At 33.0% G+C, this 144,179-nt stretch overlaps 4 protein-coding genes, 2 long non-coding RNA genes and 3 pseudogenes across 6 annotated transcripts; 7 read left to right on the plus strand and 2 right to left on the minus strand.

Annotated features, from left to right (window-relative positions):
• Positions 1-288: 288 nt before the first annotated feature.
• LOC133173605 (uncharacterized) lies at positions 289-4,151 on the plus strand (annotated as a pseudogene).
• Positions 4,152-9,142: 4,991 nt separating this feature from the next.
• Positions 9,143-28,198, plus strand: LOC133173369 (N(G),N(G)-dimethylarginine dimethylaminohydrolase 1-like). The gene is given in 7 exon segments (XM_061308355.1): positions 9,143-9,195; positions 15,099-15,452; positions 16,692-16,791; positions 17,085-17,284; positions 19,075-19,206; positions 27,131-27,230; positions 27,233-28,198. Coding segments are annotated over 7 exon segments (975 nt in total). The 5' UTR covers positions 9,143-9,168; the 3' UTR covers positions 27,295-28,198.
• LOC133173471 (uncharacterized) lies at positions 19,968-21,047 on the plus strand. The gene has a single exon (XM_061308457.1). It carries the CDS (start codon positions 19,968-19,970, stop codon positions 20,769-20,771), a length of 804 nt encoding a protein of 267 aa, XP_061164441.1. The 3' UTR covers positions 20,772-21,047.
• LOC133173371 (uncharacterized) lies at positions 23,138-24,696 on the plus strand. The gene is made up of 2 exons (XR_009719033.1): positions 23,138-23,211; positions 24,551-24,696. It is a non-coding gene; the product is annotated as an uncharacterized LOC133173371 (long non-coding RNA).
• Positions 28,199-36,578: 8,380 nt separating the features above from the next.
• LOC133173606 (peroxidase-like protein) lies at positions 36,579-76,509 on the minus strand (annotated as a pseudogene).
• Positions 76,510-91,748: 15,239 nt separating this feature from the next.
• On the plus strand, positions 91,749-114,923 carry LOC133173347 (N(G),N(G)-dimethylarginine dimethylaminohydrolase 1-like; annotated as a pseudogene).
• On the plus strand, positions 107,374-108,830 carry LOC133173472 (uncharacterized). The gene is made up of 2 exons (XM_061308458.1): positions 107,374-107,511; positions 107,640-108,830. Exons 1-2 carry the CDS (start codon positions 107,374-107,376, stop codon positions 108,174-108,176), a joined length of 675 nt encoding a protein of 224 aa, XP_061164442.1. The 3' UTR covers positions 108,177-108,830.
• On the plus strand, positions 109,344-112,104 carry LOC133173348 (uncharacterized). The gene is made up of 2 exons (XR_009719028.1): positions 109,344-110,616; positions 111,959-112,104. It is a non-coding gene; the product is annotated as an uncharacterized LOC133173348 (long non-coding RNA).
• A 9,742-nt stretch (positions 114,924-124,665) lies between the features above and the next one.
• Positions 124,666-134,214, minus strand: LOC133173079 (peroxidase-like protein). The gene is made up of 12 exons (XM_061307996.1): positions 134,114-134,214; positions 132,801-132,842; positions 132,207-132,371; positions 131,904-132,086; positions 131,605-131,743; positions 129,126-129,238; positions 127,165-127,257; positions 126,575-127,067; positions 126,296-126,496; positions 125,562-125,728; positions 124,986-125,088; positions 124,666-124,775 (listed from the first exon to the last, which is right to left on the minus strand). The coding sequence occupies exons 1-12, from the start codon at positions 134,178-134,180 to the stop codon at positions 124,709-124,711; spliced, it is 1,833 nt and encodes a 610-aa protein (XP_061163980.1). The 5' UTR covers positions 134,181-134,214; the 3' UTR covers positions 124,666-124,708.
• Positions 134,215-144,179: the final 9,965 nt, after the last annotated feature.

The following is a 144,179-nucleotide window of genomic DNA, read 5'->3' on the forward strand; positions in this document are numbered from 1 at the left end:
GGCATGTCTTGTCTTCTGACAGTATCATACATTCATGAATCCTTTATGTGTGGTTTTGAGAGTGAGATACATACATAAAATGGTATGTGGGTGTACATATATTTATATTGTTATAAGTACATATAACACAATAATCATTATAATGAATGATTTTATTCATGAAGCATCTATTTATGTAAGTTTTAAATCCTTTGCACGCATTGCATTTTCAGTGGTAAACTTCAGACTGTCTGACCCATTTACTATTTTGTCATAAAGGGTTTTGCTTATGAAGTTTTTTACAGAAAAATGCCTAGGGCCAAAACTGGTACCAAAAGAAAGAGTACCGATGTATCAAATAGAGGTACAGGTTCTAGGGCAAAGACAAGAAAGGCACAGAGGGTTGATGATGATGGTGAACATAAGGAGGAAGTTTTGGTTAGGAAGGTCACGCAAGCTGTATTGGAGGTCATGGATGAAAGGAACAAAACCACTGATACCACAGGGGGAGGTGCTTCGGATAGTGACGGTGAGTCCGACTCAGAGATTACCTTTAAGGAGATAGAAGGGTCAGATGATGAGTATGCCTCAAGTGAGGCAATTGATACTTTTACTTGGTCAACTCCTATTTCGGCAATGATTCCACAAAAGCTTAAGCAAAAGATATGGGAAGATCAGTATATTGACCTCGCAGCACTACTTCCTGACAATTTAATTCCTTGCACCGAAAATAATGACTACACATTTAAATTAGGGAAGAATACTAACATTTCAGTAGTACCCAAAAAGGCAAAACAAACAATTAATACCATATACCAGTGGACCACAGCATTTTTGCGTTTTGTTTCTGTCTATGCTGAAAAATTTCCAAACGAAACACCAAATTTATTAAAACATGCAGAGACAGTTCGTGATATGGCATCATCTGGAAATGTTTCTTGGCAAACATATGATAAACAAATTAGGATGGATAGGCAAAATAGGGGTACACCTTGGGGAAAGCTAAATGTTGAATTCATTCTTCAGGCACAGAGATCTAGGGAGGAAACTAAACAGCCTTTTCGTCCCTTCCGATCAAGGTTTGGACAAAGATTCTTGGGGAAAAACAGTACCCCAGAGGAATTTGCTGGACATATAATAGGGATGGGAGTTGCAAACTTGAAAACTGCAAATTTCAACACATTTGTGCAGGATGTAGAAAAAACCACCCTAAAACAAATTGCCGAGCACAAACAGTTAATAGAAGCCAAGTGCAGTATCCCGCAGGCAAAACAGCAAAACAACAATGAGGTTGTGACCCCTATTATTCCTAATGTCCTGCAATATCTGTTACTAGGCTATGATGCAACAATTTCTGATTATTTGGTTTCAGGATTTAAGTATGGATTCGACTTACACTATCATGGTCCGAGATATTTCAGAGCATCTAGGAATCTCTCTTCTGCTTTGCGCAACCCAGTCATTGTTTGCAACAAGCTACAGAAAGAGCTTGATGCCCATAGAATTGCTGGGCCTTTTGTTTCACCCCCCTTTGAAAATCTTCAAATTTCCCCGATTGGTATTGTACCAAAGAAAGAACACGGTCAATTTAGACTCATACACCATTTATCTTTTCCAGAAAAAAAATTCTATCAATGATTTTATTCCAGATACATTCACTAAAGTTCAATATGCTACTCTAGATGATGCTGTAAATATTATTGTCTTAATGGGGAAAGGTTGCCTTTTGGCCAAAACAGATGTAGAATCAGCTTTTCGGATTATACCTATTCGCAGAGAGGATCACGAATTACTGGGCTTTCAATGGGAAGGTCTCTTTTTTTATGATAAATGTTTGCCGATGGGTTGTGCGAGTTCCTGTGCTATTTTTGAAAAATATTCTACGGCCTTAGAATGGATTGGTAAGGTTAAGGGACATATTCCTCACTTAACTCATGTGTTGGACGATTTTCTATTTATTGATCCACCTGCATCAGGTATATGTAATCAAAGTTTACAGGTGTTCAAACTTACATGTGAAAGTCTAGGTGTTTCTTTAAAAGAAGAAAAGACTGCTTGGGCAACTACAAAATTGGTATTTCTTGGTATTGAAATTGATACATTGGCTATGGAAATTAGGTTGCCTTGTGAGAAATTGGAGAAATTAAAACAAGCTATAGATGCAATGAAATTTAAGCGAAAGGTTCGCCTTAGAGAACTTCAATCCTTAATAGGACTGCTTAATTTTGCTTGTCTGGTGGTTGTGCCAGGGCGTACATTCTTAAGGCGGCTCATTGACCTAACAAAAGGCCAATCTAAGCCTCACCATCACAAAGACATGGTTAGAGAGAGTAGGCGGGATTTGGCTGCTTGGTCATTATTTATAGATCACTTCAATGGGAAGTCATTATTATTTAAACATGTATGGGTGACATCCAAACAAATACATCTCTACACTGATGCAGCGGGTTCTCTAGGGTTTGGAGCTGTATTTGAAAAGAAATGGTTCTATGGGTCTTGGCCAGAAAATATGAAGGATTATGATATTACCCTCAAGGAATTATTCCCAATTGTGTTAGCTGTTGAATTATGGGGATCTAACTTAAAGAATTCGTGTGTCATATTCCATTCTGATAATGCAGCAGTTGTTCACATTGTAAACTCGCAAACATCGAAAGATTCAAAAATCATGATTTTGGTGAGAAGATTAGTTTTGGCACTTATGACATACAATATTCTATTTTCGGCTGAACACATTCCAGGAATGTTCAATATTTTACCAGACTTACTTTCACGCTTACAGATCGAGAAATTCAAAGAGGTGTCTGTGGATATGGAGGCCAAGCCTACAAGGATACCGATCCATCTTTTGCAACTCTCCAAAACACAGCATGTAGTTTAATAGATGCAGCTTTGGCTCCTAACACAAAGAAAGTTTACAGGCAGGCTCTAAATTGTTTTAGTGGTTTCATTCAGAGTTACTACAAGACTGATTGCATTAAAGAGGTTTCCCTTGGACAGGTTATGTGTTTTGTGTCATACCTATTCGGTTTAGGAAAAGCACCAAGCTCTATCTCAACTTACCTGGCAGCATGGGCTTACTATTTCAAAATGACAAATGCCCCAGATCTCTCCAATCATTTCTTAATCAAGAAAATGGTAAGTGGGGCAAAACGGCTTGTCAATTCGGCTGATATCTGACAACCTATTACTTTGGATATTCTTGGAAAGCTTCTGGTTGCAATACCACATGTAGCCAATTCTAAGTACCAAGCATGTTTGTACATGGCAATGTTTCTTTTAGCATTTTATGCTTTTCTAAGAGTGGGGGAAATCACAGTTCGTTCGGGCTCTAACCCAAACTTGTTGTTTCGAAGAAATGTTTCTTTCAGGCATGACAAAAAACAAGTCTACATGGTTGTTACAATGATCAACTTCAAACACAATCTAGGTAAAAAACCTGTCCAGCTGGAAATAAATCCTCAACCCAACTGCAGCTTTTGTCCTGTGCAAGCTATGCGAAATTATTTGGAGGTGCGAGGTGCAGAAGAAGGACCCCTATTTTGCTACAGATCAGGAAGACCCATCTCGCGCACAGAATTTTGTGAGGTTTTGAGATCAGCGCTAAGATTTGCCAAGCTTGATTCTAACAAATTTAAGGCACATAGTTTCAGAATAGGAGCAGCAACCCAGGCACATTTACAGGGTTTTTCAGATTCACAAATAAGAGTCATGGGACGGTGGCACTCGGAGTCATTTCAGAGATACATTAGGGTCTCAATGTTTCCAACCTTTTAGTGTGAACAGGTTTTTATTAAGGGGGTAGAGACTCCAATTATAAAGGATAACTGGCTGAGACGGTATTCTTTATTTTGGTTATATGATTGCATTTTAAATGAAGGGGGATTCTGTCTGAGGCGGTTTCCTCTATTTTCCTTTTTTCGCGTAATAGATTGTTAATTCAATAGTTTCATAATCATATGTATGATTGTTTTAGTGCCAATTTTATGTTGTAATTATCTTTTATTATGAATGAGAGAGTTGCATTGCACCATTTTTGTATGTCTTCACTTCAAACTACATTAGCAGTTAAATTCAAGAAGAATTGGGTGACTATCTGAGGTGGCACTCAAGATTTCTTCTTTGTTTATGATATTGATGATTTGTATTAATTTTTCATGTCACTTTGAATTTATTCAGGGTTTGTTACAAGATATGTAATGTTTTTGTACATATGTTAATAACGTTCAACCTGTGAATGGATGGTGGAACCACATTGTACTAAGCCTAGTGTGTTTATATGTGAGAATTACTTATATGTGCAAGAACATTTGGATCATTTCCGTTATCCTTCGAGTGCATTAGGCGGGCTATGCAGATTCCTGTTGCTTGATGTTTTGATATCGGTTAACAGACAATATACTAGTATATACTCGGTAAATGTCCGAACATGGCAAGGTTACACATGGGCAGGACAAAACAAGGAGCGAATGTAAAATAGAGATTATTCGAGTGAGAATGTAGATAATGTTTCGATGCAGTGTGGCTGATAACCTCAGTAATATTCAATATGTTGTAATGAATTTTATGTAAAATGCAAGGAGATAAAACTTTGTATTATCAATTTTAAATTTAAATCATTTATTATTCCTCTTAAGTATTCCATTGATCTATATATCAATTTATTTGTATTAATATCATACTCATGCTGTATACATCAATTAACTGAAGCACATTTTTGGGTGGGGCGAGGGAACCTTCTCTGTAAGTTCACTGTCCCTCTTGTGGGATATTTTTTGGGCCCCACCTTCTGCTGCATTCTAAAATTGTAAAATTTGTCATTTTATTCGGCATTTGTAATAAATGCTCTATTCACAAATATTTGCTTTATTATTCGAATAGCTGCAGAACAGAGCTGCAAATGTGCTTCAGGTACATAAACTGAATTATTCATTATTGCCTGCATTTAAGAGCACATAAGTGGATTTATGTATATAAATAAATTTATGTGATCTAAATGCCTACAGAACTGTGTTATTTTGATTTATTAATAATGTTGTATGAATGCATGGGTCTTGAGGGGTTTTTCCGGGTTTAAGTTTCTATGCGCCCCTATTGACGGCTATTAGCCTCACCCCTATCAAAATAACGTTTGGCTCCAAAAAGCGTGGTTTAAAAGTTTTACCCACCTCCACCCCCTCAAACCTCCATGCACAATGTTATTATTGTTCAGATTACTGGTTTTCTTTTGTTGAAGGTGTGGGATATTTTTTGGGCCCACCTTCTGCTGCATTCTAAAATTGTAAAATTTGTCATTTTATTCGGCATTTGTAATAAATGCTCTATTAACAAATATTTGCTTTATTATTCGAATAGCTGCAGAACAGAGCTGCAAATGTGCTTCAGGTACATAAACTGAATTATTCATTATTGCCTGCATTTAAGAGCACATAAAAAAAACGCCATATATGACTTTAAAAATCGAGGTCCCATGTCAGGGTAAACTTTGGTACGATAAAGAACCCTCACTGTTCAATGGCTCTGAGTGCCGAGTATAGGTTTAAATTTGAAGCCCCTCACCGGCATATGGTGACGTCTCTATATGAGTGAAAAATTCTCGAATGAGATTTTAAACAACAAACAATCAATCTATCAATTATATTATCTTTTTATTCTCAAATCAATTTTACCTATCTCACAATGAATTAAAGATTTATTGAACTGAACTTAACTTATCTTCAATTCATTTTGAGATAGGTACAATCGACTTGAGGATAGGTAAATTGTTTGAAAATAGATATAAATCAAATAATTGTTCCTCTCTTCAAATAACTGAACCTATCTCCAAATGAATTTAAGATTGGTATAATTGAAATTGTATATATTTGAAGATTCCTTTTCCGATCTCATCTCTTCTATTTACAAATGTTCTGTCAAAAACTGTCAAACCTGTGATGTTTTGAGTACAAGCTGTTCTTTTACTAGAAATTTTACTGGACAGAGCTTACATTATACCAAAACATGGAAAATTTGAACTGCAAATCTACTGTTGTCTACTCGAAATATATACGAAATCTTTTGTTCCTGATACAGTAAACCAATGGAATAGTTTAAGTATTACCACAAGAAACAGCTCAACTTTTAGTAGTTTCAAAAACAAAATACATAAAAAACCAGCAGACCCCCTCCTTATTTCTGTTATGGTAACAGACGACTTAGTATCATACATACTAAACTACGACACAATTGTATTTTAAATTATGATCTTTATAAAAGAAACATTAGTGAGAGTCCTAATTGTTCATGTGGTACACCAGAAGACCATATCATTTCTTCTTTGTATGTAATAAATATCAACATGCTAGAGAGGAACTATTTAGAAACCTACTGTGTCTTATTAAACCAAACACTAAATTGAATATTATTGATTGTCACCTACTTCTGTGGGGAGATGAGTCACAAAATGTTGAAATCAATAAATATATTTTTCAATCTGTAAAAAATTTATAAGAGGTTCTGGCAGATTCAATTAATTATAACAGCCTTACACTAAAACTCTAGTTAGTTATATATTTATCATGTAATTAATGTATGTTTAAAACAAACATGTTTGTATATCAATATTTTTTTTCTATATATAGACCTTGACAGCTGTAGCCATTTATGGTGAGAACCTCGTAAGTTGTTAGAACTTGTGTTCAAACCATTTGTATATTATTTATACAATAAAATGTGTTCAAACTGTTGTCTACGGAATAGAAATAGAATGTACCCTTTGTGGTCTTATTTATGTTGGTGAAACCCAGGGTTCACTTAATAAAAGAATATCGGGGCATATATTTCAAATAAACAACAAGGGCCAGCAGCTTCTATACAAGCACTTTAATTTACCTTCTATTTTGTAAATGAAAGTTAGAATTCTAGAAAAAAAATTTACATCATATTAATAGCCCATCATTAAGTACTCAGACTTTTGACATCATAGACAGCTGCTATTTCAATAAAAATGGAAGTCGTACATTTACTTTCCTTGTCATTGGTCATTTACAAAAATTATTGTGTTAAAAAAACATGTGATTGTACACACAAGTACTCCGAAATTGGTATTAAAAAGATGTTGAGTTTCTTTTTGACAATATCTATGTAGTTTTTAAAGATCAAGTCTTGAACAATCTGTCGGAATTCCCACCAATTGCGCCCCTTTATTAGCAGACCTGGTTTTATATTCATATGAACCACAATTTATTCAAAAACTTCTACTTGGAAAAAAAAAAAAGAAAACCATTTGTTGTGCTCTTCAGCTTGACATTTAGATATATCGACATCGTTTTATCAATTAACAATACTTGATTCCACTCATATGTCGACACGGTATATCCCAGTGAACTTGAAAGAAAAGATACCACAGAGTCTGACACATCTGTTTCATCTTTAGATATTTTACTAGAAAAAGGCGTAAATGGTAACCTAACAACAAAACTTTATGATAAACGTAATGACTTCAACTTTTCAATATTCAACTCTCCTTATTTATGTAGCAATATAATCTTATCACCTTCATATGAAGTTTATGTCTCCTAGTTGATTCGAATATGCAAGAGTATGCTTTACGTAGGAACAATTTCTTAAACGAGGCAAGCTATTGAAAAACAAGTTGATGAAACAAGGATATCAAAAGTCTCTTTTGAAGTCGATATTTCGCAAGTTCTATGGATGATACAATGACCTTGTCAGCAAATACAATATATCATTAAGTCAAATGCTGACTGACGTTTTTCAAACCAATTGTTAGGCAATTACTTACACACTGAATTGTCTACGGATTCATGAATGAATTAGAGATCTCATAAATATTAGACAAAGCGAATCGTGAACAGGCCATATACACGGACCCCTGGAAATACCAGCGGTGGGTTTAGGTGTCTAGGAGGAGTAAGCATCCAAGCCGGTTACACCAGCCGTGAGCCGCCGTATTGATCAGGTAGACGGAATACTTCGTAGTCAAATTTAGTATAAAAGCAATGACCTAGCAGATGGTTTTTGATGCGCTATCGTCTATTGTCAGTAAAACGTCCAAATATGAAACAGATGTGGCAGTCTTTGATCATGAGATTGATCTAATTATTTTGGTTTAGTTTTGTTTTTGCCCCGCTTTTTTCACTAGGACTTCATAAAAACAAACAAAAAACAAAATACAAAAAAAAAAAAAAAAAAAAAAAAAAGAAAAGACACGGTTTGCTTATTACACTTTTGTTTCATTTAATCATTGAATCATATAATAAAACAATTGAATTTTTTTTCCAGTCAGTGCGATAATTTAGCCACCTTCGAAGTACAATATTCACCTCGTCCTTCGGGCTCGATGAATTTTGTATTCCTCGGCTGGCTAAATCATCGTATTGACCAAAAAAAAAAAAAAAAAAAAAAAAAAAAAAAAAGAAAGAAAGAAAAAAAAGCATTATAGGGCCTAATTGTATAATTTAATATTTAAGTCTTTGATTTTATAATTTTTCATTTATGGATCTATTGTAGAATATACAATTTTGATTTTTTTTTTTATTTGTCACGTATACACTAGATTTTTCTCCATTTATACTGTGTAAAATGATAAAATATTCATGTTATCAGGGACCTATATACTAACAAAAACCTACTATATGAACCTTTTTTTTCATCTCTCGGCAAATAACATGTCTGTTTCTTTTCTCCTGCCATGATGAAGAACCAGAGCTCATTTTTGAAGACTGAAATATGGAAGTACATGTATATATTTTTTCTGGAAATATTTTAAACGTTTCATAAGATTTGAACTAAATAGGTTGCCCATCATCATGTTTGCGGCGTTTGAACACTAATGGATATAGATGTTTATTAAGTATCATTAAAACTGCAATGTTTAATCAGTAGGTTAGTATATATACGTCCCTGATGTTATAGCATACATAATTTTGTATGATATACAAAACAAATGGACAGTTATTAATACAAATGGAAACGAGCGAAGTTGACATATGCCATAGCAAAGATGCAGTAATAGCGAGCGCAGCGAGCGGCGCGAAGCGAGCTCAATAGACTAACGTGTAAGATCAGAGAAAATTCGGAATGAAATCTGTACATTCGTCAGGCAAATTTTTCTGCTGCTTCACAGTTGCGCATGCGCATTGCAACTTCCGCTTTCGCTTTCATCGTGAACGGTGAAAATTCACAGTCATGATTGTGCTAGTTACTTTCTTTGTGGTACGTTCATTTTAAATCAGATTTTTAATTTTATCGCTTGAATAAGTTTTTCGATAACTTTTTTGTTTTTTCTCATTGAAAATACAATCTTTTTAAGCATTTAAAGACGTACAACACACTGGGGGCGATAACTCTTGGGATTTCAATAAAACGTTTAACATAACGTTAAATTTGACGTTAAGAGCCATTCTCTGTAATAACTTGAACTTTTATATCGGAGCCGTTGCACGCATAGTCTCAGAATTTCTCCAAACTCTCTATGATAAAAGCCTTTGATACCGTAAACTCAAATCAGGCAAAAATTGGTTGCTACGTGTTATGGTTACCAAAGCAACATGTCCTAAAGTTTGAAAATTGCATTTTTCAACATGTTCAGAGTCCCACAGTTAACGTTTGCAGCAAAGCAAACAAGTGGCAATGACTGTTTCTGAAAGTTGAAGGCCTGGTGTTTTAAATGCATGATAAACATGTTTGGTAAATCAACTATAACATACGTTACTATGGAAACAAAGTATTCAAAAGAAATAATTTTGTTTATTTAATTCCATGAAGTCATACACTTAAGAATAAAAACAATTATAGGTTGAAATGCAAGCAAATAATAGACAAGAGATCCTTGTAACATATACCAAGGACAAAATATGATATTTGTTATAGGTTGACAATGGTTGCCATGGTTTTAATACCACGAAGGGATTTTAAATTAACTCTCTTAGTGTTTTAATCTTATTCAATCTTTTTAAAAAGCACATTTCTATATAACTGATGATCAATTTTTAAAGGCGTTGGTGTGACCCTAATTTTCACATTTCAAAAAATTCAATTTCAATTCTTTAAATAGTGTGTTGCTATGGAAATAAGGCGAAAAAACATAGATAAACATCTGAAAAATACTCTGTTTCCTTGGATATACCCTTGTATGTAGATTCCCAAAACTTTAATGATTGATATATGTGAACAACTAACCTGACTTTCAATTTTGACTACCACCCAATCTCTAACTGGATGCAAAAAGCTGGCACATAGGGTCTAGTATTGACATAAAATTAGCAAAATCGAACATTTTCCCTTCTTGGTAACCATAGCAATAGTGTTGTATTTTTCAACAAACTTTATCAATATATGATATTCAACTTTAGTTCTACCAGATAAGTACTATTCGCGGTGAGTCAAATAATATGTTTCTTAATTAAAAGGTTAGTAAATTCCTAAAGCAGCCAAAAAAAATTATCAATTTAAACAACTAGTACGTTGTTTCCATGGTTACACTGCAAAGTAACAATTAATCCCAATTTTCTTATGTTGTCGGTGTTGCAAGGTCCTAAGGATGTATATGTGCCAGTCATGAATTCTATTGTTTTTCCTCAAGATAGTAGCATTAACCCAATCATAGCAACAGATTTTGCATGGTGACACTGTGTTACCATGGAAACCATGTAAGTTATTTTTAGAATGATATTGCCAATACCTAATTACATAAGGTCAAATATTTTTCATTGTTTTTCTTAGATTGTTGACTGAGTTTGATCATGTAACACCTATCATTTGTGAATATTGAGCGTTTTTCAGCATTTTTCAGCATCTAAAATGCATTTAAATGTACCAATGGTTACCACTTACTTAGAGATAAATTCTAAATAGTTTCTTTATAGCATTAGTGGCAACAAGGTGTCATGTTTTTAGGAGAATGGTTTGTTTGTTTTTCTTAGTCTTTATTAAGGCTTAATAAAGATTTTAAGTAGCTGAAAATCTCAATTTTTTCAACTTTTCTGGCTGTTAACATGGCAACCAAAACACATAGCAACAAAATTTTATTTGATATATGTTTCTGGTGTCAAGTTGTAATAATGGGTAAAGTTTCATCAAAATCGGTGACCATGCGTGGCAAAGAAGTTTAAATGGTTACAGAGAATCGCTATTAATTACGAAGCGTCAAATGACGAATTAATGTTAAAAAAAATAATAGAGGTTTTTATTGTGGTTTCTTTAGGAATACCAAATCCTATCCTTGATCATTTACGCAATTGAAATAATTCTTCCCCCTCCATAAAAAAAGGGGAAAAAAGACAGGTTCCTTCTTTAATTTAAATTTAGTTAATTAATTCTATGATATACACAAAGGCAATGTTTTAATCTAAAAATGTTAATGCTACTCTACATTGCTTTTTCCCGTTACAATCGGCCACATAACATTGAGAATAAATATTACCGGTATGTCTAAATATTATCGTATTACGAAAATTAACATTTCTTTCCTTTGGAAAAAAAATGAAAAAGAGTAACCATTTTCAGAAGGTCACTGATCAAAGAGAAACAACTTTAAAAATGAGGTGTATGTCTTTCCTCCCTTTAGCTGAGTTATTCCTCCTGTTTTTTCGAAGAATTGTTTTTTCCCTCACAAATACACAGACACATTTACAGTGTGCAAGGAACTGAAATCCAAAGTTTATGCAAATTAAAGTAAGTATTAACAGTGAAAAATTATTTATTGAAATTAATACAACGGTTGCACCCCACTGAGAAAATCTTTTACTGTTGACAGTTTCAGTTCGCATTTCCTCGAATTAAACAAAACGATTGATACCAATGTAGATGATACCATTGTAGATGATTCAGGCACATGAATAATTTTAATATTGATAAATAATTTACAATTTGGTAAAGTTGAAGTTAATATGGACGAACACATCATTTCCATTTATTAAAACAACGGAAGGATACAATATCGGGGGGGGGGGCACCTTCTCGTTTGAAAACAGAATTTAAAACCTATACGTACATATATTCCATTTTCATTACAAGAGAGTTGTACATACTCTACTGTTGGTTCACTTAAAAAATAATATTCAATGCAAGTAGAAGTCATATGAAGGTTTGAAACTGCACCTGTGTGCATGAACTCCAAACCGGACACGCGGTCATAAAATTCTTAGAAAAATAGTTTTACTAAATATGAATATAAAAAAAAAGTTCAATATGCCAATTATATATATTATGCAGACGTAACCGATGTTGTTTTTTTTTTTTTCAAGCTCGAATGCCCTGCATTGAAGAGAATAATGGAGGGGGGGGGGGGATCTTAAATTTTCAGAAATTGCTTATTCATCTTCATTTAAATGCCGATGTAAAGTTTTATATTTGTAATAAATATAATGTACATTACATAATTTAAGTAAAAGCTATTTTCCAGCCAGGAATTTTTATTTGTATTTGTAGAATCATAGCTTTGCTCTCGTCCCAAGTCTGAAAGACGCTGTGAGAAACGTAACTTAGAGAGAGGGGGAGGGGAGATTTTCCGCTACAAATTCAAAACGCGTCGTTTAAAAAATTTTCAAAAAATTATCAAGAACATTTTGATCATCAGTTACAAGAAGTAATTATTTTTTTCAAAATTAAACGACAGATTTTTTCATAAAAAAATATTTCATTAGAAAATCACGCATTTTTCGATGCAAATATGAACCATAGTTTTTCAGTTTAAATTCTTCAAAATCGTTTTTCTCGAAGTGTACCTCTACAAATTCACTTTGTTTGTGCGTTTAATAGTTAAACGAACGATTCGGCAAATTTTGACAGCTAGGCTAACCTTAAATATTTTAGAATAAGGGATTTTATAGTTAGTTGGTTGAATTTTATTTGTACTCGTCATCAGCCAAAGGGGGGTAACTAGGAACTTCCTGTCCAAATTCGGCTCGAACGATTTTGACCAAAATGTACATACACATAGTAGATATTGTCATGTATAAGATATACAAAAATAGCGAAAATTAAACTGCAGGAAATTTTTGGGGTAGGTGTGTTGTACATCCTTAATATGATATTAAGTGCAATAGTTTAGATACACAATACTATACTAAACAATTTGAAGAAAAAAATTAGTTGTTTGATAGCAATATTAATAGTGATTATTATATGTTTATTCATATGAGTATAACACTATTTTATTGATTTTATTTGATCTGTTGATGGAATATATATTTCTATGGTTGAATTTAACATTTCAGTTCAACATGTTAAAAAATTATCTCCATTTTCAAAATATATGCCTATCAGATGAACAAAGGATGTCTGTGTTCTGTTGTTAGATATGTATGATTTTTACTGAAGCAGTTGTGTGAGAGGGCAGTACACTGAATCTCTTGTAAAGATTTTTCTTGCATTTCTCAGAAAATTCAGATGCTTTATCTGTCACATTCTGATAAATTAAGGGCAAATGATTATTATGAAGTAACTGTAAGGTCAGGTCAGAACAGAGGGACATCCTATCCCCTTACTCCAGCATGCTAGAAATTCACAGCAAGATGCTTTTCACTTGGCACCACATTAGCGAGGTATATAAGGAGTGAAGGGAGGTTAACTGAAGCTTTAACTTTTAGGAGTACCTATACCCTCTGATCTCTGTTACAGATAAATACACAAGGGAAAAATTGAAATAGCATGCTATTTTAAAACAGTCAAAAACAGGAGAGAAATGTACACAAATCCTTTAACTAGTGCAAGTGATGTGTCCTTAAGCTTATACTGACTAAAATATTTCCAAAATATCCAGTGTAAATAGTAAAAAGTCAAAGAGGTGCTGATTGTTAATTTGATAATATACTGATAATATACTGATGCATTTGGATTTTATATATATAGGTGAACCTATTACAAAGACTTCTCTACTACAATGCTCACAGCGTCAGTGACTGAAAGGTGACATAGACTGAGAAAAAAATTATATCAAATTATATCAAATTATAACAAATATGAGTGTGTGGTGAAGCAGTTCTGAAATTATGAAGCTGGATTGGTCTTCCCACCTCAGTCAGAACTTGATCACTTGCAGTAATTTAAATTTTGGCTATTTATTAATAATAGGACTATTGTACATTGTACTGATACAGTGTATTGAAGCGCATCGTAGAGGAGCGAAAATTTCAAGTCTAATTTTAATTAGATTGTAAAATTATCATGACTGTGTTGAAAACCCTTAAGTTACTACATTTTGTTCAACCTTTTGGATATATTTATATACATAGACTTGTATGTATATTCCTCTCCATCTACCGGGTATATTTTAGAACCTGTAAAAATTCCCTTCCGATGTATATACATGTATATATAATCATATATATTTGTGCTCTTGTCGGTCATGCATAAAAGAGAAATCTTACCCACCTAATTAATATGCATATACATTTATCATTATTTTGTTGACAGCCTTAGTCCCAATATATATGGGTTCTGAAATAGAATAAAACTTGCCTCTTTTCTTTCCTTCATTGTATATATTGTGAGTACGTGTCTTTATGTGTGTGTTGGGGGGGGGCACCAGCACTGGTTTCGTTTACCAGTGTTTACAGGGCACCCCCTATACGTAGGAATGCCCTGTACACGAAAGGTACAGGCTGGGGGGGGGGTATACTATATACCGTAGACTACAACAAGTTTTCTTTTTGTAAACATAGGGATAATTTTTAATTATTTGGGGGTTCTGGAGATATTAATAGGTCAACTGCAAGGTAAAGCTGGGGGGGGGGGTCTGTTTAGCTCTCTCGGTCTTTTTTTCTTTAGAGTTGAACCAAGAGCAAATAAACTTTTTGCGGATTTGATTATTGATGACAATTTTGAATTTAGATAGACTCAAAGAGGAGGCATTTTTTGATATTTCTAAAATATTCAAAAATTCAAGTATACAAGAGAACCAGGAGTCTCTACTTGTACTAAGTGTTTTGGAATTACAAGTGTTTAGCTGCTAGGCTATAGCTTTTTGATGGTACAACTGCGCTCGCCCCAACGGTTACACCGTAAAACATATTAATCTGTAATCTGTATATCACAGGTATTTGTCAAAATACATTATTGCGATGCCCTCCGGATCAATGACGCAACGTTAAGTACAGATTGTTTGCATTTTTTAGTCACTTCCCGTTCACTTCCTGTTTGTGTGGGGAAAAGAACAAGGTGAGCTTCAACAAGTAACGACGTCGGCGTTTAATTATAACTATGCGGTTGTAAGAAGAATTCCGAACAGTTTTAAATACAGTGGTCAACAGTACTCAAATAAATATGAAAAAGAGAATGAGATTGACGTAGAAAAGGCGAGAGAAGAGCATCGACAACTGATCGAGACGCTTAAAAAATGCGAGGTACGAGTTATCGAACTTCAAGAGGAAGAGGACTACCCCGAGTGCTGTTTTGTGGACGATTCCGCTGTCGTAATCGGTGCTACAGCCCTTATCACTAGGCTAGGACAAACTACACGTCAGGGAGAGGTAAGTCACTTCATAGAATCTGAATTTAAAAGAGGTGGAAAAAGGGGTGGGGGTGACGCGTGTGACACGATCATACTTTTCGATGACTCATGAAGAATGACTATAGTTTGATCAGTGTAAGCGAGTTGCTGCTTAACAAATTTATGATGAATTACTGAAAACAAAACTATTTCAATGTTTAGGTTTGATTTACAAAATATTTGGTGAATATTGATCTAATGAATGTCAAGAGTTCATATTTCCAAAAGTATTGGTCATAGGCCTACAACAAGCCTTGTTTACATTGTCGTAGTGTGGTAGTGTAAGATACACAGCATCCTACTAGCTTGGACTAGCGGGTTAACCCTTTAGCTCAATCGGTTGAACATTGGTCATTGGACAAATGCCAGAGGTCCAGGGTTCAATCCCAAGTGGAGGCACTACATCAGGTCCAGCACAATACCCTGATAAATGTATATAGCTTGATAAAGCTATATAGCTTTATCAAGGTATTACAAATACTTTGATCAAGGTATTTTATGTAATGAAAATACAAAAAAAATTCTAAAAAAAATAAATACTGAAAGTCGAGTTCTGAGTTGTTGTCAGTAAATTCACTCATGCATGTAAAGTACTCAAACACAAAGAAATCGGTAAAAAAGCATGTCGTGTGAGGAGACGTTCTTTTATGCTGTCCTTTTTGATACCTGAGTACTTTTCATGCACGAGTGAATACACTGACCACAACTCATAATTCGACTTTTAAATTTAATTTTTTAAGATTTTTTTTTGTAATTTCATTACATAAATACCTTGATCAAGGTATGTGTAATACCTTGATAATATTTATCAAGCTATATACCTTTATCAGGGTATTGTGCTGGACCTGTACATGTCTCTGTTACATTTGATGCCCACGTTGGGACCGGGGTATTCTCTGGCGGATGAGAGTGATTGCCCTCAGATCTTCACCCCACAGGCATCGGCACTCCAAAAGAGATGAGGACATCTCATTCTATGGAGAGGGACAATGTGGTAGTGTAAGATACATAGTATCCTACTAGCTTGGACTAGTGGATTAACCCTTTAGCTCAATCGGTAGAGCACTGGACTAATGCCAGAGGTCCCGGGTTCTATCCCAAGCGGAGGCACTTACATGTCTCTGTTACAGTAGTGTATTATGAATCAATGTGCCTCATATCTTCTTAATCTTTGTTCCCTCTGATGTGATCAGAAATATTCTTGTTTATTTAATTTCAGGTTGCAGAGATTCGTAAAGTACTGAAAGATCTGAAATTTCGTATTGTGGAGATTGTTGACCCTGATGCCATTGTGGAAGGAGGAGATGTACTGTTCACAGGTAAGTCTGTGTTACCTTTTATTCACAGTTAAGTGTCTCCAACCATGACTAAAACACAGATCCGCAAAACTGAACTATGAACTATTCAAACTGACAGTCTTCATTTAACTTCATTTAACTTAAACTTAATGTTTTGATTTTGGTGTCTTTAATCTTTAAACCAATTTAATTCTTCAACATAAGAATTTTCCCCCCATTCTGATTTTATATGTTACAGCCTACAGGTATGTATGTTTGACAGATAATTATGCTGATTATCACAACATAATTCATGAATTTTGATTTTGTTTCAGGGAAAGAAATTTTTGTTGGCCTGGGACAGGGAAGAAGAACAAATGAGCGGGGAGCATCAGCTGTTGCGGATGCTTTCCCAGAATACAATGTAACCCCTGTCCGAATTGATGGGCAGGTCCAGCTGAAATCTCTGGTGTCCATGGCAGGGAAGGACATCATTGCCGTGGGTAACAGTCAGAATGCAAACAGAGTTATGCAGGTAAATATCGTAAATGTCCAACATGTTTCTTAATGGATTACTTATTTTTCTCTGACGCATACCATACACATTTGAATTTCATATAAATAATTAGTTGTAATATTATCAAGAAGTATGTGATACTAGTGTTGTACCGATAATCAGAAAACATCGATTGTCGACGAAAAAATGCTACCGATTCCAATGATCGATTATAATTTTTCATAATTGATCATTGGAAACATACTTCTAGTACAATACATTCCAGAATTATCCATTTCTGGTTTAAAATTTAATTCTTCTTAATGAAAGAAAATGGTGTTTGCATCTGATACTAGCCAACTAGCATGAAACAGAGGTGATTAAGAACCGAGAGGTGCACATATAGGGCCTAAAAAATTATGTTTGTTTCCTGTAACCCGACCGACCCCTTCAATTTACCCCTGGTTGGATTTTTTCTCTCCCAAATCTGTGTTTGCTCTTTGGTTTGATCAATCAGCTGATTCTTTTTATTCAAAAATATTAATTGTATCTTTTATTTGAGATATAAAATATGCAACTTAGTCAACATTTCCCTTAAATCTAAAGAATAATTAATTCCCCCCACAACTTTTTGAAGTTCGTTTTCTGCCGCTAGGCAGCCATGTTGGGTGTCCACTGTAAATATAACATCTGGATAATTGAGTCCTAGGATGATTGACCCCATTATTCATAAGCAAAAAAATCCCGACCTACCGACCCTTGATTTTTTGGGAATGTTACAGGATACAAACAAACATAATTTTTTTTAGGCCTAGAAAGTGTAGAAGAAGTAAAACAACAAAGAAAATAATATATAATATATTTTATATATTCATGTTAAAGAAATAGTATGAAATAATTGCAATAGTCTGTTTTTTGTATACAAAACTATGAAATCCGATTATAATTGGTAAAATTGTAGGAGTGAAACGGTTCACTGCGGTATCGATTCACCGCGGTAATTTTTCTCGGTTTGATACACGGTGCAAAATCTCTAATTTTCGGTTCGGTTCATTTTTCGGTCGGGATCATTATTCAGTCGGGTTTGGCATAAGGTAAAACACGTTACTTAATATAAATAAGTATAGAAAACGTAAATTTTTGATGACTGATAGCTTGTAAAATAATTTTTGACAGTCAAATAATTTTTATCAATTTCTTCTAGTCAATTTGCAATTAAAATTCGTAAAATATGTGACTAGATTTAGAAAAAGAAAGCATAAAACAATATGAATTTGTTTCCTTCTATCAAAATATATCGTATCGAAAATAACCGAACCGAGACAAAATTATACAATACGTATCAAATCGTGAAGGAGGTGTATCATTTCACCCTTGCATCGGAAGCAGTAACCGATTCCAACCGATGATCGATTATGAAAATTAACCGATGTCCCATCGCTATGTGATACAGCAAGTTAATATTTTACATTGGATTAGAATAATTTTGCACACAATCTCAGTACAGTAAAACATGCTTATAAGGAAGTGCCAGGGACGGACAATTTTGCTTCATTATAAGCGTAATACGTTATATCCTTTAAGTTTACAATATGTTTTAAACTCACAGGGAATGACAATCACTTCACTGTAAGCATCAATTCATTATAAGTGTGTTCGCTATAAGTGTGTTTTACTGTATTCCCATTTCTCACAAGGAATTAATCATAAAGTGAAATGATAGAATATAATGATATATTCAGGAAGTTTACATTTGCTATGATTTAGAATACTAAACTGTTGATTATATATTTTTGATGACATGAAAATTAAATGTTTTTTCTTCATAGCAAATCAAGCAAGTGGCACAGTACAGTTATCATATTTTGAAACTTGACAATGATAAGGCAGCTAACATGTTGTATGTAAATGGCCGACTGATACACAGAACCAGGGAAGAAATCGGGGATAGCAGTTACAGTGTAAGTACTCACAATAAAGTTAGTTAATGTAGTAACATTAAAAATAATATACAAATCTAAACACTGAGTAGAACTTATAGAGTAGGACCTTGCACTATAGCTAACGAATTAAGTCAGTAATGTTAGTTTATTTGACAAATCTATACACTGGGTAGAACTTACAGAGTAAGAACTTGCACTATAGCTAACTGATTAACTAAGCAATGTTAGAATATTTTACAACTCTATACACTTGGTAGAACTAATATATTTTTAAGTTTTCATTAATCAAATAAATTATTTTAAAGCCTTTGCATCAAAAAAAGATTTATGTTCAAGTCAGGTATTTTCCAAAACTTTGAGATGTGACAACTTTATACAGGATTTCAGTACAGAGTTATTTCTCTTGTTTTAATGTGGTATTTTTAAAAGATTAGGCAGAATACACAAAATAAAGTAAAGGAAATGTAACAGTTTGATTAAAAACATAAATTTTCACATTGAAAAAGAAACAGATTTAATGTCATATTTCTTTGCCATAATTTTTGTATTCTGAAGGAATTAATAAATAAATGTATTTATCATGGGTGCTAAGCATTATTTGTACCCGTGGGAAAGTAGGCGGGTTTGTTTTGATACGGGTGTTGGATTTATACAATGATTGGCTATTTATATAGTAACAAGTACACATGAGTAGAGATGTTATTGAAGGGCGAGTATTGTGTAAATGTGCCATTCGAAGGCTCAGATTCTAAATCATTCCACGTTTTATCCATGTTACAATGTCCGAGCACGAGGACACAGAGCTGAATCTTTTATACGAAACACCAACTCAAGGCCGCTCTCAACAAGTTTCAAGGGCTCCTGAGGTTCAGTCTACTCTTGGGAATACTAGTAATGTGAATGACTTGGCCGATGCAGTAAGTTTATTCAAAAGCGTCATTGACTCTCAATTTGGTTCTATATCTGAAAAACTTCTGACCGAGCAGAAAGTTAACGCTAAAAGTCTGTCAAAAAAGATTAAAGAAAGTAAAAGTACACGTATTCAGGGTGAAGGCAATAGAATTCAGTACACTTTTAACGAAGAAATAATTGAAGACCTAGAAAATCTGTCTATCATCCTTAAAGACAGTTCGGCTGTATCCGTCATTAAAGAGATTAAAGAAAAATTGCAGAAACGTAATAAACTCATAAGAATTGCAGATAATAGTCCAGCTGGTTGGAAGACCGTAAGAGAATATGAACAAAACGATTATGCAGACGACTCTGATGACGATAAAAAGATACGAAGTGCGGAGTCACGGGCCATGCGGCAGAAGTTCCGAGGCAGGGGACGTCCTACACCGTACAGCCGTCTGGTGTCAGCAGCGGCGGAGTCCCCGGCGCAGCTTTCCTCTGGTAGTTTTGGTGGTTATCCTCTACTCAGTCAGCCCTTTCGTGCCTTTGGGGGTTCAAGGAGAACCCCACAGCCTTCAGACTTGTGTCACAGATGTTTTAAGACCGGACACTGGAAAAGTCGCTGCCCCCTCAATTACACGCAATCCACCACAGGGTCTGCAGGAGCAAGCACATCAGGCGGTCAATGATGATAAGTATTGTTATAGTCCAAGCTGGTCTGGTATTCTCGATATTTCAAAAAGTATCAAGGAAATTTTGATTTCTTATGATAGAAAATGTAATCAAATAAAAGGTAGAGTCAAGAAAAGTTTGTTTCATAATCTTCAGTTTTGGAAAGAAATAGATGCTTATGATTCGGTTTTTTTCTATAATTCAAAATGGATATTCTCTTGATTTTGAAATTCACCCCCCTTCAAAGCATTTCGAGAATAATAAATCAGCTATGTTGAATGAAGATTTTGTTTCAGGAGCAGTTCAGAATCTGATAGACTCAGGTAGAGTAATTCAGTTACATGAAAAACCATATATGATCAATCCACTGAGCGTAGCAGAAAACCATGAAAAGAAAAGGCTTATTTTAGATCTTAGTTTCTTGAATAATTTCGTACGGAAAGAAAAAGTAAAATTTGAAGATTGGAAAATCGCTATACAATATTTCAAAATGAACTGTTTTATGACAAAATTTGATTTGCAGTCGGGATATCATCACATAGATATCGATCCTTGTTTTCAGCAATATTTAGGTTTTTCATGGAAGGGTAATTATTTTTGTTTCACTGTCTTACCATTTGGTCTAACTTCAGCTCCATATGTTTTTACAAAGTGTTTGAGGCCATTAGTAAATTATTGGAGAAAAAACAATTTAAAAGTAGTTCTATACCTGGATGACGGTCTTATTCTGGCTATGTCCGAGGCAAAATGTATTTCAGCTACAGGATTTATTAAACAGTCTTTAGTTTCAGCAGGTTTTTTCATAAACGAGAAGAAATCAATTTTCAGCCCTGTACAAGAAATTGAATGGCTTGGACTGGTATGGAGATCTTTAGATTTTAGTTTACGAGTACCAGAACGGAGAATAGTAGACTTAGAAAATTGTTTAGAAAGACTTTTGAATGCATTGCCTAATGTTTCTGCAAGAATTGTAGCACAGTTTACGTGAAAAATTATTTCAATGTTACCGGTTATGGGAAATGTTGTTAGACTTATGAGTCGTGCTTGCCACGTTGCTATAGAGAATAGGGTTTCTTGGGATAAAAAGTTAGATCATGTTATCTTAGATTCAATATTACCTGAAATGTATTTTTGGAAAAAGAACGTTAGATTTTGTAACTGCAAAAGCCTTCAGAATTATTCAAGAAAGCATGTCATGATTTTTTCAGACGCTAGTGATGTTGCTGGAGCAGCACATAGAGTAGAGTTGGATCAAAAGGTTTTTCACATTGGATGGAGCGAGTTTGAAAAAGAAAAGAGTTCTACATGGAGAGAATTAAAGGCTATAGAGCTTGGTTTATTATCGTTTCACAAAGTTCTTTGTGGAAAAACTGTGAAATGGTTTACTGATAATCAAAACTGTGTAAAAATCATTGAAAGTGGGAGTATGAAAAGTGATTTACAAGAAATTTCATTGGGCATTTTTCAGATTTGTCTGTCTAACGGTATTTCAATCGACGCTCAATGGATACCCAGAAATAAAAATTTCAGAGCAGATTATTTAAGCAAAATTATTGATTACGAAGACTGGGGGATAACAGATGAGTTTTTTGAATTTATGACCAGTATTTGGGGTCCATTTGACATTGACCGGTTTGCGAATTTTAAAAATACCAAGTTAGAACGATTCAATTCGTTATTTTGGAATCCTGGTACAGAGGGTGTAGACTGTTTTAGTTTTTCATGGGAAAGGAATAACAATTGGCTAGTACCCCCCATTTCATTGATTGGTAAATGCATTTTACATTTGATTGGAACTAAATCGAGAGGTACTATCATTGTTCCACATTGGCCCTCTTCTTATTTCTGGCCTTTGATTTTTGACGAGTATAATGAAACCATGCCCGTTGTAAAGGAGGTTTTAGAGTTTCGTGAAGGTTACAGAATTTTTAAACAAGGAGATAATAAGAATTCTATTTTTGGTTCTCTGGATTTTTATTCAGAAGTTTTGACAATCAGATTAGATGCAAGAATGTGAAATGGGACCTGATGTGCAAGGGCACATTGCAGAAGGTTTAACATATTATTGGTCCTGGTGCATGCGGTGCATTGCAGATGTTTTTATAAACGTATATATTGTATGATTAGTTGTCAAGAGAGATTTATTGGAAGATGCGTTAATCTTATGAGTGGTATCGGGTCCTGATATGCTAGAGGCATATTGCAGAAGTTTTATATGAATAACATTATATACGGAGGTCATGAATAATGAAATGTGTGTATATTTCGATCCATATACATGTAGGTAGTGATATTTTTTTTATAGATGTTTTCAATTATGCGTTTTACAGATATATTCCGCAAAGGAAGGTGGGCAGAAAACAGATCGTACGACAACCAAGAGCTGAATAGACTATCTGCCCTACTACCGGAGTACTGTCTAAAAGGAAAGGCAGAAAATACCAGAAAGAAATATAAGTATGCATTTAATAACAATTTGTGTAGTTCTCATTGTTCGAGTTTGTCATTTTTACCTTCAACCTTCAACTTTTACCTTCAACTGATATGACAGTTTCTATGTATTTGGTACACATTGGCCAGAATTTTTGCTCGTCAGCCAAACTAGAGGAAGCTGTAAGTGCTATTTCATGGGCTCATAATTTAGCAGGTTATTCAAATCCATGTCATTCCTCTTTAGTCACACAGGTCAAAGAAGGGGTGCTGAGAGAATGCAGGAAACCGATCACAAAAAAGGAACCTATTTTACCTCTTCATTTATTTCTTCTTGCAGAAAAGTATGGCAATGAAAACAGCTGTCTTCCAGATTTGCGAATCATTACAATTTGCCTTATAGAATATTCAGGTTTTCTTAGATTTTCGGAAATTGTTAACATCAGACGATCCGATATCTCATTCCAAGATCAGTATGTCTCCATATTCATTCCGAAAAGTAAAACAGACAAATATAATGAAGGTTCTCATGTTTGCATTGCAGAGACTTGTACCAAAACATGTCCTGTAAATTTTTTGAAAAGATATTTAGAATTAGCGGGAATAGAGAGTTCCTCAGATGAGTTTATTTTTAGACAAATTACATACTTGAAAAAAGCCGGTTCCTTTAAGTTAAGAAATACTAACAAACCACTGTCATATACTAGAGCAAGGGAAATTATTCTTTCTGCCTTGGGGGATATTGGTTTAGATAAGAAAAAGTTTGGATTACACAGTTTAAGGTCAGGAGGCGCTACAGCGGCAGCTGCTTCAGGAGTTAATGACAGAATTTTCAAAAAACATGGCAGGTGGAAAAGTGAAAAAGCAAAAGATGGTTATGTAAGGGAAACAAAGTCAGAAAAATTGAGCGTTTCAAAAAATCTGGGTATATAATTCAATTTTGCCCTATTGTAACTTAACTCTACTTTATTCTTTTCGAAATCTGAGCTCTTCGCCTCCTATTCTATAAATAATGCGTTGTTTTATATGGTAAATGAATTATGTTCGTTTGAGTGAAACGAATTAAGAACATAAATGTATTTATCATGGGTGCTAAGCATTATTTGTACCCGTGGGAAAGTAGGCGGGTTTGTTTTGATACGGGTGTTGGATTTATACAATGATTGGCTATTTATATAGTAACAAGTACGCATGAGTAGAGATGTTATTGAAGGGCGAATATTGTGTAAATGTGCCATTCGAAGGCTCAGATTCTAAATCAATTCCACGTTTTGGCATTATTCCCACCCACCCACCCATTATTACAATTTATAATTTATATTGACTGATTTGTTTAATGTATTGATGTTTAAATTTTTTTTTGTAGTTTGATGAATGTATATGGATGGAGGTATAAGGGTACATGATGGTACATGAGAATACATGATGGTACATGAGGGTACATGAGGATTGATAATGTATATTATAATGTGTGAATAAATCTGAGTGCTTCGCCTCCTATCCTATAAATAATGCGTTGTTTTATATGGTAAATGATTTATGTTCGTTTGAGTGAAACGAATTAAGAACATAAATGGAGGATTTCAATGTTTTGTAGTTGGATATGGAATTTATTTCACAAGTGGGACATGATATTTTGATATTTTTTGAGTGTGAAGCATGAGTAAAAAATTTTTTAAAAATCCTGTTTTACTAGTGATTGTGAGATTGAAAACTTGTAAACATATTTCAGCAACATATTTGGAGAAACTTCGGCAGTTTTAATTTCTGTGTCAGGATGCTTTATTTACTTTCAGACTGTATTATAACAGTCCAGAGAGTACATGTATTTTTTTTAACAGCACCCATCATGAAGGGAAGAAAGTTGAGAGTTTTGCAGCACTTCTGATATTCTTTCACACTGTGACAAAATATCTCTTTTATTCAATTACAGTATTTCGATGTTAAAAATGTAATAAATGTTCATATGTGGCACACGTTTCCTAAATATCATTTAAAAGTTTTAGCTTTTTTTTTTGAAAAACACGATTAGGTGATCAAAATCAATCTTGACATTTGAATGAAGTGATGTGAAACAGCATCATATATACATATTGATATTAAGGAAATTGATTAGAAAAGCAATGAAGTCAAGCAATTAAAAGTGGTATCAAATTGATTTTGACTATGGGTTCTTGATGAAATATCTTTTTCGGCTTGAAATAGGTTATACAGAAATTGATAGAGGATGGCATTCCAGTCTCCCAAAAAGAGCTATTTCAGACAGGGGGGGACCATTCAGAACTGTTGTTTATTGTGAATGAATGTGTCCGAGTTCAAACATATAATCTCCACCCTTCCATCAACAGGTATTATTGTTACTAAGGCATGGATTGGTTGATTTTTGTCATCAAGGCAAGGATTAGCTAATCCTGATTGCCAATGCAGGGATTGGCTATGGGACTTCAAATTCTCATTTTAAGCTCACCTCGACAGTCAAAATGAACTTACGCTATACCCCCCGTTGTCAAGGTTAAAGTTTTTGGAGCAAGTCCATTCCTAAATAGGTTAACTATGATTCCTATGTTGACCAAATGTGAATGGATGATGCACTTAGAGTTGCACATTACCAGACATACTTTGGATGCTAGATCTGAGCTAGATTTTCTAGATAAATTACCAGGTTAAAGTTTTCAAGCAAGTCCATTCCAAGTAACTATAAGCCCTACATGGACTAGTCTAAACTTTAATGAATGATGCATCTAGGGATGTACACTATTAGACATGCTTTGGATGCTGGATCTGACCTAGAATTTCCTGATGAGTGACCAGGTTAAATGTTTTGGAGCAAGTACATTTCCAAGTAACTGCAAGTCTTACCTGGACCAAACTTGCATGGAAGATGCATCTGTGGATGTACACTACCGGATTTATTTCAGATGCTGTATCTGACGTAGATTTACTACATGTATATGAGTGACGAGGTTAAAGTTTTTAGAGCAGGTCCATTCCCAAGTAACTACAAGCCCTATGCTGACCATACTTGACAGGATGATGCATCTAGGGATACACATTGCCAGACATGCTTGGGATCAGATGCTGGATTTGATCTACATTTTCCAGATGAGTGACCAGATTTAATTATTTGCAGTAATTTCTTTTTCAAGTAACTATAAGCCCTAACTGGACAAAACTTGCATGGATGATCCATTAAGAGATTCACACTTCCAGACATCCTTTAGATACTGAGTCTGACCATCATAAAATTAGCTATAACCCCTATGTTGACAAAACTTGAATTGATGATTCATATGGAAAAGCACACTAGCAGACATGCTTCAGATGCTTTATTTAACCTTGATTTTCCAGATGAGTGACCAGGTTGAAGTTTTTTTTGGAACAGGTCCATTCCCAAATAACTGTAAGTTCCATCTAGACCAAACTTGCATGAATGATTCATCTAACAATATACATTACCAGAACTTTTATTGACGTGAGACTTTGCTTCACTCCTTGATAATATTGGTCGAGATGAGCTTCATAAGTTTTGATTACCTATGTTTCTATTTTTCCCCTCTAAATTTATGAACAAAAGGTACTGTTGTTTGCAGATTTATTGCATGACAGATCTAGGTATATTTAAAATGACTAAAAAAAATTGCATGACTGACATATTTCTGGGGAAAAAATTGTAAATGTGGTACTCCACATTCACCAAGATGGACATCACAATCAGTGAGCTTTGTGCCTGTGTTGGAAGGGTATTTAAGTAAAGAAAATTAATTTCTGAATGAAAACTAACAAATGGTTTTGCATGTAACTAATATTTTTAAGATAGAGTTCATTGATGACTTTTGCAGGTTGAATAAACCAATGAAATGTTATTATTGCTTGTAAAATTATTTTTATTAGTTTTCCAACTGTTTCTTTAATAAAATCAAACTAAAGAAGATAAAACTTATTGTAGGTTTTAGATGAGAAGATAACATATGCAAAATACGAAGTTCAACTCTCCGAAATAGAAAAGTCTGGTGGTGTATTATCCAACCTTGTCTTATTCCTTAAGAAGTGATAGTGTCTACTATTACTTCTCGAGATGTCACCATGTATTCAGAAATCAACTTCATGTGAGAAAATGGCTGTATTTCTAAAAAAATGTGTTGTAGCATTTATATACTTATGTTACATGTTAGATGTGCTTTAATTAACAGTATTTGCTTAAATATAGACATGACATGTTTTTCCTTCATATGATAGCCTGTTCTTGACATTGATAGGATTTTCGATTTTTGCAGTTGCACAGAATTTTTCAGAGCTTTTTGCTTGCCATCTGAGATGAAAATAATATACAGAGCTTGTGTTACTTATATGTATTTTTGTAGGGATTTTGCAAAGCAATTGTTTAATATGCTGTAGACCAGTTAAATTGTGTTCATAATTCTCATTAAAGTTTTTGTTGAATTATTCAAAGGAAAAAGTTTAAATATTGTGGTTACACTGTACATGTGTTAATTTTGACAAATGTCATTTAACCCTGTCAAATCGTATTGCTCAGTTGTCCATCAAGATAGCAATCAAATGGCACTATGATTGTGTGATAACATTCTTGTAAGTTTTTTGTGTTTAAATTATCTTTGTTAGGTTGTGATAACTCGGATATCAGGTAAATCGTTGTACACATTCCTTTGGACACTTTTTAAGTGTGTGATAATTCTGATATCAGTTAAATCATTGTATACATTCCTGGACACTTTTTAAGTTTGTGATAAATCATGGAGTTGTGAAACAAAAACATTTACTTTTTTTTTTTTTGTGCACAGTCAGGGATCTGAAGTTTTCTAATATTCTTTATAATATTGTTACATTGTGTTAAGACACTTTTCATGTACCTTAATATATAAATATACCATGGAGCAATGAACCAGATAGATTTTTTGTCGGATATCACTTTAATATTGTTGCTTTTTATATATGTGTTTGTTGGTTCTAGACTACTTGTATATAAAACTTTATGCATAAATAAATAATCATGTTCAGAAAATCTTAGATTTATATATGTATGATTTAACACAAAATATTGTATAAATTTATTTTTTATTCAAATAAATTAAGATCAACAACTGTTCTAAGTTAATTTTTTCCATAAAGAATTAGAAAGGAATATAATAATTTAACATTTATTTATGAAGACTAAAAAAGTCACCCGCGTGGCGCAGTGGTTAGAGCGTCTGCTCTAGAGTCCCAGAGTAAGGAGTTGATCCTTACGTCGCGGGTTTGAATCCCACTCTGGGACGTGGAGACCGGTCCTTCGGATGAGACCATATAAACCAAGGTCCTGTGTCGCAGTAGGTGCTGGCACGAAAAAGATCCCCCACTGCTCAATGGCCGTAAGTGCCGAGTATAAGATAAAATTTGCAGCTCTCCACAAGCAAGTGGTGGCGTCTCCATATGAGTGAAAAATTCTCGAGATTGACGTTAAAACAACATACAAAAAAAAAAGAAAAAAAAAAAAAAACGAAGACTAAAAAATATATCCAGCAATATATACCTGTATGGGGAAAAAATCGTTTCTGATGCATGCATTATAAGATATATAAACTTTGAAACTTGAATTAAACTGCAAAATTGATCATCTTTTAAAACGTAAAATAAGTGCTGAATAGTTCAAACTGTTAATTTCTGTAAGAATGACCTCCTCCTTACTGACAGGAAATTTTTCCTCTAGCGTTGACAATATTCCACCCTTTGGGTGGGATAAAAAATGAATTTCAAGCAAAAGTTTACAGTGTGTGGCAATTTTTAAAACGACTGTGTTTAAAGATAAACATTTTACAAAAGAAAGTTTCATCAATTTTAGAGTTATCTCTCCTACCGGGGGGTCACCTCCTCCTTAAGTTATTTGCAGTCACTCAGTAAAGTGAATCAACTCGCAAATCCAGAGTAAAAACATTTTGTTGCTAGTAAACTGAAGACAACTGGTAAAGATGATTTCTCTTTTGGAATTCCATCTCATTCTCGTTTGTCATACAATTTAGTTGACAGTCAGCGCTTATCGTCTATAGTCAGTAAAACATCCAAATATGAAACAGGTGTGGCTTTTATTTAGAATTCACTGAGATATATCAAGTCGACATATAAATGGAAGTACATTGATAAAACATCGTCTATATATCCGAATGTCGAGTTGAAGGCTATAGCAAGTGTATGTTTTTTTCTTCTCGTGTAGAAGTTTTCAAATAAATTTTGCTTCATAGGAATATAAAAAAAACAGGTCGGCTAATAAGGGAACAAAATTAGTGCCCATCGGAATTCCAACATTTGTTGGAAGACCTGGTCTCCAAAGACCACACAGATTTTGTCAGTGAGGAACCCCGTCATCCTTTTAATAATTTATCAGGCTCCGTGTCAAGTTTCAATGATACTAAGACGGTTATGCATGTACATGTTTATTTTATGCATTAATACATTTGTTTTAAATTTCATTAAAAAAAAATCCAGATCATTCATGTACTGTTAAACAATGTTCATGAATTAATAAAATTTTTAAATGTTTTCAGAAATAAATTTTCCATGCAAGAATAAAACTTCTTTGCTTTCAATATTTAAAGTCCATATCAGTCTCTTGGAAGGTGTTATACAAGCTTTATTGTTATATTTTTGGACAAACAAGGAAAAAAAAAACAACAACAACAACTATCTTCGACCTCCTGCGTTTTGCATTGAAAGCATACTTTAAATTTTTGGTTTGAGTTAAGTGTATTTTTTTTTAATATGAGCAAAAATGCAGAGATTAGATATGTTTTTCCCCTGATCATGGTTATTAAAAGTGGTGAGCAACATGAAGCGTTCCCTTCCAAAGTTGTGTTGAATGTACTGCATGTATTGGTGTCGTATACTAAACGTTCAGCAAAGCAAACTTCTCACATTTTTGGTTGAAAATCCTGAAAAAAATCTGCTCGATGATCGATGAAAACGTTGCACACGATACTAGACGTAACCGTGGTACATCGAATTATACAGAGAAGTTACTCTTTAAGATATTGAATCAATTTTTCATTTATTTTTTATTTTATTTTTGTATTTTTTTCTTCAATTTTTTTAGCTCATCTGAGCTGAAAGCTCAAGTGAGCTTTTCTGATCATCTGTTGTCCGTCGTCCGTCCATCTGTCTGTCCGTCCGTCTGTAAACTTTTCACACTTTCAACTTCTTCCCAAGAACCACTGATCCAATTTTGACGAAAGTTGGAACAGAGCATCCTTGGGTAAAGGGGAGTTTAAATTGTTGAAATGAAGGGCCAACCCCCCTTACAAGGGGAGATAATCTTAAAAAGACAAAAATAGGGTGGGGTCATTAAAAAATCTTCTTCTCAAGTACCACTGGGCCAGAAAAGTTGAAACTTATGTGGAAGCATCCTTGGGTAGTGTAGATTCTAAATTTTTCAAATCATGGCCCCCGGGGGTAGGGTGGGGCCGCAATAGGTATTACAAGGGAGGGGGGTCTGGTGAAGAACAGCAGGGCCAAAGTAACTCAGGTGAGCGTTGTGGCCCATGGGCCTCTTGTCCATTTATGGACTACCCTGGTGCTTTGCTTTGATATATTCTTGTAACAACACTGTTTTCTTATGCCCGTGTTGTTTTTTTTTTATTTTTTCCACCGAGGAATTTGATTTCGACTATAAGAAAGATTACTAAATTAAATGCTGTACTATTTTCGATGTAAAAATCTTTTTCTTTCTTTTCTTTCGAACTTTAAAATCTTTAAAAAAAAAGATTATTGCCTTCAGTCCCTTCCCCCACATTTCTTAGGAGATATATATATCTTATTGTTATGATTGCCTGTGTCAAAATTGAGTCATTATGTAACTATAACTTTTTGACTATAATGGATTCAAAGTTTAGTATGACATTGCCCATGGCCTGAAGGTGCGTCATGATTTTGATCTTAAGGAGGTTGGATCCTGACATCAAAAGTAATGAGAATTTTTTTATCAAGTATATTTTTAGAATTTATACACGTAGCTTAATTAAAATTCAAAACAAAAAATTGGGGTCAATGCGCTTTTTTTGGCGCTACAGAGCATTTAGTTTGACCTTTTTGCACTGTAAAAACGTCTTACACATAAATCAATTTTTTAAGTTTTTCCTCCGATATTTTTTATTCAAATAAGTTATGGGAACAAACACAGTTTTATTTCATCTTGAATAGACCCATTAAAATTTTTGACAACGAAAATTTTTTTTAATTACTCCGCACGTTCAATTATTTGACCTTTTTGCACTCAAAAAATTTCATTTTGCTAGCATTACAAATTTAACAAGCAAAAAACTAATTTAAAAGTAATGACATTTTACTGAATTTAAGAAGAATGATTAAAAGTATCTTGTATATTCAGAAAAGAAAGTTAAAAGTGGGGGTCTGTGATGTTAATTTTTAGATATTACTAAAATAGTGCTAATTTTGAGCTTAAATTAGGGCTATTTTTTCTCTTGATTTTCACAATATATTTGATTTATTTATCAAATATGATGATTGAATTCATGACAGTTTATTAAATATATAATTTAGGACCAGTATAAATCAGTTCACTGCTCAAAATAATTCTGTGTGCAGACTGCATGTAAAAATAGGAATCCAAACTTAACATACTTTAAATACTTCGAAAGAGAAAAATTGATCATTTTCTTCTAAAAAACCTTCCGCCACAAAATATAGTTCCTCACTTAATGCTTTTATTAGGGAATTTAATCATGGAGTTTTAACTGAATATAGCTTATTTGGCATTGTAGAATCCAGATTTATTGTAAGAATTAAAACATTACGCAGATTTTTTTAAATATAGGTTAAAATAGAAATCTGCTCAAAAGCTCAGCAGCGAACCTCGTTAAAGGAATAATTCTAATCTCTAGCGGGCTATTGTCCATGATGTAAAAGTTTGTTGTCGATTTGACTCGAGGCAATATATCAAAGTGCCATGCATGTGCCAGAAAGTCTTTTTTCTAAATGAATTTAAACTCAAGTACATAAGTAAACTCAAATTATGCTATAAAAGTATTAGAATATTAATAGTTCTCTTATACGATTAATATGAAAATTATTTAGTTTGTATGGATTATATAGTAAATATCAAGGTGGATACCTAAACTATTACGAACTGTTGCCAAAGGCCACGCTTAACCAGAAAAACAGCTTCTGAATAATTTTATTTGGGTATGACTGTACCTTATTACATTTAGATAATTTTGGTTAAAGATGGTCTTAATATGGAAAATGATAAAAATATATATTCAATTTTCCTTCTCATTTCCGTAGGATTTACTAATCTGTTTAAAATTTATCATTAGAACAGCAATGACTTCGTGGCGCAGTGGTATGATCGCTGGGCTGAAAATCTTACGATTCCGAGATCGAGACCAGTATTTTCCATTCATGTGCTTTTAAATTTTTCTCTTTTTTGGCGTTTCTATTCTACTTTAAAAAAAAAAAAATTTAGAATGAACACAATTTTGAAAAGTTCCAATATACACGTTACACTTTGAAAGCATCTCGGGAAAAGACAGTTATAAACTATTTTATTAAATTTTACAAATTCATACCTCCTTGATTTATTGTTAAATATTTTCTTAACCTTTTGTCTCGAAATTATAGTAATGAGCATGTTAATGACTTTTATATGTATTACTTGCACTTAAGAAAATATAATACACGTCCACAAATGATATTAAATATGTTGGCTTTCAATTGAACAAGAATGTCTATAAATAGAAACGGGTGATTTCCTTTAAAATTCTCGAGTCGGCCGTGTCATCGGCAAGGCAGCTATGGCTCTTTACATTCTTTGTCACTGGTCATTTGCAAAAAATATTTTGTTAAACACACAAGTACACCGAAGTTGATATTAAAAAGATAGTTGAGTTTCTGACTGACAATATATATTGAGTTTTTGGAGATCAAGTCTTCCAACAATCTGTTGGAATTCTCACGAGTAATTGCGCCCCTTCATTAGCAGACCCATTTTTATATTCATATAAAGCTAAATTCATTCAAAAACATCTACACGAGAAGAAGACAACATTTGTTGTTGCTTTCATCTCGACATTAAGATATATCGAAGGCGTATTATCAATTGACAATAGTTGCTTTCATTCAGATGTCGAATATATGTATCACAGTGAACTTGAAATAAAGGAAACGACAGAGTCTGACACGTCTGTTTCATATTTGGATATTTTACTTGAGAAAGATGTTATTGGTAACGCAACAACAATACTTTATGATAAACATGATGCCTTCAACTTTTCTATCGTCAACTTCCCTTATTTATATAGCAATATACCCTTATCACCTGCAAATGGAGTTGATGTCTCCAAGTTGATTCGATACGCAAGAGCATTCTCTACGTATGAACAATTTCTAAAACGAGGCAAGCTATTGACAAACAAGTTGATGAAGCAAGGATATCAACAGTCTCGTTTGAAGTCAATTTCGCAACTTCTGTTGTCGATAGAATGACATTGTCAGCAAAACAATCTATCAGTAAGTCGAATACTGACTGACGATTTCATACTAATTGTTAAGTCATTATTTACACATTGAATTGTCGACAGACTTTCCTGTTTGCTCGATCATGACAAGAAGCACACGGCAGGTGTGACCGGTCGACATGGGATACCTACTCCCCCATGACACCTGATCCTATCTCTGATGTTTTTAGAGGTCGATCCGTGTTTGCTCTGCTCCCAATTTTTATTGTTTCGATGGACTTTTGAGCTTGATTATTGTTCATTATCTCCATATTTCACAGTAATTTTGAAATATACCTTTCTTAGATTTTCGGAAATTGTAGTTACTCTGTAGCCTTTGGAGATTTCAAAAAATCCATTCGTTTATATTCGTCGAATCTCAATAAAGGGGGTCAAAGCTTTACACTGGAAAAACATTTTCTATGATCATTATCTAAAGATCATGTATTCTAAATATGGAAATACACTGTATATGCATATTTTCCTATGACGACACTTGAAAATAAAAAATTAAAAACATGAACAGGTGACTATTTTGATAACATGTACAATCTTATGTGTTTTTTCTACAATAAAACTCTAAATCAAGATAAAGTCAGTTCTCCATGATTCTTGGACCAATGTAAAGACGAATAAAGACCCCTTAGAAAATGATTTTTTTGTAGGTGACAGTTTTCTACATGTGAAACTTATAAGAAAATGATCTATTGTGTTCTCAGCACACAATAAAGATTTCACAATAGATACTTAACAGTGGCTATTGGTTAAAACTGTTATCTTAATATTTCTTTATCATCTGTTTCATATTTGGGTATTTTACTGATTATAGACGTTTACGCCCGACTAACAACTAAACTACAAATGTATCTATGGCAAACGGAATGACTTTTGAATCGTCTATTCCATCGGCAACTTACAAGTATTTATCTAGTTATATTCCACTATCGCCTGCACGTGGTGTTTATGTCTCCCAACTTATTAAGAACACCAGAGCATGCCCTAAGTACGATCAACTTTAAAACAGAGACAGGATACTGTCAAATAAATGATGTTACAGGGTTCCCAACTGTCTCATTTGAAATCAGCATATTGAAAATTCCTGAGTCACTTGTAGCAAATACATTTTTTTAATTTGTAAGGTTATATATTTTGTAATTTTAGAAAATTGTTTACTCTAACAAATTTGCCAAAATCTCCAAATACTTGTTTCAAAATTTATAAATACTGAACATAAATTTATATAAGGCAATTGTACGGTGCCATTGAAGCCCAGAAAAAAAATATATAGTAATCCGAATTATATATATATATATATATATATATATATATATATATATATATATATATATATATATATATATATATATATATATATATATATATATATATATATATATATATATATATATATATATATATATATATATATATATATATATATATATATTCTGACAAATAAGATATTAGTTCTGACAAGTTTGTTCCTCGCTCAGACGAACAATATATCTGTGTGGACAAATAAGTTCTTCCTTCGGACGAATTAAATACACTTGAAAATTATTTTAATATTTTTGTTCGGAATTATTCAAACATTCTCATTGTACTTTCACACAAGTACTCTGATGTTGATATCAAAAAGAGCTTGAGTTTCTGATTGACAATATTTATGTGGTTTTTGGAAACCAGGTTTTCCAACAATCTGTTGGAATTCCCATGAGTACCAAATGCGCCCTGTTGTAAGCAAACCTATTTTTGTATTCATATGAAGCAGAATTTATTCAAAATCTCACACATTAGAATAAGAAATCTCTTCCTGTGGCCCCCAACTCGACATAGATATAGCAACGACGTATTATCAATTAACAATAGTCATTTCCATTTATATGTCGACACCATATATTCCAGTGAGCATGAAATAAAAGATACCACAGAGTCTGACACATCTGTTTCATATTTGGATATTTTACTAGAAAAAGACGTTAATGGTAATCTAACAGCCAAGCTTTATGATAAACATGATGACTTTCACTTTTTAATCGTCAACTTCCCTTACTTATGCAGCGATATACCCTTACCACCTGCATATGGGGTGTATATCTCTCAGTTGATTCGATACGCAAGAGCTCTACATATGAACTATTTCTAAAACGAGGTAAGTTATTGACAATAAAGTTGATGAAACAAGAATATCAACAGTCTCGTTTAAAGTCATCATTTCGTAAGTTCTATGGTCGATACAATGACCTTGTCAGCAAATACAATCTATCAAGTCATATGCTGACTGACGTTTTTCATACTAATTGTTAGGCCATTATTTACACACTGAATTGTCGACGGATTTTCCCGTTATTTCCCGATCATGACAAGGAGCACACGGCGGGTGTGACCTGTCGGCAGGGGATGCTCACTCCTCCATGGCACCTGATCCCACCTCTGATGTTTTTGGAGGTCCGTGTTTGCTCTACTGCCGACTTGTATTGTTTTTATGTACTTTGAGCTGGAATACTGTTCGTTATCTCCATATTTCATCTCGCTAACTTTGACTCACTCGAGGAAGCTTGTTGATGAAACACAAATTGAAGCGAATATATTTTGGCATTTTCCTTTATTCTGTTATATGAGTCAACAATTTTTGAAGATGATTTACCATTTCTCTGCTTTTTAAAAACAAATATTTTTCAAATTCATTTTCTCTGTAAATTTATACTTGCCATACATTGCATGGGGTCTTAACTTATCATCCAAAAAACAAAATTTTACCACTTGTATGAGGAATTATCACTCGTTGTCATTTTACGCACAGATTTTTGCAAGCTAGTCTTATGAAAAAAAATCTTACTCCTTTATTTATAACATATTAAAAACAATTGGGAAGTTGATTTTTAGTATTAACTGTTATAGTCTTTGCAAGCGAAATACCCTAAGACAAATTTCTCCATGGTGACCAGATCGGATGTGTTAGGTTGTTACATTTCACTCTTGGGTTTCTGGGGGAAAAAAACAAGAGTCAATGCAAGAATACTATTCCTTTCAACTTAACAGATAAGCACACTTAAACAATCTAGAAAATTCAATAAGTACTGTTATTTCTTGTATATTAGAATCCACGTTTTGTGCGTATGTTATGAGATGACTTTGGTATCACTAGTATTTTACTGTAATGAACAGAAAAATATATTGTTTACTGACTTTACTCACGTATTACTCATTACGAGAAATGCATGACGGGTAATTTTATCCACCTCAATAGTTTGACAAATGATGGACGACAGTGTGACCTTTTTTATTTCCGTCAGCTGATCTAAAATGTTGGAGAGAGATAATCAAGAAATATAAAAAGATGCGTTAGATAGAGTTTATATCATAGTGTTTTTAAATCTGAAAGGTCAAGTCTTTAATACTGTCAGATATTGGGACGTTAATATTATTAAAACTGTTCCTGTTTTCAGTTAAAACAGATGTTAGCATTACTAGTACTCAGTAGTTAGGTATGAAGAGGGTGGATTGAATTCACTGAATAAAATACTTATCTGAATATGATAGCGATAAAGAATTTAAATGACATCGTACTTCTTGGTTATTGTAACAATCACTATTATACTTGTACATATTATTTGTATTTCCCGCGTTTTGTCCCTATGCCCCATCTACCCATAAGCCCTTGCAAAATAGCTTGGCCGACCAGAACAATTGAGGCCTGGTCATTCCCGGCAGAGAAGCGTAGCTGCAGACACGTTTCTAAGTGTACATGCAAATAGCTGCCATACAATCAGTATCTTGGCTTTGGCACGGAGACAGGTCCGTGGTAAGTATTTACTTATAATATTATTAATATTCGTTATGTATATAGTTTTTTTTAAGTAAATTTATTACTGAATACGTATTCGTTCTTACTTCTGAACTTGGCCAGCTCTCACAATTTTACCTGTTGTTCAGTCAGGTGTGACGGTTAGCGAGAGTGTTCGAATGGCTTTTGTATTATATCGATAGAGTTTAAAGGTGTTATTGTACGTAGTTTTCTTGTATTCAGATTTGTTACATTATGTGAAATATTTTGTCCATTTAAATTTTGGTTTAAATGTCTGGGCGGAAGTGAATGACCGGAAGTCGAAAGTAAGGTGCGCCATGTTGGCAATAATTTGTTTTGACTTATGTTAACTGGTAACCATTATAATTTATACCTATTGATTGATTTATTTATTTATGAGAATGAATTGCCAAACATAGTAGTGTTGCCAAACATTATTTAGTGAAACATGTGACTTAAAAATATTCGTCATTGTAGCGTCAAGGACACTGGTATGACCTGTGCTGAATACATGCACTGAGGGGATCCTCGAGACACAGCGAAAGGTTCCAGGACTACGGCCCGGAAGGATGCTGTGTGTGGAACAAGATTCACTGGGGGTGGACAGATACAGATAAGTCAATCCACGTAACATTGTATTAGCTCGTTATACGAACACTGACGAAATGGCAAACCTAATGATTTCATTCCTGCATCGAAGATGAGGATGATGATGTTGACGAAGATGATGTTGATGATTATGACAAGGATAATCATTGATCTGTGAACATGTTTGGCAATGATACTTTGAGTGAAATCTATACCCGGGGTTAATTGGTTAATTGTCTGATTATTGGTTACCAATTGCTATTATTTTTTTTTTTTTTTTGGTTTAATAGTGTGGAAGAGTGTGTGGATCAGAGTGTGGTTGTCTGTTTGAAATCTTCTTTATTATTATTATTATTTTTTTGTAAATAAATTTATTAAAACTTAGTTGAATTTGTGTGATTTTTGGAGATAGCCAGCTTGACCACGTGACAGCTATCTGAAAGGTCAAGTCTTTAATACTGTCAGATATTGGGACGTTAATATTATTAAAACTGTTCCTGTTTTCAGTTAAAACAGATGTTAGCATTACTAGTACTCAGTAGTTAGGTATGAAGAGGGTGGATTGAATTCACTGAATAAAATACTTATCTGAATATGATAGCGATAAAGAATTTAAATGACATCGTACTTCTTGGTTATATGGATATATATCAAGAAAATTTATGCCCTGCTTTAAGATATTTTGAATGATATATTTTCCAATCTAAAGTCCAAAAAGCATTTTTATACATAATTGCGGAAATTAATGTTTCAAGTCTTCATAAGACGACAAGAAGCCATCTTTATTATACACAGAACAACTGCATCTCTCGGGATTTCATTTTAACTAACCTTGAGTAAACCCTGTATAGCCATCGTTTTCGTACCAGAACCTGTCTCCTTTCTTGTACAGAGTGAACTGCTTCGCTATCAGACAAGCAAATGTCGGCCCCACCACTCCACCTTTCACGTGCTTCTCAGTCATAGCACCGGCAAAGAGGTCTACATTTTCTAAATTCCTAATTTTCAAATACTGAATGAAATTATCAAAATTTTAGAAGACTGTAATTATGTAAATAAAATTTAATCTTTAATTAGATTTTGATTGATAATTTTTATGATAAGATTTTTCTATCTTTCTTTTTTTTTCTTCAAGAAAGAGGGTGTTCTTTTGTTATTTTCCCTAAAGTTGAGCAGTTTAAAAGAAAAATTTTAAGTAAAAGAAAACGGTCTTAATTTTTTAAAGATACAACGGTATATACAGCACAATGTAGAACGATATTTAGAAACTGCATATCAACTTCCAATTTGCCATTAAATGAAGTGTAAATTAGTCACATAGCAAAATAAGTCAAGATTTCTGTTTTCCAAATAGGGAATCCCCATTGTTCTGAAAAATTGCCTCCTTGAAACAGAATGAATTTGATATACGCATAAGGAGACAGGATTTTTCTTCAAAACTGTCATTTCCGATTTTTGTTTCAAAGAGGCATATTTTTGAAAATCACAAAAATCGAATAAAAATTATCATCCATTCGAAATGCAATATGTGCTCATAAAATAGCACAGGAGACTTCATTGTCCGAGCTGGTCTAGTGGTAAAGTGTGTGGACTCTGTGCGAAGATTCTTTTACCTGAGAATGGGTTCAAATCCTGGAATGGCTGGTATATACATATTCTTTAGTCCCCTACCGGTGAAACCGGAGGGGACTATAGGTTTCCTCTGAGTCTGTCCGTCCGTCCGTCTGTCCAGCTGTCTGTCCGTCTGTCTGTCTGTCTGTCTAGCTGTCCCTCTGTCTGTCTGTCAGTCTGTCCCACTTGGTTTTCCGCACATCTTTCCTAAATGCTTGCAGATATTGAGCTGATTTTTGGTATGTGAGTGTATCTTGATGAGTTACAGATCATGTTTGCATTTCGTTCCGCTTCATTGATTTTTGACGGAATTACGGCCTTTTCATTTTTTAGGGGTTTTCCGCAATTTTCTTCTAAACGCTTGTAGATATTGAGCTGATTTTTGGTATGTGGCTTTACCTTGATTAGTTATAGATCAAGTTTGCATTTCGTCCCGCTTCATTAATTTCCGACGGAATTATGGCATTTTCAATTCTTAACGGGAAAGGAACCAGATAACACTTGCCGGTAGGGGACTAGTATTGCTAATGCAATACTCTCAGAATGCTTGTTTCTTATGTAATGAAAGTACAATGTAACATCTCTCTTGAGAGAGAGGGAGAGAATGTCAGAAAGTTAATGGGTAATATTTAAAATGCATGCAGAATTAAATTGTTTTCCTTGATATTGTGATACATACATTTAATGTCATTATTTAGTGGCGATGTCTTAAAAAATAAAGTACTGTTATTTCAAATAATTTAAATTTTTTCATACTCATTTCGTTTCATTATTGTTCTGTTAATTAGTGGCTCAGATTTGACCTGAAACAACTAAATTGAAATGACTGAATGGAATTTCATGGATATTGCATCAACAGCGTGATTATTGGACACTGCATGGTTATTGGACACATTTTTATATATTAAAAATTATTAACGCACGCTGTCAATAGTACATCTTTCAAAATGATGTGAGAGGTGCACTTGCCATTAATTGTGCTTTTTATCGTTCTAACTTTTCTCGTGCAATATGCCGAGAGTGACCATAGACGTGAAAAAAAGTTTACTTACAGATCGCCAGTCTATGTTAGGAAAAAACTATGCATGAAATAAACGTTACTGACTTGAAAGTTAAAACCTCTAAGGCCTTTCTTTAAATGTTTTGTTATAACAAGCTGGACATACCCGTCGTATAAATAAAGTCATCTACGTAGCATTATCTATATTTAGAGATTACTCTTCATGCGTCGTGGGTATTTAAATGTCCTTCTCGATATATAGGGAATAATCACGACTTTCTGCAACACCCTCTATATGCAAAGAGTTCTTAAGGAGAATAAGTTCAGTAAAGTACAGGAACTTTTGTGATATTTTCAGAAACATGACATGTGATAATTTTGTACTTTTTATTAATTTTGTCATGTTTAAAAAGAAGAGCCTAAAAGAAAACTATAATATACCACTATTACGAAAAACTTGTTTTAACTTATTAAAATCATAGAGTTCAGGCGTAAAAATTATTAAATGCTAAGAAACGGTTAAAAGAATCAGAAAAAGAAAATTTCGTCAAGGGGCAAAAATGTGAATAGGATATGAACACACTTGTATAATCTCACTGGTCATGCTAGTACGTTAAGCAACAGGATTTTACAATAAAAATGTCCTTATTTGTTTAAAACAATTTTTAAAGTTAGACCATCAATTTTTAATTGATGTACTTTGTTAGCAAAAACAAACCTATAAATATTTTGAAGTTTGAGTTCGTAAGCAGTACTGTGATCTGAGAATGTTTTGTGATTCAATCCACAGAATTTCCTCCATTTCCAGTATGGTGGTATCCCATGATCCCTTCCACGCTGCAAATTGATGGCGGGAAGATCCAAACTCCTACCGGCCGGGTCCATGAAAAGCTTGTCTCTAACGCCACTCTCGAATACTCTTGAAAAACCCAGAAGTTTTTATAGGCATGGAGAGATAAATTTAGATTAGCAATATTTTCTGTGACTATTCTCTTACCCGTCTGTTTTTGCAGTACCCTCTGCAAGCTGCCATCTTAAAACACCGTCACTTCCTTTTCCTTCCTTTTCGACACACATATGTGGGTGATGATAGGTGTCTTCAATATTCTTGGTCACAACTCGAGAGTACGTTTTACTAAACTGCTTTTGATGGTTTGTAACCTAAGAATGACCGAAACGGAAGGCCGCAACACCAAAACTATTTCTAGTAGATGCATCAACCTTCTCGTCATAAACCGTGTCCTGGCCATTGGATTTAGGGAGGAGTTTATATTGCTCCATAATGTCATGCCCTAAGACAAGCGGCAGATACTCACTGTAAACCACATGTTGTGTGATACCACTCACTATAGCACGAGTTTCTTGATAAAGTATTTCGTCATTCCACAAAGGATTGATAGCAGCCAATTGCTTTGCAATGTAATTGTGATATCTAACAAACAGAAGGTGCATCGAACCAAGATTTGGTACAACATTTACCCGAACATCTCCTAAAATGAAATGCGCAATATTACAGGTAAATCATAGAATACAATCAAAACGCACATTTCTCCTATGTTTACTTTAACACACCATTAGTGTCTTTACCTGCATTTGGACAATATTCATGTGTAGTATCATCATAAACACATTTGCTTGTGCCACCATCTGGCAAGCCGGCGTTCCTCTGACGCATTGTACCTAAAACAATATTTATCAGTATAATCCAGAATATATTACTAGTATCCAGAAATATCACACGACATTGTTTTTTTACTCTCATTAAAATACTATGTATTTATATTCAGTATTGTATGATAGGGTTGAAGACAAGCAATGTAGTTCTCAAAAGTCAGAAACTGGGGTAGACGACAATGGATTCTTGGAGGTAAAAAGAGTGTACCTTTAGAAAAGATTATAGACCTAAAACTGTCCATTCTGTGAGAAGAAAGAACTATTGGAGGGCCGTTTGGTCCGATGCACACGGCATGACTTGCCTTCAAGTCTTAAAACTTAAATTCCTGAAAGGCTGTGTACACCTAATAAGGCGAGCCTTACAAGATTATAAACAACATTACCATAAATTCCACGTGTTTTTATTATTGAGTTCTCAAAGTGGAAAGAAAAAGAAACTAAGAAAAGGAAACTAAAACAGATTGTTTCCTCTACCACTCCAAAACTAACGACTTTCTCTACAACCAAGTTTGTATAGACAGTCATTACCACTTTCGAATTCGCCAATCTACCCACATGTACGTTTAAAATAGGCTGACACTCGGGTGACTAATTTTCATGGGCTAACAAGAAAAAGTCGGCTTGGTCTTGTATTCAGATTGTATTTAGAAATAGAGCAGTGCTCTATTCCCAAGTCAGACTTGTAAGGGTGTATTAAGGGTGTACACACGGTTAGACTAGAACTTAAGTTTCATGACTTGTAAGCCAAGCTTTATGGTGCGTATCGGTCCTTAGGAAAAAAGTTTTTCTCACAGAATGGACAGTTTGAGGACTATAACCAGATAACCTACATAAAACATGTACTCTTCTGTGTTCATAAAGTACTTTCTTCTTTATTAAAGGTCCATTGTTCAAGCAAGATATTGTCTATTCACTGGAGTGTTTCAGATAAAGGGATTATTTACAATTTAATAAAAATAAAATACCGGTAGCATTCACTGCAATAATTAACCTAGTGGACGTTAAAGGTAAGTGCTATTTCTAACTGAATAAAGAATATGAAACACAAGACGTGAGACTCGAATGCCATTTTCATTGAAGGCATGTCTTCGTCTGAGGGGAAACGAATTTTTTGACGCAAAACATAAACCTAATGAACTTTGACCCAAAAGTGAATATTTTCCGGACATTTTAAACCTTTGGTCCCGACAAATCAGGATGGAGAAAATAAGGTGAACGTAGAAAGTTTTCAATAATTGAATCAAGACTTGTCGAAGAAAACACAGCTGACATCTAAATGGGTGATAACTGGCAGAGAGTACGTAAAACTCTACACAATGATTGATTGATGCTGTCATGCTTAAGGATATCATGATGATGAGTGATAAAGAAATCAATAAAACTATAAGCTTTTTTGATCGCTATATTCAGAAACAAAGTGGAGCAAGACAGTGGACCAAACATCCTTGTGTTCCTATAAAAGAACAAACGATGTTCTCTGGAAGAAAGTGAGCAAAATGATTCAGAGGAAGAAAGAAGGAGCTACGGCTTCTTGACCGGAGGGGGGGGGGGGGTAAACAGGGTAAGTGATGTATACAAGTGTTCGGTTGGTTCAAGTGAGATTCAAATAGAATTTTAAAAATATTTCATTCAAAGGATGATTCTCTATAAGGCCATTTTCCGGCCTACGATAAAATCACTTAAAAATGTGATTTTATGTAACTTTAATCATTGTATTTCATGATTTTGATGTTTGTTTTTCAACATCGATCACCTAAGTCGCGTGATTTAAAGATCACAAACGGCCGTCAAGTAAAGAAAAATTGAGGGTAGGTCTATTTACATCAAGTTTCTATGCATGTTTCTAGATGTAAATGATCAAAAATTGTTTATTTATGTCGGAAACATATCAGACTTAAGTAATAAGTGCAAAGATTGTTTAATTTAAGGCTAAAGATATTTTTTTATGGCAAGAATTTTGATGCATTCACATTTTGCATATTTTGAATGTAAATTTTTACAAAATGCACCTCGTATGATGTTGAAAAATGTTTAATTAGCATTTAATTAATTAAAAGTATTATTTCATATATGTTTATATTGTAATTGTGTATTGTTTCTATAGATGTGGTACCTATTTTACGCATAAAATGCCCATGCAAGAAATGAGATTTCTAAGTTTCTATTGAACTATAAAAGTTGTGTATCAAATGTTTAAAGCATTGAATGAATTTTGTTTGTCATTAAATCAAAATTAAGTTGTACTTTATAAAATTAATCTACATTTCCAAAAAAAAAAAAAAAAAATAAAGAATTCATTAATTTACAGGATGAAAATATTAATGCAAGTACATGTTAATAGTCAGTACATAAAACTCAGAACGGTTGTATTGAAATATATATATCGACGTAAAATGAAATAACATCGTAAGAATTGCTTTGATTCAATTTAATTATGCATGTAAAACAATATATTTAATTTAAAATGCTATCTAAACTATAATACACAAATGTATGTATAAAAGTCGAGCCCCCCCCCCCCCCCTCCACGGCACTCCATAAAATGGAGTAGATTTTCAACAGTTCCTTCCACTACGCATATCAGAAGTTTGAGTATATCCATGGACTAACAGAGTTCTACAACATCCCAGGTACAAAATGGACCGTAAGAGATGACACTCCTTTCGCACTCTTGAAACCTGAGGATTAAATTCTCTTTCCGTGCTGCGTCAAGAACTAAGGTGTTTAACACGGGTAGTGACAGTTCCTTTGCTAAGTCATTGAAAGTAAAAGTCATGGGTCTTTTGGATATTATCTTAAAGAAGGAGGTCCTGTCCCACGGTAGGTGTTGGTCAATACTGAAACCATGCATTAATCAAAATTGTGACACTTCACCTTAAGTGGATGATCTCTTTATCTGGGTGAAAAATTCTAAAATGACGTAAACCAACATTCAATTATCAATCACGTGACATTTAGGAACCCCTTTCCTCCTTGGAGTTTTATTTCTTAAGACAGAACTACTGTTCTCATAACTTATATTGATGCTACCAAAGAAGTGTGATGAATAGATTGAGTCCTCTCAACACCCAGTTAACAAAATACATGGATCCTATGTCACTCATACGGAAAAGTATCCTTCTAAAAGGTCGAGGCGATTTCCATTATAAAACCATCCCATCAGTAATTCTCTATCTATAAAAGTTATATGTGTACCCATAGAAAAATTAAGTTTATAACACAAATAGCAAATGCATCTTCCCGCTACAACAAAAATAGCTTTTATTCTTTCTAGAACTAATAACAAATATGCAGTACTCCAAAGGAAATACAAATACAAAGAAGTAGCATAGATAAACTATTCTATCCTTAGAAATAATAATAATTATAATAAGTAACTTATATTCATGCCTTATAGTCTATAAAAAATTTCTTTATTTCTAGCAGATATAGTTCAATGAGACAACCAGTCATTTCAGTCCTTTGATTTGAGATTTTTTAAGTAAAAAGTTTACCTTTTTTGAGTAAACATGCATGGCTTATATTAATTCTTAGTAAATCAATAGACACATGTACTCTAAATGAAAGTTTATAATAAGAAATAATCTACATAAGCTGATATCCTTCATTGTGAGTAGTTTGCTTTTCCTGCAAATATCGTAAAAATGAAGCGAAAAGTTTTTATTTACATGTCATAACCACCTTTAACCAAGTTGATAATTTGGTAGTCACGTTTTATGTTCATAAGAAGTTAACATGCAAATTTTGGTGTTGGTTAAAGGTGGTTATGACATGTGTAGGAGTTACCTAACACACCAACCCTCTTGAGTTTTCCCATTACCCTAATGCTAATACGGACCGATAGTACCTTACTTTGTGACCCTATATCATAACAAATACTTTTGTATCATTAACCAATCAACATTTATCATTAAATTGGAACATTAGCCTACTGACTCATGCAGTTTTTAAGGGGAAAAATACTATTTGAAAAGTTGAAGTCATTGTAGGCCGCAAAACGGCCTTATAGAGAATGATCCTTTGAGTTCTGACATCAATTGCAAGTTTCTGTGTTGTATTTGTTTCAATTCAATAACTTATCTTAAGATGCCCAATAAGTTATTAATATACTGTCCCTTATTATTCATAATGGACATATTTCATAAATTATTGGACGACTGTCTTGAGCCTTTCGAGAACTAGAAAGTATTAAAAGAACAAATTGTTATGTCATACTAAAGTGTTAATATGAAACGAGGAAGCAATTGAGAGAGAAAAACTTACCATTCTGAAAAGTTCTAAGCCTATTTGCTTTATTCATATCAGAACCGTATACATTTGATGCATCAATATAGGAAGTGACGTCATTGACCTGCTATCGACAACCTACAAGATTACTGAATGAACTCATCTGTACACATTGGTAAGCATTTTTTTTATAGTTAGTTTAATCATTCATTTCTCATAGATAGAAAAAAGATGTTTAGACATAAAAAAAATCCAGTGAGTATTCATTTTGAAAATCTTTTGTGTAAAAAAAGCAGTATTCGATTTCAAATATTTAAAAAATAGGAACAATTTGAAATTACTATGAAAAGGTGCTTTTTCTCTTAATACCAAGCGAAAGCTTTGTATGATATCATTAACAATTTTTTCCCCAGCTTGATTTAAAAGCTAACAGAAGTATGTCTCTCTTCATCTTCAGGTACGATAGATTAACTGCATATAAGTAAAATATATATGTTTCTTTTTTAGCTAAACTCGAAGTCGGGGGGGGGGGGGTTAAGCTATACCATCGACATCAGTGTCCCAGGTTCAAGTTTTGGAGAAAATGTATTTTTAACGAAAAAAGTGAAAATAACGAACAGTTATCGATCTAAAAAATCTTTTAAATAATATTGGTAAACAGGGCACAAAACACAGACCCCTGGAAATTTCAGAGATGGGATCAGCTGTATTGGAAGAGTAAGCATCCCCTGATGACCGGCCAAACCCGTCATGAGCCCTATGTATTGATCAGGTAGACGAAATAATCCGTCCGTAGTCAAATTAAGTAAAAAATACTAGCCTGACAACTTGCATTAAACATGTCAGTCAAAATATGACCCAATGATAGATTGTATTGGCAAACAATGTCGTTATAACGACGTAGAATTTTCGAAATGCTGACTTTAAACGAGGCTGTTAAAATCCGGTAATAACAGCTTATTTGTCAGTAGCTTGCCTCGATTTAAAATTTGATCGTACTCAGAGCATGCTCTTTCATATCGAATGTGAGACATGAACACCATATGCAGGCGATAGTGGAATAATAAGGACAAGTTGACAATGGAAAAGTGAAATCGTCTCGTCGTACACCGTCTACAGTCAGTAAAATATCCAATTATGAAACCATGTGGCAGACTTTGTCGTGTCTTTCATTTAGATTTCACTTGGATATATCTTGTCAATATATTAATCAAAGTAACTGTAGTTATAAGATAAATTCTCTTATCTAAGAGATAATCTAAGATATAGATTATCTTATCAAGTTGAAGTCCACAGCAAGAGTTTTCTTGTTATCATGTAGATTTTTTTGGAATAAATTCTGCTTCATAATAATATAAAAACAGGTCAGCTAATGAGCACGATAAGTGCTTATAATAATTCCGACAAATTGATGGAAGGGATGGCCCCAAGACCATAAACTGAGAACAGACTTAAGTCAAAATTTCAAACTATTATAACTTATGATATTGAAACAAAATTTTCATCATATATTTGAATTGAAATATTACACAATATTGCAAATTTTTAAGCAAATACATTAAATAAAACCCAAGATATTAATAACAAGAGGCCCAAGGGCCTTAACGGTCACCTGAGTATAATACAACAATTTAGAGGATCCATAGAGTATAAAATGAACTGAAAGGTGAAGCTTTGTTGCCCAAAAGCAAGAAAAATAGGGTGATTAGGATCAACAAAATAATTAGTTAAGTGTTCATTAACAGTACATAAATTAGGTTCTAATCTGCTCCCCATTTATCACTCTCACCAGACAGTATATAAACAAACTTATAATCAGTGCTTCTGAACTCTTTTAATTCCTTGTTGAAATCTCTTACATTGGCCTCTCTTGGTCTTTGATGAACATTTATCTGTTACTTACAAGTCTACCTGATCATTAAAACTATGAAAGTACTTTTTGTATTATACAATAAAAATTCTTGCATAATTCTCTTATTCTATTAACCTTTCAAGTACATTATTTACAGTGATTAATTATCACAAGTAAATGGAAAGGGGAATAACTCCTCTCAGAATACAAATTAATAGAGCCCTGGCCTGGACCAGAACACTTGACCAAATGGTTCTGATGTTCAAAAATCTGCAGCTGGTAAAAATACCCTTCCTTATTAAAACTTTTACTCTTTTTGCCTTTGATATGCCCAGGTGCAGAGAAGATTTTTAAAGCATTAATGCTTTTTCACTATATAATAAATAGAGCCCTGCCCTAATATCAGAACCTCTGATCCAGGGGTCATGAAATTCACAATTCTGGAAGAGGCATCCTTGCTTATCATAACCATGTATTTGTTTAAACAATACCCAGGAGAAGAGAAGATTTTCAAAGAAATAATGCACTTTCAATATATGATCTATATAGCCCTGCTCTAGCATCAGAACCCCTGACCCTGGGGTCATGAATTTCACAATTTTGGCAGAGTCACTCTTGCTTATCACAACTATGTATTCAATTTGTTTCAATAATACCCAGGAGTAGAGAAGAAGATTTTCAAAGAAATAATGCACTTTCAATATATGATCTATATAGCCCCACCATAGCACCAGAACCCCTGACCCTGGGGTCATGAATTTCACAAATTTGGTAGAGTCACCCTTGCTCATCACAACTATGTATTCAATTTGTTTCAATAATACCCAGGAGTAGAGAAGAAGATTTTCAAAGAAATAATGCACTTTCACCATATGATCTATATAGCCCCGCCCTAGCACCAGAACCCGTGACCCTTGGGCCATGAATTTCACAATTTTGGTAGAGGGCTCAATGCTTATTACAATCATGCCAACAGTTTGACTGCTTGATGTCCAGGAGTAAAGAAGAAGATTTTTAAAGATTGCATTAATTTTGATGGTTTTGGCCCCACCCCTCAGGCCCCAGGGGGGCAGAGGCCACGAATTTCACAATTTCTGTTCCCCTTCACCCATAGATGCTATATGCCAAAATTGGTTGAAATTGGTTTGCTGGTTCCAGAGAAGAAGCTGAAAATGTTCAAAAGTTTACGACCGACGAACGACGGACGACGGACGAAAAGAGATAGCAATAGGTCACCTGAGTGACTCAGGTGACCTAAAAATCAAAATTTTGACTTAAGTCTGTTCTCAGTTAATGGTCTTGGGGCCAGGGCCCGGGACCATGAAACAGACTTAGACTTTAGTCAAATTTTCAATCACCTGTAAAATGTTCATTAATTAGTGAATTAATCTCTGAGTTTACAGACAATGAGACTTTCGTAAAGTAATATTGAAAATTATTTCAGTTTCGGTTTGCTTGACTACACCAATATTTTAGTACAACATGAGGATTTTGACTTAAGCTTAAGATGCTTCATGATCCCCGGCCCTGGTCTCCAGACTGCATAGATGTTGTCAATGAGGAACTCCAGCATCCTCTTAATATCAAATCTCACACTACTTGTGTGTAGATTCAGAATGATTTTAAGGAAGGAAGTAATTTCATAGATGACCAATCACAAAATATGAAAATTTCCGATTTCCATTATTGAAGAAGCAGTTCTCAATATATATCAAAAAGCCTAGTCTTTAAGTAACTCTTTGTCTTCAGAGTTACATTGATGATGCATATAGTATGTTTCATTGTACCAGCCAAATTTCTGATACTGCTTTGTTAGTCAATGATTTCCATTAGAATGGTCAGATTAATGTTTTGGAGCAGGCTTTTAGTTTTGGAGCAGGTCTCATTCTCGAGTAACTATAAGCCCCATAGTGATAGAACTTGCCAGGATGATGCATTTAGGTATGATGATGCACACTACCATTCTTTCTTCGGATGCCGGATCTCACAAACAATTTTCGGAAAAGTGAACAGGTAAACGTTTATCTAGCAGGTCCATTCCTAAGTAGCTTTAAGCCCTATGGTATTCAAACTTGCATTTATGATGCATCTACTAATGCACACTACCAGACTTGCTTCAAAAGCTGGATCTGACCTACTTTTTGCAGATGAGTGATCAGCAGAATGGTGACCAAATTTCTGTAATGATGCATCTAGGGATGAACACTTCTAGAATACATCTATTCGTCCAGCTGAGCTCTGTAGTCTTTGATTACCTTCGTTTGTAAACCATTTTGATATTTACAGGGAAAAATATATTTTTCTATTGCAGTTTTGTACGTACATTTGTGTTCACGTTGTTGGAAAAGTGAAGCCGATCGTGTCAGAGGCATGCAGTCTTCTTTAAAGAATGGATCCCCTAGAGGAATAGTAATGGGTATACACAGGTCGCTATCTTTGTCTTCTCCACAGCAGGCAAAAGTTCCTGAAAAAAAAAAACTTATACACTATTGATTTAACCAATGGCTGATAAGAGCGAGAGAGAGAGAGAGCGAGAGAGAGAGAGAGAGCGAGCTACCTCTAATTAAGTGTGTCAATGAGAGAGAGAGAGAGAGAGAGAGAGAGAGAGAGAGAGAGAGAGAGAGAGAGGAGGGAGGGAGGGTTACCTCTGATGAGGGGTGTCAGTATCAGGTCGTGATCAAGAAACTGGCCAAACGACATATGAAGAACGTTAAGCTTTGGATCCATATCGGTTGTTGAATTTCTGTTTTGGAATAGCAGGTTGCTGATTTCACGAGAACTAGGTAGTGGCATCTTCCTGTATCCTTTTTGTCGAGGAGAGTTACAGTCTTTCAAATGAATTAAATAATTGAAGCAAAGTTCAGTTAACGATTTCATAGAGCATAAAAAAATTATGTGAACTACTGATTGTTTTACACATATAAGTGAGAAATGAAACCGAAGGTTACCACTGTCATATTCCGGTAAGAAAAATCGTCTTTGCGCTGTGTAGCTTCTTCCCCAGTCTGGATGATTTAAATTATTACAAGATCCGTCCGCAGACCTGTATTTGTATTCAGAATTACAAGACAATTCCGGTGGTGACGCATCGCAGATTTCCCTCCCCTGTTCCTCTGTGAAAATTCATTAGAATTTATAGCTTCTTTCATTTGATTGAAAACCAGAATTAGCGTGTGTATTTAGTGCTACGCATGTTCTTCATCTGTCGTCTGTCTGTCAGTCAACATCTTTATTTACAATTAACCAATTTCTCGCCTCCTAATTTCATGTGATAAATGACAGAAGCGTAAATATAAAATTCTTCTTTACGACTTTCATTTTCTTTTTTTTTTTTGGGCGGCATTAAAATCCTTTTAAAATAGTGGATGTTATAATAATAATTCTATTATTATAATACGCAGCTATGTTAAGGCTGTCCGAACGCTTAATATGCATAAGATATATACTATTTCATTTTGAGCAATATTTTAATTTCAATTTGTAATCTATGTATACATGCACAATTAGGTTGTGAAGAGAGTTGAATAAGGTATTATAAAAAAAGCATATTTTGATGTCACATGACTGTGTTGATCACGTGACGGACACTTGTAAACTTTCTTAAATGTTGCCCAAAAATCGCATCGGCACAAGTGAAAAACAAAATTAATGTGAACAGCTTGTTACATAAATCAATTAAACATATCCTTGGGTATATATAAAGTGCTGGGGGCAAGTTTGAATTTTATTCTTAAGAAAATATTTCACAAGAAATAAAACTTAACCACATACAAGGGGGCATTTTTCACTCTTCCTTGCAATTTATACAAGATGGGATAAATTAGATACAATCCCCCCAGCAAAATTCAGTTAGAGGACATATTTATCTAGTAGATTCACACAGAATATCTTCAATCTATACTTATTATTCACTTGTGCCAGTCTAATCTATACACGATTTATAAATTCTGACTCTGTCTACGGGGAGCATTTCACATTCATATTCCGTAATTGTTTGAATACGTACATGTCAGACAAGATAAAGGAATAGCGATATTAAATTGCAAATATTCACCGTCATAGTAACATACTGAAGCTTAAAACAACAATCCAGGCACGTGAATTAAATATCAACTTAAAAAAAATTCTACATGTCATGTGAGAGGAATATAAAAGTTATGACACTTTCCCCGTCATGTTTGCAGTGACTTGACGTCATATGCAATTATGACGTCATATCTAGATACTTCAGAGAAGTTATTACTGCTGGTACACTGTGACATTCTTCGGACAGCCTTATCCTAGCCGCGTATAAGTAATACATTGAAATTTAATATGCACCACCTATACCACTGCATGCCTATATGTACCTTTCATAATCTATAGTAACTGATTTAAATTCCAAAAATGATAATTATGCTTTAAAGGGAACGAGACATTATTTAAACTCACCCTTTTCGTCTTCTGCTTGAAGATGAAATAAGACTTGAAATTCTGCCAAAAATGAGAATTGAAAATTTAAACAAATGATATTTGAAAAGAAAATGAAATAAATGTTGTGGATCAAATGAATGAGTAATAAATGCGTTTGAAGAGAGCAAGATACTGTATGATATTATAATACAAAGGTTGTCATTTCCAAACCATTTTTAGTCAGATAGGATACATATTACCTGAAACAAACAAGTATGGCACTTTTTTTTAACAAAGTTTACGGAAATTTACATTAATTTAGAAAGTTAATTTCTACCATTGCTTTCTTAGCATACTAGAGAGGTGATGTTATTTCCAAAGCTCATTTTTTTTTTATTTTGAACACCTTCTTGTGCTATTACGTTATTGACGGTAAACAACGGAAAATCATGAACAATGATGTATCCTTTTCCAAAGTGGCAGTAATTTATACGATGCTAAAATTTTGTAGACTTAAAATTTACCACCATATCAAAACACTACTTGAACTTGATTAGGAAGAGTTAATTTGGGATGAAAAATTATTTATTGATTGAACCAGGATAGGCCAGGATATGCATGGTGTAAGCCCCCCCACCCCCCCACCCCACCCCCCCCCCCTTCCTGAGAATTTTTATGAGACAAGATAACTCATTAAAAATATATGAATTTTAACATAGGCCTATATCTGTACTAAAAATACTCGAATTTTTAAAATATCATATCTGTATTTCGATATCTGATATAATTTTCTGCTTTTTTTAAGTTTTGTTGTTAAAATTAAAACTTATCAAAAACGAGAAATAATAATAAGTAGAAAGTTTTGTTGAAGGTTTATTTTCATGTATTTAACCCTAACATTTTAAGAAATGCAATATTTAAATCCAGTGATTCAAATTCTTTGGGAGGAACTTACAGTTTACCTATCATAGGAACCATCAATTCAATTAAGTTTTATGTCTGAAGTCGAATCAATGGGTTAGAGAACGTTTGGATGGGATACTTAACTATTCACGCCACAAAAATATCAATGAATGAAGTTCATTAGAATAAAATTAGAACACTGATATAGCACATACTAAAATGTTCGTTTTGCTTCAAAATCCGTCTTTGGAATTAAGTTTTTCAATTTTTTCCTTGATGACCAATCTTTTTTATTTCAATTTTATGTTCCTCAAAATTTCCTTTTCTTATATATAATAATAGTTTAACAACATGGTTTCAGTAATTGTCACCTATAAAAGTAATAAGAAAATGATAAGTAAAATCCTTCTGGATTATAGGGAAAAAATTACCTTGGATCCCAAGAATGGCAAGTACAAGTAGGAAGACCCGGCATATATTTTCAATTTGTTTCATGTCAGTGTTATCATATTATACAACATATTCCGATCAATCAATGGGTTGATGGCAGTCCAGTTCGGCAGCCCTATCCGGAAAATTCAATAAAATATAACCAAAATATGATATCACAAAAATCCGGATAATGTTATAAAATACACTCAAAATAATCAATCACAATAATCTGGAAAATTCAATAAAATAAAGCACAAAAATCCAAATAATTCAATGTAATATACACCCCCTCCCCCAAATCCGGATAATTCAATAAAAAAATATCAAAATATGTAATCGCAAAAAAACCCCGGATAATTCATCTAAAAATCTCCTAAAATTCCGGATAATTCAATAAATTATACCAAAAATATGTTATCACAAAAATTGGATAATTTTCTAAGATGTACCTAAAATATTTAATTATTTATTTAATCACAAAATTCCGGATATTTCAATAAAATATACCCCAAAATCCGAATAATTTATAAAATATACTTGTACACAAAATATGTACATGTTGTCATGTAACGTTCATGTAGTATTTAAAAGCTTTACATCATGTATAATGTAATCAGTTTGTTATCGAAGGGAATTTTTATCGTACAAAGGATAAGGTCATCAAAAGTTAGCATTTAGTTTAATATTTCTGGAATTTCTGGTAAAAATTTTTTTTACTTCAAGATCCTAATTTAATTTTTCACACACCACATCAAAGCAAGCAGACATCTCCGATGCCTCAGTTAACCAACTATTTTGAGATTTACCTTAATGGTATTATTTTTGCTGTGAATTCATGTCAGCTGCATCTGTATGCGCAAAAGATACCCCAAAAAATATCCTATAGACATAATACCCATATTTATCACAATTTTCTTTCTTTTTTTATCACATCATACTTATTGTTGCAATTCTCTCCGAATCTTTATTGAAATTCGACGCAAAAATATTAAATAATTAATTTAAGAATTATTTTATTCATGATATACATAGAAGTAGATACAATGAACATGGATTGAACAGCAGGGAAAAATTGCCTATATTGGCTCCATCAATTAGAGATCAAGGTACAAATGTAACAATGATATATATTTGTAGTTTTACAAGGACATGTAATTTAAACTAATTTTTAAGGAGATTACAGAGTACAAAATTGAAAACAAAGGGTATGAACAGTAAAATGGAAAAATGAAAGGGGGAGGGAAAAGGGGAAAAATTAAATACCGGCAATTAAAATCCAAAAAATAAAATATAATTCAAGCGTTATGGTACCAAGTAACAAATTATTTGAATCTAAAACAAGAAAATCTAAGAGGCTTTGAAAAGAATCCACTTTCACCAAAGAATGTGTATCCTTTTGACTTCAGGCAAATCATAAAATGAATTGGAATCATCAAGTATGACGTCTTTTTCTGAGAAATTGTTTTTACAATTCAGGATATGTTAATAACACATTGATAGCGTCATATACACATGTATTATTTGCACGACCTTTACTCGACTTTACTTGGTATTTTTATTAATGTACTACAGTGTGGGTGAATTAAAAAAAAAGACCAAACCCATATTTTTGAACCTGCACAAAAAGTACAGACAATGGGAATAAATTTCTACGTCTCTTATATGTCTTTAGATAGTGTCTAAATATCTGCCAAGTATCTCATTGATATCTCAATTCACAAAAAAGTTATGCCAAAAAATGATGCTAAAAATATCAGGAGTGCAACACCTTTTGTGAAATTTTGAAAATTTAATATATTTTGAAGATCTGTGAAATAAATAATAATGGTTTATGGTGGAAATATAGACTTGAGTCAAAGTATTGAGCCTGAAAAGTAGACTGTAGCAACTTTTGTTTGACCAAGTTGTGGTCATGGCTGATGTTGAAAAAAATGTTATACAATGTCAGGAGTGCAACAGAAAATGCAGTGTTACCAAAAAAACATAAATTTTAAAAATCTGAAAGACAATTAAGTCAAAAAAGAATTTTCAAAGTGTAAAGCAATATCTGATATACAATTTAAAACTTTCAAAAAAAAAAAAGTTATATAAAACACAAGCAGCATTAATGAGTATGTGTGCATACCCAATAATGTCAGGAGTGCAACATTTAATGTTTTGTTCCCCAGCATGAAAAAACTTTTATCAGTATATGATTTTCTGATTTTTATTTTGGAAAATAAGACACATTTTTACCAAATAGATTTATCAATTACAGGGTATGTCTATGTTTCAGGTCTATATTTATATGATCAGGGGTGCAACACATTTTTATAGATTCAAGTTATATGATGAAAAGACTTCCACTCATGCTAAGATATATTCTTACAAACAAAGATTCATAGAGGGTTCCAGTAAATGTTCAACCAAGCTTCTTTCTTTACTCCTCACTAAGATATTAACAGTAATGAAGGGAAAACTTCAAGAGTACTGTGCAACAATATATTCGAGAAGTGGTGTAAATCAGATGTGGATAATTAATATTCTAAGGAACTTCTGGAAAATTTGAAATCACAAGATTTTACCAAAATCAACAGCTTAAAAACTTACGACTTTTCAACTTAATACACAACCATTCCCAACGATAAATTAAAGTCCAGGCTTTCATGATATCATTGACAGCTACTTTTTTAATAAAAATGGAACTCGTAAATTTACCTACCTTGTCATTGGTCATTTGCAAAATTATTTTGTTAAAAAACACTCTGATTGTACACACAAGTACTCTGAAGTTGACATTGAAAAGATGCTTGAGTTTCTGATTGACAATATCTATGTGGTTTTTGGAGACTAGGTCTTCCAACAATCTATTGGAATTCCCTGGGTACCAATTGCACCCCGTTATTAGCAGACCTTTTTTGTATTCATATGAAGCAGAATTTGTCCAAAATCTTATACGTGAAAAGAAGAAAACACTTGCTGTGGCCTTCAACTCGACATTTAGATATATCGACGACGTATTGTCAATTAACAATGGTTATTTCCATTCTTATGTCGATACGATATATCCCGGTGAACTTGAGATAAAAGATACCACAGAGTCTGACACATCTGTTTCATATTTGGATATTTTACTTGAAAAAGACGTTAATGGTAATCTAACAACCAAGCTTTATGATAAACGTGATGACTTTCACTTTTCAATCGTCAACTTCCCTTACATATGCAGCAATATACCTTCATCACCTGCATACGGGATTTGTATCTGTCAGTTGATTCGATACGCAAGAGCATGCTCTACGTATGCACAATTTCTAAAACGAGGTAAATTATTGACAAACAAGTTGATGAATCAAAAATATCAGCAGTCTTGTTTAAAATCATTATTTCGTAAGTTCTATGGTTGACACAATGACCTTGTCAGGAAATACAATTTAATTATCATTGAGTCAAATGCTGACTGACGTTTTTCATACTAATTGTTAGGTCATTATTTACACACCGAATTGTCGACGGATTTTTCCGTTATTTCCCGATCATGACAAGGAGCACACGGCGGGTGTGACCGGTCGGTTGGGGATGCGTACTCCTCCATGGCACCTGATCCCACCTCTGATGTTTTGGAGGTCCGTGTTTGCTCTGCTCCTATTTTGTATTGTTTAATGGACTTTTGAGCTCAAATACTGTTCGTTATATCCATATATTTCATTCTTTAATAATGATCTATTTGAATAATTTTGTACTAAATTATTGACAGTTTTATTATTAAAACCCTTCTCTTTTTCAATTTTATCAATTCAGATGTATTTTTTATCTTCTCTTTGATTTTTTTTTAAAAATGTGAAAAATAAACACACTGAAAATTGTTATAAAGTTCAAGTAATTCCACCTCAGCTTCACTGTAACAACAGAATAAGTTCTGATATATAACTTTCGCTTCACGATTCTACTTTAAAGACTCCCATGCTCTTGGTCAGGAGTGCATCATATACTAGTATGTTAGAATTATTACTGATCAAATATGAATAAATAAAAAGAAAAATTGATAAGTAGAATGTTTCTGGTTGACCTCAGTTACTTCCTTTGTCCTGTGAAGGAAAATACACTATAAAATTTATTTTATCTTCTAAATGTATATTTTATCTTTTATATATATATATATATATATATATATATATACATATATATATATATATATATATATATATATATATATATATATATATATATATATATATATATATATATATATATATATAATTATAATTGTAAAAGAAAAAGAAAATGCACAGTTTCCAAAATTCATTTAACACAAGCGCTTTCTGGATTTAACAATCTCTCTTCAGGTGTACATACTTTGAACTGATTTGTTTTGCTTTTTATAAAACAACGGATACACACCAATATCTAAGCTTCACCTCGTGTCATCCTACTCACACCAAAAGGAATATTCCTTACAATTTAGCCAGAAGAATTTGTACGATTGTAAAAGATACAGATACTAGAAATCGAAGGTTGACAGAACTAAAAACATTTCTTCTTGCACAACATTATCCAGAAAATCTTATCCTTTCTGCCATAGAAGAATCCAAGAAAATCCCGCAACATATATTAAGAACGACCAGAAAAAAAGGACAAAGATCCCTTCTTAATCCCTTTTGTAACAACATATAATCCAAAACATATTAATATATTCCAAGAGGCGAAAAAGAACTTTACAATCATCGAACGGGACAATGATCTGCAACAACTTATACAGAAATCGGACTTAATTCACAGCCAACGACAACCACCCAATTTAAAAAAATTATTAACCAGACCTAAATTCAACTCCATTCCTGAACAATACACAGTATCAAAATGCGGTGATCCCAGATGTGGTACCTGCCCTTATATACGAACAGGATCCTCTATTATTTTCAAGTGTGGAAAAACATTTTTTGTAAATGAAAACATGTCGTGTAAAACCAAAAATCTTCTTTATTGTATAACTTGTAACAACTGCGGAGAGGAATACATCGGTCAAACCGGATCCCAATTAACCGACCGCATGCGCGTCCACCGTCAGCAAATCAATAATCTGAGCATTAGAAACACGCCATGCAGTGAGCATTTCGACATTTGTTCTCAAGGAAACTACTGTGTCTTTCCATTTTATAAACTTAGGAACGATTCAGCCGTAATGAGAATAGTGAAAGAGAAATACTTTATAAATCTATTTTCACCAAAACTGAACAAACATTAATATTTTGATAAGTTCATGTCTTTTTTGTATAATAAATTTCTTAAATACTTTGTTTATTAAGACTGAGAAAATCATGATTTATTGTACAATTCAATTTTCCCGAACTTTTACGTTATACTATGACGTCATGGATTTATTCCTTCCCTGCAAAGACACTCATGACGTCATAGCTAACGTTACCAAGCAAAACAAATCAGTTCAAAGTATGTACACCTGAAGAAGGATTGTTAAATCCAGAAATAAAAGCGCTTGTGTTAAATGAATTTTGGAACCTGTGCATTATCTTTTTCTTTTATAATTATTTTTACTGTGTGACATCATCTTTTAACTACCGTGATTTATTTATTGAATAAAAGTGATATTCTCTCACAGTGTGAAAGGATACCAAAGTGATATTCTCTCACAGTGTGAAAGGAAATCAAAGTAAGTAAAAAATAATTTCTGGCCTGTCATAAGATAGAGATATTAACTAAGCATCTTGATAGAGCTAAAACTGCAAATTTCTTCCCAAATATGTTGCTAAAATCCATGCTATCGCAGCTATGTAATGTTTTCAATCACATAACTGCAGCGCTAAGCTATGACGTCTCAACCGCTCAACTATGACGTCAAGCCGATAACAGTGTTAAGACAAGACAGAGGCAAAGGGAAAATCAAAGAAAATGTAATAAACAGAAAATTCAATGTTTTGTAGATGAATATGGAATTTATTTCACTCGTGAGACAGGATTTTTTTTATATTTTCACTCGTGCTTCGCACTCGTGAAAATATCAAAAAGCCCTGTCCCACTCGTGAAATAAATTCCATATTCATCTACAAAACATTGAATATCCTCTCTCTCTCTCTCTCTCTCTCTCTCTCTCTCTCTCTATATATATATATATATATATCTATATATATCTATATCTATCTATCTATCTATCTATCTATCTATCTATCTATCTATCTATCTATCTATCTATCTATCTATCTATCTATCTATATATATATATATATCTATATATCTATATCTATCTATCTATCTATCTATCTATCTATCTATCTATATATATATATATCTATATATCTATATCTATCTATCTATCTATCTATCTATCTATCTATCTATCTATCTATCTATCTATCTATCTATCTATCTATATATAGTGATATATATATATATATAACAGTGATAATTTTACATATAGAATTGTATGAGGCATATATCTTACTTAAAACATTGCTATTTAATTTCCAAAAGTTACCTGAAGGAGTCCGATAAATACACAATACATACACAATAGGAGTTCAGGCATCAATAGTTTTCTACCTGAAACCATCTAATAAGTAGACAAAAGAAAAGAGAAAGTTTTTTTTCTTTGGAGAGTAAAACCAGTGAGTGAACTCTTTTGTTTCATTTATTCATTCAATGGCAGTCGTTTGGCTTAGCAGGAACTATGGACAGTGGTCGAGTGATGAAGGATTTTTTTTATGATTCCAAATATTTTTTTTATTAAGTTATTGTTATCACTGCCGTCCGATAATATCTTACTGGACTCTTAATTATTATTATCGGACGGCTACAGGTAAATTTTTAGACTGCAAGAACAAAGACATGACGTCACAGCAATGTTTTAAATATATATATATATATATATATATATATATATATATATATATATATATATATATATATATATATATATATATATATATATATATATATATATATATATATATATATATATATATATATATATATATATATATCTATCTATCTATCTATCTATCTATCTATCTATCTATCTATCTATCTATCTATATCTATCTATCTATCTATCTATCTATCTATCTATCTATCTATCTATCTATCTATATATATATATATATATATATATATATATATATATATATATATATATATATATATATATATATATATATATATATATATATATATATATATATATATATATATATATATATATATATATACATATATAGATATATAGGGAATAGTTCAAAATAAAAAGCCAAGTTTAAATACTTTCTTGTGTTTTAATTCTGAAGTATTGGACTATAAATATTGCACAATTTTGTTACCACTTGATGTTGCCAACACTTTATGAATTTTTGTGTTCTGTGGTTTTAATTTTCAAATTTTCTGCAGTCAGGAGTACAACAAAACTGTTTTATGATTGTCAATGATCTTCATCTATCTTTACTAAAAAATAAATTGAAAAAAAAGTTTGATACTATTTGATGTTTAAAACATTATGTCTGCCGACTAATTACCGGTACAGACATTTTACAGTCAATTCAGAGAATAGTTTTCATCAATTTAACATATATTTTCAAATACAATGTATAATTATTACACATTGCAAATAATCATGTTTTGTGGTCTTGAATATATGAAAAATATGCCGTAAATGATAAAAAATATTAAAACAAAGAACTGATTTACAAACTAAGAATGGGTCATGGTGTGTTATAATTTTTAAAACAATATTAGATAAAACTGGATATCAGTTGTCAGGAGTGCAACACAATAATGCAACATAGGGTCACTTCTAAATCTAATATTTTTTGTAAGAAAACTTGTATGTCAAAATTCTCTTTTGGCTTGATTTTAAAGAACTGACTTAAATGAACAAAAAAAAAAATGAATTGGGGGATTTTTTTGTTTCATATTTCTTTCATATTAAAACTTTTCAAACCAGAATAGAAAAAATAATGTAAAATAACAATCAAAAAGCCAAATTTCTTCCACATATACAAGAGAAGAAACTCAATCAAGGTTTAGATCTAATCATTTATATCCCTGATACAATTTTGAAGAAAAAAACTATAATTTCTTTTGATTATGTATTTTAGAAAGTCTTTTAGGATAAAGTGATATTTTCTTTTTTCAAATAAAGTTTTGCTAATAACTTTATCCAATTGTCTATTCTATTGCAACTTAAGGAATTTTAACTAAAATGCATGTACAATATGATAATATAAGTGAAAAATATGTTATAGGTAGTTGATTTTTTTCCAAAAATTTCAAATTGGTGGTCATTTTTTTTTAATTCACCCACGTATACATATAAATAGATGGCATAGTCTTTCGTGAAGGAGCGTGGTTGCGTTGAAACACAGAACTGCCAGGTTTTGACTAAGGTGTAAAAACAATAAATACAACAAAAAAGTTCATGCAAAAATAAACAATTCACAATATTGCTGATTATAATGAACAGCATTTTTTCATGATGTGTTCAGTAAATCGAACTTTTGAATAGTTAAAGGACATGGGCAACGTACTTTACAAAATTGTAATCTACTGGTTATTTTCCAGGATACTATCACTTTATAATCATAGTACCATCAGATGTTCATAGCCAAAAAATCAGCATACATTACCAGGGGTTTTGAAAAGATATCAAATGATAAAAATCCTTCTTTTTTCATTAAAGAATATACAAAAATTACCAAATATATCATTTTAGCTGAAATTTCCTCAGAATTTGTTCTAGAGGAGGTAAACAGTATCATAAAAGTCGAAAACTTACTGGAACTCTTAAATTACAGAAAATAAGAAAATAAAGTCCAAAATTACGTTGCGCAGTCGCCCGCGTGGCGCAGTGGTTAGAGCGTCTGCTCTATAGTCGCGGAGTAAGGAGTTGATCCTTATGTCGCGGGTTCGAATCCCACTGTGGGACGTGGAGAACGGTCCTTCGGATGAGACCGTATAAACCGAGGTCCCGTGTCGCAATAGGTGTTGGCACGAAAAAGATCCCTCACTGCTCAATGGCCCTAAGTGCTGAGTATAGGTCAAAATTTGCAGTTCTCCACCGGCAAGTGGTGGCGTCTCCATATGAGTGAAAAATTCTCGAGAGGGAGGTTAAACAACAAACAAAACGTTGCGCATGTCCGTAAGGTATTACTGACTACAGGCTACTTTTTCTGAATTTGATCTTATTTCATGATCTTACACAATATGATCTCTAAACTTCAATCATTAGCTATAGGCCCGAACCAACGATTTTGAAAGTTGTAGTGGGGAACTTCTGAAAAAAGGGATATAGGAATTAAATAACTCAATATTGCATTATCATTTGCATAATAATGTATTTCTTCAGTTTTTCTAAATTGTACCAACTATTTAAAATTCGCACAAAGTATTTTCTAAATTGTACAAATGATTTCGAAAATGATTTTTCTAAATGTGACATAAATGATTTTCCCCTGCAAAATTGAAAAGACACGTATACGCCGTGGTATTTTATTTTCTTTACATATTTTATTAGATATTCATATTATACATTTATTAACAGCAAATTTTTAACTCTAAAGCATCTTATTTGCAAATAAAATTTTTTTTTTCATTTTCTATGAAAAATTGGGAACAAAATCTTATAAAATGATTAAGAGCTAATTTCGGCCTTTCAATGCCGAAACCATAGTTTAAAAGGCACGTCTTAAATCTATTAAATAAAATTCTGGTGTGGCATTCCTCCTTAAGCAATGCTAAATGCTAATAACATTTTCACCCTTTATTTTTGTATAATCTTACGATTGTATTGCTTGCTTTTGTAATAACCTTAGAAACAGGAAGCCTTTTCGTGATTTTGCAATAAACTAAAGGAATGAAAGTAAACAAAGAAAACTAAAACTAAATGGATAGTTACTTGTTCACGAATGAAAGTGACTTTTGATTATGAAATACAATTAACAGGAAGATATTTTGAATTCTTTATGAATTTACTGCGCATAAACAAAATCCTGCAAAATGTTGTGAATACATTGCCCATAAGTCTTTTTATGTTTATTAATCAAACAATGAGCATACATACTCAGTTTTCTATACATAATTTTATGAGTGAACAAAGCAAGTGTTTGTCCTGTATAACTTCACTGAAGTTGCTTACATTTCATTTGTTTTAACAACATACCAATCTTGGGAACTAATCCCACTTTGTTTATGAATTTGAAGACAAGCTCATCAAGCTCAAAAGACCATTGGAGCAATAAAACTGGGAGCAGAGCACACACGGACCTCTAAGAACATCAGAGATGGGATCAGGTGCCATAGAGGAGTTTGTCTAAGCACCTGACCGTCACGGTAGTTCAGTCGGTAGAGCGCTCGCTCCGTGACCGGAAGGTCGTGTGTTCGAATCACGGCCGCGACTGACTTAAGTCGATAAACAAGAATGGATATGGGGTTACCCCATATCCAAGATATTCGACTTTTAAATTACTCAAATTTTCACTGTGCTCAGCTGATCTCTATAAGAAAAAAATGCACTTGTTATGAAACTAGTTCTTCGATCCGTAGCAAATACTGTCAACAGTCTTGCGACACTAGCAAACAATGCACGCATCTGTGATTTCAAGACCAAATAGTGTCCTGTCTGACATATTTCATTTTGTCAAATAAAATCTGCAACACGTGCTATCAGAAAGTCAATCGCATATAAATTCGTTTTTCGTTAGTCGGAAAGTCCCGAGAAGTTGCGATTGCAGCTGTTATATAACCACTCCGTCAGTAAACAGTTAAAAAGAGAAACAAGAACCACACACACACAATAAATGATTAACATTATCTATCATAAGAAATTGTATAATAATTAACGAAGAATAATCATGAAAGTAATGTAGTTGGTGAAAAGATTGTCAATCGAAGAATGACCTACATATTTTCGGGGAAAAGGCTGAGAATAAGAATACTTCTTATCTACATTTCTAGGTATAAAATGATTTTCTAAAAATCATTTTACGTTAATTTTGTTTTCTTCCATGTATAACATACTCATCGATATTCTAAACATTTGTTGTAATGTTGTATCTGCTGATCATGAATGGACTATATTTTTTCAGAGCAAATGTGTGAAGAGTACCTGGCTTTAGTAATATATCTTGAATAGATAGTATGCACTGATCGAATATATTAAAAATAGGTAGCAACTGTTCCTTCGCCAAACTTTGAAGTGAAAGTTGCGGGTCCTTCGGATGAGACCTTAAAAAGCGAGGCCCCGTGTCACAGTAGGCGTTGGCGAGATAAAGATCCCTCACTGCTCAATGGCGTCTCTATATGAGTGAGAAAATCTCGAACAACATACAATCAATCAATTTAAGCATTTTCTAGTCTACTTAACGATAAACATTTACATAAAAAACGCTTTCCAGCAACGCTCAAAATCATTTGTGTATCCCCTAAAACCAATAAATACTGATATAAATGTCTATATTTAAAAGGTATCCTGTTTACTTTACGTTTTTACTACTTCATTTGACGAAGGAGAGACTGCTTTGATTAATTCTGAAAGAGAGGACTTGTGCCTTAAAAAACCTCATCAACAAATTCCCTGTCGCTCAACGAGGATGGATCCTGATATTTAAAGTCTAAAACTTTTTTTGTCAAGTATATTTTTAGTTTCTACACACAAAGCTTAATTAAAAATAAAAACAAAAAGTTGGGGTCAATATGCTTCTTTTGGCGCTACAGTACATTTAATATGACCTTTTTGCACTTAAATTTGTGTCTTAATCAAAAATCACATCTTCGACGTTTTTCCTCCAATGTTTTTATCCAAATAAATCATGGGGCAAAATAAACTATAAGTCTATTTTAAAAAAGTCACATTAAAATTGTGACTAAGAAAAAGTTTCAAATTGCTTCGCAAAATCAATTATTTGACCTTTCTGCACTCACAAAACGTGATTTTTCTGGCATTAAAAATTTAACAAGCAAGAAAATTATTTTAAAGTCTTAAACTTTTGCTGAATTTAAGCAGATTGATCAAAGCTTTCTTATATATTGAGAAAAGAAAAACAAAAGTGGGGGTCTATGATGTAAATTTTTAGATATTACTAAAAATGTGTTAATTTTATGTTAAAATTGGCTCAATTTTTTCCTGGACTTTCAGAATATATTTACTATATCTGTCACAATATAATGAAAGAATTAAAAAGAAATAATTTGATAGATATTTCAGAACTAGCATAAAATATCTCACAGCAAAAAACAGCTCTGTTTGCAACCAGCATAGAAAAATAGGAATCTAAACTTAACAGTACTGTATATATTTCAAAGGGAAAAATTGATCATTTTCTTCTAAAAAACCTTCCGCCACAAAATATAGTCCCTGACTTAATCCTATTTGAATGGAATTAAATCGCGGTTTTTTCATTGGATGTAGGTTAATTTGCATTTTAGAATCCAGATTTAATGTTAGAACTTAAAAATGATGCAGACTTTTAGAAATTAAGGTCCAGACCAAAATCTGCTCAAAAGCTCAGGATCGAACCTCCTTAAAATGTCAAATGATCTGTCTTTGACATATCTTTTACTTAACATAAAAATATTATTACAATTTGTTTCTGGATCATATTGAAATATTAGTAAATAATTGGGGAAAGAGTATGAACAGTTATAATTGGACAGCTATGCTGTTGCTGAATGAGACTTCAATACCAATTTTATTCGTTATTCAAATTTTGATTAAAATTAAAACACCTACCGGTAGTTTTCTTTTCTTGCTTTATAGTCGATATTTTAGCAAATAAGTTTGTAATTGTACACATTAATAGAGATAGCAAAAAAGATGCTTTTGAAATACTGTAACTTTTAGCCATCCTAAAAAAAAAATTCCAGATAACACAAATTATTTTGAATAATACAAATAAAATCAAGGATTTACACACCTTCATGTCGTGTTTTTTTCCTGCTCCCAGTCCAGATTTTCATTTAGATGACAGGGAAGTATCATATTTGTCTTTAACCTCCATAAGGAAGAAAAGCTAGAATATAGGCGGATCAAAGAATCTTGTAAAGACGAGGAGATATTGAGAACTAAATAGTGAATGGAATCTCTGAGATTACATTTTTTTTCGAGAAACCTTCCTCCTTTGATTTAAACCGGACGGAAAAGCGCGTAAAACTTAATATTCTGGTATTTCAATTTTAAAGGATGTCTTCTATTTACGTAAACCGTCTTCACGTCAGCAATATAATAAGGTGACAGGGCATTTAAGAAAAAATAACAAATTACATGTATGTCAATTTCCATAATGAATAGCAAAGAAAAAAAAAATGGCAACCAGGAATGAAATATATTTGTAACCAGAAGAATTTGATGAGATTGTAGCTCTACACCTTCATTTTTTAAAATTAGAAGAGATAATTCCAAACTGAAGCACTTTAAAAGTTTTGAATGCACATATCTATATATTCTGATGATTTCTACACAATTACCAACTTTTACTGAAATCAAACCCAAACATTCGAAGGAGTAGCATTTTTAAAGAATTTCAAAAAATCTATTTTAAGTAACCATGTCAACAAAGTTCATCGAAATTTAAAAAAAAAAAAATATACAGGTAATCATATTTTAAGTAACCATATGAAACTTTTTTCATTAAGAACCGATTAACATCATTGTCAATATTGTTGTAGTATTGTGGTGTTCCAAGTTTCATGGCAATCGAAATAAAATTGTAGGAGTATCAGCATTTTGAAAAAAAAATGGCTTCTATTTCATTTTTAAATATATCATGTGTAAAATGTTTTCCACTGTAACATTACTTAAAATGAAGCGATGTAATAATATACTACAGGAATTTTTAGTTTGAATATTCATTTGATACTGCCTTTCAAGTTTGTTCAAAATAGGTTTTATATTGTTGAGTAAAATTCAAGTATCTTCTCATTTTTGATTAAAAAAAATACGAACTAATTCTTAACAATGTTTAGTTTATATTCTTTACAAAGATATAAATACATTTGAAAAGTACTGTATTGTATTGCATTGCATTGAATTGTATTGTATTGTAATTAACGTTAGCTGCAGATCTGTAAATGGTTGGTCTGTAAAATTAGGACGGACCAGTTGTGTTGGTACCTTGTATGCTTGTATACAAAAAGTCTACTTTTTTCAAAAGAAGAAAAAGAAATAGAAAAGGGATCAACCTGGATATTGTAACCCTATACTATTATGTACTCTGTAAAGCTTACTTTAGTCTACCGTTCATTGCATTCTATTCTGGGTTGGAAGAAAATTAAAAAAATACACCATGAATTGCACGTCACAGTTGAAATCAAATAAATTCTCTAAGACAGTAAATATAACGTATGAATCAGATATTATTGAAACAAGGAACTTTTAACAATTCTGCATCACAGCAAACAGACTCTAAGAAACAAACGCATCGCCAGTCCCACAACCATTCGCAAACCCATAAATAGATATATTCTTCCTCAAAAAACCACAGTGACACTTCGCGACGAGGCAAAATAGATCCTTGGAAATGATGGAGTTGACTGGGCAGTTATATATGTTTCCAACAAGGTTTCCCTTTTTCCTCTTTGTAAGTGTATCCTGAAATTTTACAGACGATTCATATAGTTTGAAAAAAAAACACTTTTCCTCCATTCGTATGTTAGAAACCAGCTTAAATTTACTTTTTTGTGTAGGATATTGTTTGTCTCCTTTAAAAAGATCAGTTTTTTACTGTTTCTCAAACACACTTTTCACCCCAGTCCTTGAAAAATATATTGTTCTCTTGGATACGTACATGTATCGTTGTTTGTAAATTCCCAAACTTTTTTGATTGATAACCTGACTTTCAATTCCGACTACTATAAAATCTCTCACTGGAAGCAAAAAACTACCACAAAGAGTTCAAATTGGTATGAAATTTACAAAACTGAACGTTTTTCTTTCTTGGTAACCATAGCAACAATATTACAATAAAGGTCAAGGTCATATTAAGCGGTCAAAGGTCAAATATAGTGACGTCATCTACTGAATCTTTACATTTTTTGCATTTGATTTATTAAAAATTAAAAATTTAATCTGGGTTCTATTTCAATTATTCTGTTGATTTTTTGTAAAAATTGAATTATACATTTTCTTTAAAGAGGACTTAACGTGTGGCATATTTACATGTGAATTTTCAAATCCCGGATATATGTATGTTCTATTTTTTTTTTTTTTTTTAATCACATTTTACTCAAATATACCGGTATCAAAATATTTTACTAAATTTTAGTACAAAAAGGTTGCCTTTATAAACAGCATCACACAAGTTTGCAATAGATCAATTGGTTATTTTTAAATAATGCACAATTTTAGGTCGGCTGTGTGAATTCGCAATCTTCTTACAGGGGTCTGATAGGGCATATTTCAAATTAAACTATGTGGGCAAAATATGTATGGTTGAATTTCTTTCATTATATATATATAAAGAGAGATTTTGTATCCTAGAACAAAATATCAAAGTTTGAACAAAATTGAATTTGAGGAAAAATTTGGCCTATCTATTGTATACTACCTTAAGTTCTATCAGGTAAGAATTCAAGGTGAGTAAGATAGAATGTTTCTTGATTAAAAGGTAACTAAAAGTCCTCAAGCAGCCCAAAGATATTACTATAAACACCTGAAATGTTGTTTCCATGGCTAAACTAGAATATATCTATAAATCCTGATTTTTAATCTGTGTTACAGGGCCTAAAAAGATATTTGTTATTCCTTTAAAAATTGTTTCCTATTTATATCTACACTGAAAAAAGTCTAAAATTTCAAATGTTTTACTGAGCGGTGAAAAAAAAAAAAAAAAAAAAAAAAAAAAAAAAAAAAATCGATGTCAGACCGCAGAGAATGATATCGGACCTGTCGATGAGATATTGGACTGCTTTTTTCAAACTGTGGGTGGGATCAGCTATATCATATTTGCATCCGTTGATGTCCGAATAGTTACGGAATTGACAGAGTTTGAACCACAATGCAGGAAAATGAAATTTACATCATGAAAGTCAACACAAGATCCCCCCCCCCCTTAAAAAAACGTAAAAGGTATAACAAAATATTTATTGATTGTGTTCTCGGCAAAATGCGTTTTGCCAATCCCTCGAACCAAACTGTTTACATTTGGCTTAACGGTCTCAGGCAAACATTTTGATTCTTGGGTCTAACAAAATGCATGGTGCCTCCGAACCCAATCAATAAATGTATAATATTTGAGAGTCTTGATTTCCCATGTCTTTCCTTAAGATAGTTAAAATAGTATTACTAGTAATCAAAACATAGCCCCAAATTTTGAATGGCCACACTGTGTTTCCCTGGTAACCATGAAAGTTAATTTTGGATACAAATACATTGCTATAAACTTTTCACAGTAAAGTCAAGTATTTCTATTGTTTTTTCTTGTGTTTGTGATATGTTTCTGGAACTTAGGGGATTGAAATCTGAGACAATTGACAAATTATGTGATCCAACTTTTTGAAACAAATTGAAAACAGGCTTTGACGTTATATATTTAGCTGAAATCCATCTTGGTACTGATGCATCAATATTCAGTGTTCCTATTAGTTTCAGTATGTAGAGAGAAGTCTGTCATCCTTTCTATAATATGGAGGGGTACCCATCCCTTATCTGCAACTCCTCCTATACCACTGATTAAAATTTAATATGACTTCCACAGAATCTTTATTACATAATGCCATTCTGCACCCCCTATTTTACTTTTTGATCGGACACTTATTTCGGATCTCACACAGAAAAAAAATAAACGTCGACTTTGCCATTATAAACATATGGGAGGCGGGGGTATCATTTTGTGATCTCAGTGCTCACAGTTCCTCTAGTTTTATGTGGTATTTTTAATGCCAGATTTCGATCAGAAACAGATTTTATTTTTGCTTTGATTTCTTCCATTATTTGATTATTATTCTGTAGATAATTAATTCAGAAATCTTGTAAGGATAGTGTTGTAAATAGGAGAGGTAGAGATTTGATTGACATGTGCATAGGAGACCATTTAAGATTGTTGAATGAATGTTTGATGATGTGTAAGGAAATTTTGCTTGTTATACCCCGAATGGCTCTAGTACTGTTGATTATGTAACAGTATCTGAAAATTGCCTACATTACCTGTTACTCATTGTAAACTATCTATGGTAACAACATCTAGATTTCAAATTAAAAAGAACTTTGACTGGATTCATATACATGTTGTTTTGCCAAATTTTCACTGGTCAAATGACTTGCCAGGAAAATTGTATCCCAATTGTTTAAGTTTTACGAAACGTGATACACCAACAAAATCACAGGAAATTGTTGATGAAATAGCTAACAGTTTTTTCTGAAATTTTGACAAAGGTCTCATCCCAGACACTGAGTAGGAAAAAAAAACCCTTCAATAATCAAACAATCAACCAAAAAATGATTTAATAAGGATATTAGTCATTTAAGTAAATTAAGATTCAGTCTCATTAATTATTGGAAAGTTTATTCTTTGTATCCCAATGATTCACTTAAAAAAAAAGAAAAAAAAAAACTATAACAGATTGTATAGAATTTACCCCCCCCCCCCACCCCATGACGAAAGATACTCGTATCTAGAAACCCTGCATAATTTTGACCCAAAACATATTCATCATGGAATGGAAATTCATCAATGACCTTTCAAAATATGAAAACATGACCCTCCAGCTTGGTATTCTCATTGTAAAAACCTAAACAATACAATATAAAGGACGGATTTCAACATAGATTGAAGGAATTAGATTCTAAACTTTCTGAATTAAAAAAGAACATTAGATTTTTGATTACTGAAGGAGAAAATTCCGCAGCATTAAGTAAATTAAAATGTAAAAAAAAATCTGGGCTGGACAGTATATCTAATCATAGCTTAAAACAGACCAGCATGTACTTCTTCCTGCTGTTAAAAAATTATCAATTTATTTTTCTCTCATATCATTTATCCTACCTTTTATGCTTCAGGTAAAATCACAACAATACACAAATCTGACATTAAATCAGATCCCAACAGCTATCGAGGAATCACTGTTACTAGTGCCATTGGTAAAATATTTAATAGTATCTTAATGATAGATTGGAAAACTTCCGGCAGGCATAGGAGATCTTTTTAATAAAATTATTAAGAAATTAAAATGTTTGAAGTCAGCACTTGTACAATTCGATAAACCATTTGTTTTGTATGTTTTAACACCTGTCATTAGAGAATATTGATCGTTTTTAGCATTTAATATGTATGTCAAATGTATCCTGGGTTTCATTAACTTAAAAATATATATTCTAAATAATTTCTTTAAAGCAGAAGTGGCAATAAAGTGTTATGTTTTTTGAAGAGTTGTTATTTTGGTTTTCTTAGTCTTAAGGATGTACAAAACATCCATCCTCTAAAATTCCTGTCGTTTAATTTTAGTTATATTTGTATATTTTATATATTGTTATATCCACTATGTGTATGCATTTTGGACAAAATCGATCGAGTCATGTTTGTACAGGAAGTTCCAAAAGTTACGTATACCTCCCTTTGGCTGCTCACGAGGAGAGGAAAATTTTAAGCAATACCCTATAAAATTCTTGATTTCCAAAAACTAAGATTAGGCTATCTGTCAAATTTCAAAACATTAAACACACAAATAAAGTAATTTTGCAGAGGTACACATCGAAAAAATAGTTTTGAAGAAAGTGAAATGCTATGTTTCATCTTAGCCTTGGAAAAATTTCCAATATTCCATCTTTTCCATTTGCATTGTAAAATGTTCCATTTGTATTATATAATTTTTATTTGTATTTTATAATTTTCAATTAGCATTGTATAATTTTTAATTTGCATTGTTAAATTTTTATTTGTATTCTATAATTTTCCATTTGTATTCTATAACTTTCCATTTGTATTCTATGATTTTTCATTTGAATTGTATAAATTTTTATTTATATTCTATATTTTCCATTTGTATTGTAAGAAAATCATTTGAATTGTATATTTCTCATTTGCATTCTATATTTTCCATTTGAATTATATAATTTCTTATTTGCATGGTATAATTTCTTATTTGTATGGCAAAATTTCTTGTTTGTATTCGATAATTTTTCATTTGTATTGTATCCGAGGATTGTTTATTTATTTCGTTAGGAAGGATTTCATTTTTTTACATTTAGCCTGTATCGTGTTGAAAATGAGCGAGAAGTTCCTGGTGCTCAAAGCAAACTGGGCTCCAATATTTATTTGCGTGCATGTTAGAAGACGGCCATTTAGATGAAAAGGGATCGAGCGCTGGCAGATGGCAAATAAATAGTCTGTCCTTAGAAATGTTGTCTGGGTAAATAAATTGTTTGATCTTGACTGGTGGTACCTCCCCCCAACCCCCATTCCCCACTCCTACCCCCAGGAAATGGAGTTTTCGGGTTTGGGCAGATTTTATTCTCTTTCTTCTTCTTCTCCTTGTCTCTGGTCATCTTTGATCTTGGACATAAATATTCTCCCCTGCAAGAGCATGAAAATAAATAATCTGATTTGCCAGCCCCCCACCCCTTTGTGAATTACATGACCTTCGCTTAGAATCCGCGCAAATAGAGGAGCCCAGTTCACCCGAAACATCTCGCTTGTTTGAACACTATGCCACAAAAAGACTAAAACTTGCTCAATGAAAACCTCCGCGATCGTAACGATAAAAATAAACAATCCCCAGGGATATAATACAAATGAAAAATTATCGCATACAAATAAGAAATTATACAATACAATTTACAATGCAAATATAAAATATAGAATACAAATAAAAAATTATAAAATACAAATGAATCTTTCTACAATACAAATGGAAAATATAGAATACAAATAAATGTTATACAATCCAAATGGAAAATTATAGAACACAAATGGAAAATTATACACCCCAAATAAAATTCATATAATACAAATGAAAAATTATACAATGCAAATGAATAATTATACAATACAAATGGAAAATTAAGAATATGAATAAAAATTATACAATTTAAATGGAAAATTATACAATACAAATGGAAAAGATCGAATATTGCAAAGTTTGACATGCCATATTTTCCATTTAAATAATTTTTTTGGGAAAGAAAATTATCGTTTAATTTTGAAAAGAAAAAAATTTCTCCAAGTAGCTGATGCCATTATATCTTGATTTTTTATCATAATTTTTGAACGACTAGCCCTGAATTTAATGCGGAAATCACCAGTTTGCCGCAACTATTGTATATATACGAGGGATGATCAAAAAGTATGCGAATTACTTCCATACAAGAAATAGAATTAGGTTTCAGTGTTCATTACTTTTTAAAGTAGTACTCTTCAATTTTAATGCACATTGGAAACCGTTCTGTCCATGCGCGAATCATGTGATCCAGTCCGTCACGTGACATACTCCACAGAAGCTAAAAGATTTTTCCGAGTCTTATATTTCTTATCATGCAAGTTATTTTTTTTATATAACAAGAACAGTCCATTTGTCAAAAATGGCTAAATCTCGGCAATAGGATGGGTGGATAAGGATATCCTTTCCCAGAATGAGCATGATGACCATCACAACCCGGGTCCTCTGTCTTAAGAGCGTTTTTTATCCAATGTGAATAAAGTATGGACGCCTTCTTTTTATCATATCTGATATGTTTAAAGTCGAAAGTAAAGGATAGTTTAGGGATTTAATAATCATATTATTGTTAAGATAGTCAATTCTTTTTCTAACTGTAACTTGGCGATCTTTCATAACAAATTGCTCAACTAAGGACACATCTCTTGCCCAGCTTGCTTTCACTGGGCAACAGAACAAACATCATTTTTAACCATCTGCCTTCCTTCTCTAAAATAATAAATCCAATTAATGATTGAACTTCTGGCAAGGTTTTTGTCTTCATAAACCTTGTACAATTTATTTTAGGAATGATTCTAATTCTTGGCTAAATTATTCGAGTATAACCTGGTTTGGGTCAGTTTACGCTTTATAATCCACGACTGAGTCAACTAGTTTTTGTCACAAGTCATCTACATATTGACGTCATTTTCAATATTGCGACGTCACAAACATGGAACGAAACATTACATATGATGTGCTATTTATAGAACATGTGTATGACTATATGTATGCCAACATAGGGGCTTGTCTTCCGGATTGTTAAATATAAAATAAATTTAAAAAATTTTGAATCTTCTTTAAATACAGTATGATGCAATATATATTCGGACAAGATGGCGGCGTGTTTACATTCGATACGAAACTAGGTCAATTCTTGATTAGAGATATTTCATTAAAAAACATGAAATAAATAATAAAACTTACCTAGTACTTTGTGAGATGTCCCTTAAGTCTAATTGTGTCCATTAATCTCCGGGGAATAGAGCGGTATAGACATTTAATGAAGTCTGGGCTTATCTCTCTCCAAATACACTGGATTTTGCGAAAAAGATCATCTTTACTCGCAATCCTCCAAACTCGTCCCTGTAGCTTTCTCTTGATCAGCAACCACAGACTTTCAATGATGTTTATATCTGGACTTTGGACAGGCCAGCTCATTGCAGTTATTCTATTTCTGTGCATAAATTCCTGGGTAGATCTCGCACGATGTACTGGGACATTATCGTCCTGGAATATATAGTCACTGGATGGAAAATGGCGAGCTATAACTGGCCACAGATTGTTATCAAGAATGTCTTGGTATTTTTCAGCGTTAATATTTCCATTTACTGCCATGATGGTACCAATTCCATTCCAAGTAATACACCCCCAGATCATGATCTCAAAGCATGGTTTTGAACGGCGCTGAGTCACCAAATCAGGCCTCCATCCTTCACCCCTCTTGCGCCAAACATGTACCCTTGAACCACGTCCAATGACAATTTTAGATTCGTCCGAAAAAATGACTTTCTTCCAAAATCCTTCAACAGTTAACTGTCGTTTTTCCCAGCACCATGACAATCTTTTTTCTTCGATTTACCTCCCTTATCACCAGTCGATACACGCCTTGTAAACCCATGTTTGTGTAAATGCAGCTGTAAGGTACGTTTAGATACTGCAATGTTCCTGTTTTCTTTGAATTTGCTGGTAATTTCTGCTAGACTGTCCCTCCTGTTATTTTTTACTAACCTTTCTAAGTATCTATAGTCACGATCTGTCACAGTAGGCAGTCGACCACTTCGCGGGATGTTTTCTGTTGAACCCCTCTCTTCAAAACGTTTTTTCAGTGATCCTATATCGTAGAGTGGGATACACCAAGAACATCCGCCACATACCTGACAGTTTTTCCCTCATCTAGTAATTTCTTGGCGATTTCTTTAACCTCACTACTGAGTTCTTTTCCTTTTCTACCCATCTTTCTTTCAGCTGTCAAATTTTGTAAACAAAGCAGACGAAAACAAAATCAGACGTACCACCCCTATATACATAAACTCTACGTATATAGGTGTGGTACGTCTTTTTTAAACGTGGTTTTTCTTGACTGAAAGTGTCAGAATCTCTATTTTATCAACTTTTAAGTGTATTTAAAGAAGATTCAATTTTTTAAAAATTTATTTTATATTTAACAATCCGGAAGACAAGCCCCTATGTATGCCAAATTTAATTCTGGTCTGAATTGTGGTTCTGTAAATACAGAGATAGTTCGCGAACTTTTTTTATCACCCATCGTAAAAGCTTTCAGTAATTGTATGAAAAAGGTGAAGATAACAAACAATGATCAATCTAAAAAAATCAATAAACAATACAATTCTGTGAAAAGGGCATAAAACATGGACCCCGGGAAATTTCAGAGGTGGGATCAGGTGTCTAGGAGGAGTAAGCATCATCTGTGGACCGGTCATGCCCGGATAAGATAAAAAAAATGCTGTGGTATGATCACGAATACAATTTACATATGAAATTAATTTAGGGGATAATCTTTCTTTTCTTCTTTTTTAAGGGAGGGGTTAATGCAAATGCGCAAATAATCAAGGATAGGATATGGTATTCATAAAGTCACCACAATCCCTCTAATCCCATTTTTTCCTTTTAAATACATGGGGATCGTATCGCTTGTCATATTGACGCTTAATGATTAACGTCAAATTTGACGTCACGTTACACATTTAATTAAAATCGCAAGCGTTAACCAACCCACTGTGTTGTATGTCTTTAAGGCTCAACAAAGACCAAAGTAGCAGAAAATCGCAATTTTTTCAATCTTTTCCATCCGTTACCATGGCAACCAAGACACACAGCAACACAATTTTTTTTGGTATAAATGTATTTGGTATCAAGCTTAAACAATGAGCAAAGCTTTATTAAAATCGATGACCATTCGTGCCAATCTAATTATCGCACCATTGCCAAATCAGTAAGGATCGGTTTATTTTAAAACCAAAGATTTTCTTTAAAATCTAGATGACATAATCTGGTGTCTACCTTTATGTTGCCGTCCAAATTTTGCTATTTACCGTCTAAAGAAAAATAATCGCCGATATGTGGTTGAAATACTGCCGACTCGGCGTTAAACAATAATCAATCAATCCAAAGAAATAGTGAAGGCAGACACGTGACGTCCGTTAGCCAATGACAAAGTCATTATTGTCCGAGGCAAAACAAAAATAAAAAAAAAGGTTTAAGTGCTTACAAAGAATACTTCTTAAAACTCTACAGATATTTTGTTTAAAATGAATATTTTGTTTCTAGTGAAGTAATATCAAATCCACATATCAAAGAATATTTTTTAAAAAATCAAACTGTTTTCACATCCCTTTAACATTGAGGAAGGCACTACCAGGATTACAATGTCTATTTAATCGCTCAGGTATTTTATGACTTTGATTTTCCCATACTTCCGTTCAGCCACATACAATGTGTCATCTTCGCTCACGTTTATTCCTACGGGAAACTTTATAAAATGCTTGTCGATGAGCGATAAGAATTTTCCGTCTTTGTCTATTATATGTATACAATACTGACGGCTTGGCCAAGATCAGGTGCCCATTTCCAACTAAATGGTGTTATATAGATGTAACTCTTTATAGTTACATCAAATCTAAATGTCTTTTTTTGCATTGCAAAGATCAGAATGAGAGCTTTCCATTGGTATATAATATCATATATATAGTATCTGCATTTTTGAAAAAAACAACAGAATAAAGTCAAAGATTCATAATTTTTGAAGCGTTATGCTATTGCACTTGATTTTTTACATTAATTTTTAAATAAGGGTTAATAAAAATTATTTTGAATGAAACATTCCAAAGTAAATGCATTTTATTAAAGAGAAATCATTTTGGTTAAGTTTATTTTTTACAGAAAAGAAAAAGGATAAAAATTGTGGAAATTATGAATAAATGTGTGCAGATATACCTTTGTTATATAATTTAAGATTTATCAATGTTTGAATAGATGCATAATTTCTATCAAAAAAGAGCAAATAAAATTTGTTTAAATTTTTTTTATTTAACTTAAGAAAACAAGTACTATGAGAAAAATATAGTGGTTATATTGTAAAATGTGTGTGCATTTTGTATTTTATTTTCAATACTTGTCTAATATTTTGTATAGTCCGTAGCTCCATATTTCATTACAGTCTGTGTTCAACAAAAGAATGTAGAATTAATCATGCTCTTGTTTAATATTTTCTCAGTCACCAGTAAAGTAAAAAACAGTAATGAATAGCTTTTGCGCTAACACCAAAAGAAGTTATAGAAGAATGATTGGTGTCCGTAGCCCTGTATAGTCCGTAGCCCCAATATAATAGGTTCCAGAAAAAGTTATATACATTATTGATACAATAACTACAATACAAAATATATTTATTCGAACAATTGCAATGTTTTTAAATACAAATGCCACTGTAATTAAAAATAAAATATCTGAAAATTAACATTTTTCAATTAAAGGCTTGCTTCTGTAGTCTGTCCTGTTATGTTTTGGTCACAACATATTTCTAAATATAAATGATAAAATTTTCCTTCTTGTGATACATACTATCAATCCATTTACAATGATAAGCATTGGAATATTTTTAAAGGAATATTTAGCCACACAAATCCTACTTACAAAAGGGCTATGGACTCTACAGATAAATCTAGCAAATTTACAGACCATACAACAGCACTTCTGTATAAGCAAGAGATTTTTTTCCTACTTGTATCTACTGCAAAATGGGGATCCAATGGTTTATTAGTTCTCATCGACCAGTCTTTACATCCCATTGTGGGATTTGTGGGATTTGATCCAAAAACATAAGGATCAACTCCTTACTTTGCAATTTAGCACAAAGTGAAGCCTTCACTCTTATAATTGCGCCCTCCAATTTACTTGTCACTGAATTGTTAGTTTAAAAAAAAGCATTGATTTTTTATGGATAAATATTGTACTATTACTTTTTTTTTTACTTCAAATGGTCAATCATGTTTTGCAATTTATTATTTTTTTTAATTACACCATATGGTTATGATAAATTATATACTGATCCACCTTTTGAATGACCATCTTGAGTTATATGCATTACATTAAATAGGAAAAAAAAATAAGGCAATATAGTCCGTACCCCCTTCCCCCACAAATCATGCCTTGATTTATTTTCAGCTCCTGTTGTTTTTATTCATTATAGTTTGAACACCAATTATGCTTTAATTAGTTGAACTGGAATTTCATTTGGCATTGAAAGTACATAGTACATTAGACAATTGATTTTTAAGTATGGTATTATAAATACTCAAACTAAGTAGTGTGAACTGTTATAGAAAACCAATGAATAAAAAAATTGCCCAAAATTTAATTAAACAGTTATATTTTCTTTAAGTATTGTCCACAATAGAGATGTTTAACGGTATAGTCCGTAGCCCCAGTGCTCACATGAAATTCATCCTTCTTAGATGCTAAATTAAAGCTCATTCTTGGTCTTTAGATGGTTTTAAACAATATTTTATTATTAAAACACCAATAACATGTAATTCTGACAAGTATTATTTTGTTCTGACTTTTTATATTTTACTCTTATTGTGAATTTATATAAAGTTTTTGTTTTATTTTGTAAAATTTCACAGGATTTTGTATAAATTGATTTAATATCCAAATGAAAGCATTTATTAAACATGTGTGAACTCCAAGATGATAATTTCAACAAATATTTACTGAAAAAAGCTACCATTTTCCTATGGTCTTTCATTAAATGAAAATACTATATGTATAGTCCGTAGCCCGAGGTCTTAAAATAGTCAATCAAAAAATAGCTGAAATTTTCATACCCATATACAGTATCTTTAGAAAAATTGAAAGTACATTAATGTATTTTTATTTCAAATGTCCAAATATTAAGAGTAGAAAAACGCTCAAAGATTAACAAATTTACCCATGTCCTTTATATACTGTAACATTTAAATGGAAATGAATAATGTGATTTTTTTTTGCTCAGACAATATTTTGTGAAGAGTTTGTATTTGACTTATACTTTTTTATTCAGTTGAATATGATAGAAATGAATGTTATACCTGAATATGTATAGTCCGTAGCCCACTTGGGTTTCTGCTATAGTAAGACTAAAATCTTTTTAACCGCTTGACAGAAATGGACAGAAATTTCAGACAATCTGCCAAAAGGATGTAGTGTTACATAGAACATACTCGTAATACATTTCATTTGACTTCATTTTTTTTGTTAATCTGCAACCAACATGGGCACCTGATCTTGGTCAAGCCGATATGTAAAAGTGTGAATAAAACTTTTGAATTAAAAAAAAAATGAACTATTGGGTACAATTCCCAAGTTTATAAAATGTATATAATAAAGTAATCAATAAAATTATCATACCACCCCTCCATCTTCAGGAAACCAGACCTCATTATTTGGTCAAAAGAGTCATACATATGAAGGAGGAATTAAGTGATGTAAATGTCTATGAAAATTGACCCCACCCCACCCCCACTCCAGAATCCAGAACTCCTGTATATATTTTGCAGCTTGTTCATATATCTGAATTGTTCCCTTGTCTACATATATGTAACTGGTTCATGCTACATGTAATTATTAACATTGACTAGCATGGTGGAAATTACATGCATATATCATAAATGCAACCTTTACAGAAGATAGGATGTACATGTGTGTTAATCTACTCTAAATGCAACCTTTACAGAAGATAGGATGTACATGTGTGTTAATCTATTACTGTATCACTTATCAGTAGTAATACATAAACTTTGTTATTTTTACAGCTATTATAAATAGTTGAAGATGACACCCTGTTCCTTTAAAGAAGGAGGAAATATATCTTGACCGGAACCATTATTGTTTTACCATGTTCCAAATCAGATATCTGTCTAATAACCACATACCGGTAATCCCCAGAACTGAATCTGAAGGAAATGAGGATTGCAGGTGTTATGTATTTTTTGGATGATGTAGACAGTTAATACATGTATGTGCTCAAATCACAGGCAACAGGCAAAACTTGGACTTGGTTGGACTTTTTGTATTGTTTTTGAGCCTCATATGTGTATAAACTGAATATTAAATGATCTAATATAATGACTTTTGAAAAATTATGAAAATTCTTTTTGTATTTTTGCGCTATTAGAAAATGGGACTTGCAAGAATAAGTAGCCACTAAAATTCTATTTTTGGTTCTTAAGATTTTCCAAGTTAAAATTGAGGACTTGGAAGAACATTCTGATTAGTTACTGATTAGAAAATCCCCTCCTCTGCTCGTGGGCATTAAGGTGATAAACTAAGTACATAGTTATGATGAGGAGGTGGGCCTCTTCCAGAATTGTGAAAGCCATGGCCCCTGGGTCAGGGGTTCTGATGTTAGGGCGGGGCTCTATTGATTATATAGTGAAAATGCATTAATTCTTTGAAAATCTTCTTCTGTGCTCCTGGGTATTATTTAAACAAACTAAGTGCATAATTATGATGCATAAAGATACCTTTTCAAAAATTATGAATTTCATGGCCCCAGGGTCAGGGGTTCTGGTGTTAGGGCGGGGCTCTATTGATTATATAGTGAAAATGTATTGATTCTTTGAAAATCTTCTTCTCTGCTACTGGAGATTATTTAAACAAACTAAGTGCATGGTTATGATGCATAAGGATGCCTTTTCAAAAATTGTGAATTTCATGGCCCCAGGGTCAGGGGTTCTGGTGTTTGGACGGGACTCTATTGATTATATAGTGAAAATGCATTGATTCTTTGAAAATCTTCTTCTCTGCTACTGGAGATTATTTAAACAAACTAAGTGCATGATTATGATAGGCAAGGATGCCTCTTCCAACATTTTTAAATATATGGCCTCAGTTTTTGGGGTTCTTGAGGAAGGGGGGGGGGCTCTATTGATTATATAGTGAAAAAACATTAATTCTATTAATTAATCATTAATTAATCCTGTCTGCTCCTCAGCGTTGAGCTGATAAATAAATTGCTTAGCTATGATGAAAATGGGAGCTTTGAACAGAATTTTTAAATCTAGTGGTCCTAGGGTCAGGGGTTCTGGCATAACAAGGGGGGGGGGGCTTTTGATAATATAGTGGAAAAGTGTTAATTCTTTGAAGTCCATAGTTATGATGATGAGGGTAACTCTTCCAAATTTGTAAATTTCTTGACCCTTGGTCTTGGGTTCTGGTGTTAGGGTAAGGTTTTGTTGAATCTGTAGTGAAAATGCATTGTACCTGTGAAATTCTTCTCTGCTTCTGGGCATATCGGAAGAAAACTGAGTAAAAGTTTAAATGATATAAGTAAACGTATTTCTACCAGATTTTTGAACATCTGAACCATTTGTCTACGCATTCTAGTCCTGGGCAGGGCTCTATTAATTTGTATTCTACTGAGAGAAGTTATTCCCCTTTTCCATTCACCTTTGATAATTAATCACTGTAAGTAATGTATTTGAAAGGTTAATAGAATAAGATAATTATGCAAGAATGTTTATCATATAATTCAAAAAGTATTTTCTTAGTTTTTGTAATCAGGTAGACCTGTAAGTAATAGATAAATAAAAAATGAGACAAAAATAACTTATCTTAATAAAAGTTCTTCAAAGACCATAAGAGAGGTCAATGCAAAAGGTCTTAATATGGATTTAGAAATAGTACAGAGGCACTAATAGTTTGTTAATATTCTGCATGGTGATAGTGTTAAGTGGGGGACAGATTAGAACTTAATTTAAGAGTTGATACTGAATACTAGACTAATTATTTTGTTGATCCTGATCTTCCTGCTTCTCTTGCTTTAGGGCAACAAAGCTTCATCTATCAGTGTATCTAATTTCTAAATTGTTGTATTATACTCAGGTGACCGTTAAGGCCCTTGGGCCTCTTGTTTTCTTAAGGAGTAGTTGTCAAAAGTTGAAGCATTATTCATGCACATTAAAGAAACCTCCTCCTTAAAAAGAAAATTGAATATTTTACAAAAGGGTCAAATTATATTTTTTTCATTTAATTTAAAAAAAACAAGGGGGGGGGGGGTGTTAGGCTGAATTCTAAGGATGTTTTTAATGAATGTGGTCAAATTAACTTTTGTTAAATCATTTTTAGTCTTAATAAACATTGAGTTTAGTTGAATCTGATGTGAATTAAGAGGTTGAATGATATAAGAAGAGGGGGAAAATAAAATAGATTTTTCATTGGATTTCTCCTGTAAGTGCTTTCAGTAGTGTATTTATGGAACTATTGAAGGAGAAATTTTTAAAGGGGCATTAACCATAGCTGTACTTAATGGGCTTTTCTGTTAAAAAATTTGTGTTGTTGTCTTCATCATCTTAAACGCTTCTGATGAAATAATTTTACTGAAAATACCATTGGACCATGCTTGACACCGAAAATCCTTCAGTAAAGGGGCTATTTCAAGTTCGTTCAAATAAATAGCCGAGCTCCTTTCCAGGAGGAGATAATCAGGGAAAGCCAAAAAAAAGGGTGGGGTAATTTATATTTGCATAAATCTTAAGAAAAAGATGATGTGAAAGCTTCCTCATATATCAAATAATGGCCATTGGGTTAAGGGTGAAACCACAACAGGGAATCAAAGTATATAGGCAAAAAATAAAAACAGCGAAGCCAGGATTTGTCATATTTTTGTCATATTATGCAAGGAATTCTTGGGTAGTGCAGGTGTCATTGTGTACTAATTGTGGTCCCAGGGGCAAAGATGAGGCTTAAATGGAGACTAAATGAGAATACATGTACACATTTTCAGTTATTCTTTTCAAGAATAGCAAGACCAAACTAAATCATATCAATTAATTTGCAAAGTTATGTGGATTTTATTTTTTTCCCTCAGATTGTCAACCTCTAGGTATGGATGGGGCTAAAATTTTACGTAGTGCAGGGGAGGAAAATTTTAGGGAACATCAAGGTCATTTTAATTATTGATGTTGAAGCATCATTATTCAGTGTTGACTAAAGTTCGTTTATGATGCATTTCTTTGCACATGTTTCAAATACATGTACTTCAAGAACAGGTCATGACAGATAAAATTTTTAAGTTTGACCTCAATTAATTAACTGACCTTGGCATTGGGGTCAAGGTCAACAGTAGAGCATGAATTTATCTTCTTGAATTGTCTAACAGTATACACTGTGCATCAATGTATGAAATATTTGGAGCAAGGTTCAAAATATCAAGAACCATGTAGATTTTAGACATAGAATATATAATACAGAATAATTTGACCTTGTGGTCAAAGGTCAAAGTGAGGGGAAGGTCATAGTAGTGCATGACTCATTTCCTGTTACAGCTGCACCCATGTGGAATAAGGATATCTTGTTTCTGAAAGGACAAATTACTTCTAGTAATCTGAATTGTTTACAGGAAATCATCTAAAAATGCCCAAATTTGCATATTTTTGAATCTCCATGGCAACAATGTTTTTGAAAGTCTACCCAATTTTATTTTTTAATTTTTTTGTATAATCAAACAGTTACAAAATTTCATTATAGAGTTTATAAGCAGTTGTACGGATTTTTGTCAAATGCCTTTTAAAAATGTCTTAAATTCAGCTATTTTTTCAATGCTAAACTTGTCGCTTTTTCCCATTGCCATAGCAACGTAACACAAGAACTTAATCCAATTTAATCAGGCAAAGTAGAACTATCAATTTAGTCATCTTTAAAAATGGGTAGTTTTAAACCATCTTTTGAGAACATTTGTTTGAAAAATACATTTAAATATGTCAGTATTTGCCCCTTTTGAATGTGAAAAATTGTTCTGGTAACTAAGGAAATGTTTCTCCTTGGATATGACTCAGTGATTATGGTTGAAATCATTAATTTTGTACTTTTCTTGTTATTTGTGACAGAAATAATCCATACACACTATTCTTAAAAAAATTCATATTTTTGACTTTCCATAGAAAGCTCAATGCTTACTGACATGCTCTCTTAATATGTAGACAACTTATTTATGACAACATGCGAGTTAATTAAGAAGACATGGGACATTGATGTCAACATGCGAGTTAATTAAGTGAACATGCAACATAGTTATGTTGACATGCGACTTAATTATGTCAACATTTGAGTTATATCTTAACATGCCAGATATTTATGTCAACATGCAAGATAATAAGTCGCATGTCAACATACATATTTTGCATGTTTACATAATTAATTCGCATGTCAACATACATATCTTGCATGTTGTCAAAAATAAGTCACATGTCTACATAACTATCTCGCATGTTGACATAAATAAGTATCATGACAACATGATTATGTTGCATCTTGGACAAATGATGTCAGATACTGGCGTAAATAAGTAAATTTACCAATGTTAAAATCAGACTCCCTAAAAAGATTGGTAACTTGCATGTCCACTTAATTATTTTGCAAGTAGACATGATTATTTTGCATCGTCACGGTAGCTCAGTCGGTAGAGCGCTTGCTCCATGATCGGAAGGTCGTGTGTTCGAATCACGGCAGCGACTGACCTAAGTCGATAAAAAAGCAACAGTTCCTTCACTAAGCGCTCGGCACTTTGAAGTGAAAGTTGCGAGTCTTTCGGATGAGACCTTTAAAACCGAGGACCCGTGTCATGATAAAGAACCCTCATTGCTCAATGACCTTGAATGCCGAGTAAAGGTCTAAATTTGAAGCCCTTCACCTGCATATGGTGACGTCTCTTTATGAGTGAAAATTTCTCGAACGGGACGTAAAACAGCATACAATCAATCAATGAATAACTATTTTGCATGTTTATGTCTCGCATGTTAACATAATTTATCATGTATGTAGGGGGGCATATTATGCCACAATACATATATGTTTTTGTATTTGACCCCCCCCCCCCCCCCCAACGAATGCTATTTTAATTGAAGATAGTCTATTAACCAATGGTGATTCAAAATATAATAACAAAAATTAATCATACATAAAATTTGTGAGATACATATATACAAAAAACATAGTCTAGCATATATTCTTTTTATTTAAAGAAAAATTAATCATACATAATATTTGCTAAATACATGTAAAAAAAAAAAAAACAAACAAACAAACAAAAAAAAAAAAACAAAAAAAAAAAAAACAAACAAACAAACATAGTTTTTTATTATCACACTTGTCTAAGTTAGCATCTATTGCGCCTACGTGTATGTATCTATTGTGTGTAGCTCCAAAAAGGTGGCCATACATAGAGACGACCTGAGCTATGTGGTTCCTTCTTTAAAAGTTTTACTTGCGATTGTTTTCCCCTAGGGTAAAATAAGTTGTGTTTACTTACTAAGTGTCTTCTCTGTAGAGGCGTCTTCTATCATTGTCTTCGCTAATCTTAAACGCGTATTCCACCCATTCCACTTAGCCTTTGTTATATCTATGTATATTGTATACTTTTCCCTAGAGCTTACTTTCCTACGGAAGAGCGAATTGACCTTGACCTCATTTCAAGTTATCAGGTTGATGTAATTCTCCTTAGCTCCTTACTCCCACTGTTAAATTATAGAGTCTAAGTTTAAAGAAAGATCTAAAAAAAAAAAAAATTTGGAGATGATTTTCGAAATTATACATATATGCACTGGTTTATAAAAAGATGGTTGTCTGTCGGGTAAACTTATGACATATTTCTAAAAAAAAAAGTTTTGACATTGAAGTTTTGAAATATTTATTTATAAAAAGTTTTGAATAAAGAAAAATTAAATGTAAATTTAGAAAAAGAGCAAATAATCTCAGAATTGAAAGTGAAAGTTGGGAGAGAATTATAAACACCAAACGACAGAAAACCACCCTTGAAAGAAATGAAAGAATTTGTAAAAAGTGTGACATGAATTGTGTGGATGATGCGCAATACCACTGACTATATATGTCAAAAAGATTTCGTGAAAGTTTCATTAAATTGCAATTAAATTAAGTGGTTTAACGAGGAGATGGCTATCTCAAGTGTAACGGAAGTGAGGACGGACATTCCTATCAATTTATACCTCCCCCCCAGCAGGGATGTAAAAAAAACTGGTAGATAACTTCATGTGGTATCTGTAGATGTTGTATATAATAAATGTTCAGTTACATTACCTTACACAATATCTGAGAGAATCTGTGAGATTATTGCAGAATCTGTTCGTAGTCAGTGACAGTTATCACTAGACGTACTTGTAAGAGAGTCGAGAGAAGCGTGCATTTTATTAATTCAGTTCAGTGATCAGGTTAATATTCCTGAAAGATGACCAGTTTAAAGTGAATATAGTATAATCAACTAACGTCCATAGATGTTACATTTTCGTTTTTTGGTTGTTTGATTACTTTACGTCTCTTCGAGAATTTTTCACTCATATTGGGTTGCCACTAACCGCCGGTGGAAACCTGTAGATTTAGACATGTATTTGTAACTAATGGTCACTGAGTATTGAGGGGTCATTTTGCTCAGCGCTTAATGCGACATATAATACATAGAGTAATACTTGTACATCTAGGGAATACTAACGACAATCTATATTATTTACGTTTTCAAAAACCCATTCGGAAAAAGGAGGATATAAACAATCAGAAATTGAACCTATTATGCTAGAAATTATATTTATATGTGAATATGTGTTAGTCCACTGGTTTTTGTTCGGAATAACATTCACACATAGTTCTTTAATCCTCACAAAAACTGCTGTGAAGGAGAAACTAAAGATTCAAGAATTTGTTATTTGTATGAAAATAAGTTTACATTTGCAGACAAGAAATTGAATAAAAGAATTTTAAATTATCTATAAACTGTATATCTCTTTGATTCGGAACGAAACCACTCAAGTCGAACACGTATTTGGATCTTAACCACTTTGGATCTTAACCACTCGGGTCGACGAACCACCCGTATTTTCCGGGGGGTTGGGGGGGGGGGGTTGACCCCTTATACCATTTATTGTGTCAAAAAACAAAGATGGCAAAGAGCCCGCCAAACGCGGTGTAATTTTAAAATAATTATACATGTAATTATAATTTGATACAATTTTATTTTTTACATAAATTTCCGTTGCAATTTTTTTTCATAACTTTATCTTTTCCAAATATGGCAGGAAAAAATATTAATTGTGGGTGGAGACTGATTTTGACAAATGTGAGTTCGGAAAGGGTTTTTCCTACCCAATTACTGAAAGTTTGTACAAATCATTCATTTCCGAAAGTTGTCATGTTTGCATATAATTTTTTTCGAAGTTCATAAAATACGCTATGCACTAAAATAATAATATTTGCTGTTTTGGCAATAAATTCGATCAACAAGTTCCAATTAAGGGCCAAAAATTTACACCCCTCTTTTAATTTTTTTTTTTAAATAAAAATCTTTCAAAAATTCTTTTTGAACAGAATTTGCATCATTAAATTCTGTAATTTCAGACTTGTCATGAATTTAGTATATGAAATTCTTACATAAGAGGCCCATGGGCTACATGTTCACCTGAGCATTTTATGCTCGATTTGACAGATACATGTTTATACATGTAATTTGTGTAAAATATAGAATTACGAGTGTCGTTCAATTAAGTAACGCCACGTACGGATGTAGAAGCAGTTTATTTTATATTTTCACAGAGAAAGTTCTATTTAAGATCTCCTAATCACCGAAAACCGCATGTTTTCCCTATATTTCCGCCTCTAGTTGTATTATACTTAAACACCTAACATTATACATATATTACATGGCTTCGAGGGCAACATACCAGAATATTTGCCCCCGAGGTGACAGGAAAGCCCTGGAGTGTTATGTCGCCCGATGCCGAAGGCAGAGGGCGACATAACACTCCAGGGCTTTCCTGTTACCGAGGGGCAAATATTCTGGTATTGTTGCCCGAGAAGTCATGTAATATATGGTATATAACATTTAAAAAAAAAAAAAAAATCTGACATATGTTTTGAAGACTATGGACCTGTGTAAATATCTGGAAAAAACATGCAAATTGTTTTTTAAATAGTTGATTGGTGGGTACCAATGGTTTCGATAATAATGCTAAGGAACATTAACACTATTGTTGTTAAAATGATAACGGGGGACGGCTGAAAGTTATGAAGGCTGATTTCTCTTCCTCTATAAATAATTCCGAAATATTCCGTCTTATTTCATTGCAGAATGTTTTCAGCACGCTGACACTTGTGCTTATAACTTTTGTTGTATTTACGGAATTTTTCTCCTCAATCAAACTATGTAGTTCCTCTGAATTTAATGAACATGAAAAAACGTAGACGTTTTCCAGACATTTTCATTTTCGCGGAACTGTTTACGTTTGCTTAGCAACTGCCTCTGTGAATTTCGAACCCGATTTAATTAATATGCAGAATGATTACACGCGAGGGAATATAACGGTGTTCGGGAGGGCAACATAACTGTTTCCGGTGTAATATAACTATATCCGGCGTGATTCAGCAGTTTTTCAGGGCATATGGATAAAAATATCATATTTGTGATATAATGGGAAAACTTCTTCAAAAATGTTATATTAGTAAATATTGACCGTTTTTCAGCATTTTTAAAATATGTATGTCAAATATATCCAGGGTTTCATTAACTTAAGAATATACTCTAAATAATTTTTTTATAGCATAAGTGGCGACTGAAGTGCTATGTTTTTGAAGAGTTGTTATTTTGGATTTCTTAGTCTCTACTAAGGCTCAATAAAGATCAAAACAGCTGAAAATCTTTTTTTCCAGTCTTTTCCATTCGTTACCATGGCAACCTAGACAGATAGAAACACGATTTTGTTTGGTATATATGTTTTGGTATCAAACTTTAACATTGAGCGAGTTTTATTAAAATCGATGACCTTGCGTGCCATTTTAAGCAATGGCACCATTTCCAAATTACCAAATCGGTAATTAAAAGCAAAAATAGCGCTGGCAGGAGTTTTTCTTTGAATTTGGATAATAATGTCGTGGTCACCTTTATGTTGCCGTCCAAATTTTGCTTTTCGTATTGTCGCATGTATATATGGCTGAAATACTACCGACTCGGCGTTAAACAATAATCTATCAATCAATCTATTGAAGGCAGGCACGTGACGTCCGTGATTTGAACAAACTTCAATCTACACTACCTGAAGATGCTTCCATATAAATATGACAAATCATGAATTTGCTGTTCTTGAAAAGAAGACTATTAAAATTTTTCAAATGTATTCCTATGTGAAACTTTGATTGCTCATCGCGGCCCAACCCTAGTCCTGAGGGTCATGATATTTAAAGACTTCTCATATATGTTCCTCCTATGTAAAACTTTAATCCCCCATATCTGCCCCACCCTACACCCAGGGGTTATGTTTTGTACAAACATCAATTTACACTACCTGAGGATAATTCCATATAAAAATGATTGATCATGAGTTTGCTGTTCTTGAGATCAAGATTTTTATAGATATTTCCAATATATATTTCTATGTATAACGTTGATCCCCTCTTGTGGCCCCGTTCTACCCCCGAGGGTCAAATTTTGAACAAACTTGAATCTACCTGATGATGATTCTGTTTTAATATGACTAACTAATAATGGCTATGCTGTGCTTTAAAAGATTTTTTTTCTAAATATTCCGATGTAAAACTTTGATCCCCTGTTGTGGTCACATCTTACCCCTGGGGTGTTGATTTGAATAAACTTGAATCTTCACTATACCTGAGGATGCTTCTATATTAGTGGCTTTGCTGTTCTTGAGAAAAATTTTAAAGATATTTCCTACATATTCCTATGTAAAACTTTGCCCCCTGTAGTCGCCCTGTCCTACATCCGGGGTCATGGTATGAACAAATTTGAATCTGTAATGATAATAATGAATTTCTCAACTAAGTTTTCTCTTTTCTGGCCCAGCAGTTCATGAGAAGAAGATTTTCTAAATATGCCGCCGAATGTTCACGAAATCGTAATTATCTCCCCTTGTAAGAGAGTGTGGTCCTTCATTTGAACAAAAGTGTCATCGCTCAGGCGACTTTGGCTATCACATGAAACACAACCAGGCTCAAACTTTGAATGGGAATGCCCGCTGTATTTATATCGAGGGACCCCTGTGCTTTGACGACAACAACGCAGCGTGTTTCTACATCCCTAACGCAAATGTCTGTATTTGTATTTTCGCAAACAAAAGAGGCATCCCGAAAGAGGAAGTTTCCCTGAGAATCTCGAGAGAATTCTTGAATAAAAGTTACTCCGGAATATCGAACAACCTTGTCTGGTTCACCTTGCCTGAACATGGAAACTAGTACATCGTTGTTAGCAGTGACACAGAGGCCGCGAGGTGTCCACCCCGTAAATGTGAGTAATGTCTTAATTTTTTGATCTGCAATTGAAGATAGGTACAATTAAATCAAAGATAGGTCCAAATGAATTACAAATCAGTGTAAAGAAAATGACACCTATCTTTAAATAATTCAATCTAGGTTTAAATGATTTACACCTCTTTAGTGCCATTACAGATAGGTTCAATTGAATTATTTCAATTGATTTAAATTGAATTATTTAAATTGCCTTAAAGATGGGTAAAATTAAAATATCTCCACAAAGGATTTGAAGATAGTTACAGGCCAATTATGTGTAGGTTTAATTGCATTGCATCTATCTTTAAATCGATTATACCTATCTTTAATTCTTGCTATTCTTACCTGTCTTCAATTCTGTTAAATCGGTCACGGTAGCCAAGTGGTAGGGTGCTCGCTTCGTGATCGGGAGGCCTTGGTTCGATTTTCGTTCGCCGTGCCGCATAAAACCTAAGACGTTAACATAGGTAGACTGTTCCTTCCCCAAGTGCTCGGCACGAGAAGTGAAAGTCGCGGGTCTTTTTGGATGAGACCTTAAAGCTATATGTGGCGTATCTGAGCTAAAAAATAAAAATACGAGATTGAGTGTAGATAAACATGATACATGTTATTTACATTCAAATTAAAATTTTCACCGACTTTGAACTTGAATAACCTCATGTTTCCATAGTTTAATTGATTTTAAACTGTCTGTTAATTAAATGCGGAGTCGGTAAATAAATCGGTTATTGTTTAAAATTTCTAATATCTTTGAATCCTGATTGATTTAAATTGTGTAATTTACAGGAAAGTCCTATCTTTATGTAAAGTAATAAAACAAATAGAAAGATCTTTTTAATTTTATAGTTAGTCTGAACTTATATAAAAAAAAAACGCCATATATGACTTTAAAAATCGAGGTCACGTGTCAGTGTAAACTTTGGTACGATAAAGAACCCTCACTGTTCAATGGCTCTGAGTGCCGAGTATAGTTTTAAATTTGAAGCCCCTCACCGGCATATGGTGACGTCTCTATATGAGTGAAAAATTCTCGAATGAGATTTTAAACAACAAACAATCAATCTATCAATTATATTATATTTTTATTCTCAAATCAATTTTACCTATCTCACAATGAATTAAAGATTTATTGAACTGAATTAAACTTATCTTCAATTCATTTTGAGATAGGTACAATCGACTTGAAGATAGGTAAATTGTTTGAAAATAGATATAAATCAAATAAGTGTTCCTCTCTTCAAATAACTGAACCTATCTCCAAATGAATTTAAGATTGGTATAATTGAAATTGTATATATTTGAAGATTCCTTTTCCGATCTCATATCTTCTATTTACAAATGTTCTGTCAAAAACTGTCAAACCTGTGATGTTTTGAGTACAAGCTGTTCTTTTACTAGAAATTTTACTGGACAGAGCTTAAATTATACCAAAACATGGAAAATCTGAACTGCAAATCTACTGTTGTCTACTCGAAATATTTACGAAATCTTTTGTTCCTGATATAGTAAACCAATGGAATAGTTTAAGTATTACCACAAGAAACAGCTCAACTTTTAGTAGTTTCAAAAACAAAATACATAAAAAACCAGCAGACCCCCTCCTTATTTCTGTTATGGTAACAGACGACTTAGTATCATACATACTAAACTACGACACAACTGTATTTTAAATTATGATCTTTATAAAAGAAACATTAGTGAGAGTCCTAATTGTTCATGTGGTACACCAGAAGACCCATATCATTTCTTCTTTGTATGTAATAAATATCAACATGCTAGAGAGGAACTATTTAGAAACCTACTGTGTCTTATTAAGCCAAACACTAAATTGAATATTATTGATTGTCACCTACTTCTGTGGGGAGATGAGTCACAAAATGTTGAAATCAATGAATATATTTTTCAATCTGTACAAAAATTTAAAAGAGGTTCTGGCAGATTCAATTAATTATAACAGCCTTACACTAAAACTCTAGTTAGTTATATATTTATCATGTAAATAATGTATGTTTAAAACAAACATGTTTGTATATCAATATTTTTTTTTCTATATATAGACCTTGACAGTTGTAGCCATTTATGGTGAGAACCTCGTAAGTTGTTAGAACTTGTGTTCAAACCATTTGTATATTATTCATACAATAAAATGTGTTCAAACTGTTGTCTACGGAGTAGGAATAGAATGTATCCTTTGTGGTCTTATTTATGTTGGTGAAACCCAGGGTTCACTTAATAAAAGAATATCGGGGCATATATTTCAAATAAACAACAAGGGCCAGCAGCTTCTATACAAGCACTTTAATTTACCTTCTATTTTGTAAATGAAAGTTAGAATTCTAGAAAAAAAAAATTTACATCATATTAATAGCCCATCATTAAGTACTCAGACTTTTGACATCATAGACAGCTGCTATTTCAATAAAAATGGAAGTCGTACATTTACTTTCCTTGTCATTGGTCATTTACAAAAATTATTGTGTTAAAAAAACATGTGATTGTACACACAAGTACTCCGAAATTGGTATTAAAAAGATGTTGAGTTTCTTTTTGACAATATCTACATGTATGTAGTTTTTAAAGATAAAGTCTTGAACAATCTGTCGGAATTCCCACCAATTGCGCCCCTTTATTAGCAGACCTGGTTTTATATTCATATGAACCAGAATTTATTCAAAAACTTCTACTTGAAAAAAAAAAAAGAAAACCATTTGTTGTGCTCTTCAGCTTGACATTTAGATATATCGACATCGTTTTATCAATTAACAATACTTGATTCCACTCATATGTCGACACGGTATATCCCAGTGAACTTGAAAGAAAAGATACCACAGAGTCTGACACATCTGTTTCATCTTTAGATATTTTACTAGAAAAAGGCGTAAATGGTAACCTAACAACAAAACTTTATGATAAACGTAATGACTTCAACTTTTCTATATTCAACTCTCCTTATTTATGTAGCAATATAATCTTATCACCTGCATATGAAATTTATGTCTCCTAGTTGATTCGAATACGCAAGAGTATGCTTTACGTAGGAACAATTTCTTAAACGAGGCAAGCTATTGAAAAACAAGTTGATGAAACAAGGATATCAAAAGTCTCTTTTGAAGTCGATATTTCGCAAGTTCTATGGATGAAACAATGATCTTGTCAGCAAATACAATATATCATTAAGTCAAATGCTGACTGACGTTTTTCAAACCAATTGTTAGGCAATTACTTACACACTGAAATGTCTACGGATTCATGAATGAATTAGAGATCTCATAAATATTAGACAAAGCGAATCGTGAACAGGCCATATACACAGACCCCTGGAAATACCAGCGGTGGGTTTAGGTGTCTAGGAGGAGTAAGCATCCAAGCCAGTTACACCCGCCGTGAGCCGCCGTATTGATCAGGTAGACGGAATACTCCGTAGTCAAATTTAGTATAAAAGCAATGACCTAGCAGATGGTCTTGATGCGCTATCGTCTATTGTCAGTAAAACGTCCAAATATGAAACAGATGTGGCAGTCTTTGATCATGAGATTGATCTAATTATTTTGGTTTAGTTTTGTTTTTGCCCCCCTTTTTTCACTAGGACTTCATAAAAACAAACAAAAAACAAAATACAAAAAAACAAAACAAAACAAAACAAAACAAAACAAAAAATAAATAAATAAATAAATAACAAAAAAAAAAAAAAAAAAAAAAAAAAAGGACACGGTTTGCTTATTACACTTTTGTTTCATTTAATCATTGAATCATATAATAAAACAATTGAATTTTTTTCCAGTCAGTGCGGTAATTTAGCCACCTTCGAAGTACAATATTCACCTCGTCCTTCGGGCTCGATGAATTTTGTATTCCTCGGCTGGCTAAATCATCGTATTGACCAAAAAAAAAAAAAAAAAAAAAAAAAAAAAAAAAAAAAAAAAGCATTATAGGGCCTAATTGTATAATTTAATATTTAAGTCTTTGATTTTATAATTTTTCATTTATGGATCTATTGTAGAATATACAATTTTGATTTTTTTTTTATTTGTCACGTATACACTAGATTTTTCTCCATTTATACTGTGTAAAATGATAAAATATTCATTTTATCAGGGACCTATATACTAACAAAAACCTATTATATGAACCTTTTTTTCATCTCTCGGCAAATAACATGTCTGTTTCTTTTCTCCTGCCATGATGAAGAACCAGAGCTCATTTTTGAAGACTGAAATATGGAAGTACATGTATATATTTTTTCCGGAAATATTTTAAACGTTTCATAAGATTTGAACTAAATAGGTTGCCCATCATCATGTTTGCGGCGTTTGAACACTAATGGATATAGATGTTTATTAAGTATCATTAAAACTGCAATGTTTAATCAGTAGGTTAGTATATATACGTCCCTGATGTTATAGCATACATAATTTTGTATGATATACAAAACAAATGGACAGTTATTAATACAAATGGAAACGAGCGAAGTTTACATATGCCATAGCAAAGATGCAGTAATAGCGAGCGCAGCGAGCGGCGCGAAGCGAGCTCAATAGACTAACGTGTAAGATCAGAGAAAATTCGGAATGAAATCTGTACATTCGTCAGGCAAATTTTTCTGCTGCTTCACAGTTGCGCATGCGCATTGCAACTTCCGCTTTCGCTTTGGATCGTGAACGGTGAAAATTCACAGTCATGGTTGTGCTAGTTACTTTCTTTGTGGTACGTTCATTTGAAATCAGATTTTTAATTTTATCGCTTGAATAAGTTTTTCGATAACTTTTTTGTTTTTTCTCATTGAAAATACAATCTTTTTAAGCATTTAAAGACGTACAACACACTGGGGGCGATAACTCTTGGGATTTCAATAAAACGTTTAACATAACGTTAAATTTGACGTTAAGAGCCATTCTCTGTAATAACTTGAACTTTTATATCGGAGCCGTTGCACGCATAGTCTCAGAATTTCTCCAAACTCTCTATGATAAAAGCCTTTGATACCGTAAACTCAAATCAGGCAAAAATTGGTTGATACGTGTTATGGTTACCATAGCAACATGTCCTAAAGTTTGAAAATGGCATTTTTCAACATGTGTAGAGTCCCACAGTTAACGTTTGCAGCAAAGCAAACAAGTGGCAATGACTGTTTCTGAAAGTTGAAGGCCTGGTGTTTTAAATGCATGATAAACATGTTTGGTAAATCAACTATAACATACGTTAGTATGGAAACAAAGTATTCAAAAGTAATAATTTTGTTTATTTAATTCCATGAAGTCATACACTTAAGAATAAAAACAATTATAGGTTGAAATGCAAGCAAATAATAGACAAGAGATCCTTGTAACATATACCAAGGACAAAATATGATATTTCTTATAGGTTGACAATGGTTGCCATGGTTTTAATACCACGAAGGGATTTTAAATTTACTCTCTTAGTGTTTAAATCTTATTCAATCTTTTTAAAAAGCACATTTCTATATAACTGATGATCAATTTTTAAAGGCGTTGGTGTGACCCTAATTTTCACATTTCAAAAAATTCAATTTCAATTCTTTAAATAGTGTGTTGCTATGGAAATAAGGCGAAAAAACATAGATAAAAATCTGAAAAATACTCTGTTTCTTTGGATACGTACCCTTGTATGTAGATTCCCAAAACTTTAATGATTGATATATGTGAACAACTAACCTGACTTTCAATTTTGACTACCACCCAATCTCTAACTGGATGCAAAAAGCTGGCACATAGGGTCTAGTATTGACATAAAATTAGCAAAATCGAACATTTTCCCTTCTTGGTAACCATAGCAATAGTGTTGTATTTTTCAACAAACTTTATCAATATATGATATTCAACTTTAGTTCTACCAGATAAGTACTATTCGCGGTGAGTCAAATAATATGTTTCTTAATTAAAAGGTTAGAAAATTCCTAAAGCAGCAAAAAAAAAAAAAAAAAAAAAAAAAAAAAAAAAAAAAAAAAAATCAATTTAAACAACTAGTACGTTGTTTCCATGGTTACACTGCAAAGTAACAATTAATCCCAATTTTCTTATGTTGTCGGTGTTGCAAGGTCCTAAGGATGTATATGTGCCAGTCATGAATTCTATTGTTTTTCCTCAAGATAGTAGCATTAACCCAATCATAGCAACAGATTTTGCATGGTGACACTGTGTTACCATGGAAACCATGTAAGTTATTTTTAGAATGATATTGCCAATACCTAATTACATAAGGTCAAATATTTTTCATTGTTTTTCTTAGATTGTTGACTGAGTTTGATCATGTAACACCTATCATTTGTGAATATTGAGCGTTTTTCAGCATTTTTCAGCATCTAAAATGCATTTAAATGTACCAATGGTTACCACTTACTTAGAGATAAATTCTAAATAGTTTCTTTATAGCATTAGTGGCAACAAGGTGTCATGTTTTTAGGAGAATGGTTTGTTTGTTTTTCTTAGTCTTTATTAAGGCTTAATAAAGATTTTAAGTAGCTGAAAATCTCAATTTTTTCAACTTTTCTGGCTGTTACCATGGCAACCAAAACACATAGCAACAAAATTTTATTTGATATATGTTTCTGGTGTCAAGTTGTAATAATGGGTAAAGTTTCATCAAAATCGGTGACCATGCGTGGCAAAGAAGTTTAAGTGGTTACAGAGAATCGCTATTAATTACGAAGCGTCAAATGATGATAAATAATAGAGGTTTTTATTGTGGTTTCTTTAGGAATACCAAATCCTATCCTTGATCATTTACGCAATTGAAATAATTCTTCCCCCTCCATAAAAAAAGGAAAAAAAAGACAGGTTCCTTCTTTAATTTAAATTTAGTTAATTAATTCTATGATATACACAAAGGCAATGTTTTAATCTAAAAATGTTAATGCTACTCTACATTGCTTTTTCCCGTTACAATCGGCCACATAACATTGAGAATAAATATTACCAGTATGTCTAAATATTATCGCATTACGAAAATTAACATTTCTTTCCTTTGGAAAAAAAATGAAAAAGAGTAACCATTTTCAGAAGGTCACTGATCAAAGAGGAACGACTCTAAAAATGAGGTGTATGTCTTTCCTCCCTTTAGCTGAGTTATTCCTCCTGTTTTCCGAAGAATTATGTTTTTTCCCTCACAAATACACAGACACATTTACAGTGTGCAAGGAACTGAAATCCAAAGTTTATGCAAATTAAAGTAAGTATTAACAGTGAAAAATTATTTATTGAAATTAATACAACGGTTGCACCCCACTGAGAAAATCTTTTACTGTTGACAGTTTCAGTTCGCATTTCCTCGAATTAAACAAAACGATTGATACCAATGTAGATGATACCGTTGTAGATGATTCAGGCACATGAATAATTTTAATATTGATAAATAATTTACAATTTGGTAAAGTTGAAGTTAATATGGACGAACACATCATTTCCATTTATTAAAACAACGGAAGGATACAATATCGGGGGGGGGGGGGGCACCTTCTCGTTTGAAAACAGAATTTAAAACCTATACGTACATATATTCCATTTTCATTACAAGAGAGTTGTACATACTCTACTGTTGGTTCACTTAAAAAATAATATTCAATGCAAGTAGAAGTCATATGAAGGTTTGAAACTGCACCTGTGTGCATGAACTCCAAACCGGACACGCGGTCATAAAATTCTTAGAAAAATGGTTTTACTAAATATGAATATATATAAAAAAATAATATTTAGAATAACAAAAAATATTAGTAGTCAATATTATTATTTAATCTGTATACACGAATGAAGGACATCACTTCAGAAGTTCAATATGCCAATTATATATATTATGCAGACGTAACCGATGTTGTTTTTTTTTTCAAGCTCGAATGCCCTGCATTGAAGAGAATAATGGAGGGGGGGGGTCTTAAATTTTCAGAAATTGCTTATTCATCTTCATTTAAATGCCGATGTAAAGTTTTATATTTGTAATAAATATAATGTACGTTACATTTTTTAAGTAAAAGCTATTTTCCAGCCAGGAATTTTTATTTGTATTTGTAGAATCATAGCATTGCTTTCGTCCCAAGTCTGAAAGACGCTGTGAGAAACGTAACTTAGAGAGAGGGGGAGGGGAGATTTTCCGCTATAAATTCAAAACGCGTCGTTTAAAAAAAATTCAAAAAATTATCAAGAACATTTTGATCATCAGTTACAAGAAGTAATTATTTTTTTCAAAATTAAACGACAGATTTTTTCATAAAAAAATATTTCATTTGAAAATCACGCATTTTTCGATGCAAATATGAACCATAGTTTTTCAGTTTAAATTCTTGAAAATCGTTTTTCTCGAAGTGTACCTCTACAAATTCACTTTGTTTGTGTGTTTAATAGTTAAACGAACGATTCGGCAAATTTTGACAGCTAGGCTAACCTTAAATATTTTAGAATAAGGGATTTTATAGTTAGTTGGTTGAATTTTATTTGTACTCGTCATCAGCCAAAGGGGGGTAACTTTAGGAACTTCCTGTCCAAATTCGGCTCGAACGATTTTGACCAAAATGTACATACACATAATAGATATTGTCATGTATAAGATATACAAAAATGGCGAAAATTAAACTACAGGAAATTTTTGGGGTAGGTGTGTTGTACATCCTTAATATGATATTAAGTGCAATAGTTTAGATACACAATACTATACTAAACAATTTGAAGAAAAAAATTAGTTGTTTGATAGCAATATTAATAGTGATTATTATATGTTTATTCATATGAGTATAACACTATTTTATTGATTTTATTTGATCTGTTGATGGAATATATATTTCTATGGTTGAATTTAACATTTCAGTTCAACATGTTAAAAAATTATCTCCATTTTCAAAATATATGCCTATCAGATGAACAAAGGATGTCTGTGTTCTGTTGTTAGATATGATTTTTGCTGAAGCAGTTGTGTGAGAGGGCAGTACACTGAATCTCTTGTAAATTTTTTTCTTGCATTTCTCAGAAAATTCAGATGCTTTATCTGTCACATTCTGATAAATTAAGGGAAATGATTATTATGAAGTAACTGTAAGGTCAGGTCAGAACAGAGGGACATCCTATCCCCTTACTCCAGCATGCTAGAAATTCACAGCAAGATGCTTTTCACTTGGCACCACATTAGCGAGGTATATAAGGAGTGAAGGGAGGTTAACTGAAGTTTTAACTTTTAGGAGTACCTATACCCTCTGATCTCTGTTACAGATAAATACACAAGGGAAAAATTGAAATAGCATGCTATTTTAAAACAGTCAAAAACAGGAGAGAAATGTACACAAATCCTTTAACTAGTGCAAGTGATGTGTCCTTAAGCTTATACTGACTAAAATATTTCCAAAATATCCAGTGTAAAAAGTCAAAGAGGTGCTGATTGTTAATTTGATAATATACTGATAATATACTGATGCATTTGGATTTTATATATATAGGTGAACCTATTACAAAGACTTCTCTACTACAATGCTCACAGCGTCAGTGACTGAAAGGTGACATAGACTGAGAAAAAAATTATATCAAATTATAACAAATATGAGTGTGTGTGAAGCAGTTCTGAAATTATGAAGGTGGATTGGTCTTCCCACCTCAGTCAGAACTTGATCACTTGCAGTAATTTAAATTTTGGCTATTTATTAATAATAGGACTATTGTACATTGTACTGATACAGTGTATTGAAGCGTATCGTAGAGGAGCGAAAATTACAAGTCTAATTTTAATTAGATTGTAAAATTATCATGACTGTGTTGAAAACCCTTAAGTTACTCCATTTTGTTCAACCTTTTGGATATATTTATATACATAGACTTGTGTGTATATTCCTCTCCATCTACCGGGTATATTTTAGAACCTGTAAAAATTCCCTTCCGATGTATATACATGTATATATAATCATATATATTTGTGCTCTTGTCGGCCATGCATAAAAGAGAAATCTTACCCACCTAATTAATATGCATATACATTTATCATTATTTTGTTGACAGCCTTAGTCCCAATATATATGGGTTCTGAAATAAAATAAAACTTGCCTCTTTTCTTTCCTTCATTGTATATATTGTGAGTACGTGTCTTTATGTGTGTGTTGGGAGGGGGGGGGGGCACCAGCACTGGTTTCGTTTACAGGGCACCCCCTATACGTAGGAATGCCCTGTACACGAAAGGTACAGGCTGGGGGGGTATACTATATACCGTAGACTACAACAAGTTTTCTTTTTGTAAACATAGGGAAAATTTTTAATTATTTGGGGGTTCTGGAGATATTAATAGGTCAACTGCAAGGTAAAGCTGGCGGGGGGTGGGGGTGGGGGTCTGTTTAGCTCTCTCGGTCTTTTTTTCTTTAGAGTTGAACCAAGAGCAAATAAACTTTTTGCGGATTTGATTATTGATGACAATTTTGAATTTAGATAGACTCAAAGATGAAGCATTTTTTGATATTTCTAAAATATTCAAAAATTCAAGTATACAAGAGAACCAGGAGTCTCTACTTGTACTAAGTGTTTTGGAATTACAAGTGTTTAGCTGCTAGGCTATAGCTTTTTGATGGTACAACTGCGCTCGCCCCAACGGTTACACCGTAAAACATATTAATCTGTAATCTGTATATCACAGGTATTTGTCAAAACACATTATTGCGATGCCCTCCGGATCAATGACGCAACGTTAAGTACAGATTGTTTGCATTTTTTAGTCACTTCCCGTTCACTTCCTGTTTGTGTGGGGAAAAGAACAAGGTGAGCTTCAACAAGTAACGACGTCGGCGTTTAATTATAACTATGCGATTGTAAGAAGAATTCCGAACAGTTTTAAATACAGTGGTCAGCAGTACTCAAATAAATATGAAAAAGAGAATGAGATTGACGTAGAAAAGGCGAGAGAAGAGCATCGACAACTGATCGAGACGCTTAAAAAATGCGAGGTACGAGTTATCGAACTTCAAGAGGAAGAGGACTACCCCGAGTGCTGTTTTGTGGACGATTCCGCTGTCGTAATCGGTGCTACAGCCCTTATCACTAGGCTAGGACAAACTACACGTCAGGGAGAGGTAAGTCACTTCATAGAATCTGAATTTAAAAGAGGTGGAAAAAGGGGTGGGGGTGACGCGTGTGACACGATCATACTTTTCGATGACTCATGAAGAATGACTATAGTTTGATCAGTGTAAGCGAGTTGCTGCTTAACAAATTTATGATGAATTACTGAAAACAAAACTATTTCAATGTTTAGGTTTGATTAACAAAATATTTGGTGAATATTGATCTAATGAATGTCAAGAGTTCATATTTCCAAAAGTATTGGTCATAGGCCTACAACAAGCCTTGTTTACATTGTCGTAGTGTGGTAGTGTAAGATACACAGCATCCTACTAGCTTGGACTAGCGGGTTAACCCTTTCGCTCAATCGGTTGAGCATTGGTCATTGGACAAATGCCAGAGGTCCAGGGTTCAATCCCAAGTGGAGGCACTTACATCAGGTCCAGCACAATACCCTGATAAAGGTATATAGCTTGATAAAGCTATATAGCTTTATCAAGGTATTACAAATACTTTGATCAAGGTATTTTATGTAATGAAAATACAAAAAAAAATTCTAAAAAAATAAATACTGAAAGTCGAGTTCTGATTTGTTGTCAGTAAATTCACTCATGCATGTAAAGTACTCAAACACAAAGAAATCGGTAAAAAAGCATGTCGTGTGAGGAGACGTTCTTTTATGCTGTCCTTTTTTATACCTGAGTACTCTTCATGCACGAGTGAATACACTGACCACAACTCATAATTCGACTTTTAAATTTAATTTTTTAAGATTTTTTTTTGTATTTTCATTACATAAAATACCTTGATCAAGATATGTGTAATACCTTGATAATATTTATCAAGCTATATACCTTTATCAGGGTATTGTGCTGGACCTGTACATGTCTCTGTTACATTTGATGCCCACGTTGGGACCGGGGTATTCTCTGGCGGGTGAGAGTGATTGCCCTCAGATCTTCACCCCACAGGCATCGGCACTCCAAAAGAGATGAGGACATCTCATTCTCTGGAGAGGGACAATATGGTAGTGTAAGATACATAGCATCCTACTAGCTTGGACTAGTGGATTAACCCTTTAGCTCAATCGGTAGAGCACTGGACTAATGCCAGAGGTCCTGGGTTCTATCCCAAGCGGAGACACTTACATGTCTCTGTTACAGTAGTGTATTATGAATCAATGTGCCTCATATCTTCTTAATCTTTGTTCCCTCTGATGTGATCAGAAATATTCTTGTTTATTTAATTCCAGGTTGCAGAGATTCGTAAAGTACTGAAAGATCTGAAATTTCGTATTGTGGAGATTGTTGACCCTGATGCCATTGTGGAAGGAGGAGATGTACTGTTCACAGGTAAGTCTGTGTTACCTTTTATTCACAGTTAAGTGTCACCAACCATGACTAAAACACAGATCCGCAAAACTGAACTATGAACTATTCAAACTGACAGTCTTCATTTAACTTCATTTAACTTAAACTTAATGTTTTGATTTTGGTGTCTTTAATCTTTAAACCAATTTAATTCTTCAACATAAGAATTTTTCCCCCATTCTGATTTTATATGTTACAGGTATGTATGTTTGACTGATAATCATGCTGATTATCACAACATTATAATTCATGAATTTTGATTTTGTTTCAGGGAAAGAAATTTTTGTTGGCCTGGGACAGGGAAGAAGAACAAATGAGCGGGGAGCATCAGCTGTTGCGGATGCTTTCCCAGAATACAATGTAACCCCTGTCCGAATTGATGGGCAGGTCCAGCTGAAATCTCTGGTGTCCATGGCAGGGAAGGACATCATTGCCGTGGGTAACAGTCAGAATGCGAACAGAGTTATGCAGGTAAATATCGTAAATGTCCAACATGTTTCTTAATGGATTACTTATTTTTCTCTGACGCATACCATACACATTTGAATTTCATATAAATAATTAGTTGTAATATTATCAAGAAGTATGTGATACTAGTGTTGTACCGATAATCAGAAAACATCGATTGTCGACGAAAAAATGCTACCGATTCCAATGATCGATTATAATTTTTCATAATTGATCATTGGAAACATACTTCTAGTACAATACATTCCAGAATTATCCATTTCTGGTTTAAAATTGAATTCTTCTTAATGAAAGATAATGGTGTTTGCATCTGATACTAGCCAACTAGCATGAAGCAGAGGTGATTAAGAACCGAGAGGTGCACATATAGGGCCTAAAAAATTATGTTTGTTTCCTGTAACCCGACCGACCCCTTCAGTTTACTCCTGGTTGGATTTTTTTTCTCTCAAATCTGTGTTTGCTCTTTGGTTTGATCAATCAGCTGATTCTTTTTATTCAAAAATATTAATTGTATCTTTTATTTGAGATATAAAATATGCAACTTAGTCAACATTTAGCTTAAATCTAAAGAATAATTAATTCCCCCCACAACTTTTTGAAGCTCGTTTTCTGCCGCTAGGCAGCCATATTGGGTGTCCACTGTAAATATAACATCTGGATAATTCAGTCCTAGGATGATTGACCCTATTATTCATAAGCAGAAAAATCCCGACCTACCGACCATTGATTTTTTGGGAATGTTACAGGATACAAACAAACATAATTTTTTTTAGGCCTAGAAAGTGTAAAAGAAGCAAAACAACAAAGAAAATAATATATAATACATTTTATATATTCATGTTAAAGAAATAGTATGAAATAATTGTAAAAGTCTGTTTTTTGTATACAAAACTATGAAATCCGATTTTAATTGGTAAAATTGTAGGAGTGAAACAGTTCACTGCGGTATCGATTCACCGCGGTAATTTTTCTCGGTTTGATACACGGTGCAAAATCTCTAATTTTCAGTTCTTTTCATTTTTCGGTCGGGATCATTATTCAGTCGGGTTTGGCATAAGGTAAAACACGTTACTTAATATAAATAAGTATAGAAAACGTAAATTTTTGATGACTGATAGCTTGTAAAATAATTTTTGACAGTCAAATAATTTTTATCAATTTCTTCTAGTCAATTTGCAAATAAAATTCGTAAAATATGTGACTAGATTTAGAAAAAGAAAGCATAAAACAATATGAATTTGTTTCCTTCTATCAAAATATATCGTATCGAAAATTACCGAACCGAGACAAAATTATACAATACGTATCAAACCGTGAAGGAGGTGTATCATTTCACCCTTGCATCGGAAGCAGTAACCGATTCCAACCGATGATCGATTATGAAAATTAACCGATGTCCCATCGCTATGTGATACAGCAAGTTAATATTTTACATTGGATTAGAATAATTTTGCACACAATCTCAGTACAGTAAAACATGCTTATAAGGAAGTGCCAGGGACGGACAATTTTGCTTCATTATAAGCGTAATACGTTATATTCTTTAAGTTTACAATATGTTTTAAACTCACAGGGAATGACAATCACTTCACTGTAAGCATCAATTCATTATAAGTGTGTTCGCTATAAGTGTGTTTTACTGTATTCCCATTTCTCACAAGGAATTAATCATAAAGTGAAATGATAGAATATAATGATATATTCAGGAAGTTTACATTTGCTATGATTTAGAATACTAAACTGTTGATTATATATTTTTGATGACATGAAAATTAAATGTTTTTTTTTTCATAGCAAATCAAGCAAGTGGCACAGTACAGTTATCATATTTTGAAACTTGACAATGATAAGGCAGCTAACATGTTGTATGTAAATGGCCGACTGATACACAGAACCAGGGAAGAAATCGGGGATAGCAGTTACAGTGTAAGTACTCACAATAAAGTTAGTTAATGTAGTAACATTAAAAATAATATACAAATCTATACACCGAGTAGAACTTATAGAGTAGGACCTTGCACTATAGCTAACGAATTAACTCAGTAATGTTAGTTTATTTGACAAATCTATACACTGGGTAGAACTTACAGAGTAAGAACTTGCACTATAGCTAAACTCTATACACTTGGTAGAACTAATATATTTTTAAGTTTTCATTAATCAAATAAATTATTTTAAAGACAACATCAAAAAAAGTTTTATGTTCAAGTCAGGTATTTTCCAAAACTTTGAGATGTGACAACTTTATACAGGATTTCAGTACAGAGTTATTTCTCTTGTTTTAATGTGGTATTTTTAAAAGATTAGGCAGAATACACAAAATAAAGTAAAGGAAATGTAACAGTTTGATTAAAAACATAAATTTTCACATTGAAAAAGAAACAGATTTAATGTCATATTTCTTTGCCATAATTTTTGTATTCTGAAGGAATTAATAAATAAATGTATTTATCATGGGTGCTAAGCATTATTTGTACCCGTGGGAAAGTAGGCGGGTTTGTTTTGATACGGGTGTTGGATTTATACAATGATTGGCTATTTATATAGTAACAAGTACACATGAGTAGAGATGTTATTGAAGGGCGAGTATTGTGTAAATGTGCCATTCGAAGGCTCAGATTCTAAATCATTCCACGTTTTATCCATGTTACAATGTCCGAGCACGAGGACACAGAGCTGAATCTTTCATACGAAACACCAACTCAAGGCCGCTCTCAACAAGTTTCAAGGGCTCCTGAGGTTCAGTCTACTCTTGGGAATACTAGTAATGTGAATGACTTGGCCGATGCAGTAAGTTTATTCAAAAGCGTCATTGACTCTCAATTTGCTTCTCTATCTGAAAAACTTCTGACCGAGCAGAAAGTTAACGCTAAAATCTGTCAAAGAAGATTAAAGAAAGTAAAAGTACACGTATTCAGGGTGAAGGCAATAGAATTCAGTACACTTTTAACGAAGAAATAATTGAAGACCTAGAAAATCTGTCTATCATCCTTAAAGACAGTTCGGCTGTATCCGTCATTAATCTCTTTAAAGAAAAATTGCAGAAACGTAATAAACTCATAAGAATTGCAGATAATAGTCCAGCTGGTTGGAAGACCGTAAGGGAATATGAACAAAACGATTATGCAGACGACTCTGATGACGAAAAAAAGATACGAAGTGCGGAGTCACGGGCCATGCGGCAGAAGTTCCGAGGCAGGGGACGTCCTACACCGTACAGCCGTCTGGTGTCAGCAGCGGCGGGGTCCCCGGCGCAGCTTTCCTCTGGTAGTTTTGGTGGTTATCCTCTACTCAGTCAGCCCTTTCGTGCCTTTGGGGGTTCAAGGAGAACCCCACAGCCTTCAGACTTGTGTCACAGATGTTTTAAGACCGGACACTGGAAAAGTCGCTGCCCCCTCAATTACACGCAATCCACCACAGGGTCTGCAGGAGCAAGCACATCAGGCGGTCAATGATGATAAGTATTGTTATAGTCCAAGCTGGTCTGGTATTCTCGATATTTCAAAAAGTATCAAGGAAATTTTGATTTCTTATGATAGAAAATGTAATCAAATAAAAGGTAGAGTCAAGAAAAGTTTGTTTCATAATCTTCAGTTTTGGAAAGAAATAGATGCTTATGATTCGGTTTTTTTCTATAATTCAAAATGGATATTCTCTTGATTTTGAAATTCACCCCCCTTCAAAGCATTTCGAGAATAATAAATCAGCTATGTTGAATGAAGATTTTGTTTCAGGAGCAGTTCAGAATCTGATAGACTCAGGTAGAGTAATTCAGTTACATGAAAAACCATATATGATCAATCCACTGAGCGTAGCAGAAAACCACGAAAAGAAAAGGCTTATTTTAGATCTTAGTTTCTTGAATAATTTCGTACGGAAAGAAAAAGTAAAATTTGAAGATTGGAAAATCGCTATACAATATTTCAAAATAAACTGTTTTATGACAAAATTTGATTTGCAGTCGGGATATCATCACATAGATATCGATCCTTGTTTTCAGCAATATTTAGGTTTTTCATGGAAGGGTAATTATTTTTGTTTCACTGTCTTACCATTTGGTCTAACTTCAGCTCCATATGTTTTTACAAAGTGTTTGAGGCCATTAGTAAATTATTGGAGAAAAAACAATTTAAAAGTAGTTCTATACCTAGATGACGGTCTTATTCTGGCTATGTCCGAGGCAAAATGTATTTCAGCTACAGGATTTATTAAACAGTCTTTAGTTTCAGCAGGTTTTTTCAAAAACGAGAAGAAATCAATTTTCAGCCCTGTACAAGAAATTGAATGGCTTGGACTGGTATGGAGATCTTTAGATTTTAGTTTACGAGTACCAGAACGGAGAATAGTAGACTTAGAAAATTGTTTAGAAAGAGTTTTGAATGCATTGCCTAATGTTTCTGCAAGAATTGTAGCACAGTTTACGTGAAAAATTATTTCAATGTTACCGGTTATGGGAAATGTTGTTAGACTTATGAGTCGTGCTTGCCACGTTGCTATAGAGAATAGGGTTTCTTGGGATAAAAAGTTAGATCATGTTATCTTAGATTCAATATTACCTGAAATGTATTTTTGGAAAAAGAACGTTAGAAAATATAACTGCAAAAGCCTTCAGAATTATTCAAGAAAGCATGTCATGATTTTTTCAGACGCTAGTGATGTTGCTGGAGCAGCACATACAGTAGAGTTGGATCAAAAGGTTTTTCACATTGGATGGAGCGAGTTTGAAAAAGAAAAGAGTTCTACATGGAGAGAATTAAAGGCTATAGAGCTTGGTTTATTATCGTTTCACAAAGTTCTTTGTGGAAAAACTGTGAAATGGTTTACTGATAATCAAAACTGTGTAAAAATCATTGAAAGTGGGAGTATGAAAAGTGATTTACAAGAAATTTCATTGGGCATTTTTCAGATTTGTCTGTCTAACGGTATTTCAATCGACGCTCAATGGATACCCAGAAATAAAAATTTCAGAGCAGATTATTTAAGCAAAATTATTGATTACGAAGACTGGGGGATAACAGATGAGTTTTTTGAATTTATGACCAGTATTTGGGGTCCATTTGACATTGACCGGTTTGCGAATTTTAAAAATACCAAGTTAGAACGATTCAATTCGTTATTTTGGAATCCTGGTACAGAGGGTGTAGACTGTTTTAGTTTTTCATGGGAAAGGGATAACAATTGGCTAGTACCCCCCATTTCATTGATTGGTAAATGCATTTTACATTTGATTGGAACTAAATGGAGAGGTACTATCATTGTTCCACATTGGCCCTCTTCTTATTTCTGGCCTTTGATTTTTGACGAGTATAATGAAACCATGCCCGTTGTAAAGGAGGTTTTAGAGTTTCGTGAAGGTTACAGAATTTTTAAACAAGGAGATAATAAGAATTCTATTTTTGGTTCTCTGGATTTTTATTCAAAAGTTTTGACAATCAGATTAGATGCAAGAATGTGAAATGGGACCTGATGTGCAAGGGCACATTGCAGAAGGTTTAACATATTATTGGTCCTGGTGCATGCGGTGCATTGCAGATGTTTTTATAAACGTATATATTGTATGATTAGTTGTCAAGAGAGATTTATTGGAAGATGCGTTAATCTTATAAGTGGTATCGGGTCCTGATATGCTAGAGGCATATTGCAGAAGTTTTATATGAATAACATTATATACGGAGGTCATGAATAATGAAATGTGTGTATATTTCGATGCATATACATGTAGGTAGTGATATTTTTTTAATAGATGTTTTCAATTATGCGTTTTACAGATATATTCCGCAAGGGAAGGTGGGCAGAAAACAGATCGTACGACAACCCAGAGCTGAATAGACTATCTGCCCTACTACCGGAGTACTGTCTAAAAGGAAAGGCAGAAAATACCAGAAAGAAATATAAGTATGCATTTAATAACTTTTGTGTGTAGTTCTCATTGTTCGAGTTTGTCATTTTTACCTTCAACCTTCAACTTTTACCTTCAACTGATATGACAGTTTCTATGTATTTGGTACACATTGGCCAGAATTTTTGCTCGTCAGCCAAACTAGAGGAAGCTGTAAGTGCTATTTCATGGGCTCATAATTTAGCAGGTTATTCAAACCCATGTCATTCTTCTTTAGTCACACAGGTCAAAGAAGGGGTGCTGAGAGAATGCAGGAAACCGATCACAAAAAAGGAACCTATTTTACCTCTTCATTTATTTCTTCTTGCAGAAAAGTATGGCAATGAAAACAGCTGTCTTCCAGATTTGCGAATCATTACAATTTGCCTTATAGGATATTCAGGTTTTCTTAGATTTTCGGAAATTGTTAACATCAGACGATCCGATATCTCATTCCAAGATCAGTATGTCTCCATATTCATTCCGAAAAGTAAAACAGACAAATATAATGAAGGTTCTCATGTTTGCATTGCAGAGACTTGTACCAAACCATGTCCTGTAAATTTTTTGAAAAGATATTTAGAATTAGCGGGAATAGAGAGTTCCTCAGATGAGTTTATTTTTAGACAAATTACATACTTGAAAAAAGCCGGTTCCTTTAAGTTAAGAAATACTAACAAACCACTGTCATATACTAGAGCAAGGGAAATTATTCTTTCTGCCTTGGGGGATATTGGTTTAGATAAGAAAAAGTTTGGATTACACAGTTTAAGGTCAGGAGGCGCTAGAGCGGCAGCTGCTTCAGGAGTTAATGACAGAATTTTCAAAAAACATGGCAGGTGGAAAAGTGAAAAAGCAAAAGATGGTTATGTAAGGGAAACAAAGTCAGAAAAATTGAGCGTTTCAAAAAATCTGGGTATATAATTCAATTTTGCCCTATTGTAACTTAACTCTACTTTATTCTTTTCGAAATCTGAGCGCTTCGCCTCCTATTCTATAAATAATGCGTTGTTTTATATGGTAAATGAATTATGTTCGTTTGAGTGAAACGAATTAAGAACATAAATGTATTTATCATGGGTGCTAAGCATTATTTGTACCCGTGGGAAAGTAGGCGGGTTTGTTTTGATACGGGTGTTGGATTTATACAATGATTGGCTATTTATATAGTAACAAGTACGCATAAGTAGAGATGTTATTGAAGGGCGAATATTGTGTAAATGTGCCATTCGAAGGCTCAGATTCTAAATCAATTCCACGTTTTGGCATTATTCCCACCCACCCACCCATTATTACAATTTATAATTTATATTGACTGATTTGTTTAATGTATTGATGTTTAAATTTTTTTTTTTGTAGTTTGATGAATGTATATGGATGGAGGTATAAGGGTACATGATGGTACATGAGAATACATGATGGTACATGAGGGTACATGAGGATTGATAATGTATATTATAATGTGTGAATAAATCTGAGTGCTTCGCCTCCTATCCTATAAATAATGCGTTGTTTTATATGGTAAATGATTTATGTTCGTTTGAGTGAAACGAATTAAGAACATAAATGGAGGATTTCAATGTTTTGTAGTTGGATATGGAATTTATTTCACAAGTGGGACATGATATTTTGATATTTTTTGAGTGTGAAGCATGAGTAAAAAATTTTTTAAAAATCCTGTTTTACTAGTGATTGTGAGATTGAAAACTTGTAAACATATTTCAGCAACATATTTGGAGAAACTTCGGCAGTTTTAATTTCTGTGTCAGGATGCTTTATTTACTTTCAGACTGTATTATAACAGTCCAGAGAGTACATGTATTTTTTTTAACAGCACCCATCATGAAGGGAAGAAAGTTGAGAGTTTTGCAGCACTTCTGATATTCTTTCACACTGTGACAAAATATCTCTTTTATTCAATTACAGTATTTCGATGTTAAAAATGTAATAAATGTTCATATGTGGCACACGTTTCCTAAATATCATTTAAAAGTTTTAGCTTTTTTTTTTTGAAAAACACGATTAGGTGATCAAAATCAATCTTGACATTTGAATGAAGTGATGTGAAACAGCATCATATATACATATTGATATTAAGGAAATTGATTAGAAAAGCAATGAAGTCAAGCAATTAAAAGTGGTATCAAATTGATTTTGACTATGGGTTCTTGATGAAATATCTTTTTCGGCTTGAAATAGGTTATACAGAAATTGATAGAGGATGGCATTCCAGTCTCCCAAAAAGAGCTATTTCAGACAGGGGGGGACCATTCAGAACTGTTGTTTATTGTGAATGAATGTGTCCGAGTTCAAACATATAATCTCCACCCTTCCATCAACAGGTATTATTGTTACTAAGGCATGGATTAGTTGATTTTTGTCATCAAGGCAAGGATTAGCTAATCCTTATTGCCAATGCAGGGATTGGCTATGGGACTTCAAATTCTCATTTTAAGCTCACCTCGACAGTCAAAATGAAATTACGCTATACCCCCCGTTGTCAAGGTTAAAGTTTTTGGAGCAAGTCCATTCCTAAATAGGTTAACTATGATTCCTATGTTGACCAAATGTGAATGGATGATGCACTTAGAGTTGCACATTACCAGACATACTTTGGATGCTAGATCTGAACTAGATTTTCTAGATAAATTACCAGGTTAAAGTTTTCAAGCAAGTCCATTCCAAGTAACTATAAGCCCTACATGGACTAGTCTAAACTTTAATGAATGATGCATCTAGGGATGTACACTACTAGACATGCTTTGGATGCTGGATCTGACCCAGAATTTCCAGATGAGTGACCAGGTTAAATGTTTTGGAGCAAGTACATTTCCAAGTAACTGCAAGTCTTACCTGGACCAAACTTGCATGGAAGATGCATCTGTGGATGTACACTACCGGATTTACTTCAGATGCTGTATCTGACGTAGATTTACTACATGTATATGAGTGACGAGGTTAAAGTTTTTAGAGCAGGTCCATTCCCAAGTAACTACAAGCCCTATGCTGACCATACTTGACAGGATGATGCATCTAGGGATACACATTGCCAGACATGCTTGGGATCAGATGCTGGATTTGATCTACATTTTCCAGATGAGTGACCAGATTTAATTATTTGCAGTAATTTCTTTTTCAAGTAACTATAAGCCCTAACTGGACAAAACTTGCATGGATGATCCATTGAGAGATTCACACTTCCAGACATCCTTTAGATACAGAGTCTGACCATCATAAAATTAGTTATAACCCCTATGTTGACAAAACTTGAATTGATGATTCATATGGAAAAGCACACTAGCAGACATGCTTCAGATGCTTTATTTAACCTTGATTTTCCAGATGAGTGACCAGGTTGAAGTTTTTTTGGAACAGGTCCATTCCCAAATAACTTTAAGTTCCATCTAGACCAAACTTGCATGAATGATTCATCTAACAATATACATTACCAGAACTTTTATTGATGTGAGACTTTGCTTCACTCCTTGATAATATTGGTCGAGATGAGCTTCATAAGTTTTGATTACCTATGTTTCTATTTTTCCCCTCTAAATTTATGAACAAAAGGTACTGTTGTTTGCAGATTTATTGCATGACAGATCTAGGTATATTTAAAATGACTAAAAAAAATTGCATGACTGACATATTTCTGGGGAAAAAAATGTAAATGTGGTACTCCACATTCACCAAGATGGACATCACAATCAGTGAGCTTTGTGCCTGTGTTGGAAGGGTATTTAAGTAAAGAAAATTAATTTCTGAATGAAAACTAACAAATGGTTTTGCATGTAACTTATATTTTTAAGATAGAGTTCATTGATGACTTTTGCAGGTTGAATAAACCAATGAAATGTTATTATTGCTTGTAAAATTATTTTTATTAGTTTTCCAACTGTTTCTTTAATAAAATCAAACTAAAGAAGATAAAACTTATTGTAGGTTTTAGATGAGAAGATAACATATGCAAAATACGAAGTTCAACTCTCCGAAATAGAAAAGTCTGGTGGTGTATTATCCAACCTTGTCTTATTCCTTAAGAAGTGATAGTGTCTACTATTACTTCTCGAGATGTCACCATGTATTCAGAAATCAACTTCATGTGAGAAAATGGCTGTATTTCTAAAAAAATGTGTTGTAGCATTTATATACTTATGTTACATGTTAGATGTGCTTTAATTAACAGTATTTGCTTAAATATAGACATGACATGTTTTTCCTTCATATGATAGCCTGTTCTTGACATTGATAGGATTTTCGATTTTTGCAGTTGCACAGAATTTTTCAGAGCTTTTTGCTTGCCATCTGAGATGAAAATAATATACAGAGCTTGTATTACTTATATGTATTTTTGTAGGGATTTTGCAAAGCAATTGTTTAATATGCTGTAGACCAGTTAAATTGTGTTCATAATTCTCATTAAAGTTTTTGTTGAATTATTCAAAGGAAAAAGTTTAAATATTGTGGTTACACTGTACATGTGTTAATTTTGACAAATGTCATTTAACCCTGTCAAATCGTATTGCTCAGTTGTCCATCAAGATAGCAATCAAATGGCACTATGATTGTGTGATAACATTCTTGTAAGTTTTTTGTGTTTAAATTATCTTTGTTAGGTTGTGATAACTCGGATATCAGGTAAATCGTTGTACACATTCCTTTGGACACTTTTTAAGTGTGTGATAATTCTGATATCAGTTAAATCATTGTATACATTCCTGGACACTTTTTAAGTTTGTGAAAAATCATGGAGTTGTGAAACAAAAACATTTACTGTTTTTTTTTTTTTTTTTTTTTTTTGCACAGTCAGGGATCTGAAGTTTTCTAATATTCTTTATAATATTGTTACATTGTGTTAAGACACTTTTCATGTACCTTAATATATAAATATACCATGGAGCAATGAACCAGATAGATTTTTTGTCGGATATCACTTTAATATTGTTGCTTTTTATATATGTGTTTGTTGGTTCTAGACTACTTGTATATAAAACTTTATGCATAAATAAATAATCATGTTCAGAAAATCTTAAATTTATATATGTATGATTTAACACAAAATATTGTATAAATTTATTTTTTATTCAAATAGATTAAGATCAACAACTGTTCTAAGTTAATTTTTTCCATAAAGAATTAGAAAGGAATATAATAATTTAACATTTATTTATGAAGACTAAAAAAGTCACCCGCGTGGCGCAGTGGTTAGAGCGTCTGCTCTAGAGTCCCAGAGTAAGGAGTTGATCCTTACGTCGCGGGTTTGAATCCCACTCTGGGATGTGGAGACCGGTCCTTCGGATGAGACCATATAAACCAAGGTCCTGTGTCGCAGTAGGTGCTGGCACGAAAAAGATCCCTCACTGCTCAATGGCCGTAAGTGCCGAGTATAAGATAAAATTTGCAGCTCTCCACAAGCAAGTGGTGGCGTCTCCATATGAGTGAAAAATTCTCGAGATTGACGTTAAAACAACATACCAAAAAAAAAAAGAAAAGAAAAAAAAACGAAGACTAAAAAATATATCCAGCAATATATACCTGTATGGGAAAAAAATCGTTTCTGATGCATGCATTATAAGATATATAAACTTTGAAACTTGAATTAAACTGCAAAATTGATCATCTTTTAAAACGTAAAATAAGTGCTGAATAGTTCAAACTGTTAATTTCTGTAAGAATGACCTCCTCCTTACTGACAGGAAATTTTTCCTCTAGCGTTGACAATATTCCACCCTTTGGGTGGGATAAAAAATGAATTTCAAGCAAAAGTTTACAGTGTGTGGCAATCTTTAAAACGACCGTGTTTAAAGATAAACATTTTACAGAAGAAAGTTTCATCAATTTTAGAGTTATCTCTCCTACCGGGGGGTCACCTCCTCCTTAAGTTATTTGCAGTCACTCAGTAAAGTGAATCAACTCGCAAATCCAGAGTAAAAACATTTTGTTGCTAGTAAACTGAAGACAACTGGTAAAGATGATTTCTCTTTTGGAATTCCATCTCATTCTCGTTTGTCATTCAATTTAGTTGACAGTCAGCGCTTATCGTCTATAGTCAGTAAAACATCCAAATATGAAACAGGTGTGGCTTTTATTTAGAATTCACTGAGATATATCGAGTCGACATATAAATGGAAGTACATTGATAAAACATCGTCTATATATCCGAATGTCGAGTTGAAGGCTATAGCAAGTGTATGTTTTTTTCTTCTCGTGTAGAAGTTTTCAAATAAATTTTGCTTCATAGGAATATAAAAAAAACAGGTCGGCTAATAAGGGAACAAAATTAGTGCCCATCGGAATTCCAACATTTGTTGGAAGACCTGGTCTCCAAAGACCACACAGATTTTGTCAGTGAGGAACCCCGTCATCCTTTTAATAATTTATCAGGCTCCGTGTCAAGTTTCAATGATACTAAGACGGTTATGCATGTACATGTTCATTTTATGCATTAATACATTTGTTTTAAATTTCATTAAAAAAAATCCAGATCATTCATGTACTGTTAAACAATGTTCATGAATTAATAAAATTTTTAAATGTTTTCAGAAATAAATTTTCCATGCAAGAATAAAACTTCTTTGCTTTCAATATTTAAAGTCCATATCAGTCTCTTGGAAGGTGTTATACAAGCTTTATTGTTATATTTTTGGACAAACAAGGAAAAAAAAAACCAACAACAACAACTATCTTCGACCTCCTGCGTTTTGCATTGAAAGCATACTTTAAATTTTTGGGTTGAGTTAAGTGTATTTTTTTTTTAATATGAGCAAAAATGCAGAGATTAGATATGTTTTTCCCCTGATCATGGTTATTAAAAGTGGTGAGCAACATGAAGCGTTCCCTTCCAAAGTTGTGTTGAATGTACTGCATGTATTGGTGTCGTATACTAAACGTTCAGCAAAGCAAACTTCTCACATTTTTGGTTGAAAATCCTGAAAAAAATCTGCTCGATGATCGATGAAAACGTTGCACACGATACTAGACGTAACCGTGGTACATCGAATTATACAGAGAAGTTACTCTTTAAGATATTGAATCAATTTTTCATTTATTTTTTATTTTATTTTTGTATTTTTTTCTTCAATTTTTTAGCTCATCTGAGCTGAAAGCTCAAGTGAGCTTTTCTGATCATCTGTTGTCCGTCGTCCGTCCATCTGTCTGTCCGTCCGTCTGTAAACTTTTCACATTTTCAACTTCTTCCCAAGAACCACTGATCCAATTTTGACGAAAGTTGGAACAGAGCATCCTTGGGTGAAGGGGAGTTTAAATTGTTGAAATGAAGGGCCAACCCCCCTTACAAGGGGAGATAATCTTAAAAAGACAAAAATAGGGTGGGGTCATTAAAAAATCTTCTTCTCAAGAACCACTGGGCCAGAAAAGTTGAAACTTATGTGGAAGCATCCTTGGGTAGTGTAGATTCTAAATTTTTCAAATCATGGCCCCCGGGGGTAGGGTGGGGCCGCAATAGGTATTACAAGGGAGGGGGGTCTAGTGAAGAACAGCAGGGCCAAAGTAACTCAGGTGAGCGTTGTGGCCCATGGGCCTCTTGTCCATTTATGGACTACCCTGGTGCTTTGCTTTGATATATTCTTGTAACAACACTGTTTTCTTATGCCCGTGTTTTTTTTTTTTTTTTTTTTTTTTTTTTTTTTTTTTTTTTTTTTTTTTTTCCACCGAGGAATTAGATTTCGACTATAAGAAAGATTACTAAATTAAATGCTGTATTATTTTCGATGTAAAAATCTTTTTCTTTCTTTTCTTTCGAACTTTAAAATCTTTTAAAAAAAAGATTATTGCCTTCAGTCCCTTCCGCCACATTTCTTAGGAGATATATATATCTTATTGTTATGATTGCCTGTGTCAAAATTGAGTCATTATGTAACTATAACTTTTTGACTATAATGGATTCAAAGTTTAGTATGACATTGCCCATGGCCTGAAGGTGCGTCATGATTTTGATCTTAATGAGGTTGGATCCTGACATCAAAAGTAATGAGAATTTTTTATCAAGTATATTTTTAGAATTTATACACGTAGCTTAATTAAAAATCAAAACAAAAAATTGGGGTCAATGCGCTTTTTTTGGCGCTACAGAGCATTTAGTTTGACCTTTTTGTACTGTAAAAACGTCTTACACATAAATCAATTTTTTAAGTTTTTCCTCCGATATTTTTTATTCAAATAAGTTATGGGAACAAACACAGTTTTATTTCATCTTGAATAGACCCATTAAAATTTTTGACAACGAAAATTTTTTTTAAATTACTCCGCACGTTCAATTATTTGACCTTTTTGCACTCAAAAAATTCATTTTGCTAGCATTACAAATTTAACAAGCAAAAAACTAATTTAAAAGTAATGACATTTTACTGAATTTAAGAAGAATGATTAAAAGTATCTTGTATATTCAGAAAAGAAAGTTAAAAGTGGGGGTCTGTGATGTTAATTTTTAGATATTACTAAAATAGTGCTAATTTTGAGCTTAAATTAGGGCTATTTTTTCTCTTGATTTTCACAATATATTTGATTTATTTATCAAATATGATGATTGAATTCATGACAGTTTATTAAATATATAATTTAGGACCAGTATAAATCAGTTCACTGCTCAAAATAATTCTGTGTGCAGACTGCATGTAAAAATAGGAATCCAAACTTAACATACTTTAAATACTTCGAAAGAGAAAAATTGATCATTTTCTTCTAAAAAACCTTCCGCCACAAAATATAGTTCCTCACTTAATGCTTTTATTAGGGAATTTAATCATTGAGTTTTAACTGAATATAGCTTATTTGGCATTGTAGAATCCAGATTTATTGTAAGAATTAAAACATTACGCAGATTTTTTTAAATATAGGTTAAAATAGAAATCTGCTCAAAAGCTCAGCAGCGAACCTCGTTAAAGGAATAATTCTAATCTCTAGCGGGCTATTGTCCATGATGTAAAAGTTTGTTGTCGATTTGACTCGAGGCAATATATCAAAGTGCAATGCATGTGCCAGAAAGTCTTTTTTCTAAATGAATTTAAACTCAAGTACATAAGTAAACTCAAATTATGCTATAAAAGTATTAGAATATTAATAGTTCTCTTATACGATTAATATGAAAATTATTTAGTTTGTATGGATTATATAGTAAATATCAAGGTGGATACCTAAACTATTACGAACTGTTGCCAAAGGCCACGCTTAACCAGAAAAACAGCTTCTGAATAATTTTATTTGGGTATGACTGTACCTTATTACATTTAGATAATTTTGGTTAAAGATGGTCTTAATATGGAAAATGATAAAAACATATATTCAATTTTCCTTCTCATTTCCGTAGGATTTACTAATCTGTTTAAAATTTATCATTAGAACAGCAATGACTTCGTGGCGCAGTGGTATGATCGCTGGGCTGAAAATCTTACGATTCCGAGATCGAGACCAGTATTTTCCATTCATGTGCTTTTAAATTTTTCTCTTTTTTGGCGTTTCTATTCTACTTTAAAAAAAAAAAATTTTAGAATGAACACAATTTTGAAAAGTTCCAATATACACGTTACACTTTGAAAGCATCTCGGGAAAAGACAGTTCTAAACTATTTTATTAAATTTTACAAATTCATACCTCCTTGATTTATTGTTAAATATTTTCTTAACCTTTTGTCTCGAAATTAGAGTAATGAGCATGTTAATGACTTTTATATGTATTACTTGCACTTAAGAAAATATAATACACGTCCACAAATGATATTAAATATGTTGGCTTTCAATTGAACAAGAATGTCTATAAATAGAAACGGGTGATTTCCTTTAAAATTCTCGAGTCGGCCGTGTCATCGGCAAGGCAGCTATGGCTCTTTACATTCTTTGTCACTGGTCATTTGCAAAAAATATTTTGTTAAACACACAAGTACACCGAAGTTGATATTAAAAAGATAGTTGAGTTTCTGACTGACAATATATATGGAGTTTTTGGAGATCAAGTCTTCCAACAATCTGTTGGAATTCTCACGAGTAATTGCGCCCCTTTATTAGCAGACCCATTTTTATATTCATATAAAGCTAAATTCATTCAAAAACATCTACACGAGAAGAAGACAACATTTGTTGTTGCATTCATCTCGACATTAAGATATATCGAAGGCGTATTATCAATTGACAATAGTTGCTTTCATTCAGATGTCGAATATATGTATCACAGTGAACTTGAAATAAAGGAAACGACAGAGTCTGACACGTCTGTTTCATATTTGGATATTTTACTAGAGAAAGATGTTATTGGTAACGCAACAACAATACTTTATGATAAACATGATGCCTTCAACTTTTCTATCGTCAACTTCCCTTATTTATATAGCAATATACCCTTATCACCTGCAAATGGAGTTGACGTCTCCAAGTTGATTCGATACGCAAGAGCATTCTCTACGTATGAACAATTTCTAAAACGAGGCAAGCTATTGACAAACAAGTTGATGAAGCAAGGATATCAACAGTCTCGTTTGAAGTCAATTTCGCAACTTCTGTTGTCGATAGAATGACATTGTCAGCAAAACAATCTATCAGTAAGTCGAATACTGACTGACGATTTCATACTAATTGTTAAGTCATTATTTACACATTGAATTGTCGACGGACTTTCCCGTTTGCTCGATCATGACAAGAAGCACACGGCGAGTGTGACCGGTCGACATGGGATACTTACTCCCCCATGACACCTGATCCTACCTCTGATGTTTTAGAGGTCGATCCGTGTTTGCTCTGCTCCTAATTTTTATTGTTTCGATGGACTTTTGAGCTTGATTATTGTTCGTTATCTCCATATTTCCCAGTAATTTTGAAATATTCCTTTCTTAGATTTTCGGAAATTGTAGTTACTCTGTAGCCTTTGGAGATTTCAAAAAAGCTATTCGTTTATATTCGTTTATGATACAAGATACTTACTAGTATTCTTCGAATCACGTTTCAGTTTTAAAATACTTTTAACATTTCCACTCAACGGATATGAAATTGATTAATATACCAATACTGGATTCCAAAGTTTTATGAAAAAAATCCTTACAAAGATAATTGCATGGTCTTTTGAATGCTCTACCAAGCTGACGGCAGTGTAGGTGAAATTTCAGACGCACTATACATGTCCTACTGTATTCTAAATCGACTGTGGATTCTTTAGAACTCAAACGAACGTTTAGAAAATTTATAATCACCATTTTATCAGCATAGATTACATCAAGAAGTAGAACTTCTCAACACTATGCAACCATCCTCACGGAAAGAAAAAAAAAATGAGGGGGGTATTTGGATATAAAGATAACTGCCTCTTCAGTAAAAAGTCGGAAATTTCCATATCTCCGCAAAAATAACTTTGTTAAAAACAGCAGTTAACTATTTTAATATGTAAGCATCCAACATTGGGTGAAAATTAAACATAAGGCTAGGGCGGAATCTCATTAAAGAGGGTCAAAGCTTTACAATGGAAAAACATTTTCTATGATCATTTTCTTAAAGTCATGTATTTTAAATATGGAAACACACATATTTTTCCTATGACGACACTTGAAAATCAAAATTAAAAACATGAACAGGTGACTATTTTGATAACATGTACCATCTTATGTGTTTTTTCTTCAATGAAACTCTAAATCAAGATAAAGTCAGTTCTACATGATTCTTGGACCAGTGATGAGACGAAAAAAGACCCTTAGAATTTTTTTTTTTTTTTTTTTTTTTTTTTTTTTGTAGGTGAGTTTTCTACATGTGCAACTTATAAGAAAATGATCTCTGTTAAAAAATGACCCCATCCAAGCAATGTGATACAAAGTTTAAAAGAGGTGATTGATGCCAAGGTTTTGGTCTCAATGTTTGATTTTCTTGCATTTTTCTGACGAACACTGGACGAACGACCAAATCAAATGTGTTATAACAGCAATATTTATATATGTTTCTATCTATTAGACCTATTGTGTTCTCAGCACACAATAAAAATTTCACAATAGATACTTAACAGTGGCTATTGGTTAAAACTGTTATCTTAATATTTCTTTATCATCTGTTTCATATTTGGATATTTTACTGATTATAGACGTTTATGCCCGACTAACAACTAAACTACAAATGTATCTATGGCAAACGGAGTGACTTTTGAATCGTCTATTCCATCGGCAACTTACAAGTATTTATCTAGTAATATTCCACTATCGCCTGCATGTGGTATTCATGTCTCCCAACTTATTAAGAACACCAGAGCATGCTCCAAGTACGATCAACTTTAAAACAGAGAGTGGATACTGTCAAATAAATTGATGTTACAGGGTTTCCAACAGTCTCATTTGAAATCAGCATATTGAAAATTCCTGGGTCACTTGTAGCAAATACATTTTTTTTAATTTGTAAGGTTATATATTTTGTAATTTTAAAAAATTGTTTACTCTAACAAATTTGCCAAAATCTCCAAATACTTGTTTCAAACTTTATAAATACCGAACATAAATTTATATAAGGCAATTGTACGTTGCCATTGAAGCCCAGAAACAAATATAGTTATTCTAACAGAATATATATATATATATATATATATATATATATATATATATATATATATATATATATATATATATATATATATATATATATATATATATATATATATATATATATTCTGACAAATAAGATATTAGTTCTGACAAGTTTGTTCTTCGCTCAGACGAACAAGATATCTGTGTGGACAAATAAGTTCTTCCTTCGGACGAATTAAATACACTTGAAAATTATTTTAATATTTTTGTTCGGAATTATTCAAACATTCTCATTGTACTCTCACACAAGTACTCTGATGTTGATATTAAAAAGATGCTTGAGTTTCTGATTGACAATATCGATGTGGTTTTTTGGAAACCAGTTCTTCCAACAATCTGTTGGAATTGCCATGGGTACCAAATGAGCCCCGTTGTAAGCAGACCTATTTTTGTATTCATATGAGGCAGAGTTTATTCAAAATCTCACACAGTAGAATAAGAAATCTCTTGCTGTGGCCTTCAACTCGACATTTAAATATAGCAACGACGTATTATCAATTAACAATAGTTATTTCCATTTATATGTCGACACCATATACTCCAGTGAGCTTGATGCCACAGAGTCTGATACATCTGTTTCATATTTGGATATTTACTAGAAAAAGACATTAATGGTAATCTAACAGCCAAGCTTTATGATAAGCATGATGACTTTCACTTTTTAATCGTCAACTTCCCTTACTTATGCAGCGATATACCCTTATCACCTGCATATGGGGTGTATATCTCTCAGTTGATTCGATACGCAAGAGCTCTACGTATGAACAATTTCTGAAACGAGGTAAGTTATTGACAAACAAGTTGATGAAACAAGAATATCAACAGTCTCGTTTAAAGTCATCATTTCGTAAGTTCTATGGTCGGTACAATGACCTTGTCAGCAAATACAATCTATCAAGTCATATGCTGACTGACGTTTTTCATACTAATTGTTAGGCCATTATTTATACACTGAATTGTCGACGGATTTTTCCGTTATTTCCCGATCATGACAAGGAGCACACGGCGGGTGTGACCTGTCGGCAGGGGATGCTCACTCCTCCATGGCACCTGATCCCACCTCTGATGTTTTTGGAGGTCCGTGTTTGCGCTCCTCCCGACTTGTATTGTTTTTTATGTACTTTGAGCTGGAATACTGTTCGTTATCTCCATATTTCATCTCGCTTACTTTGACTCACTCGAGGAAGCTTGTTGATGAAACACAAATTGAAGTGAATATATTTTGGCATTTTCCTTCATTCTGTTATATGAGTCAACAATTTTTGAAGATGATTTACCATTTCTCTTCTTTTTAAAAACATTTATTTTTCAAATTCATTTTCTCTATAAATTTATACTTGCGATACATTGCATAGGGTCTTAACTTATCATCCAAAAAACACAATTTTACCACTTGTATGAGGAATTATCACTCGTTGTCATTTTACGCACAGTTTTTTGCAAGCTGGTCTTATGAAAAAAAATCTTATTCCTTTATTTATAACAAATTAAAAAGAATTGAGAAGGTGATTTTTAGTATTAACTGTTATAGTCCTTGCAAGCGAAATACCCTAAGACAAATTTCTCCATGGTGACCAGATCGGATGTGTTAGGTTGTTACATTTCACTCTTGGGTTTCTGGGGAAAAAGACAAGAGTCAATGCAAGAATACTATTCCTTTCCACTTAACAGATAAGCACACTTAAACAATCTAGAAAATTCAATAAGTACTGTTATTTCTTGTATATTAGAATCCACGTTTTGTGCGTATGTTATGAGATGACTTTGATATCACTAGTATTTTACTGTAATGAACAGAAAAAAATATTGTTTACTGACTTTACTCACGTATTACTCATTACGAGAAATGCATGACGGGTAATTTCATCCACCTCAATAGTTTGACAAATGATGGACGACAGTGTGACCTTTTTTATTTCCGTCAGCTGATCTAAAATGTTGGATAGAGATAATCAAGAAATATAAAAAAGATGCGTTAGATAGAGTTTATATCATAGTGTTTTTAAATCTGATAGGTCAAGTCTTTAATACTGTCAGATATTGGGACGTTAATATTATTAAAACTGTTCCTGTTTTCAGTTAAAACAGATGTTAGCATTACTAGTACTCAGTAATAAGGTATGAATAGGGTGGATTAAATTCACTGAATAAAATACTTATCTGAATAAGATAGCAATAAAGAATTTAAATGACATCGTACTTCTTGGTTATATGAATATATATCAAGAAAATTTATGCCCTGCTTTAAGATATTTTGAATGACATATTTTCCAATCTAAAGCCCAAAAAGCATTTTTATACATAATTGCGGAAATTAATGTTTCAAGTCTTCATAAGACGACAAGAAGCCATCTTTATTATACACAGAACAACTGCATCTCTCGGGATTTCATTTTAACTAACCTTCACTAAACCCTGTATAGCCATCGTTTTCGTACCAGAACCTGTCTCCTTTCTTGTACAGAGTGAACTGCTTTGCTATCAGACAAGCAAATGTCGGCCCCACCACTCCACCTTTCACGTGCTTCTCAGTCATAGCACCGGCAAAGAGGTCTACATTTTCTAAATTCCTGATATTCAAATACTGAATGAAATTATCAAAATTTTAGAAGACTGTAATTATGTAAATAAAATTTAATCTTTAATTAGAATTTGATTGATAATTTTTATGATAAGATTTTTCTTTCTTTCTTTTTTTTTTCTTTAAGAAATTTATTCAAAAAGTTCTTAAGGAGAATAAGTTCAGTAAAGAACAAGAACTTTTGTGATATTTTCAGAAACATGACATGTGATAATTTTGTACTTTTCATTTATTTTGTCATGTTTAAAAAGAAGAGCCTAAAAGAAAACTATAATATAACACTATTACGAAAAACTTGTTTTAACTTATAAAAATCATAGAGTTAAGGCCTAAAAATTATTAATTGCTAAGAAACGGTTAAAAGAATCAGGAAAAGAAAATTTCGTCAAGGGGCAAAAATGTGAATAGGATATGAACACACTTGTATAATCTCATTGGTCATGCTAGTACGTTAAGCAACAGGATTTTACAATAAAAATGTCCTTATTTGTTTAAAACAATTTTTAAAGTTAGACCATCAATTTTTAATTGATGTACTTTGTTAGCAAAAACAAACCTATAAATGTTTTGAAGTTTGAGTTCGTCAGCAGTATTGTGATCTGAGAATGTTTTGTGATTCAATCCACAGAATTTCCTCCATTTCCAGTATGGTGGTATCCCATGATCCCTTCCACGCTGCAAATTGATGGCGGGAAGATCCAAACTCCTACCGGCCGAATCCATGAAAAGCTTGTCTCTAACGCCACTCTCGAATACTCTTGAAAAACCCAGAAATTTTTATAGGCATGGAGAGATAGATTTAGATTAGCAATATTTTCTGTGACTATTCTCTTACCCGTCTGTTTTTGCAGTACCCTCTGCAAGCTGCCATCTTAAAACACCGTCACTTCCTTTTCCTTCCGTTTTGACACACATATGTGGGTGATGATAGGTGTCTTCAATATTCTTGCTCACAACTCGAGAGTACGTTTTACTAAACTGCTTTTGATGGTTTGTAACCTGAGAATGACCGAAACGGAAGGCCGCAACACCAAAACTATTTCTAGTAGATGCATCAACCTTCTCGTCATAAACCGTGTCCTGGCCATTGGATTTAGGGAGGAGTTTATATTGCTCCATAATGTCATGCCCTAAGACAAGCGGCAGATACTCACTGTAAACCACATGTTGTGTGATAGCACTCACTATAGCACGAGTTTCTTGATAAAGTATTTCGTCATTCCACAAAGGATTGATAGCAGCCAATTGCTTTGCAATGTAATTGTGATATCTAACAAACAGAAGGTGCATCGAACCAAGATTTGGTACAACATTTACCCGAACATCTCCTAAAATGAAATGCGCAATATTACAGGTAAATCATAGAATACAATCAAAACGCACATTTCTCCTATGTTTACTTTAACACACCATTAGTGTCTTTACCTGCATTTGGACAATATTCATGTGTAGTATCATCATAAACACATTTGCTTGTGCCACCATCTGGCAAACCGGCGTTCCTCTGACGCATTGTACCTAAAACAATATTTATCAGTATAATCCAGAATATATTACTAGTATCCAGAAATATCACACGACATTGTTTTTTTACTCTCATTAAAATACTATGTATTTATATTCAGTATTGTATGATAGGGTTGAAGACAAGCAAAGTAGTTCTCAAAAGTCAGAAACTGGGGTAGACGACAATGGATTCTTGGAGGTAAAAAGAGTGTACCTTTAGAAAAGATTATAGACCTAAAACTGTCCATTCTGTGAGAAGAAAGAACTGTTGGAGGGCCGTTTGGTCCGATGCACACGGCATGACTTGCCTTCAAGTCTTAAAACTTAAATTCCTGAAAGGCTGTGTACACCTAATAAGGCGAGCCTTACAAGATTATAAACAACATTACCATAAATTCCACGTGTTTTATTATTGAGTTCTCAAAGTGGAAAGAAAAAGAAACTAAGAAAAGGAAACTAAAACAGGTTCTTTCCTCTTCCACCCCAAAACTAACGACTTTCTCTGCAACCAAGTTTGTATAGACAATCATTACCACTTTCGAATTCTCCAATCTACCCACATGTACGTTTAAAATAGGCTGACACTCGGGTGACTAATTTTCATGGGCTAACAAGAAAAAGTCGGCTTGGCCTTGTATTCAGATTGTACTTAGAAATAGAGCAGTGCTCTATTCCCAAGTCAGACTTGTAAGGGTGTATTAAGGGTGTACACACGGTTAGACTAGAACTTAAGTTTCATGACTTGTAAGCCAAGCTTTGTGGTGCGTATCGGTCCTTAGGAAAAAAAAGTTTTTTCTCACAGAATGGACAGTTTGAGGACTATAACCGATAACCTACATAAAACATGTACTCTTCTGTGTTCATAAAGTACTTTCTTCTTTATTAAAGGTCCATTGTTCAAGCAAGATATTGTCTATTCACTGGAGTGTTTCAGATAAAGGGATTATTTACAATTTAATAAAAATAAAATACCGGTAGCATTCACTGCAATAATTAACTTAGTGGACGTTAAAGGTAAGTGCTATTTCTAACTGTATAAAGAATATGAAACACAAGACGTGAGACTCGAATGCCATTTTCATTGAAGGCATGTCTTCGTCTGAGGGGAAACGAATTTTTTGACGCAAAACATAAACCTAATGAACTTTGACCCAAAAGTGAATTTTTTCCGGACATTTCAAACCTTTGGTCCCGACAAATCAGGATGGAGAAAATAAGGTGAACGTAGAAAGTTTTCCATAATTGAATCAAGACTTATCGAAGAAAACACAGCTGACATCTAAATGGGTGATAACTAGCAGAGAGTACGTAAAACCCTACACAATGATTGATTGATGCTGTCATGCTTAAGGATATCATGATGATGAGTGATAAAGAAATCAATAAAACTATAAGCTTTTTTGATCGCTATATTCAGAAACAAAGTGGAGCAAGACAGTGGACTAAATATCCTTGTGTTCCTATAAAAGAACAAACGATGTTCTCTGGAAGAAAGTGAGCAAAATGATTCAGAGGAAGAAAGAAGGAGCTACGGCTTCTTGACCGGGGGGGGGGGGATAAACAGGGTAAGTGATGTACCCAAGTGTTTGGTTGGTTCAAGTGAGATTCAAATAGAATTTTTAAAATATTTCATTCAAATTTGAGTTCTGACATCAATTGCAAGTTTCTGTGTTGTATTTGTTTCAATTCAATAACTTATCTTAAGATGCCCAATAAGTTATTAATACTGTCCCTTACTATTCATAATGGACATATTTCATAAATTATTGGACGACTATCTTGAGCCTTTCAAGAACTAGAAAGTATTAAAAGAACAAATTGTGATGTCATACTAATGTGTTAATATGAAAAGAGGAAGCAATTGAGAGAGATAAACTTACCATTCTGAAAAGTTCTAAGCCTATTTGCTTTATTCATATCAGAACCGTATACATTTGATGCATCAATATAGGAAGTGACGTCATTGATCTGCTCTCGACAACCTACAAGATTACTGAATGAACTCATCTGTACACATGGTAAGTATTTTTTTAAAAGTTAGCTTAATCATTCATTTCTCATAGATAGAAAAAAGGTGTTTAGACATAAAAAAAAATCCAGTTAGTATTCATTTTAAAAATCTTTTGTGTAAAGAAAAAGCAGTATTCGATTTCAAATATTTAAAAAATAGGAACAATTGAAATTACTATGAAAAGGTGCTTTTTCTCTTAATACCAAGCAAATGCTTTGTATGATATCATTAACAATTTTTTCCCCAGCTTGATTTAAAAGCTAACAGAAGTATGTCTCTCCTCATCTTCAGGTACGATAGATTAACTGCATATAAGTAAAATATATATGTTTCTTTTTTAGCTTAACTCGAAGTCGTGGGGGGGGGGGGACTTAAGCTATACCATTGACATCAGTGTTCCAGGTTCAAGTTTTGAAGAAAAAATTTTTCTAATGAAAAAAGTGAAGATAACGAACAGTTATCGATCTAAAAAAATCTTTTAAATAATATTGGTAAACAGGCCACAAAACACAGACCCCTGGAAATTTCAGAGATGGGATCAGCTGTATTGGAAGAGTAAGCATCCCCTGATGACCGGCCAAACCCATCATGAGCCCTATGTATTGATCAGGTAGACGAAATAATCCGTCCGTAGTCAAATAAAGTAAAAAATACTAGCCTGACAACTTGCATTAAACATGTCAGTCAAAATATGACCCAATGATAGATTGTTTTGGCAAACAATGTCGTTATAACGACGTAGAATTTTCGAAATGCTGACTTTAAACGAGGTTGTTAAAATCCGGCAATAACAGCTTATTTGTCAGTAGTTTGCCTCGATTTAAAATTTGATCGTACTCAGAGCATGCTCTTTCATATCGAATGTGAGACATGAACACCATATGCAGGCGATAGTGGAATAATAAGGACAAGTTGACAATGGAAAAGTGAAATCGTCTCGTCGTACACCGTCTACAGTCAGTAAAATATCCAATTATGAAACCAAGTGGCAGACTTTGTCGTGTCTTTCATTTAGATTTCACTTGGATATATCTTGTCAATATATTAATCAAAGTAACTGTAGTTATAAGATAAAATCTCTTATCTAAGAGATAATCTAAGATATAGATTATCTTAGAGATATCTAAAATTTATCAAGTTGAAGTCCACAGCAAGAGTTTTCTTGTTATCATGTAGATTTTTTGGGAATAAATTCTGCTTCATAATAATATAAAAACAGGTCAGCTAATGAGCACGATAAGTGCTTATAATAATTCCTACAAATTGATGGAAGGGATGCCCCCAAGACCATAAACTGACTAAATTTGACTTAAGTCTGTTCTCAGTTAATGGTCTTGGGGCCAGGGCCCGGGACCATGAAACAGACTTAGACTTTAGTCAAATTTTCAATCACCTGTAAAATGTTCATTAATTAGTGAATTAATCTCTGAGTTTACAGACAATGAGACTTTTGTAAAGTAATATTGAAAACTATTTCAGTTTCGGTTTGCTTGACTACACCAATATTTTAGTACAACATGAGGATTTTGACGTAAGCTTAAGATGCTTCATGATCCCTGGGCCTGGTCTCCAGACTGCATAGATGTTGTCAATGAGGAACTCCTCTTAATATCAAATCTCACACTACTTGTGTGTAGATTCAGAATGATTTTAAGGAAGGAAGTAATTTCATAGATGACCAATCACAAAATATTAAAATTTCCGATTTCCATTATTGAAGAAGCAGTTCTCTCTATATATCAAAAAACCTAGTCTTTAAGTAACTCTTTGTCTTCAGAGTTACATTGATGATGCATATGGTATGTTTCCTTGTACCAGCCAAATTTCTGATACTGCTTTGTTAGTCAATGATTTCCATTAGAATGGTTAATGTTTTGGAGCAGGCTTTTAGTTTTGGAGCAGGTCTAATTCTCGAGTAACTATAAGCCCCATAGTGATTGAACTTGCCAGGATGATGCATTTAGGTATGATGATGCACACTACCATTCTTTCTTCGGATGCCGGATCTCAGAAACAATTTTCGGAAAAATGAACAGGTAAACGTTTATCTAGCAGGTCCATTCCTAAGTAGCTTTAAGCCCTATGGTATTCAAACTTGCATTTATGATGCATCTACTAATGTACACTACCAGACTTGCTTCAAAAGCTGTATCTGACCTACTTTTTGCAGATGAGTGATCAGCAGAATGGTGACCAAATTTCTGTAATGATGCATCTAGGGATGAACACTTCTAGAATACATCTATTCGTCCAGCTGAGCTCTGTAGTCTTTGATTATCTTCGTTTGTAAACCATTTTGATATTTACAGGGAAAAATATATTTTTCTATTGCAGTTTTGTACGTACACTTGTGTTCACGTTGTTGGAAAAGTGAAGCCGATCGTGTCAGAGGCATGCAGTCTTCTTTAAAGAATGGATCCCCTAGAGGAATAGTGATGGGTATACACAGGTCGCTATCTCTGTCTTCTCCACAGCAGGCAAAAGTTCCTGAAAAATAAAACTTATACACTATTGATTTAACCAATGGCTGATTAGAGAGAGAGAGAGAGAGCGAGAGAGAGAGAGCGAGCGATCTACCTCTAATTAAGTGTGTCAATGAGAGAGAGAGAGAGATAGAGAGAGGGAGAGAGGAGGGAGGGAGGGTTACCTCTGATGAGGGGTGTCAGTATCAGGTCGTGATCAAGAAACTGGCCAAACGACATATGAAGAACGTTAAGCTTTGGGTCCATATCGGTTGTTGAATTTCTGTTTTGGAATAGCAGGTTGCTGATTTTACGAGAACTAGGTAGTGGCATCTTCCTGTATCTCTTTTGTCGAGGAGAGTTACAGTCTTTCAAATGAATTCAATAATTGAAGCAAAGTTCAGTTAACGATTTCATAGAAAATAAAAAAATTATGTGAACTACTGATTGTTTTACACATATAAGTGAGAAATGAAACCGAAGGTTACCACTGTCATATTCCGGTAAGAGAAATCGTCTTTGCGCTGTGTAGCTTCTTCCCCAGTCTGGATGATTTAAATTATTACAAGATCCGTCCGCAGACCTGTATTTGTATTCAGAATTACAAGACAATTCCGGTGGTGACGCATCGCAGATTTCCCTCCCCTGTTCCTCTGTGAAAATTCATTAGAATTTATAGCTTCTTTCATTTGACTGAAAACCAGAATTAGCGTGTGTATTTAATTAGTGTTACGCATGTTATTCATCTGTCGTCTGTCTGTCAGTCAATATATTTATTTACAATTAACCAATTTCTTGCCTCCTATTTTCATGTGATAAATGACAGAAGCGTAAATATAGAAATACTTTTTTACGACTTTCAATTTCTTTTTTTTTTAAATGGGCGGCAATAAAATCCTTTTAAAATAGTGGATGCTATAATAATAATTCTATTATTATAATATAAGTAATACATTGAAATTTGATATGCACCACCTACACCACTGCATGCCTATATGTACCTTTCATAATCTATAGTAACTGATTTAAATTCCAAAAATGATAATTATGTTTAAAAGGAACGAGACATTATTTAAACTCACCCTTTTCGTCTTCTGCTTGAAGATGAAATAAGACTTGAAATTCTGAAAAAAGTGAGAATTTAAAATTTAAACAAATAATATTTGAAAAGAAAATGAAATAAATGTTGTGGATCAAATGAATGAGTAATAAATGCGGTTGAAGAGAGCAAGATACTGTATGATATTATAATACAAAGGTTGTCATTTCCAAACCATTTTTAGTCAGATAGGATACATATTACTTGAAACAAACAAGTATGGCACTTTTTTTTAAACAAAGTTTACGGAAATTTACATTAATTTAGAAAGTTAATTTCTACCATTGCTTTCTTAGCATACGAGAGAGGTGATGTTACTTCCAAAGCTCATTTTTTTCCTTAATTTTGAACACCTTTTTGTGCTATTACGTTATTGACGGTACACAACGGAAAATCATGAACAATGATGTATCCTTTTCCAAAGTGGCAGTAATTTATACGATGCTAAAATTTTGCAGACTTAAAATTTACCACCATATCAAAACACTACTTGAACTTGATTTGGAAGAGTTAATTTGGGGTGAAAAATTATTTATTGATTGAACCAGGATAGGCCAGGATATGCATGGTGTAACCCCCCCCCCCTTCCTGAGAATTTTTATGAGACAAGATAACTCATTAAAAATATATGAATTTTAACATATATCTGTACTAAAAATATTCGAATTTTTAAAATATCATATCTGTATTTCGATATCTGATATAATTTTCTGTTTTTGTTAAGTTTGAGAAATTGCCCTTTATCTAATATAAAATATTTTTATATACCGTATAGGAAAATTAAAACTTATCAAAAACGGGAAATAATAATAAGTAGAAAGTTTTGTTGAAGGTTTATTTTCATGTAATCAACCCTAACATTTTAAGAAATGCAATATTTAAATCCAGTGATTCAAAAGTCTTTGGGAGGAACTTACAGTTTACCTATCATAGGAACCATCAATTCAATTAAGTTTAATGTCTGAAGTTCGAATCAATGGGTTAGAGAACGCTTGGATGGGATACTTAACTTTTCACGCCACAAAAATATCAATGAATGAAGTTCATTAGAATAAAATTAGAACACTGATATAGCACATATTAAAATGTTCGTTTTGCTTCAAAATCCGTCTTTGGAATTAAGTTTTTCAATTTTTTCTTGATGACCAATCTTTTTTAGTTCAATTTTATGTTCCTCAAACTTTCCTTTTCTTATATATAATAATAGTTTAACAACATAGTTTCAGTAATTGTCACCTATAAAAGTAATAAGAAAATGATAAGTAAAATCTTTCTGGATTATAGGGAAAGAATTACCTTGAATGCCAAGAATGGCAAGTACAAGTAGGAAGACCCGGCACATATTTTCAATTTGTTTCTCCATGTCAGTGTTATCATATTATACAACATATTCCGATCAATCAATGGGTTGATGGCAGTCCAGTTCGACAGCCCTATCCGGATGATTCAATAAAATATAACCAAAATATGATATCACAAAAAAACGGATAATGTTATAAAATACACTCAAAATAATCAATCACAATAATCTGGAAAATTCAATAAAATAAAGCACAAAAATCCAAATAATTCAATGAAATATACACCCCCTCCCCCAAATCCGGATAATTCAATAAAAAATATCAAAATATGTAATCGCCAAAAAACATAAAAACAAAAAAAAAAAAAAAACAAAAAAAAAAAAAAAAAAAAAAGAACAAAAACAAAACAAAATACAAAAAACTCCAGATAATTCATCTAAAAATGTCCCAAAATTCCGGATAATTCAATAAATTATACCAAAAATATGTAATCACAAAAATTGGATAATTTTCTAAAATGTACCTAAAACATTTAATCACAAAATTCCGGATATTTCAATGAAATATACCCCAAAATCCGAATAATTTAATAAAATATACTTGTACACAAAATATGTACATGTTGGCATGTAACGTTCATGTAGTATTTAAAAGCTTTACACCATGTATAATGTAATCAGTTTGTTATCGAGGGGAATTTTTATCGTACAAAGGATAAGGTCATCAAAAGTTAGCATTTAGTTTAATATTTCTGGAATTTCTGGTAAAAAAAAAATTTTACTTCAAGATCCAAATTTAATTTTTCACACACCACATCAAAGCAAGCAGACATCTCCGATGCCTCAGTTAACCAGCTATTTTGAGATTTACCTTAATGGTATTATTTTTGCTGTGAATTCATGTCGGCTGCATCTGTATGCGCAAAAGATACCCCAAAAATATCCTATAGACATAATACCCATATTTATCACAATTTTTTTAAAATCAAATCATACTTATTGTTGCAATTCTCCCCGAATCTTTATTGAAATTCGACGCAAAAATATTAAATAATTAATTTAAGAATTATTTTATTCATGATATACATAGAAGTAAATACAATGATCATGGATTGAACAGCAGGGAAAAATTGCCTATATTGGTTCTCTCAATTAGAGATCAAGGTACAAATGTAACAATGATATATATTTGTAGTTTTACAAGGACATGTATTTTAAACTAATTTTTAAGGAGATTACAGAGTACAAAATTGAAAACAAAGGGTATGAACAATAAAATGGAAAAATGAAAGGGGGAGGGAAAAGGGGAAAAATTAAATACCGGTAATTAAAATCCAAAAAATAAAATATAATTCAAGCGTTATGGTACCAAGTAACAAATTATTTGAATCTAAAACAAGAAAATCTAAGAGGCTTTGAAAGAATTCACTTTCACCAAATATTGAGTATCCTTTTGACTTCAGGCAAATCATAAAATGAATTGTAATCATCAAGTATGATGTCTTTTTCTGAAAAATTGTTTTTACAATTCAGGATATGTTAATAACATATTGATAGCGTCATATACACATGTATTATTTGCATGACCTTTACTCGACTTTACTTGGTATTTTTATTAATGTACTACAATGTGGGTGAATTTAAAAAAAATGACCAAACCCATATTTTTCAATCTGCACTAAAAGTACAGACAATGGGAATAAATTTCTACGTCTCGGTATATTTCTTTAGATAGTGTCTGAATACCTGCCAAGTATCTCATTGATGTCTCAATTCACAAAAAAGGTATGCCCAAAAATGATGCTAAAAATATCAGGAGTGCAACACCTTTTTGTGACATTTTGAAAATTCAATATATTTTGAAGATCTGTGAAATAAATAATAATGGTTTATGGTGGAAATATAGACTTGAGTCAAAGTATTGAGCCTGAAATGTAGACTGTAGCAACTTTTGTTTGACCAAGTTGTGGTCATGGCTGATGTTGAAAAAAATGTTATACAATGTCAGGAGTGCAACAGAAAAAAATGTAGTGTTGCCAAAAAACATAAATTTTAAAAATCTGAAAGACAATTAAGTCAAAAAAGAATTTTAAAGTGCAAAGCAATAGCTGATATACAAAAAAAAAATGTTATATAAAACACAAGCAAGATTAATGAGAGTCAAGTATGTGTACATAGCCAATAATGTAAGGAGTGCAAGATTTGATGTTTTGTTCCCCAGCATGAAAAAACTTTTATCAGTATATGATTTTCTGATTTTTATTTTGGAAAATAAAGACACATTTTTACCAAATAGATTTATTAATTACAGGGTATGTCTATGTTTCAGGTCTATATTTATATGATCAGGGGTGCAACACATTTTTATAGATTCAAGTTATATGATGAAAAGACTTCTACTCATGCTAAGATATATTCTTACAAACAAAGATTCATAGAGGGTTCCAGTAAATGTTCAACCAAGCTTCTTTCTTTACTCCTCACTAAGATATTAACAGTAACGAAGGGAAAACTTCAAGAGTACTGTGCAACAATATATTCGAGAAGTGGTGTAAATCAGATGTGGATACTTAAAATCCCAAGGAACTTCTGGAAAATTTGAAATCACAAGATTTTACCAAAATCAACAACTTAAAAACTTACGACTTTTCAACTCAATACACAACCATTCCCCACGATAAATTAAAGTCCAGGCTTTTATGATATCATTGACAGCTACTTTTTCAATAAAAATGGAACTCGTAAATTTACTTACCTTGTCATTGGTCATTTGCAAAATTATTTTGTTAAAAAACCATTCTGATTGTACACACAAGTACTCTGAAATTGACATTATAAAGATGCTTGAGTTTCTGATTGACAATATCTATGTGGTTTTTGGAGACCAGGTCTTCCAACAATCTTTTGGAATTCCCATGGGTACCAATTGCACCCCGTTATTAGCAGACCTTTTTCTGTATTCATATGAAGCAGAATTTGTCCAAAATCTTGTACGTGGAAAGAAGAAAACACTTGCTGTGGCCTTCAACTCGACATTTAGATATATCGACGACGTATTGTCAATTAACAATGGTTATTTCCATTTTTATGTCGATACGATATATCCTGGTGAGCTTGAGATAAAAGATACCACAGAGTCTGACACATCTGTTTCATATTTGGATATTTTACTTGAAAAAGACATTAATGGTAATCTAACAACCAAGCTTTATGATAAACGTGAAGACTTTAACTTTTCAATCGTCAACTTCCCTTACTTATGCAGCAATATACCTTCATCACCTAAATACGGGGTTTGTATCTCTCAGTTGATTCGATACGCAAGAGCATGCTCTACGTATGCACAATTTCTAAAACGAGGTAAATTATTGACAAACAAGTTGATGAATGAAAAATATCAGCAGTCTTGTTTAAAATCATCATTTCTTAAGCTCTATGGTCGACACAATGACCTTGTCAGCAAATACAATTTAATTATCATTGAGTCAAATGCTGACTGACGTTTTTCATACTAATTGTTAGGCCATTATTTACACACCGAATTGTCGACGGATTTTTCCGTTTTTTTCCCGATCATGACAAGGTGCCCGGTCTGCAGGGGATGCTCACTCTTCCATGGCATCTGATCCCACCTCTAATGTTTTGAAGGTCCGTGTTTGCTCTGCTCCTATTTTGTAGTGTTTAATGGACTTTTGAGGTTGAATACTGTTCGTTATATCCATATATTTCATTCTTTAATCAATAATGATCTATTTGAATAATTTTGTACTAAATTATTGACAGTTTTATTATTAAAACTCTTCTCTTCTTCAATTTTATCAATTCAGATGTATTTTTTATCTTCTCTTTGATTTTTTTTTTAAAAATGTGAAAAATAAACACACTGAAAAATTGTGTTATAAAGTTCAAGTAATTCCACCTCAACTTCACTGTAACAACAGAACAAGTTCTGATTTAATTTTCGCTTCACAATTCTACTTTAAAGACTCCCCTGCTCTTGGTCAGGAGTGCATCATATACTAGTATGTTAGAATTATTACTGATAAAATATGAATAAATAAATTGAAAAATTGATAAGTAGAATGTCTCTGGTTGACCTCAGTAGCTTACAATGTTTGTCCTGTGAAGGAAAATACACCATAAAATTTATTTTATCTTCTAAATGTATATATATATTTTTTTTTTTTTTTTTTTTTTTTTTTTTTTTTTTTTACATAAATAAGGAATAGTTCAAGATAAAAAGCCAAGTTTAAATACTTTCATGTGTTTTAATACTGAAGTATTGGAAAATAATATTTGCACAATTTTGTTACCACTTGATGTTGCAAACACTTTGTGAATTTTTGTGTTCTGTGGTTTTAATTTTCAAATTTTCTGCAGTCAGGAGTGCAACAGAACTGTTTTATGATTGTCAATGATCTTCATCTATCTTTACTAAAAAATAAACTGAAAAAAAAGTTTGATACTATTTGATGTTTAAAACATTTTGTCTGCCAATTAATTACCGGTACAGACATTTTACAGTCAATTCAGAGAATAGTTTACATCAATTTAACATATATTTTCAAATACAATGTATATATATTACACATTGCAAATAATCATGTTTTGTGGTCTTGAAAATATGAAAAAATTGCCGTAAATGATAAAAAATATCAAAACAAAGAACTGATTTACAAACTAAGAATGGGTCATTGTGTGTTATAATTTTGAAAAAACAATATTAAATAAAACTGGATGAAATATATGGAGATAACGAACAGTATTCAAGCTCAAAAGTCCATTATACAATACAAAATAGGAGCAGAGCAAACACGGACCTCCAAACATCAGAGGTGGGATCAGGTGCCATGGAGGAGTGAGCATCCCCTGCCGACCGGTCACACCCGCCGTGTGCTCCTTGTCATGATCGGGAAATAACGGAAAAAACCGTCGACAATTCAGTGTGTAAATAATGGTCTAACAATTAGTATGAAAAACGTCAGTCAGCATTTGACTCAATGATAAATTGTATTTGCTGACAAGGTCATTGTGTCGACCATAGAACTTACGAAATGATGACTTAAAACGAGGCAGCTGATATTCTTGTTTCATCAACTTATTTTTCAATAATTTACCTCGTTTTAGAAATTGTACATACGTAGAGCATGCTCTTGCGTATCGAATCAACTGAGAGATATATACCCCGTATGTAGGTGATGAAGGTATATTGCTGCATAAGTAAGGGAAGTTGACGATTGAAAAGTTAAAGTCATCACGTTTATCATAAAGCTTGGTTGTTAGATTACCATTAACGATATCAGTTGTCAGGAGTGCAAGATAATAATGTAACAAAGGGTCACTTCAAAATCTAGTATTTTTGTAAGAAAACTTGTATGTCAAAATTCTCTTTTGGCTTGATTTTTAAAGAACTGACTTAAATGAACAAAAAAAAAATGAATTGGGGGATTTTTTTGTTTCATATTTCTTTCATATTAAAACTTTTCAAACCAGAATAGGAAAAATAATGTAAAATAACAATCAAAAAGCCAAATTTCTTCCACATATACAAGAGAAGAAACTCAATCAAGGTTTAGATCTAATCATTTATATCCCTGATACTATAATTTCTTTTGATTATGTATTTTAGAAAGTCTTTTAGGATATAGTGATATTTTCTTTTTTCAAATAAAGTTTTGCTAATAACTTTATCCAATTGTCTATTCTATTGCAACTTAAGGAATTTTAACTAGAATGCATGTACAATATGATAATATAAGTGAAAAATATGTTATGGGTAGTTCATTTTTTTTCAAAAAATTTCAAATTGGTGGTCATTTTTTTATTCACCCACGTATACATATAAGTAGATGACATAGTCGTTCGTGAAGGAGCGTGGTTGCGTTGAAACACAGAAATGTCAGGTTTTGACTAAGGTGTAAAAACAATAAATACAACAAAAAAGTTCATGCAAAAATAAACAATTCACAATATTGCTGATTATAATGAACAGCCTTTTTTCATGATGTGTTCAGTAAATAGGACTTTTATATAGTTAAGGACAGACGATACGTTCCTCAATAATATATAATTTTTTCTAAAAAGTTGTCATTGAAGTATTGCTACTTTAACATGTTTACTTGCAGAAAATTGAGGTACCTTACCAGGCATTTGTGCAAGATACCAGAGGATGTTGTTTCCTATAAAATCCTTTTGGAAAAAGCTTAATTTGCCAATATCACATTTTTTTAGTGTTTCAATTTTTTAAAGACAATTTGAAACAAGTTTAGAAATCAGAAGGTAATTAAAATTTGGAATATTTTCCATACAATACAAAGGTATACAAAACAGATATTTGAGGAACGTATCGTCTGACCTTAAAGGACATGGGCAACGTACTTTACAAAATTGTAATCTACTGGTTATTTTCCAGGATACTATCACTTTATAATCATAGTACCATCAGATGTTCATAGCCAAAAAATCAGCATACATTACCAGGGGTTTTGAAAAGATATCAAATGATAAAAATCCTTCATTTTTTCATTAAAGGTGCTTAGACACAGATTTGAAATTAATATTTTCTCAAATTTTCTGTATAATATCACGACTTGTATATTGCAATAGCATTTCACACGAAAATATAATTAAAAACTTATTTTATCTGGAAATTATTGGAACTACGAGTTCCTGGAAGCGTTTGATTAACACATCCTTGCACTTTCACAAATTTTATCTTTATCCTTAATATTTAAGAAAAGAAGCGATTTTGTTGTGTATTAATGAAAAACATTACATCTATAATCCAGAAAATTCAGAGCAGAAATGTGCGAAAGCAAACCCCCTCACTAATATCGTCAGCCCATGCTCAGTGTTGTGTACGGAGTTTAACAAATTGAATACACCCGTGAAACGTAAACTGTTTTTGTAAACAGGGCACGAGCTCTGTTATTGTTAATGTTTACGATTCACCGGGTGTGTTCAATTGTTAAAGTCTGCACACACCACTGAGCACAGACTGACAATACGACAATACTGTGAGTGGCTTCTGCTTAAGAACATTTCTACTCTGAATTTTCTGGATTATAGTTTTGATATTTTTCATTAATACACAACAAAATTGCCACTTTTCTTAAGTATTAAGAATAAAGTATTAAGAATAACATTAAAATTTGTGAAAGTGCAAGGATGTGTCAGTCAAACGCTTCCAGGAATTCGTAGTTCCAATAATTTCCAGATAAAATTAGTTTTTAATTATATTTTCGTGTGAAATGCTATTGCAATATATAAGTCGTGATATTATACATAAAATTTCCGTCAGTCAAACGCGTCCAGAAATTTGAAGTTTCAATAACTTCGAGATGAAATAAGATTTTTATTATATTTTAGTATGAAATGCTATAGCAACATATAAGTCATGAAATCTTACAGAAAATTTGAGAAAATATTAACTTCAAATCTGTGTCCAAGCACCTTTAAAGAATATACAAAAATTACCAAATATATCATTTTAGCTGAAATTTCCTCAGAATTTGTTCTAGAGGAGGTAAACAGTATCATAAAAGTCGAAAACTTACTGGAACTCTTAAATTACAGAAAATTAGAAAATAAAGTCCAGAATTACGTTGCGCAGTCGCCCGAGTGGCGCAGTGGTTAGAGCGTCTGCTCTATAGTCGCGGAATAAGGAGTTGATCCTTATGTCGAGGGTTCGAATCCCACTGTGGGACGTGGAGAACGGTCCTTCGGATGAGACCTTATAAACCGAGGTCCCGTGTCGCAATAGGTGTTGGCACGAAAAAGATCCCTCACTGCTCAATGGCCCTGAGTGCTGAGTATAGGTCAAAATTTGCAGCTCTCCACCGGCAAGTGGTGGCGTCTCCATATGAGTGAAAAATTCTCGAGAGGGAGGTTAAACAACAAACAAAACGTTGCGCATGTCCGTAAGGTATTACTGACTACAGGCTACTTTTTCTGAATTTGATCTTATTTCATGATCTTACACAATATGATCTCTAAACTTCAATCATTAGCTATAGGCCCGAACCAACGATTTTGAAAGTTGTAGTGGGGAACTTCTGAAAAAAAGGATATAGGAATTAAATAACTCAATATTGCATTATCATTTGCATATTAATGTATTTCTTCAGTTTTTGTAAATTGTACCAACTATTTAAAATTCGCACAAAGTATTTTCTAAATTGTACAAATGATTTCGAAAATGATTTTTCTAAATGTGACATAAATGATTTTCCCCTGCTAAAATTGAAAAGACACGTATACGCCGTGGTATTTTATTTTTCTTTACATATTTTATTAGATATTCATATTATACATTTATTAACAGCAAATTTTTAACTCTAAAGCATCTTATTTGCAAATAAAACTTTTTTTTTTCATTTTCTATGAAAAATTGGGAACAAAATCTTATAAAATGGTTAAGAGCTAATTTCGGCCTTTCAATGCCGAAACCATAGTTTAAAAGGGACGTCTTAAATCTATTAAATAAAATTCTGGTGTGGCATTCCTCCTTAAGCAATGCTAAATGCTAATAACATTTTCACCCTTTATTTTTGTATAATCTTACGATTGTATTGCTTGCTTTTGTAATAACCTTAGAAACAGGAAGCCTTGTCGTGATTTTGCAATAAACTAAAGGAATGAAAGTAAACAAAGAAAACTAAAACTAAATGGATAGTTACTTGTTCACGAACGAAACTGACTTTTGATTATGAAATACAATTAACAGGAAGATATTTTGAATTCTTTATGAATTTATTGCGTATAAACAAAATCCTGCAAAATGTTGTGAATACATTGCCCATAAGTCTTTTTATGTTTATTAATCAAACAATGAGCATACATACTCAGTTTTCTATACATAATTTTACGAGTGAACAAAGCCAGTATTTGTCCTGTATAACTTCACTGAAGTTGCTTACATTTCATTTGTTTTAACAACATACCAATCTTGGGAACTAATCCCACTTTGTTTATGAATTTGAAGACAAGCTCATCAAGCTCAAAAGACCATTGGAACAATAAAACTGGGAGCAGAGCACACACGGACCTCTAAGAACATCAGAGATGGGATCAGGTGCCATAGAGGAGTTTGTCTAAGCACCTGACCGTCACGGTAGTTCAGTCGGTAGAGCGCTCGCTCCGTGATCGGAAGGTCGTGCGTTCGAATCACGGCCGCGACTGACCTAAGTCGATTAACAAGAATGGATATGGGTTACCCCATATCCAAGATATTCGACTTTTAAATTACTCAAATTTTCACTGTGCTTAGCTCATCTGTATAAGAAAAAAATGCACTTGTTATGAAACTAGTTCTTCGATCCGTAGCAAATACTGTCAACAGTCTTGCGTCACTAGCAAACAATGCACACATCTGTGATTTCAAGACCAAATAGCCTAGTGTCCTGTCTGACATATTTCATTTTGTCAAATAAAATCTGCAACACGTGCGATCAGAAAGTCAATCGCATATAAATTCGTTTTTCCGCTAGTCGGGAAGTCCCGAGAAGTTGCGATTGCAGCTGTTATATAACCACTCCGTCAGTAAACAGTTAAAAAAAGAAACAAGAACCACACACACACACAATTAATGATTAACATTATCTATCATAAGAAATTGTATAGTAATGGTGAAAAGATTGTCAATCGAAGAATGACCTACATATTTTCGGGGAAAAGGCTGAGAATAAGAATACTTCTTATCTACATTTCTAGGTATAAAATGATTTTCTTAAAATCATTTTACGTTAATTTTGTTTTCTTCCATGTATAACATACTCATCGATATTCTAAACATTTGTTGTAATGTTGTATCTGCTGATCATGAATGGACTATATTTTTCAAAGCAAATGTGTGAAGAGTACCTGGCTTTAGTATTATATATTGAATAGATAGTATGCACTGATCGAATATATTAAAAATAGGTAGCAACTGTTCCTTCGCCAAACTTTGAAGTGAAAGTTGCGGGTCCTTCGGATGAGAACTTAAAAGGCGAGGCCCCGTGTCACAGTAGGCGTTGGCGCGATAAAGATCCCTCAATGCTCAATGGCGTCTCTATATGAGTG

This window comes from Saccostrea echinata, unplaced genomic scaffold (assembly GCF_033153115.1).
Source record: "Saccostrea echinata isolate AGI-Se365-2 ecotype Australia unplaced genomic scaffold, CSIRO_AGI_Sech_v1 ptg000056l, whole genome shotgun sequence".
Lineage (NCBI taxonomy): Eukaryota > Metazoa > Mollusca > Bivalvia > Ostreida > Ostreidae > Saccostrea > Saccostrea echinata.

Excerpts from the sequence above, each read along its gene's own strand:
- LOC133173471 (XM_061308457.1), top strand. The coding sequence starts at position 19,968 with ATGTCCGAGCACGAGGACACAGAGCTGAATCTTTTATACGAAACACCA.
- LOC133173472 (XM_061308458.1), top strand. The coding sequence starts at position 107,374 with ATGTCCGAGCACGAGGACACAGAGCTGAATCTTTCATACGAAACACCA. Across the intron at positions 107,512-107,639 it reads TGAATGACTTGGCCGATGCA|GGTGAAGGCAATAGAATTCA; the intron begins GTAAGTTTATTC and ends ACACGTATTCAG.
- LOC133173079 (XM_061307996.1), bottom strand. The coding sequence starts at position 134,180 with ATGGAGAAACAAATTGAAAATATGTGCCGGGTCTTCCTACTTGTACTT. Across the intron at positions 127,258-129,125 it reads GCTTAGAACTTTTCAGAATG|GTACAATGCGTCAGAGGAAC; the intron begins GTAAGTTTATCT and ends ATATTGTTTTAG. Across the intron at positions 125,729-126,295 it reads AAACTTCAAAACATTTATAG|GAATTTAGAAAATGTAGACC; the intron begins GTTTGTTTTTGC and ends TTTGAATATCAG.